This window comes from Balaenoptera borealis (assembly GCF_965194805.1).
Source record: "Balaenoptera borealis genome assembly, chromosome: 2".
Lineage (NCBI taxonomy): Eukaryota > Metazoa > Chordata > Mammalia > Artiodactyla > Balaenopteridae > Balaenoptera > Balaenoptera borealis.
This window is the reverse complement of record NC_138867.1, coordinates 38,639,785-38,783,963: the sequence shown is the minus strand read 5'-3', so window position 1 is coordinate 38,783,963 and position 144,179 is coordinate 38,639,785. Positions and strand designations below refer to the sequence as shown.

The 144,179-nt window shown below is 36.2% G+C and overlaps 1 protein-coding gene across 2 annotated transcripts; it reads left to right on the top strand.

Annotated features, from left to right (window-relative positions):
• The first annotated feature begins 47,345 nt into the window (after positions 1-47,345).
• Positions 47,346-128,972, top strand: FGF10 (fibroblast growth factor 10). 2 transcript variants are annotated; one of them, XM_082382521.1, is made up of 4 exons: positions 47,346-47,566; positions 47,658-48,362; positions 121,701-121,804; positions 126,031-128,972. In XM_082382521.1, exons 2-4 carry the CDS (start codon positions 48,032-48,034, stop codon positions 126,226-126,228), a joined length of 633 nt encoding a protein of 210 aa, XP_082238647.1. In that variant the 5' UTR covers positions 47,346-47,566; positions 47,658-48,031; the 3' UTR covers positions 126,229-128,972. The 2 variants fall into 2 exon arrangements, with proteins under 2 accessions (XP_082238647.1, XP_082238646.1); XM_082382520.1 differs by having other exon boundaries at positions 47,346-48,362.
• Positions 128,973-144,179: the final 15,207 nt, after the last annotated feature.

Here is a 144,179-nt window from a genome sequence, read left to right as displayed (position 1 = left end):
GACCTCTTTCATTGTTAGTTCCAGGAAACACACTCCATAGCCTTCAACTATTGATTGCAGCAACTTCACTTTGTCATGTCATGCTCTTGCATGAAGTATTTTCAAGTTGGCTCCAAAATGACTACCTTTCACTACATCTACTTAATACCTGATATCTGTTCACAACATCTACTTGGCCCTGGATTCATACATTATTTTCATGCCAAATAATAGGAAGGCATGGTTTCTTTCTGCTACGATCTCTTCTCACCTTATTATTGGTAGCTGCTTTAACCTGACTCACACAGTTAAAATTATCCAGGAATAAGCAAGAACTAGAATATATGCTCATTCTGCCCCTGAACTCAAGATGTCACTTTCTCCAAAGCACTTTCTTATCATGATCTACTCGGTGCACCAAGAAATAGGCCTAAAAGTTTCTGATGCTCAGCAAACATCCAATGAAATGCCAGTGTTCCCTTGCTTAGGAAACTCTCGGTTTACTATTTGGCACTTTTTGGAATCCTTTGTTTTGTGAGCGGGAGAGCAGCCACTGTCCTTTCCTTAAAGAGAAGATGAAATGCTTCCAGACTCCACACTAGGCTGAAAACTCATGAAATACATAAACCTATTCTTCAGTAAGTTCCAGTCTTCTGTTCATATAGCCTGAGAGTCATCTTGAGGATAAGAGTTGAAAGACCCAGTGGGTCACCTCTTCTTTAGCTCTGGAGGTGGTGTCTGGCATCTCCTTGAAACTCCTTAGAATACGGAGATTCTTAATGCCTATTATCCATAACTTTGCGAATTTAGCTAAAAACCAGACATACACGCACACATCCTTCAATATCCTTTTTACATATCTGTGAGCTAGAAAATTAACCTATTCAGGACTTAGTTTTCTCAAGTGGGAAAGAGTACTGTTAACTGTACAGCACTCTAAGTCATGTCAAAACCAATAAGAGAGCTGGGGACACACTTTGAACAGGAGATAAGACACTTTGATCCTGGACTTGTTTGCATGCTAGTAACTAAGGATAGAATTCTTTTGTAAAGCAGTAAACACATTTTCTGAACTATTGCACTTTTTAGAATGGAAGTTTCTGGCTAAATGAAACACGCTTCCAACTGTACCAATCAAACACGTAAGTCCCTGTTAGGTCGATTTTAAAGCACTTCCAATTCTATGAAAACTATAATGCTTATGTACTTCAGAATTTTCCATCCTCAACTACTCCTTTCACATCATAAGAAATCTACTTCATTTAAAATAAATAAAAGATTTTAAATTAAGTCACAAAAGATTCAGAGACCTCGAAATTCAGTCCAGTTTTTTGAAACCACACTGATGAAAAAAATAAAAAATTCTTTTGTCAACTTCAGTTGTGTTACATTCTTAATTTTATTTAAATGTAGGCATTTTGTAATTTCCATTTCCTTTCATATGTAAAAAAGAGCTGCATGATGGGGATTATGGACATAAAGCTTCCTGAATTAAATGTATCCTGCCAAAATTGGTTTGTGCATCATGTTTACCATTTATGACCAGCACAAGGTACATCTGATCTGATGCAGACACTTTGGGTCTCTATCATCAGGTTGTGGGCATAGTATATAATTTAAAGGAATGCGCAGCTTACATGTTACAAAGGCCATATAAAGAAAGAAGAATCAACTTCCCACTAGAAATGCATATAAAAATTTTCAGTTTATTTAATGCATTGGCAATCTTATTTCAGGTTTTATAGGGAATTATTTTCCTCTTTTGAAACAAAATATTACAGTAAAACTGGTCTCCCAGTAATCACACATTTGTTCATTTTAACATGCCCCAATGGTACCTCCTATACCATATAAAATTCTCTTTAAAGTGTCAGTCCTCAATTGAGAATATGTAATTTTCAACCACATAGTGGCCTAGGTGGTTCATAAACAGCCACCATACACGAAAAAGTAACACTTAAGAGTGGAAGGAATTTTAGGAGTCAAAGGAGCTCATGCAACAGATGCCAGCAAACTAGGAGAAATAAAACAGGAGGAAAAATTAGTATTTTTTTAAAAAGTTAATTAACTGCCTCTATTTGTTGACTGTATTTAACATTTGACAGTTTAAAAGCTGTCATACTAGTGGTAGGTACTGATCAAAATCACACAGGAAGTTCAGAAAATGAGAAGGCACTAAGACCAACTAAAAGAACCCCACGTCTTATTTGTTTGCTCATATAGTTTTCCTAGGGGTAGGGGAGAGGGGAAATTGATATAAAGACTCTACTAGGCTTCTTTCTGGAAGAAGTAAAAAATTATGTTGGTAGCTGTAAGGTAATTAAATTAATGGAATTTAAAAATTAACGAATTTTTATCCTTTGCTATATTGAAAGAAAAATGACTTCCTGGATAACATAAAGAAGCAGCCTAAGCATGAAATGGAAAGGGAAGAGGTTTTGAGAAGGCAGAGGGGAATTAAACTAGATCAAGTACAATGGAAGAATTTTACACAAAGGAAGAAGGGAAGGAGAAGGAAATTTGATCCACTGGAGGGATCCTTTGGGAAGAGATGTATAATTTCTGGAAAGAAAGCAATATGCCCTACTTCTTTGAAAAGACAAAAGGGTCTTCTAGAGTTCGAAGAACTTAGTTACTGGATCTACAAGGAAGAAACAGGAGAATGGAGATAGCAATTTGTATAACTTACATAGATAATCAGTAGTTGTTCTTGCTTCCTGAAATGAATACCATCATCTCCATGCAGAGCCCACTGGGACATACCAATTTACTGGCCTAGCACTGTACCTGGAACAATGATCACTCAATAACTGTAGTTTGAAGTAGAATAAATAAATGAATAAATGCTCTGACTCACCATCACTTACTTACAATGTTGAATAGGGATAAATGAAATTAACAGAAGAAATTTATGAAACAGTTCTAGGAATTAGAGCTTTAAGCAGAAAACTAAAGGATTTGTTGATAGGAAGGTCTCATCTATGTTCCCATTTTAGAAGAGCTGGGGATTTTGTAGATAGAAAGAAGACTGGAAAAATAATGGTTAGCTAAATAAATAGAGGTACAGACAGGATCTGGTTGCTGCACCAGGGATTATTCTTCCAGATTGATGAACACCTGGCTATGGAATATATTGCACAGAATCATCTGGAAGTCTGCCAGGTTTATACTAACTTTAAAATCAAAGTCTAGGGGGATGGAGAACATTGTCAAATAAAACTATAAAACTAGATATAATGAAGGCCATCAGCCATGACAATAAAACAAGCTATGCCATTGGTACAGAAAAAAGAATTCATAATTAAAATGACTAAAAAGAGGGTCAGGAATTCTACTGGCTATTCAAAGCCCAGAGCATCAACAATATTTGGAGTCTAATTCAAGATAGTAAACCACTAAGATTTAAAACATGATCGTAACAAAGTTGTACTTTGTTCTAGTAAAGCCTTGGAAGAAGAAGATGTAGATGAACTCCACATATGAAGATGTAAGTTTGTGTGGAACTCTTTAATTCTGCCTTTGAAAACATGAAAGAAAACATCTCAGTGAAGGTAAAAGAAGAGAGAGAACAAGGTAAAATGTTAGAGAGAGTGTTCTACAGCCTTTATTGAAAGAAGGTTTTGGTCCTGCTCTCAGAACTAGAGTGAGCTTGGACCCTGGAATTGTGCCCAGGGATGGCCCCAAGGTAGGGGTCCAGGGCTAGTCATATTGGGAACAGTGTTTACCTAAGAAGTTAAAGGTCTTGTAACTGGAAGAAAAACTGGATCTTAGTTGAAAGGAAAACAGTATTGAATGGCAGATTTAAAGATCAAGACAAGGCAGAAAAGAGGAGCAGTCAGAAGCTGGAAGGATTAAGGGTGAGCTAGTATATTATGGAAAAGTTTGTGATAAGCAATTCACAATTAAAGCAATAGAGAGCAAGAGAGTGTTTGTATTACCATCACAGGGGATGTTTGGTGCATGGGAGGTGGGTGTGGGCAGGAATATTAACCGGTGGCAGAGGCAGCAGCTTAAAAGACTCAGAGAGCATGGGCCTGAAAAAGAAGACAAACAAAATTGTGTGGGGAATTTTCAGCTTCCCTGCAATCTGTTAAAAGTCTCATTCCATTATGAGAAAAGGCATTTTGACATCATCATGTGAAGCATAAATTTTAGAATCAAATAGGCTTGATTTGGAACCTGGCTCTGCAGGGCTCTGCGATGTTGGGTAAGAAATTAATCTCTACATTGGCCTCAAATTTCTCATCTGTAAAACAGGAATTATAATAATGGTAAATACACCACTGTGATAACAGGAAGATTAAATAAATCTTTAAAGATTTCTACCATGTATATAGCAATCCCTCTATGAATATTAGTCTACTCTTATGATTAATATTCAGCTAAAAGGAAATGATCTGAAAAATTCTTTATTTGCCTTGAAGTAAATTTTTTTCTACCAGAAGTCCATCATTCTTAAGGAAGACTTGGTTAGAGAGGTGGAAATGCGAAGACCTTTGGAAAAAGTTATCTTGCCCTGTCATCTGAAAGCAGTGCTGTTCTAATTCCATGTACTTAGGAGGCACCTGAAGGTCTTCTTAACATGCCCATTGTGACTCAGCTGGCCTAGCACGGAGGCCTGAGAGTCTGCATTTCTAACAATCCCCACCATGATGCTAATGATGCTGGTCCAGGTACCTCACTTTGAATAGAAAGGCCACAGAATAACTGCAAATGAGTAAAGGAAACATGGCAGGATGTCAGACATGTAACATGGATTTCAGGAAGGCCAATGTCAGAGGCAGCAGAAATATTGGTAAGATTTCCTGGATCAAAGCCCAAAAAGAAGATGGCACAAATTCAAAACCAATGGTATAAAATGTAGTTTTCAAAAATGAAATTCTGACTCTGTAATCTCAAATAATCCTGAAGGGGATTTCTATATAGCCACAGCTTCAATTTCAAAAAATAGCATACACAGAAAATCAAAGAAAGAAAAAGAACTAAGGAATAAGAAGAGAAGTCTAGGCCTGAAAAAATAATATTGGTAAGTTGATGAATCCTAGAATTTATTGAGGTTTCTAAAGCCACCTAAAATTAATTTTTTTTGCAATACAATATTTTAATTTAGTAATGGATACATGCATGGAGGCACCTACTCTATTTGAGACTCTATCATAGGTACTGCATTGTGCGACATACTCTGGGGAATGTAGCTGATAGATAGCAGCAACTATCAGGTGTCCCTTTTCTTTTTTCTTTGCAAAAAGAAAAATTGGAGTGGAAAGTCCAGTTCTGTTCATAGAAAGGTAGCTTGTATTAGACTTACCACTCATCCAAAAACAATAATAAAAATATATAAACAATATAAAAGCAATTATTTTAAGGACTGGAGAGCAACCACAGGAAGAATCATGGCAAGAAAAGAAGCAGACTAGGAATAAAGGGCTGAATAATGTCCCCCCAAAATTCACATCCACCTAGAATGTCAGTATATGACCTTATTTGAAAATATTTTATCACCACATTAATCACCATAAAGATCTTCATATTGTTCCTTTATAGTCACACACATTCCTCTCTACGCTATCCCCTTCCTTAACCCCGGCAAACCCTAGATTTTTAATAATCTCTAAGTATACTTTAATATACCCCCAATCTAAATAACCAATGGAATGAAGATTTTGAAGATATCCATTGTAAGAGGAAAAGAGTAGCCTAGCCATACTATGTGTCTGTCCACAACTCGTATTTTAGACACAGTATATCATTCCTATAAAATTAATTTTTAGAGATACTTTTACAATAAGAAGAACACAATGAAATAGGCTCTCTATAAAAAGATTAACTTGTCAACACATTATAGAAAGAATACCAAACTCCTCAGTTTTCAGCTTGCTTCTAACCACGATCTACAATCTAGAAAGTAGAGAATTAAAATTGGTACAATGGACAAGAAACTAGTTAGCGGTGGGACTACTGCATTATAGCACACAACTTCACTAAATGAGGTCAAGAGTTTCCGTTTCAACAGATTATATTTCATATTAATTAGAGATTGCTGAACAGAATCTTTGCAAAACCACGATGAACATAAAAGTTCTAGAAGACCCTAAATCACCAAAACTTGTGCTACTTGTTTTAATAGCAGTTTCCATGAAGCACTGTCTAACAGACATAAAGCTAATCCTTGGCTGGATTTAAGACATTTTTAAAAAGATAATTAATAAAGACAAAGTATTTTTTCCAATATTTTTCTTCTTTGCTCAATGGACTCCTACTCATCCTTAAAGAACTTATGCAAATGCGACTTCCTTGAAGTAATTTCCCATTTTCTTAGAGTTGGTTATACTCTTTGGATTCTCATTAACCTTAGAATAAATTTCTTACTTTACTTAACAATTTAGCTGTATTTAACATTATATTTTAGTTTCTTATTCGCATATCTATTTTCCAACCTGACAGAGAATGGCTTATTTTTATCCTTAAAATCCTTATGTTCTGCATAGTACATGATATATAGTAGATATTTAATAGAGGTTTCAAAATTGGAGTCTGAACACATAGAACATACACATTTGATGCAATCGTAAATTGTACTCATCAAAATATAATGTCTAGAATAAGAGAGATGTTAAGTCCTAGTCAACCGAGTGTTGCACAAACTATATATCAAGTATAAGTTTTAGAAAATGTGGTTTATCCCAGTAATTAAGAGCATGGACTCTGCTGCCCAGATTACCTGGATTCATGACATTACCAGCTACGGCATATATTTAGGCAAGTTGTTTAACCTCTCTTGTTCTCAGGTTCCATGTGAACAATGATAGTACTGCTGCACAATTAAATCAGATAATATATATACGTATATATAAAACACTTAAAAACAGTGGCTAGCACATAAGTACTAAGTATTAGCTATTGTTTACTATCATTATTATTACTATGATTCATTTTGGGTGCTGCATTTTAAGAGCACCATGGATAAGTAGCCCAGTCCAGAGACAAATGATCAAGAGAGCAAAAGATTCACAATCATTTCTTAAGGAAAATTAAAATATCTCAAGCTGTTAGGCTGGAACTGATATTTGAGAAGGGTGACGGGTACATGAGACAGTATAGCTGTCTTCAAAAATAAGAAAATGAGTACCCTTGATCTAGGACACTCAAGAGAACAAAAATGGAACCAAAATTGGAAACGACAAAGAGAAAGATTTAGGTTCAAATTAAAAAACAAAAAACAACCACAAGAAAAACCCTTTCTCATACTGAGTAAGTAGAATGGGATGATGTCTCTAGAGGTATTTAAGCAGGATTTAGAGAACATACTGGTAGGGATGATAAACATGAGATTGAATCATTGAAAGGCAGGGAGGGCTAGGCTAGCTGTTTCATATGATGCTTGAATTCTATCCTCTTCATTTCACAGCCGAGGAACTGAGGCCCAGAAAAATGAAGAAATTTGACCCTAGGTAGACACAGAACTAATTAACTGCAGATCCTGAGCTAGAACCCAGCTTGCCAAATTCCTCCTCTAGAGCTGTTTTTTTAAAGAAGTTCTCTCACTTACAAAAAGAAAGTATTCCCCAGAATGAGTAGGGGTGTGCTCGCAAGTAAGAGTATAAAGTAGAGTACTTGACAAAGAAGAAGTAGTGAAAACCATGTGGAGTAAAGTCACATCATCTTGAATATATAATGTCTGGGGCTTCTCGGTGACTTTTTGTATGCTATTCCCAGACATGAGTTTATTTGCATATGTATGTCTGCACAGAGCATTCTAAAATGTAAAGTTTAATGAGTATAGACTATATAAATCTGAGAATGTACTTGCCAATTTTGCACCATATGTCCCAAATTTTCATCTGAAATAAATGTATGCTAGGCTTCAGTTCAATGGTCCTATATCAGTAAATCAATTGATTTATCTCTCTATCTATTTGCCTACATACATGTGATATATAAGCTTCTCGGGAAAATCATTTGGAAAAATACAAGCTTGTGGTACAAAGACCCTCACTAGGAGAGATGATAGGTCCTGGTGATTGATAGCCAGCAACTGTGGGTTCAGACCTCCTACATTCAGTTTCTGAATTTAGGAAAACTACTTAACTTCTAAAATCTCAGCTTTCACCTCTGTAAAATGGAGATAACAGTAATACCTATGGCACAAAAATGTGAGCATTACTTAAAATGATTCATGCTGGAGTACTATTTAATTTTCAGTTTTGTTTTATTCAGGTTTTTTTTTTTTTATGTTCAATTTTCATGTGGGAATTAATTGAAAGATTAGAACAAGCAACTAGAAAATGTGGACTTAACCTAGAATGAAGACGTAAATTTTATACCACCCTGATGAGGTTTTTTGGCATTGGGTTCAGGGGAATGCTGTGCAAATACGTTTTTTCCTACAAAAGAGATTCATAGGCCATTCAGGACATTTGCCCATCTGATTGCTTCTATGACTCTTCCACCAGGGCATCAAAAAGCCTGTGCTTGAATATCTCAAGAGCTGTCACCCCACTTAAACCATATTGAACAGTAATAACAACACTGGGCGAAGAAGAGAAATTTCCTTCACATGAAACCTAATTGGTTTATAGAAGAGTTTATTCTACTTTTTCAGGCATCGATTATATGAAGAATAAAATAAAATATTGATTAATGGGTTGATTGATAACACATTAGATATTGCAAGTTTATTAGGGATAAAATAATTTACAAATCTTAAGTGGGCAATAAACTGTATATTCCAAGTAAGTTTTGTAATTAGAAGATACTCTGCTCACTGTGGGAAAGATAAGAATGTTTTAGAAATTATCCTTATCCTCTAATTTCTCAAAATGTTCAGTATTATGACTCCTCTCCTTTGTCTTTCCTTTCATAAGAATATATGCCTCATGACAGCAAAATCTCTATCTTTTCACTGATATATCCCCACATGCTTAGAGTACTTGATATGTAATTGATATTCAATAAATATTAAATACATGAATAAAAAAGAGAATGAATTAACAAATGATAGTGGAAAGATAGCTTATGAAAGCCAATTTGTTTGCCAGATTTAACAAATTAAAAATCTTCTTATAATAATAAAAATAAATCATAATTTATCTGAAATTCAAATGTAACCGACCAACCTGTGTTATATCTGGCAACTCTACATTTAGAAAAGAAAAAAGAAAAAACACTAATGGCAAAAGTATGTGAAATCAATATTTACCTATGATAAAGGAAGAAATAAACTTTTTCCAAGACTATGTTACTAGATATAAAGAAACCACAATATATATGTTTAAAAAACAAAATAAAACTTTAATCAAAAAGGGATAAAGGCAAAGCCTCTTTAAAAGCACAGTCTGGGAGGAGCTTCAAGATGGCAGAAGACTAAGACCCGGAGATTACCTTCCTCCCCACAAATACCTCAGAAATACATCTACATGTGGAACAGCTCCTACAGAACACCTACTGAATGCTGGCAGAAGGCCTCAGACCTCCCAAAAGGCAAGAAACTCCCCATTACCTGGGTAGGGAAAAAGAAAAAAGAAAAAACAGAGACAAAGAATAGGGACGGGACCTGCACCAGTGGGAGGGAGCTGTGAAGGAGGAAAAGTTTCCACACACTAGGAAGCCCCTTCGCGGGCGGAGACTGCGGGTGGCGGAGGGGGAAGCTTCAGAGCCACGGAGGAGAGCGCAGCCACAGGGGTGCGGAGGGCAAAGCGGAGAGATTCCCACACAGAGGAGAGGTGCCGACCAGCACTCACCAGCCCGAGAGGCTTGTCTGCTCACCCGCCGGGGCGGGCGGGGGCTGGGAGCTGAGGCTCGGGCTTCAGTCGGATCACAGGGAGAGGACAGGGGTTGGCGGCGTGAACACAGTCTGAAGGGGTTAGTGCGCCACAGCTAGCTGGGAGGGAGTCCGGGAAAAGCTGCCGAAGAGGCAAGGGACTTTTTCTTGCCTCTTTGTTTCCTGGTGTGCGAGGAGAGAGGACTAAGAGCACCGCTTAAAGGAGCTCCAGAGACGGGCGCGAGCCGCAGCTATCAGCGCAGACCCCAGAGACGGGCAGGAGATGCTAAGGCTGCTGCTGCCGCCACCAAGAAGCCTGTGTGCGAGCACAGGTCACTATCCACACCTCCCCTCCCGGGAGCCGGTGCAGCCCGCCACTGCCAGGGTCCCGTGATCCAGGAACAACTTCCCCGGGAGAACACATGGCGCACCTCAGGCTGCTGCAACGTCACGCCGGCCTCTGCCGCAGCAGGCTCGCCCCGCATCCGTGCCCCTCCCTCCCCCCGGCCTGAGTGAGCCAGAGCCCCCGAAGCAGCTGCTCCTTTAACCCCGTCCTGTCTGGGCGGGAACAGACGCCCTCAGGCGACCTACAGGCAGAGGCGGGGCCAAATCCAAAGCTGAACCCCGGGAGCTGTGCAAACAAAGAAGAGAAAGGGGAATCTCTCCCAGCAGCCTCAGGAGCAGCGGGTTAAATCTCCACAATCAACTTGATGTATGCTGCATCTGTGGAATACAGCAATAGACAACGAATCATCCCAAATTGAGGAGGTGGACGTTGGGAGCAAAGATATATATTTTTTTTCCCCTTTTTCTCTTTTTGTGAGTGTGTATGTGTATGCTTCTGTGTTTGATTTTGTCTGTATAGCCTTGCTTTTACCATTTGTCCTAGGATACTGTCTGTCCGGTTTATTTGTTTTTTTTAATTAAAAAATTTTTTTTTCTTAATTTGTTTTTATTTTAATAACTTTATTTTATTTTATTTTACTTTATTTTTATCTTCTTCTTTCTTTCTTTCTTTTTTTTCTCCCTTTTATTCTGAGCCGTGTGGAGGACAGGCTGTTGATGCTCCAGCCAGGTGTCAGGGCTGTGCCTCTGAGGTGGGAGAGCCAAGTTCAGGACACTCGTCCACAAGAGACCTCCCAGCTCCACATAATATCAAATGGTGAAAATCTCCCAGAGATCTCCATCTCAACACCAAGAACCATCTCCACTCAATGACCAGCAAGCTACAGTGCAGGATACCCTATGCCAAACAACTACCAAGACAGGAACACAGCCCCATCCATTAGCAGAGAGGCTGCCTAAAATTATAATAAGGCCACAGACACCCCAAAACACACCACTAGACGTGGACCTGCCCACCAGAAAGACAAGATCCAGCCTCATCCACCAGAACACAGGCACTAGTCCCCTCCACCAGGAAGCCTACACAACCCACTGAACCAACCTTAGCCACTGGGGACAGACACCAAAAACAACGGAAACTACGAACCTGCACCCTGGGAAAAGGAGACCCCAAACACAGTAAGTTAAACAAAATGAGAAGACAGAGAAACACACAGCAGATGAAGAAGCAAGATAAAAACCCACCAGACCTAACAAATGAAGAGGAAATAGGCAGTCTACCTGAAAAAGAATTCAGAATAATGATAGTAAAGATGATCCAAAATATTGGAAATGGAATGGAGAAAATACAAGAAACGTTTCACAAGAACCTAGAAGAACTAAAAAAGCAAACAAATAGAGATGAACAACACAAATGAAATTAAAAATACTCTAGAAGGGATCAATAGCAGAATAACTGAGGCAGAAGAACGGATAAGTGACCTGGAAGATAAAATAGTGGAAATAACTACTGCAGAGCAGAATAAAGAAAAAAGAATGAAAAGAATTGAGGACAGTCTCAGAGACCTCTGGGACAACATTAAACGCACCAACATTCGAATTATAGGGGTCCCAGAAGAAGAAGAGAAAAAGAAAGGGACTGAGAAAATATTTGAAGAGATTATAGTTGAAAACTTCCCTAATATGGGAAAGGAAATAGTCAATCAAGTCCAGGAAGCACAGAGAGTCCCATACAGGATAAATCCAAGGAGAAACACGCCAAGACACATATTAATCAAACTATCAAAAATTAAATACAAAGAACAAATATTAAAAGCAGCAAAGGAAAAACAACAAGTAACACATAAGGGAATCCCCATAAGGTTAACAGCTGATCTTTCAGCAGAAACTCTGCAAGCCAGAAGGGAGTGGCAGGACATATTTAAAGTGGTGAAAGAGAAAAACCTACAACCAAGATTACTGTGTCCAGCAAGGATCTCATGCAGATTTGATGGAGAAATTAAAAGCTTTACAGACAAGCAAAAGCTAAGAGAATTCAGCACCACCAAACCAGCTTTACAACAAATGCTAAAGGAACTTCTCTAGGCAGGAAACACAAGAGAAGGAAAACATCTACAATAATAAACCCAAAACAATTAAGAAAATGGTAATAGGAACATACATATTGATAATTACCTTAAATGAAAATGGATTAAATGCTCCAACCAAAAGACATAGACTGGATGAATGCATACAAAAACAAGACCCATATATATGCTGTCTACAAGAGACCCACTTCAGCCCTAGGGACACATACAGACTGAAAGTGAGGGGATGGAAAAAGATATTCCATGCAAATGGAAATCAAAAGAAAGCTGGAGTAGCAATTCTCATATCAGACAAAATACACTTTAAAACAAAGACTGTTACAAGAGACAAAGAAGGACACTACATAATGATCAAGGGATCAATCCAAGAAGAAGATATAACAATTGTAAATATTTATGCACCCAACATAGGAGCACCTCAATACATAAGGCAAATACTAACAGCCATAAAACGGGAAATGGACAGTAACACAATCATAGTAGGGGACTTTAACACCCCACTTTCACCAATGGGCAGATCATCCAAAATGAAAATAAACAAGGAAACACAAGCTTTAAATGATACATTAAACAAGATGGACGTAACTGATATTTATAGGACATTCCATCCAAAAACAACAGAATACACTTTCTTTTCAAGTGCTCATGGAACATTCTCCAGGATAGATCATATCTTGGGTCACAAATCAAGCCTTGGTAAATTTAAGAAAATTGAAATCGTATCAAGTATGTTTTCTGACCACAATGCTATGAGACTAGATATCAATTACAGGATAAAATCTGTAAGAAATACAAACACATGGAGGCTAAACAACACACTACTTAATAACCAAGAGATCACTAAAGAAATGAAAGAGGAAATCAAAAAATACCTAGAGAAAAATGACAATGAAAACATGATGACCCAAGACCTACGGGATGCAGCAAAAGCAGTTCTAAGAGAGAAGTTTATAGCTATATAAGCCTACCTTAAGAAACAAGAAACATCTCAAATAAACAACCTAACCTTAAACCTAAAGCAATTAGAGAAAGAAGAACAAAAATACCCCAATTTTAGCAGAAGGAAAGAAATCATAAAGATCAGATCAGAAATAAATGAAAAAGAAATGAAGGAAACAATAGCAAAGATCAATAAAACTAAAAGATGGTTTTTTGAGAAGATAAAGAAAATTGATAAACCATTAGCCAGACTTATCAAGAAAAAAAGGGAGAAGACTCAAATCAATAGAGTTAGAAATGAAAATGGAGAAGGAACAACTGACACTGCAGAAATACAACGGATCATGAGAGATTACTACAAGCAACTCTATGCCAATAAAATGGACAACCTGGAAGAAATGGACAAATTCTTAGAAATGCACAACCTTCCGAGGCTGAACCAGGAAGAAATGGAAAATATGAAGAGACCAATCACAAGCACTGAAATTGAAACTGTGATTAAAAATCTTCCAACAAACAAAAGCCCAGGACCAGATGGCTTCACAGGCGAATTCTATCAAACATTTAGAGAAGAGCTAACACCTATCCTTCTAAAACTCTTCCAAAATATAGCAGAGGGAGGAACACTCCCAAACTCATTCTACGAGGCCACCATCACTCTGGTACCAAAACCAGACAAAGATGTCACAAAGAAAGAAAACTGCAGGCCAATATCACTGATGAACATAGATGCAAAAATCCTTAACAAAATACTAGCAAACAGAATCCAACAGCACATTAAAAGGATCATACATTATGATCAAGTGGGGTTTATCCCAGGAATGCAAGGATTCTTCAATACGCACAAATCAATTAACGTGATACACCATATTAACAAACTGAAGGAGAAAAACCATATGATCATCTCAATAGATGCAGAGGAAGTTTCTGACAAAATTCAACACCCATTTATGATAAAAATCCTCCAGAAATTAGGCATAGAGGGAACTTTCCTCAACATAATAAAGGCCATATATGACAAACCCACAGCCAACATCATCCTCAATGGTGAAAAACTGAAACCATTTCCACTAAGATCAGGAACAAGACAAGGCTGCCCACTCTCACCACTATTATTCAACATAGTTTTGGAAGTTTTTGTCACAGCAATCAGAGAAGGAAAAGAAATAAAAGGAATCCACATTGGAAAAGAAGAAGTAAAGCTGTCACTGTTTGCAGATGACATGATACTATACATAGAGAATCCTAAAGATGCTACCAGAAAGCTACTAGAGCTAATCAATGAATTTGGTAAAGTAGCAGGATAAAAAATTAATGCACAGAAATCTCTTGCATTCCTATACACTAATGATGAAAAATCTGAAAGTGAAATTAAGAAAACACTCCCATTTACCATTGCAACAATAAGAATAAACTATCTAGGAATAAACCTACCTAAGGAGACAAAAGACCTGTATACAGAAAACTATAAGACATTGATGAAAGAAATTAAAGATGATACAAATAGATGGAGAGATATACCATGCTCTTGGATTGGAAGAATCAACATTGTGAAAATGACTCTACTACCCAAAGCAATCTACAGATTCAATGCAATCCCTATCAAAGTACCATTGGCATTTTTCACAGAACTAGAACAAAAAATTTAACAATTTGTATGGAAACACAAAAGACCCCGAATAGCCAAAGCAATCTTGAGAAAGAAAAACGGAGCTGGAGGAATCAGGCTCCCTGACTTCAGACTATACTACAAAGCTACAGTAGTCAAGACAGTATGGTACTGGCACAAAAGCAGAAATATAGATCAATGCAACAGGATAGAAAGCCCAGAGATAAACCCACGCACATATGGTCACCTTATCTTTGATAAAGGAGGCTAGAATATACAATGGAGAAAAGACAGCCTCTTCAATACGTGGTGCTGGGAAAACTGGACAGCGACATGTAAAAGAATGAAATTAGAACACTCCCTAACACCATACACAAAAATAAACTCAAAATGGATTAAAGACCTAAATGTAAGGCCAGACACCATCAACCTCTTAGAGGAAAACGTAGGCAGAACACTCTATGACATAAATCACAGCAAGATCCTTTTCGAACCACTTCCTAGAGAAATGGAAATAAAAACAAAAATAAACAAATGGGACCTAGTGAAACTTAAAAGCTTTTGCACAGCAAAGGAAACCATAAGCAAGACCAAAAGACAACCCTCAGAATGGGACAAAATATTTGCAAGTGAAGCAACTGACAAAGGATTAACTTCCAAAACATACAAGCAACACATGCAGCTCAATATCAAAAAAACAAACAACCCAATCCAAAAATGGGCAGAAGACCTAAATAGACATTTCTCCAAAGAAGATACACAGATTGACAACAAACACATGAAATAATGCTCAACATCATTAATCATTAGAGAAATGCGTATCAAAACTACAATAAGGTATCACCTCACACCAGTCAGAATGGCCATCATCAAAAAATCTACAAACAATAAATGCTGGAGAGGGTGTGGAGAAAAGGAAACCCTCTTGCACTGTTGGTGGGAATGTAAATTGATACAGCCACTATGGAGAACAGTATGGAGGTTCCTTAAAAAACTAAAAATAGAACTACCATAGGACCCAGCAATCCCACTACTAAGCATATACCCTGAGAAAACCATAATTCAAAAAGAGCCCTGTACCAAAACGTTCATTGCAGCTCTATTTACAATAGCCAGGACATGGAAGCAACCTAAGTGTCCATTGACAGATGAATGGATAAAGAAGATGGGGCACATATATACAATGGAATATTACTCAGCCATAAAAAGGAATGAAACTGAGTTATTTGTAGTGAGGTGGATGGACCTAGAGACTGTCCTACAGAGTGACGTAAGTCAGAAAGAGAAAAACAAATACCGTATGTTAACACATATATATGGAGTCTAAAAAAAAAAAAAGAAAAGAAAATGGTCAGAAGAACCTAGGGGCAAGACAGGAATAAAGATGCAGACCTACTGGAGAATGGATTTGTGGATACGGGGAGGGGCAAGGGTAAGCTGGGACAAAGTGAGAGAGTGGCATGGACATATATACACTACCAAATGTAAAATAGATAGCTAGTGGGAAGCAGCCACATAGCACAGGGAGATCAGCTCGGTGCTTTGTGACCACTTAGAGGGGTGGGATAGGGAGTGTGGGAGGGAGGGAGATGCAACAGGGAAGAGATATGGGGACATATGTATAACTGATTCACTTTGTTTTAAAGCAGAAAATGACACACCACTCTAATGCAATTATACTCTAATGATGTTAAAAAAAAAAAAAGCACAGTTTGTTTTTTAAAATCTTGCTAGACTCAAAGATGTTATGACTGATCCTATCATGTGTATATGTGGGTGTGTTTAGGGATAAACCCTAAAACAGATTTTAAGTGTTTTCTATACTTTGTCCTTCTCTACTTGGAGGCCATTAGGGATGAGTTGTTGCTATTGGTTGCAAGCATGGCCTTACACTTGGGTTTCATATGGAGTCTTAACAAATTATTACATTAAAAATAAATATCGGGCTTCCCTCGTGGCGCAGTGGTTGGGAATCCGCCTGCCAATGCGGGGGACACGAGTTTGATCCCTGGTCCAGGAGGATCCCACATGCTGCGGAGCAACAAGGCCTGTGCGCCACAACTACTGAGCCTGCGCTCTAGAGTCCGTGAGCTACAACTACTGAGCCCACGCACCACAACTGCTGAAGCCCACGTGCCTGGAGCCCGTGCTCCACAACAGGAGAAGCCACCGCAGTGAGAGGCCCACGCACCGCAACGAGGAGTGACCCCCGCTCGCCACAACTAGAGAAAGCCCGCGCACAGCAACAAAGACCCAATGCAACCAAATATAAATAATAAATAAAATTTTTTTTTAAAAATTTAAAATAAATAAATATCAATTCACAGTGTCAAAACATCAAACAGAATTCTTTAATTCACTGACACTGAGAACCATACACCTGACAATTTTCTAAATATTAAGCAAACCCCTGATCTCCTAGGCTGGTGACTCTTCCTGATCTTTTGAGGCTCAATTTAGCAATGAAAAAAGTGAACAAATATTAATTATTTGTGAAATTACATGTCTTCCTAAAAATATCATAAATTCCAGGAATTTTAGGAACCATATCTGAATCGTGTACCTCTTGCGTGATTGGATTCTGGTATACATTAAGTACTCAATTATTCATTGAATGAATCAAATTTTAGGACAAAATGAAATGTAAATAGTAGTGTCACCATCTTTTCTATCTTTTTTAGTTAACTTCTCATCAGAATGTTTTTCTGTTCCCTCATACATTCTTAATATTCATTTAATGAATAAAATAATGAAATAATGCCTCAGTTTTTTTTTTTCTGTAAAACGGGGATAATAATGTGCCTAATGCCATAGTGCTGTTATGAAGGTTGAAAGAGTTAATATAGGTAAAGAGCTTGGAATAGTGCCTAGCACAAAGTAAATGTCATCCTCCATCATCATCATTATCATCATCATAATCATCATCATCATCATCATCATTAGCAGCAGCATTATTTATAGCTGGGTCTTTATCCAGTGAGCTTTTTGTCCTTCTGGTTACTCCTCTTGTTAGAAGCCTGGTCTTGTGCTGGATAGACTACTCTGGTTTTAAAAGAAACATCATCCCTTCTGGAAGAGCCTAGCCTAATAAGTTTCCTTGAAAAGCAATATCTCCTCTCTATGTTTGATTGTTTATTCCCCCGCCCAACCTGCTTCTTCAGAATCCTCTCCAGAATGTTGATTATAATAGTTTAACTCTGTTTAACTGTGCTGCCTCATCCCTCCAATTTTTCCCTTTTATTCTAAAAGACTATTGTGATATCACTGTCTCAGCTGCTTTTAATCAGACTATATCAATTGAAAATGGAGAATGATCCATTCATTCTGGATCTATTAAACAGTCCAGATCTGTTTAACACAGAATAGCATGTTTTATACAACATTGGTTGTTTAACAGTTATATTAGAACTCCCTATCATCAACTGCTTGAATAGACCCAGAGTAACAGACCCAGATTAAATGTTTAGTATATGTTATGGCTTAAAATATCTAGTATACTAAGCTAGTAAATGTTCTTTCTATATAGGCAATATTTCTCAAGTTCTCTTAGAACAGAGTTATGTTAATAAATGTAATTAGCATAAAACTCTGCTTAGCAGCATTAATCTGAGGTTGTTGTATACAGTTCTAAAATCTCTCTCCCAACATACTGCCAAAATTACCCTCCTGAATCGTCTTGTGTAATGGTTAAAGATATAAGACGATTTTTGTTGGGCTTTCTTGCCATAGAAACACACATTTCACATTTCTAATGAGATCATGTTCCATATCTGCCAGAAACCAATGTTCAGTTTCCTCCTTGCTGCTTCCTGGAATCCAGGGGTGGTGAGCGATCCTCAACTGGCCACCTTGGCTTACTTCACTTACCCTTTAATTTGTTTCTCATAGTATTATCTCTGAATATGTAAACATATATAATCAACTTTTAAAAGTATTTTTCAGCTAATAAAATTTTCATTTTTTATGTAACTGTATCTCTTCCCTCTTTTTCATTATCCATACTCTAGATAATCTAATCCAATGGCTCTCAACCTTGGCTGTGAAAGATTTTAAAAATAGAGATGTTCTGTCGGATTCCCAGAAAAGTGAATGAAAATTCTTATGAGTTGAATACAGACAATATATTTTTTATATAAACTTTATAAGACATTATGATCATCAGCCATGAGATTCTTCCCATTTCATCCTAATTGAGAAATAATTAAACAAATTAGTATTATTATTATAATTTACAGATGGAAATAATAAAGATAATAACAATAAGATAATAAAAAGTAAAGCCAAAATCTTGAAATGAGAAAGAGTCATTACCAGCTTTATTCCTTTATATCTTAGCATATCATCTTATAATTGGGAACACCTTGTTCTTGGAAACTCTTGGTTTCTGGCAAAGGATGGTGACATTGGAAAATTGCTTGTCATACCTTTTAAATATCCTCTACATGAATGATATTAGAGTTCTTTGCTCTTCAAATGCCTTTTTTTTTTTTTGGCATAAGTATTCTGCTTGATGAAAAAGGACAACCAATGCACAGTCACATTATGTAAATAAAGTTCTTTGAGCTAATTATTAGTAATAATTTGCAATGTGATGAAAAGATGTATTCATTTGAATTTTAATGATCAGTTTTTATTTATATACTTTTAAAATAATTTGCAATTTAAAGGAAAATAGAATATATAACTGTACTTTAGAATCTTTTTCTTAATCCCAAACATATTGCATACATTTTAAATAATGCTAGACAGAAGATACCATATCATGATGCTTCAATTATCCATTTGAATCTTAATAAAAATTCAGAGAATTTATTAATCAATATGCATCATGATTAAACAAATAAATTCCCAATTAGTTTTAGAGCCAAACTCAGAAGAATCTTAGTAGGGGGGAAGTATCCTTTCTTGGAAAGGTTATACTTCTAAGTTTAAATAACTGTGTCTTGGTCTCTGAGTCATACAGTGTACATTAATATCTATGTACCATAATGAGACTTTAAAACAGAATGTGGTCTGTTGATTCCTAACATCTATTCAAATATGTTATGAACTCAATTATCCAGGGGCCTATTTTCCAGTTTATGAATTATTTATTTCCTTTGTTTTGAAAAGATTATTATAGCTGTCAGGGCCAAGACAATATTAAAGCTCCAGAACTTGATGATAATGCTCACGAGATATTTAAGCATGGAAGGGAGGCACTGATTACCAAAGCAAATAGCTATTAATTGAATGAACAGACTAAGCAAAATGCTTCAGAATTTCAAAGACTCATTCTATATGGATAAACGAGCAACTGCATAAAATGAATTGTCCAAGAATCCCCCACATGCTTTTAGTTTGAAATGAAATGCAGCAGATAATTTTGCCAACATTAGATCTAGGAAAAGGACTGATATCACGAACTATAGCCTCGACTTTTATTTGATACCATTAGAAAATTAAACCAAAGCTCTGGCCATTGACTGGGGTCAGCTACACTGAGCCCACCAAAGTCTTAAGTTTTTCTAAACAAAGAGCATTTTATTTGGCCCTTCCCCATTAATTAAAATGCAGTATAAGTAACAGGATTTAACTCATTATACAATAGATAATTTTGAACTTGGTGTCAAAATAGGTTTCTAAAATTTGAGAAACTCTTCTCATATTATCAAAACTAATGACCAAACCACTAACTACAGCCCCTACTAACTATCATTATAATATAACTTGTTGCTTTATAGATATAAAGCAGTGCTATGGGTAAATGTTGTTAATGACAGGTACCAACCTGATTTAGGGAAATGCTATATAACTAAAACTTCTGTGAACAACATTCAGCTAAAAGCTATCTTTTTTTCTTTCTTTTTTTTTTTGTCTGCACCGCGCAGCATGTGAGATCTTAGTTCCCTGACCTGTGATCAACCCAACACCCCCTGCACTGGAAAGCGGAGTCTTAACCGCTGGACCGCCTGGGAAGTCCAGCTAAAAGCTGTCATTAATTCAGTTTTGAATTTTGTAAGGTTTTTGGATAGATTTTATTGCCAAAATGGCAAAGAATGGTCAAATGACAAAGCTGTGAGATTTGTAACTACCCCAGATTTTGCATCTTTTTTGTTAAGCCATCTTATCAATGTCACCTCTGAGTCTCTTTAAACACTAAGGAAGATTTTTAACCACACATTCCTAACAAAAATGTATTTTTTATTAGACCATAGAATTGACACATTATTACAACTCCATCAGATTTAATTTATATAATAAACAGGGAGTAAACTAATAGCCAACACAATCCTGTTTCAGAACATTCATCCCCTCCTCCTGCATCATCATCAGAAAACCAAGATCTTTATGGTATTAATGTAAGCATGCTAAACAATTACTTTAAATTATCTTGCAATCCTTTATATTTTAGTAAATTTCAACTGAGACATTTATTTGTGAATGATATAATTTTTGGTCTTGAGTTCGAGGATCGTGAACTCAAAAGCCATCAGAGACATGGAAGGTAATGTTAATTTGTAAACTGGCAGGTGTAAGGTACAGAGAGGAGCAGGACCTATGGTGAACTGCAAAATAGATACATACTGCAAAGCATTCAAATTATTATTTTTTAAAAACGCAGAGCTAGCTCAGCAAGACAGGTTAACAGGCTTGGTTAAGCCTAATGACTACCATGTCACAACTTTTAGTCTAAATCCGTGGTTCTAAAGACTAGTTGCACATTAGAGTCACTGCATGAGTGAAAGCAAAACAGAACTACATGTGCCTAGGCCCCTCCTCCAGAAAGCTGGATCAATTCGTCTGGGGTAGGGATCAGAGAATGGTGTCTTCTAACAAGTTCCCTAGATGTTGCTAATGTCTGCCGAAGTTGAGAACACTCTGGTCTCAGTGATAGATTTGAGATCGAATAAATAAATTTTATTGTATCACATGGAGAATATTTATGTTTTTCTGCTGAGATGTTAATTCTTACAGGAATGGGCTGGTAATTTACGTGTTTACGATACAGCCAATTCACTGAGCTGTTTTTCAAATGCCAGTGGGAGTTTTCCCTACACCATCTTCAGTCGCACATTAATTTGTTAGATAGTTAGCTGAGGTTGGAGATACAGACAGCCACCTCACCTGTAGCTATGTATGGTAGTAAAGTTTCTCAAGGGGAACAGAATCAATAGAGTGAGTGTGTGTGTGTGTGTGTGTGTGTGTGTGTGTGTATGTGTATTGCATCTATCTTTCCTCTTGAGTTAAATGCGTGAACAAACTTAAATGGAGTTAATAGATACAGTCTATCATAAGGCTCAACCTTCTCTGTAAAGACAGCACAGGTGTGATGATAACATCATTGTGTTCTGCTGGGAGACACTTCGGAAAATACATGTCAAAGACAACTTGATTTTCTGTCCTACACCTGATCCATCCCCAATCATCTATCCACCCAGCGACAATGCAGGAAATTCAGGGGAATCCTAGACTTCCCCTTTTCCTTTAACCAGCATGGTAAATCCTACTGAGTCTACCTCTAACACATTCCTCAAGTTCATCCACTTCTCTGCATCTCTACTACTACCACTTCAGGTCACCATCATTTCTTGTTTTATTTTTGGCAATAGACTCCTAACTGCTTACTTTACTCTCAGATCATTTCACTGCTCTGCTTAAAACTTTCATTTTCTTTAGAATAAAACTCAATATCCTCACCATGACTTATGGTCTTTACTGATCTGGTCCCAGCAACATTTGCGATTTTATATTGACCAGCATTTATACACCATGTTCCGCCCACACCAGCCTTTTCCAAGTTTCTTGGACATTCCAAACTTTTTCCGGTCACAGTGGTTTTGTGCTTGCTGTTGTCTAGAACATTCTTCTCATGTCTGATACCTTCTTATTTTCACATTTCCTGATATTCTCTATTAAAGAGTCATTTTTATTTCCCTCATAATACCAATGTCAACATTTATCATCTCACTTAATAATTTTTATGCTGTCTATTTTCCCTACTAGCAAATAAGCTCCCCCCAGGCAGAGACAGAGATCTTGACTGTGCCAATCCTCCCTGTATCACCAGTGCCTAGCACCATGTCGTACACAGGACAAATGTTCAATGAATATTTTTAAACACCTGAGTGAATGAATGAGTAGTTAGGTTCTGACATGTTACTATGTCTATAAATAATAGAATGATCTGAATGCCTAGGTTTTGCTAAGAGCATAGATTCGATTAGAGAGTACAGGTCTATGTAACTAGCAAACTCTCAATATATGTCTTCAGTTGTCATCAACACAGCACTCATTCATCTTTTGATTCAAGCACTTGTTGAATGCCTGCTTTGTGCCTGATTACAGGACAGCATGATACCAATCTACGACAGATCTTAGGTCACATTAATATTAGTGCTTGGATATTGCTATTTCCAACATCCCATCTGCTCATTCAGGAACTCAAATGCTTTGACCCTCCCCACTGCTATGGCAATAAGAAGGGTCTTCTATACGCTCCAACATCAGTTTGAACTGTAACTCCCCACTATTCTCTGCTACTCCATGCTCTACATTCACCTTCACTGCTGATTATCTCACATAAACCTCTAATCTCAGAAAGGTGCATATCCTTACCTTTTCATTTCCAACATTAATGCTCTCAACCCTAACAGTACTGCAATATGTCAACAGCCTTTGCAATGTTCCATCCCACTATATTAAGGTCAATTGGAAGAGATGGGGTTCCACAGCAGGATGGGTTGGGCATTTGTACTCGTAAGAGTAGACTCACAATTATACCATGTAGATTCAACATTGTAAAATGCTCAAAACAATAGAAGTGTGTTTTCTGATCATGTGACAGTACTAGGTGGGACAACAGGTTGGCAGGGCAACCACCTCCCATATAGTCATTCAGCGACCCAGGCTGATGAAGGCTCTGCCATCTTCAGCACGTGGTTTCCAAAGCTTCCTGGGAAGTCCATTATAGGTGGTAGGAAAGAGAAAAGAGCACAGAGGAGCACCATAGGGAGTTTTATGATCCACGCCTGGAGGTAGCACTGTCACTTCCTATCATATGCAGTGGGATAGAACTCAGTCACATGCTAATACCTAAAGACATGGAGAGCTGGGAAATGTTATGCTAGACGTCACTTTCCAGTAACAACTCGTGAAATTTTGAAGGATAATTGACTATGCCTGCCACAGCTCACAGTGTTTCAGAAGGTGGTGGAATAGCTCTTCCAATCCACACAAGCAGCCCTTCATGTCCTCAGGCTCTACACATGCTTCTAGGGTAGTTAGATTGGGACTGGTTTTAGGACTGAGCACCACACCAAACTGAGAACTGCCATTCCATTCTGCTCTTCAGTCCATGCTGCTGAATCTAAAAACTTTTGCAAGGGTTCAAGGTTCTCCATGTACCTTGGCTTTTGGAGCTTTCTACTGAACCATTAATTACACCTGTATGTTTAACATTTTGGATAAAGTACAGTTTTCCACCCCACAAGGAAACTTCTCAACCCTCAAAAAAAAAAAAAATCACTTGGAGCAAATACATGTGTTCTGGTAATCGTGTTGCTAAAAAATACCTGCCAATCCTACCTTATACCTCAACTCCAACTTTTCTGGAATCTTTGCTAGAAATTTGAGATGAACCTGAATATTAATTGGAACTTATGTAGGCATAGGGGCTGAAGAAAGAATTCTAGGTGAGAGGTAAAATTTGAACAAAGACTGAGAAGAAATCATTTATTCATCAAATATATATAGCTCTGAGGCTCAGAAAAATAAAATGACTTGTCACTTTGTAAACCAGATATAATATTCTTTATATAGACTGCAAACTACGTTATGGTAGGTGCTAACTATTGTCTTCTCGGTAATCTCCAGAGAATTGATTACAAAGCCTTTTTCACTAAAAATTTAAAAGTACATCTTAGAACTCAAAAATAACGCTTGGGGGTTTTATAGATCTTAGATATTAGATTTTCTCTTAAAATCAAGATCAGAAGTAAGATTAGAACAAATGTAAATAGATTATAGGTGTTTTCAAGATTCAGGAAACAAACAACTAAAAACAAGGATAATATATTTTAGAATTATAACCATAGGCAACAGTCCAAGGTTCATGAAACTCAGTCTTCAGAACACTGGTTAAGCAATGACATTTGGGAAAGTCAGTAAGCAGCAACTCTCCAATCCTCCTCCTGAAGGACAGCGTAGACCGGCCTGGCCCAGCTGGCTGGAGTTTGAGGGGCCGCCTCAGAAGGTAGAAGTGCCTTTGCTTGCATCTGTGGTGCATGGCACCAGAGTCCAAATACCACTTGTGTTCCAAGAAGAGATGCCAAGGGTCAATTTGCAGAAATGTGTCCAATTGTGCTGTCAGACCAAAAAAGCCTGATAGTCAAAGCTAAGACAGCCAAGAAGCCAGGCAAGGCTACACCAAGAAACAACAGGACAGAATTAGGAACTAGGAGGTAATGACCAGGATTAATGCCTTTGGCTATCCTTGTTCTAGGTGGGGTATAAGGTGGACAAACCAGTATATTTAAAGGACCTAGGACATAGCAGACAGCAAGCAAATTGGCTTTAAAAACTATCTAGTATAGAAATTAATTCTACCAGAGAAGATTTCTAGGAATGTGAAATAAGTGGTAACAAATGTAACTTCATTTGAAAAAAGCTGATAGACTTGGCTCTTCCTAAACATGTGCTTTATTGCCTCAATTTTCAAATAGAGCTTTGAATTTTCAACACTGAAGTCACTGCTGGACAACAAGCAATTATTAAAAGCGAATTTATATAAAATCTGAGAAACTTAAAAGAACCCGAAGTCATCAAGCCCCTTTTGGAACAGTTTAATTAGTTGTTGGCTATCAGGACAGAAGACTAAAGAGTGAAGATTTGATTATGACAGGGTGAGAATTTAAAAGCATATTTTTTGAGTATATCTCTCTTAGATCAAATTTCCTTGACATAGACACAGCTACAAGAATACATGGGCAAGTGATTTATAAAGAAAGTACTCCCAGGAAAACCAGTAAGGGAGTGGGAGAAGCAGGACAGGGAGGAGGAAAGCCAAGCAAGAATGCAGTTTCAGCAAAGACCCTGCCCCTATAGGCTATACCTAAGAGTTATCCTGCTCCAGGGCGAGAAAGCTGCCTTTCATACCTTTGCATCGCACCAGACCAAGAGAAAATATTCGGTAACGTGGATAACCCAGAATGTATTAAATTATTTTTCTATGAATGATTAACATTAAAGATGTTTCTATAAATAATACTACACTAAAATATTTTGTACATGTGTCGTTATATGCCAGTGTTTTATTTCTGTAAATAGATACCTAAAAGTGGGATTTCTGGGTCAAAGAGTATGTTGATTTCTTCTCTTTTTTTTTTTTTTTAAACAGTGTGGAGGTTTTGAGTTCTTTTAGTGTCACTGGTGGGTTTTTTTAATTATAAATTTATTTATTTTATTTATTTTTGGCTGCGTTGGGTCTCCGTTGCTGCGCACAGGCTTTCTCTAGTTGCGGTGAGCTGGGGCTACTCTTCGTTGCAGTGCACTGTCTTATTGCGGTGGCTTCTCTTGTTGCGGAGCATGGGCTCTAGGCACGCGGGCTTCAGTAGTTGTGGTTCGTGGGCTCTACAGCACAGACTCAGTAGTTGTGGTGCAAGAGCTTAGTTGCTCCACGGCATGTGGTATCTTCCCAGACCAGGGCTCGAACCTGTGTCCCCTGCATTGGCAGGCAGATTCTTAACCACTGCGCCACCAGAGAAGCCCATATGCTGATTTCTAATATTAAAAGTTAAAAAGAATTCAGTTGATGACCTTTCCTCCCATTTTACTGAGAAAATAGAAGCAATCAGAGGTGAACTTTCACAAACTGCTTCAAAGAGATTTAAGATTTACAATTGGCCAGGATCTGTATCATATACCATGTCCTCCCTCCCATCATAAATGATGTATTCATTCTCCTCTCTAAATCTGATCTGTTCATGCACTGAATCTCATGTCCTACTCAAGGACAGTTTTACTCTAGCAATGCTCCCCTCTTTCTCCCTCTCCTCAACTTTTCCATTTGCTCAAGACAAAAAACTTAGCGCCATCCTTGACTATTCTCTTTCTTTCATGCTACACATACAATAAATCAGCAAATCAGGTTGATTATAGTTTAATATGTATCCAGGATATAACCACTTCTCACTCACTACCTTTAATATTACAACCTTTGGTCCAAGCTATTATTTATTTTTCCAGATCATGGCCCTATCTGCCAAAATGGTCTATTTTACCTTTGTTACCTTACAATCTATTCTCAACACATAGCAAGGCTAATTCTTTTTAACTTAAGACAGATCAAGTGTTCAGAATGAACTCTATAACAACCCTATTTAAAATTGTTAATCACCTTTCACATCCCAATCCTTATATTCTTTCCTGCTTTATTCTTTTATAGCATTTATCACATTTAAATAAAATGTATAATTTATATATTCCAGATCACTTTGGATATCTTATAATTGAATGAAAATCATTTTTTATGTTCAATTCTTATCATTGCATTTTTTGTCCTTACATTTTCCAAGGTTTCATTATGAAAAATTTTAACATACAACAAAGTGGCAAGAATTTTGCAGTAAACATTCAGTACTCATCACCTACATTTGACCATTAATATTTTACTTTACTTGCTTTATCATGTGTCTCCATCTCTTTCCTCATTCCATCCAGCCAATCAGCTATCCTATTTTTGATACATTTCGCAGTAAATTTGAGAAATCAGGTTTAATTTTTACCTTACTGATGTCTGACGATGTTGAACACCTTTTCATGTGCTTACTGCCCTTTTCGTATATCTTGTTTGGTAAAATGTCTATTAGAATATTCTGCTGATTTTTAATTGTGTTGTTTCCTTTTCTGCTTATTGAGTTACAGATTTTCTTTGTATATCCTAGACACCACTTCTTTGTCAGACATACGTTTGTGTATATTTTCTCCCTATCTGTGGTTTGACTATTCATTTCCTTAATTGTGTATTTCGATAAGCATAATTTTTAACTTCTGATAACGTATAATGTATCAATTTTATAGTTACTGCTTTCTTTAACCTTAGAAACTTTTGCCTTTTGCTTATACACACATCATGAGAAAACTCTTATATATTGTTTCTAAAAGTTTGATGATTTAAGCTTTTGCATTTAGATCAATAACCCATCTTCAATTAATTATTGTGTGTAGGGTGAGGTAGAGATTAAGCTGCTTTTTTAAAGTAATACATTTTATTTTTTAGAGCAGTTTTAGGTTCACAGCAAAATTGAGCAGAAAGTACAGAGAGTTCCTGTTGGTCAAAGTGCTCTGTACCACCAATTACCAATCACAGGGCAAGACTGCAAACACTTCTGCCCATTGTATCTTTGTATCAGAGTCACCAAGGGAAACACAATACAGCCGAGCACTGGATAGAATGATACTTCATTTAAATAGAGAAGAGACAGAGCAAGATCAGTTTCAATATTTGGTGTGGGTATCCCATAACCAACAGGTCTCTCCTGGCAGCCAATGTAGAACAATTTGCTTACTCACATCCTTCTCTAGCCTTTGTGGAAGAAACCCTGACCCCTCCCCTGTGGAATATGAAATACTGAAAGTTGGGGGAATACCTGAGGGCAACTGACTCCTATGCTTAAGCAGCATAAAGGAATGCTCATTGCTCCTGAAAGGGAAAGATAGTTCCACACAAAGCTATAAGCCCTGCACGGGCTGTGTGGGCCCTTTACTGGTTGGTAAGGAAGAATTCTAGGACCAAGGCCCATTTTTGGTGACTGAGTGAGGGGTCAAAAGACTGAATGCATGAGTCTGCATTTCTCAATAATTCCATTTTACAACCTATCCCCACATATGCATAACCTCCTCCTACTATCAATATCTTGCACCAGAGTACTTTTATTACAATCCATGAATCTACATTGACACATTATTATCATCCAAACTTCATAGCTAACATTAGGGTTCCCTCTTGGTGTTGCACATTCTATGGCATCTGACAAATGTATGACATATGCCCACCATTACGGTATTGTACAGTACTACCATAAATATCCTCTGTGCTCTACCTATTCATCTCTCCCTCCCCCTAAAGCCTGTTTACCACTAACTTTTTTACTGTCTCCATAGTTTTGCCTTTTCCAAGGTGTCATATAGTTGGAATCATACAGTATGTAGCCATTTTGGATTGGCTTCTTTCACTTAGTAATATGCATTTAAGGTTCTTCCATGTTTTTTCATGGCTTGATTTAGATCATTTCTTTTTAGTGATGAATAATATTTCATTGTCTAGATGTACCACAGTATATCTGTCCACTTACTACTGAAGTATATCTTGGTTGCTCCAAAGTTTTGGTAGTTATGAACAAAGCTGCCATAAACATCCATGAGCAGGTTTTTGTGTGGACATGAGTTTTCAATTGATTTGAGTAAATACTAAGGAGCATGACTGCTGGATTATATGTTAAGAATATGGTCAGTTTTGTTAGAAACTGCCAAACTGTCTTCCAAAGTGGCTGCCTACCAGCAATGAATGAGAGTTCCTGTTGCTTCACATCCTCATCAGCATTTGGTGTTGTTAGCATTCTGGATTTTGTTAGCATTCTGGATTTTAATTTGCAATTTACTAGTAACATATGATATTGAACAACTCTTTATATTTTACTTGCTCTCTGTTATATCTTCTTTGGTGAGGTGTCTGTTAAAGTCTTTTGCCCATTTTTAAAACAGATTGTTCATGTTCTTATTGTTGAGTTTTAAGAGTTCTTTGTATATTTTGTATAACAGTACTTAATCATATGTCTTTTGCAAATATTTTTGCAAAGTCTGTACTTACCTACTCATTCTTTTGGCATTGTCTTTTGCAGAGCAGAAGTTTATAATTTTCATGAAGTCCAGCTTATCTATAGTTTATTTTCATGGATCATGCCTTTGGTGTTGTTTCTAAAAAGTCATTGCGATACCCAAGGTCATCTAAGTTTTCTCCTATGTTATCTTCTAGGAGTTTTATAGTTTTGTATTTCACATTTAGGCCTATGATTCATTTTGAGTTAATTTTGGGGAAGGTGTGAGGTTTATATCTAGATTAACTTTTTTGCATGTGGCTGTCCAGCTGTTCCAGCACCATTTGTTAAAACGACTATCTTTACTCCATTTTACTGTCTTTGCTTATTTGTCAAAGATTAGTTGACTATATTTATTTTATGTGGGTCTATTTCTGGGCTGTTCCATTGATATATTACCTATTCTTTCACCAATACTACACTGTCTTGATTACTGGTAGCTTTGTAAAAAGTCTTGAAGTCAGGTAGTGTCAGTCCTCCTACTTTGTTTTATCCTTCAATATTGTGTTGGCTCTTCTGGGTCTTTTGCCTCTTTATATAAATATAAACTTTACAACTACTTGTTAGTATCCACAAAATAGCTTGCTCAGATTTTGACTGAAATTGCATGGAATCTATAGATCAAGTGGGGGAAACTGCCATCTTGTCAATGTTGAGTCTTTCTATCCATGAACATGGAATATTTCTCCATTTATTAAGTTTTTCTTTGATTTCATTCACCATCATTTTGTAGATTTCCTCATATAGATGTTGTACATATTTTGTTAGACTTATAGCTAAGTATTTTATTTGGGGGATGCTTATATAAATGTGCTTTTAATTTCAAATTTCACTTGTTCATTACTGATATATAGGAAAGCAATTGACTTTTGTATATTAATCTTTTATCCTGCAACCTTGCTATAAATGTTTATAATCTCCATGAGGTGTTTTTTTGTTGTCGTTGATTTTTTTTTTCTTCAGATTTTCTACATAGACAATTGTCATCTGCAAACAAAGACAGTTTTATTTCTTCCTTCCTAATCTGTATGTATTTTATTTTATTTTATTTGTCTTATTATACTAGCTAGAACTGATAGTACAATGTTGAAAAGCAGGAGGTAATAGGGGACATTCTTCCCTTGTTCCTGATCTTAATGGGAAAACTTCAAGTTTCTCATCATTAAGAATGATGTTAGCTATAGGTTTTTGGTAATTGTTCTTTATCAAAATTTGGAAGTTCCCTCTGTGTGTGGAGGGGAGAAGAAGCATTCTATAGTTCTATGATTATGTCTCAGTCTTTTGGTGAATCTATCTGCTGTACTGTGAACTTCATCATTACTTCTAAATTCTACATCCCTCTGCCCTTAGGTGGGACAGAATGCGTAGAGGAAAATTGATTTGGGTATTTCCCTTCTCCTACCTGGAAGGCTAGAGCTGGCCAGAGTTGGATATTTCCTTTCCCCTGGGTAGGTTAGGTTCTGATAAAACCCAGAAGGTTAGGCTCTGATAAAATAGTTTTTCCTGAGAGAAGTCCTCATTAAGAAGACCAGAATGCTCTAGCATATTTCAAAATGGTTCCTTTTTCCTCCCCTTGCAGAAGCATAAGGTTTTTCTCCAAAATTTACTCTGAGCATCTGGTAGAGCTCCTGGAAGTAAAACTCCTTCCAGAAGTGTGGGAGCACACCTATGACTGGGTTCCCATGGAGTTTTTAACTCTCAAAGTCATACACACTGATCATCCAGCAATTTGCCAATTACAGTTTACATTTTTCTACCCTGGCACTTGTTCCTGTGGAGATTTCTGCTGATGGATGTCTGCTTCCATAAATTGTGACTCTCTATCTACCTGTCTGTCTCTTCAATATTTGGGGTAATGGTTTGGACTGTGACCTCGGAATCTCTAACAGATCTAAGAAGAATTGTTGATTTTTCAGTTTGTTCAGCTTTTTACTTGTTGTTAGGATGGAGTGGTAACTTCCAAACAGCTTACACTCTGGTTTCCAAACCCTCAATCTCAACTAAGTTTCTTTTTATTTTTAAGCTGGATACCCAGTTATTACATCATTTGTTGAAAATATTTTCCTTTACCACTGGATTGCTTAAGTCACTTTGCTGAAAATCAAATCACCATACAAATATGGGTCTATTTCTGAGATTTCTATTCTGTTCCATTATCAGTCTTTTTCTCTGTCCCATGCTGTCTTGATATGCAGAATTATAGTAAGGCTTTAAATCATCCAATTTTGTTCTTCTTGAAGAGTGCCTTAAGTATTTTAAATTGTTTTGCATTGCTATATATGTTTCAGAATCATCTGTAGATTTTACAAATAAATCTGCTAAGATTATGGTTGGGATTGCATTGAATCTATACATCAATTTTGGGAGAATTAACATCTTAAAAATACTGAGTCTTCCAATTCATGAACATGGAGTATCTCTTTGTATAGGTCTTCTTAATTTCTCTCAAGAATGTTTTGTTGTTTTCAGTGCAGAGATCTCATACATTTACTGTTTAATTCATCCTTAAGTATTATGTGTATTGTGATATGATTGCAAATGCAGTTTTTTAATATTTTATTTTCCAACTGTTTACTACTAGTATGTAAAAGTACAATAGGTTGTTTTTTATTGTTGTTTGTGTTTTTTTCCCTATCAGGCTTGTATCCTGCATCACTCTCAAATTTAACTATTATATCTGGTAGTTTTTGTAGATTCCTTAGGATATTCTATACAAATAATCATATCACCTGTGAATTAAAGGCAATTTTATTTCTTCCTATCTGATCTTTACATCTTAAAATTTTTATTTCTTGTCTTATTCCAATGACTAGGACTACCAACCAATGTTGAATACAAAGGGTGACTGTGGGTAGTTTTGCCTTGTTTCCAATATTTGGGAGAAAATGTTCAATATTTTGCCAATGTGTATGATATTAGCTGTATATTTTTATATGTGTCCTCTATCAGATTAAGGAAATCCCCTTTTATTCCTAGTTTGCTGGGAATGTTTATCATAAATTGGTGATGAATTTTCTCTAATGTTTTCTCTGCATTTATTGAAATAATTTTTCTTTATTTTGTTAATATAGTAATTTGTTAATATAGTTAATAAAATAGGTTTTAAATGTTAAAATGGGCATTCCTAAGATAAACTGCTTAGTCAAGATTTAATGTGCTTTTTATGTTAATGTTTTGTTATGCTAATACTTCGTTATTAGCATATATACTTCATCTATATTCACAAGGGATATTGTTCTTTAGTTTCTTTCTTCTTTTTTTTCCCTTGCAGTGCCTTAGTCAGACTTTCTATTAGTCTCATCATAATTTGGGAGAAATTTTCCCTCTTTTTCATGAAATGTTTAGTGTAATATTGGGTTATTTCTTCATTAATGTTTCTTAGAATTTATCAGTGAAACCCTCTGGGCCTGCAGTTTATTCCATGATAAAATTTTCTATAATAATTCAATCTACTTAAGAGATCTAGGGATATTGTTCATATAAGTCACTGAGCTGCTGTGAATCTATAAATTTGTGTCTTTCACAATTTCAGCCACTATTTCTCCATCCTCCTCTTCTGCCTCCTCCTTCTTCCTGCCATATTTTCTCCTTTCTCTCCTCAGGGATACCAATTACAGATATATTAGAACTAATAATATTATTCTATAAGCCCCAGAGTCTCTTTTATGTTTTTAAAATCTTTTTCTCTATATTCTTTAGATAATTGCCTTCACCCAGTTGAGTCTGATTATTTTCCTTGAAATATCCATTATATTATTAAGTGACATTTTTATTGAGGTGGTTGTCTTTTTCAGCTCCAGAATTTCTATTTTTTTTTCTTTTGAATGTTTTTATCTCTATGATTTGATTTCTTACCTTTCTAGTCATTGTGAGCATATTTTTCTTTACCTTAATTTGCCTCATTGAGTAACTTCTTAAAGTCCTTCTATGCTAATTTCAACATTTGGGTTATCTTGGTATTGGTATCTGCTAATTGTCCTTTCCTCTTGAGAAAGGGTCATATTTTCCTGATTTTTCATATGTTGAGTGATTTGGGGTTATACACTGGACATTGGAAATGATATGCTGTGGATTCTATTATATTTCTCTGGCTAATTAATTTGATTGGATTCAAAGTACAAATTCTTCAGTAGCTCAGATCTCAGCTCAGTTATTTTATCTTTAGCTAGGGTCTGTTCCACACATGCATGTTTCAGTGGTTAGCCAGATAATTATGCAGAGCTTGTAAAGAAAACTTGGGACTACAATTCTCTGACTCTTCACTTTCCAGAACTGCCCTTCACTTTCCAATGGTTAAGGTCATCACTCTGTATTTTGGCGTTTCAGACTAGAAAGCTTGTGGTTTTCCATCAGAGTTTCAGTCACCGCAGATGGCTGCTTACTGTAGTCTACACCTCCCTTCATAGACACAAATTGCCATTGTTCCAGAGACCTCATCTACATAAGACAATGGCTGGCATATGAAAAAAGGCATCTCTTTATTTATCAGTAAGGTTGCCAGAAGTCTTCCCTTATTCCAGAACTATGTCACATGCCCATCCTAAAACCAATCACCAACAAAAACAATAGTATATTATGTTTGATTCAGTGAGTTATATGGCCCTGAAGAGGAGAGTGGATTTACCAAATAAATTAGCAACTATGTCACAAAGAGAAAGGTTGGCAATTGTTCTTGGATCGGCAGCCAGTAGTGTCTGCTACATAAATCTCAGCATTGCGAATGCATTGCAAAATACCAGGAGACATTTTTCACATAGACTAACACAGGAATGATGGACCCCAGAATTGTGCAATGTGGTGCTGTTAAAATTAATTACTAGATAATTTTATGAAAGTGGGATTGGGAAATTCATAAAGTGAAAATCAGTTTTATTTCCAGCTAACGGAAGAGCCACTTAAATGGAAGTGAGATTAGTGTTGATTAAGAATTCAATGTATGAACCCCCTAAGCATGGATATATAAGAAATAAGGAGAGCATTCTAAGGGGAAAGTATATGGAGTAGTATGGAATCATACTGAGAAAATATATGGATAAAGAGAAATCATTAGACTAAGATTTTATACAAAGTCTATGTTTTCTCAAAATAAATAAAGCAAAATAAAAGCATATTAAAAACAAAAACTACAAAGTGATGATAAAAGCAAACTTCTGTGTTTAAAGAAGTATCCTAGAGGAGACAGGACCAAAATATGCAAGGTTGAAGTCCAGTTAGTGCAAGAGTGAGATAGGTACTAAAACTTAAGTCATCTTTCCACAGATGACAGGGAAGGCCAAGGATTATTTTCTTGGGGTAAATTCCTAGAAATCACGTGATGAAAGAGTTTATCATTTTTCTGCTCATTCATGTAGTTTTTTGATAATTTCTTTTCAGTTAATTTCTACTGGCTGAGAACATTCAACTGCAGATTATTTCAGTATCATTGAGGACTCTAAAATATAATTATTATTAAGTAATCAAACAGAATTGTCTTATCCCATCAGTGTCACCTATGGTTATTCTTGATTTCTTATCTTTAATCAAGTACCATGGACTTGACTTCCAACCCCTTCCCATCCTAAGTAGCTAGATTTATGCCAAAGTCTTTTTTATAGTAACTTGCATAAGATTTTTTTAAAAAATCCATTTAGTCAGAGTTCCCCTTTATCTACATTTGCACTTACTCACTACATTTCTCACTCTATTACTTGTTATCTTTCTAAAAACAAAAATTTTACATTCCATTTGCTTCAAAAGATGGGTACAGAGAAAAGACTATTGGAAAGTTGGGGCACACAGCTTCTACAGGTTCTGTCACGAATTAGCTGGATAATCTTGGGCAAGTAATTTTTCCTTTCTGGATCATAGTTGCCTCCTGTGCAACTGTAGGGAGAAAAATGAAAATAGAGTATGAGAGTAAATGGGCATTCAGTTCTATCATTCCATGATTCCACAAATAATTCAAGTGACAAGATCAGACTTTCAATGTTAAATGCTATTTGTTCCTACTAGTGCCATATGCAGTACTGGTAAAATACATCCTTCATTATTCTGGGTTTCACATGTTAGAGGATTTTAGAGCCAAAGGGTATCTACTCTTTTACCTAAATATTAGTCCTAGGCCTCAAAATTATTAGTGTTAGAACTAGAAATATAATCTAGATTTCCTAACTTCCAGGGCTAGTGCCCTTCCCTCTTTTCCTATTCACCTGCAAATGTAATAATTATAATGATTACACTTATAAATATAATAATATACAAAAGCCTGACAAATATTCTGAGTTATTCTTTCCCCCCACATGAACAACTGTAGAAGATACTATTAGAAGAGATAATTAAAACACAGATTAACAAGCATTTGCCATTCTACATCTAACTTGCATCTGGACAGACCTGGGCAGTCTCCAGCAATGTGGAAGTATAGAAAGTGAAGGCTGAGAAACTGCATATTTTCCTATAAGAGACAGTTCCAGGAAATACACCTCTGTCAGAAAATAAAACCAAAATAATGTTCAACAGCACATAGCATACACAACATCTGCTGAGGCAAAGACTGATTTGAGTTTCCATATATTGCCCAGTTTCAAACACATTACTTTCTCATTCTATAAAAGATTCTCCTCCTTTTAAACAAAAGCATGTTACTATTACTAACTTTGATAATATCCATACAATAGTGCTGAAAGTAAAACATTATAAGAAAAGAGTGATGACTTATGTTAGGGTTCTGAAAGTGGTTTTGCTTTTAAAACATGTGCACCAAAGGAGCAACCACTCCCTCCCGTCATGCTCCTACCTAACCTTCCAGCCTCCTCCACTGAACCTCACACACCTTTAGAATTGAGAACAGTGCCTCGTCTACTTCTCTCCACCAAAAGAGGAAAGTGCCAAGGCTCAGGCTCTTGGTCTTACAGCTGCTTTGATGAAAGGCAGGGATCTGCATCAGAACCTCCTCCATGTGCATGCCAGCAGAGTGGCTGGGCTCTCTCCATCCCCCATCACTGGGCCCTAGTAGGGAACAGCCTGTGTGACAGAATATTTCACCTTCCCTTCATCCCTTCTTAATAGTAATTTACTTCCAGATTCTGCTCTTTCCTGATGGAAGTTAGAGGGTACAGAGCTTTTTCTTGCTCCATCTACCAATGTAGTGTCAGGCACAGATTTCCAATTTTCCCTAATAGTCACTCAGCAGAATAGCTTTGGAAAATCTACTTGGTAATAAAGACAATTCAAACAGGAAAAAAAGAATTCCTTCCAAATGACAGAAGCAAATATCTTTAAGACAAAAAATGATGTAAATGAAACTGGCTCCCAAAACTTTATACAGCAATTAATTTCTTCCTAAAACATCTATCTGCTGTCATGTGGATATAGCCTTGTGTATTTTCAGTAGGCCTAAAAGGGTAGTGTTTATCAATAAAATGTTCTTACGTACCAAAACTAATTATACTTTATATTGCTAAATCTGAAAACTGCTTTATTTTAAAAAAAATCTGAGGTTTCTCTCTTTACCAAATATGTGGCTTCCTTGCTGTCTGTATTTCTTTTCCCTTGCTTATTTACCAAAAGATAAACTAGTCACTTTTTCCCACTGGCTTTGCTTAGTTATAATTTTTTTTAATATCACAGTCAATTTTACTTTGGATTTTGATAATGGGAGATCCTGTCCTTAGGTTTTCCATGTTTGTTCTAATTTAAAGTTTTACTTCATTTAAAAGTACATTAACAAAAATTCAACTGACAAACTCAAAATACAGAAGCAAAGTTGAAAATGGCAGCAGTTTGTTACCTAAATTCTAACTCTTAAGCAATGAGTAAATAGGGATTTTTTACCCCCATGGCCCCGTTTGTTCTCTGAAAAAATGATTTGGCATCATGCCTCAGGTTTTAATGGTCACATTGGGGTCTTGTGTTAAGAATCCTCACCAAAGGAAGTTCCAGTTGCTCACTAGGAATGTCATCAAATAGTTTGAAAATTTTTTTCTCCACTAATTATATTGAATCTATGTGCAGCCATCAGCCTTCAATTCCTAAGCAAAATAACCAAATTATTTTTTATCTTGGCACAAAATTAGCTCAGGAGTCAGGTCTCTGCCCCCAAGGGATAAAAGGAGAAGGGCAACTTAACACATAAAGTACAGCCCCCAAGTTACGGGAAAAGGCTCTCTTTACTGTTAACTGCTGCAATATCAATAATGAAGCAGAAGAAGCAGTTGTGCAGAACAAATGTCTGCACTTAGAAAAGGAATAAAGAAGCAGAGGACATGCTTTCATTTGAGCCTACATTCAGAACCCTGAACTTTCTGGAAGAAATAATAAAATGAGGTATCTAAAAAAGAAATATACAAAAAGACATCATTACAAAGTACCACTGTTGTTACCCCTTAGATCCTCCCAACAGATAACCCCAAACTTTGCTAACTGGCATTTCTGAGGTTCAAAGTACTCAATCTGCGTACCCAGTGCTTTTCTATTCACAGGATTGTGTGGGAATCCTGCCATTTGGGCAGGTTACTCCACCTCCCTGGACTTCAACGTGTACTTCTAAGGTCAATACTCCTTTCTACTTCCTCCGCTATCTTATTCATTGATGACAAAGAACTCACAGTTTGTCTACAGTTTCTATTACTGTAACATTTAACTTTCTTTGATAAACCAAATGTTCATAGTTGCCTTCCAATTACAATAGACTACTTTCTCTGTTCCACTAAGCAATTCTTTTGCTAGTTTTATTTCTGTCAATCTAGAAGTTGACCTCTAAAACAGAGAGCATCCAGTACTAATTTGTATAAATAACAAAAATCTGTTATAGGTAAATATTGAACTAGTGCAAAGTTGTTTATGTATTTGGAGGAAGGTGGTCAAAAGGTTTACAAAATAAATAAGTAGTAGGGATGTAATGCACAACATGATGACTATAGCTAACACTGTATAATATACAGGGAAGTTGATAAGAGGGTAGATCCTAAGAGTTCTCATCCCAAGAAGAAATTTTTTTGCTTTTTCTTTTCTTTTTGTTTTACCTATATGATATGATGGATGTTAACTAAACCTGTTGTGGTAATCATTTCACAATATATGTAGACCAAATCATCATGCTGTATATCTTAAATTTATACAGAGATGTGTGTCAATTATTTCTCAATAAAACTGGAATAAAAGAGAAAATAATGAAAATGAGCCACTGTAATTTTTGGCCATCTTCCTAATTCAAGCTTTGGAGTTAAAAAAATTATTTTTCAATCAATTCTAAATGATCTGACAGGCTTTATTTTTCAATAATTCAAAACAAAACTAGATAGCTAACAAGAAGTGCTTAAAGGTGTGTGTGTGTGTGTGTGTGTGTGTGTGTGTGTGTGTGTGTGTGTAATGATAGGAATGAGGGAATGGGTAAGGTGATTTCCCACAATTAAGTTTCTAATTGCAGAAAATATGAGATTAAAATATTTCTCATATATATTTTCCTATTTTTTAACCATGGCAAATATAGGTAAAACAGTAAAAACAATACTAGATAAATACATAAATCCAGAAAATGTAATGCTATAAAGTAGGAAGAGCATACCCTAATCCATGCACAAATGAGTATAATTTGGGTTAAAGACAAAATAATATTTCTTTCTCACAAGTTAGCCCAAGAAATATTTCTAAGTCCTTTTTCTCTCTGCCCATAAAATTTAAATATATCAAACCAAAATATCTAAACCTCCACTGATAACTGAAATAGGAACATAAAAGCCAGAATAGCAGAGACAAGAAGCCCTTATAGATTCTTTTTTTTTTTTTTTTTTTTAATTTTATTTATTTATTTATTTATTTATTTATGGCTGTCTTCGGTCTTCGTTTCTGTGCGAGGGCTTTCTCTAGTTGCGGCAAGCGGGGGCGCCTCTTCATCGCGGTGCGCGGGCCTCTCACTATCGCGGCCTCTCTTGTTGCGGAGCACAGGCTCCAGACGCGCAGGCTCAGTAGTTGTGGCTCACGGGCCCAGCCGCTCCGCGGCATGTGGGATCCTCCCAGACCAGGGCTCGAACCCGCGTCCCCTGCACTGGCAGGCAGACTCTCAACCACTGCGCCACCAGGGAAGACCTAGATTCTTGATTAATTTTAAAATGACATATTTTGAACTATTATTCCAAGAGCAATCTCTTTACCCCTTAGCTAGGATTTATGTAGATGATCTCCTAATTCAGGGGTAACTTCATGTTAACCACAGGGACTTGCTCTTCTAAAGGTACGCATTGTAATAAACCCTGAGAATTCTCCAAACAGCATGCTAAATGCCCTGGAGATTCTGAAATGTTCCTTTTCTCCCTCCCTGTCCCACAGCCTCAGCAGGGGCCACTGTTGTTCTTGCAAGGAGATTATATCCATTAAGTACGTGAAAGCTGAAATTCTTGCAATTTGCTGTTATAGTGCATACGTACTGGCCCATCACTGTCATCCTGAACAGTTTGCTTCATCTTCCCAGGCCTTTTCTCTTCTTCTTCTTCTTTTTTCACTTATAAAGAACTAAGGAAGTTAAAAGTCTTTTCCAGCTATAAAGCTTTATCTTTGTTCAGGGTGATAAAGTGAGAGGATAAAAGTGAAATCCTTGATCTGAGAGCCATATATTCTAGGCTATACTGATTTCTATAAGAAATTATACTTCTGTCAAATTTGTGGAATTGTCTGAAAGGTGGTCAGCCCACAAAATTATCTGTATATGTATTTAATTTGGGGAGTTTTGGTACCATAACCAGCTTTTATGCCCAACTGTATATTTCAAGGCTGCCTACATCTCTGTTCTTAAAGATTTGTCTTTATATAAAAACAAAAATAGAAAATAATACTATTAATTCCCCTCCCTCCTTTCTTTACTAAACTATAAGCAAAGGTCAGTTAGTACAACAAATTTACTCACAAAAAATTAATGATTTTTAAAGATTAGTAAAGATTTAAATTAGGAAACAGTTAAATTTTCATACCAAACTAAAAAGAAGAAAGCTAATTTTAATATAGAGCTTTTTACAGCTTTCCACAAATACATATCCTTTTTATGAACACAATTTCTACTTTACTGAATTCCTTTTCTAAATTTATTTATGTAAAAGTGTTCTATTGCACATTTGGTAACCAAAATGTTCTACTCTTTAATTTTGTACTTCAGAATCATTCACCAAATCAAAAAACTTCCATGATAATCAATCAAAACTTAATACTAGATTCTACACTTCTTGAGGGCAAATGACATGTGTCGTTATCTTTCATACAGCTCAAGGAATATAGCACGTCAAGCAAGCACTAGATGCTCCCCAAGGTACTTTGTATTAAATTACACTCTCCTGTGGAGTTTTGCATATATACAAAATGTATATTATTATACGCTGGTTATCAGAATATATATACCGTAGTTGGTGTCCCGACTAGGACACAAAATTTACCCTCATTGCTTCATGTGAAGAGACTTGAACAAAATTACTAGTTACAGAGGTGTATGTATGTGAAAGGAAAGAGCAAAGGAGGATGCAGATCAGCAAGAGAGAGGAACTGTTACCACTCCTTGCACTTAAGGGGCGAGGGGAGGAAATATAATTGTAGGAACTCCAGTGGTAGCTGGAGCCCTGGAGGAGAGGATCTGGAGGGACACAGCCACTACTAGAAAAGTGACACTGAAACAAAGAGGAGGAGAGGAAGAAATACCCAGAAGTTCTCTAATCTTCTGAAGAGCCCATTCTCCCACTGCCAAAACCAACTGCAAGTCATCCGTCCAAGGGACACTCCTGATGCACAGATGTCAGAATAGAGCTGAGCAGAAAAGGGCAGAAAATCGGTCTGGGGACTAACCCAAGAAAAACCAGCACCGTGCGTATTGCATTCCTCCAAAACAATAATATTTCTGTTAATACTAATTTGTAGTATTCTATGAATACTAATTCATTGATAGTAAATCTTTGTCAAAGTCTGTTTATCAGAGAAAAATTTGTCAAATAGGGAGAACGGATGTTAGGTCAAATTATATTTGATGATATGTATGTTTTAATGGGAAGCACACGGCAGCAGATAGATTAGGGAACTCTTAGTGGGAAATAATTAAAATAATGAGCTAGAAAACACAAAGTGTGCATCCAGGAGTCTGAGAACAGAAGGAAAAGAAACCGAGTCAGGTTTAGTTAGCAGAAAGGACATAGCCAAAGTCCCCAGAGTGCAGGAGAAACTGTGAGGGATTGTGCCAGGGCCGTAAAGCCGCCAGAGATCGAGGCTTGCCCCTTCATGAAGCTGAGAATAGAGTTCAGGGTTTCCTTCAGCTCTTCCTGTAAGGAGTAGAACAACCAGAAAGAAATTTCAGGGGCTCTTCTTTCTCTTCTCAATCTCTCCATTTGCTGTCTGAGTCCTAAGATAACCCTGTTTTGTCCATCAATAATAAAGTGCCTAAAGTCATTCATTTGTTCATTCATTCATTCATTCATGCTCTTTGCAAGGTAAATTGCTCTAATTTATTGGTAAAATCCTGCAAAATGTACAATGCCCAGCTGGCACACAATAGGTATCAATAAACATTAGTCGAATAAAAACCAATTAGTGAATGGATGGAGAAATGAAGATACCATAAATGTCTGTTGTTATAAAACACTGCAACTTTAAAGAAAACACTACGACCTGCCAATCAATTCACAAACATAAATGACTGAGATCAAAATGTTTAAAATTTTGATCTAGGATACAGGACTAAGAAACCTAGAGAGCTTGAAGTGAAAGGAGGCACAGTTTGACAAAGGGACAGCTGAGAACACAGAAAACAAACAGAACTCTTCAGAGACTTCACAGCTTTGTCAAGGGAAGGTTCTGTTTACCATCAGCTGGAAGGAGACAAACAGCAGCTTTGTGGAAATATGTTTGTTGTGTTTGGTGCCAAGATGCAGAGTTCAGTTTCCAGGAATTTTTGGCGATTTATTATATGATTTAAACATCCTTATATAGAATATTTTTTCCTTCAAAAGGTCCTTTTCACCATCTTGGCCATTTTTCCTTCTCAATAAGAGATCATTAAGTCTGTCTGAAAGCTAGGGAATAGGAAATTTACATTAGTTTCAAACTTTGAAAAAAATTGTTTAAGCCAATACCTGTGCTCTGAAATATCATACCGCTTTATGGAAACTTAATAGTAGAATACAGAAAGCAGAATCAAATTATGTCTACTTTTCTAGAAGTTGCCATAAATTTTCTGGCGGATAACTTATAAAGTCAGATTATACATTTTAAAAAATCCTTGAATATTCTGGAAATACGTATATACATTGCTTTCCAATTGTGTTCATTTCACAGGCTTCGATAAAATAGCCCCCTTTGCCAAATAAATATCAATATTTATTTGGCTAGTCAACTGGTACTTAATAATTCAACACTAAACTATTTTATTACTTTTCTCTGGCTAATCTACTGTAACAAAGAAATATTGGTTTTCCATAAGTAAAGCCTCCGAACCCTTTTTATCATTTCCCCGCTGGCATCTCAGACATTAGAGTGATGAGTGGTCAATGATAAAGAGAAGAGGAGCAGAGAGGGGAAAAGAGAAAATAGACAAGACAGGTGTTACCAAAAAATTAGGACAATAGGGCTTCCCTGGTGGCGAGGTGGTTGAGAATCTGCCTGCCAATGCAGGGAACACGGGTTCGAGCCCTGGTCTGGGAAGATCCCACATGCCGCGGAGCAACGGGGCCAGTGAGCCACAACTACTGAGCCTGCGCGTCTGGAGCCTGTGCTCCGCAACGGGAGAGGCCGCGATAGTGAGAGGCCCGCGCACCGCGATGAAGAGGCGCCCCCGCTTGCCGCAACTAGAGAAAGCCCTCGCACAGAAACGAAGACCCAACACAGCCAAAAATAAATAAATAAATTTATTTAAAAAAAAAAAAAATTAGGACAATAGCCCATAACCTAGTACCTGAGTTCCAAACTCTGTTCTACCACTGAGTGACTTGGGCATCAGTTGTTCATTCACCTATGAAATGAATGAGTTAGATTCAATTATTGCTAAGAGTCCCACTGGCTCTGCAGTATTACACTACTCTCCATGAGGTAAGACCTCTTTTTCCTTTCATTTGAAACCCCTAGTTAAAAACAAATAAGATACCACTATTTTATTTTCCCCCAGATATTATGACTATTAGCATCATCTCTAGCTGCATCCTGGTAAGATCACAAGCCCCAACAAAGCCTTAAAACTGGCATCTTCCGTATCCAAAAGAAAAAATGAGCTGGAGTACATACTCATAAAGGCTGCACTGCAAACTTCAAAAATGAGGCCTGCACATGTCTACTTTGTAGAACAGCCTGGCTGACTTTTGACCTGACTTAGTATTATTTAAAGCAGCTTACTGACACTGCCAATAACATCGCACATAATAGAACACACATCTTGTAAGTGAACCACAGATAGTGCCAGGCAACATAAAGAATCCAGAAAATACACACTTAAAATGTAAACTGCTTCAACAGAATAGCTACTGAAGGATCTGGAAGCAAATACACAAACTGCTTCTCTAAGGTCAAATAACCACATTTTAGGATTCTGCAATGGCTGCTGCCATAGTCTTGCTTTTAAAAGCCTCAATAATTTCTCAAGACATCGTGTTTAACGAAAGGCCACATCTATTTCCCCCAGTAAAGATTTAGCCTAACACTACTGGATATGTTTAGGGCATAGAAATAAAGCATGCCTTCCAGAGGTTGGAAAAAAGAGAAAAACTGCCTTTTAGAATTAGTAGGTACCATTCTAATCTGAAGCTTGTACTGTCCTTTTCAATCGTTGCAGAGAAACAATTAATAAAGGAATCCATTAAGACCTGATTATTGCTGCTAAAAAAGGAAGGTAGAATTTCAGTCCTTTGAAGTAACTGAGAATGATTCAGGCCTCATTACAGAGATATAATCTACATTCATACATTTATGTTAGTGATTCAAATCTATTGGGAGAGATTGAATTCCGTTAAATAGTGCATCTTTCCTGGGGAACTTTTCTCAGGCTTTCTCGGGCTAACCTAAGAGGTGACCTAACAATGCAAAGCAGTGGAGTATTTAGGGATTCAACTGTGCTATAAAAGAAAGGCTGTACAGAAAAGAGAAAGAAGAATGAGATATAATCTAAAAAGCTATGTCAGCTTTTCCTTTGGGCTGTTTTGTAAATGCCCTTCCTGTCATCACGCTGTACAGAAGAGAGGCGAAAGGGCTCTAGAACTTTTAAACACTGCACCTGCTGCAACCAGATTTTAGTATGGCAGTTTTAAAGATGTATCTTTCCCATTTAGGACAGAATAAAAACACAAAACCTCTAACTTAAATGTCTGAACAGCTTCTTCTACTGGAGAAGAAAGTTGGTAGACGTGTGTGTGTGTGAAAGAGAGACAGAGAGAGTGAATGTGTGAGAGAGAGAGAGACAGAGGCAGAGAGAGACAGAGAGACTACTTTCGAGGTTTGGGGTAGGGGGTTGTCTATTGTGAGTTAAAAGAATTGAAAGGATCTCAAGTTGGCACCAATACTGTTGATGCCTGGTGCAGAGAAACCTCAAAATAATAACTTCCTGTGTTTTGTAACTTTTCATGGCAGGATTTTTATTGTACGGTTTCATCAAACATATTTTTTTTCCCCAAAAAACATGTAGGTTTAATTACTTGTCAATTCAAACATTTGCATTCTGCTGAACAACTGGGCTGAAACTCTATTTCCTTAGAAACACTACACTCTTTTTTAGGCATTTTTCAGCTCAGGTGTAAAACTGTGAACTAGAAAATTGAAATTAGCACTGTGAGTTTATTTTTAAATATCCATGCTTTAATGAAAGAGCCAGACTTGTTTGACATATGCTCTTTATTTGCTTAACTCTCCAATTAATAGCTACAGAAATCAGAGCTAATTACGTTAAATATAAAAATCTACTGTGTTCACCACATTGTCAAAGTCTTCTGAATAAGCATTGCAATGGTTTATAAATAATGCAGTTAAAATCCTGATTCTAGTATTAAGATGTTCTGTTTCAAAGGCTCTGAATGCACAGGAAACTATAAGAGCACGTGTGTAAAGTCATTTTTCAAGTCACCAAACAACATAATTAGGCAATATTCCTAAAGCCCATTTCCAAAGCTAGATTTTTTAATTTCTTTGTCTTTTCTCCTGTTCAATGAAGATTGAGACCAAATGCACATTGCAGGGACTCTGGCTTGTAGTATATACACAAGCTCGCCCGATTAGTTCCCTCCGAATTACAGTTGCAGAGGTCAAACTCCCAAGTTCACCTTGAAGTGATTCACCCTCTTAGGATAGCTGCCTAAAAATTAGGTTGAACCATATGAAACTGCCACTTTTGAAGGTCAAAAACCATAAAATATTGGCAATTTCACATGCTTCAACATAACACAAAGGTCCAACTGCCTTACAGAACATAAATACTTTATTTCAATACATCTTCAGTCACTTCTTCCAGTCAGGCTGTCCCTAGTTTAGAGTAATTCTTAAAGAGATTCTCTAGGAATTCTTACTCAGGTTGGAACGGATTATCACAGTATCTCCTTTGTGCCTCTTAATCCTTGGCAAAGGCTGCCTAGCCAGGGACTTGATTCTGTCTGTACCTGAGACATGAGCAAGTTTATTAGCAATGAAGGAGTTTCAGGGTGGTGAATGCGAAAAAGAGAGGGAGACTGGTGGTACAGTTATATTGTAAAATCGAGCCCTTTAAACATTAAAATTTGAAGACAGAAGAAAGGGCCATCTCCCTTGATGGCAAAGTGCAAAGGAAATTGCCTAGAAAACAGCAGAATATTCGGCAAAATTGTATGGTTAAATCTTCGCAATCTCAATAAAGTGAGTTCGCTTTGAAGTGCACGCGTTATTCTGTAAACGACCCTTGTTAGCAATCAGAAATCGGTCATTTCGGTCCCTGATTTCATTTGCGCCGAGAGAGGCGACTTTTAAGGGTGGTGATAAATCTCCCTGAGCTTAAAAGTCAGAGAGGGCCAAAGTGTGAACTTTTTACTTCAGCAAAGGAAGCGAGAAATCAGTGATTCATTAAAGCAGAGACCTCCTTGGAAGCTGGCAGAAGAGGAGGAAAGGAAGCTAATTATGTCTTCCTTTTCTTTGCTCGCTCCCACCAGTTTATAATCCACTGCCTTGGAGGGTTTATCCTCAGCATCTTCTGTTTTCTCCCTCAGCCCTCCCCTGCTTCTGCGAGCGAGGGGGGAAAAAAAAAGTCAGCCAAGCCCCAGGCTCCAGGTGGCTCTCAAGTACTTCACTGCCAAAAGGAAAAAAAAAAAAAAAAAAAATCCTATACTGGAAAACAAGTGAGAAAGGGGCTCCCCAGAGGGGATTGGTTCAGACTGGAAGACAGCAAAATTGGGAAAGCGTGAGGATACTGCTCGCTCCGGTGACCAGCGCTGCAGCACAAGGACGCTTCCGCAGCAATTAGCCCAAGCTGGAGGCGCTGGCGGAGGCTGCAGGCTGCGGCGGCCCGGGTGGCGAGGAAGGGACCCGCAGCCCCCGAGCTCCAGGCAGAGGCATCGCGCTCCCTTCTCCTCGCTCCCCTGCTCTCCCCCCTCCCTGCCCCCTCCCCCCTCCCTCTCTTCGGCGTTCCCAGCAGCCGAGGGTTTCAGATGTCCCACCGCCGTTTGACCCCCTTTCCCCCCGCCCGCCCCCCGCTTCTCCACCCCTGCAAATGAGGTTTGGCCAGCAGAGGCAGAGCCCACCTCTGGCTTAGAATCACTGACATTTAGACTCCAGGCTTCAACCTGTTTACAAGCGGGCTTTCCAAAGGAAGGGGTGGGGGGGCGGGGGGAGGGAAACAGGGCCAAACAAAACACCAACCGCCATCCCCTCCAAACAAGAAGTGACTTTCTGGAGGCTTCAAATCAACAGGCACCACCAAAAAGAGAAAGCAAGAGGGGGAAGAGAACAACGGCGACCGGGCCCCTGACTCCAGTTCTGACAACCCAAAGGGACTCACTTTTAGAACTGGCCAGCAAGCTGGGGCTGTGCGGAGAGGGACCACAAGGTGCCAACCGCAGAAGGGCGCAGATACCTCCCCCAGCCTCCCACCCCAGCCCCTTTGGGTTTTGTTCACCGTGCTGTCATCTGTTTTTCAGACCTTTTTCTGCATCTAACATGGTGAAGAAAGGAGTGAAGAGGAGAACAAAGTAACTCCCGGGGGAGCGAAGATCGAGGGTTACCCGCACCACGACGGCCACCACCAGCTCCTGCCACTGCGGCCACCCACGTCCACATTCACCGGGAGACCGAGGGGCGCGCGGCAGCGGATCCGAGAAAGGAGCGAGAAGAGACAGCCGGCCCTTCCGAGAAGTTATGGATGTTGGTGCTTTCACTTCTGGCCAGATCCGAGCCCAGAGGGAGCTAACCAGCGGCCGCCACCTCCAGCTGTCTCCTTGCCTCGCACCGGGTCTTACCGTTCCAGTATGTTCCTTCTGATGAGACAATTTCCAGTGCCGAGAGTTTCAGTACAATGTGGAAATGGATATTGACACATTGTGCCTCAGCCTTTCCCCACCTGCCCGGCTGCTGCTGCTGCTTCTTGTTGCTGTTCTTAGTGTCTTCCGTCCCTGTCACCTGCCAAGCCCTTGGTCAGGGCATGGTGTCGCCAGAGGCCACCAACTCCTCTTCTTCCTCGTCCTCCTCGTCTTTCTCCTCTCCTTCCAGTGCGGGGAGGCATGTGCGGAGCTACAATCACCTCCAAGGAGATGTCCGCTGGAGAAAGCTCTTCTCTTTCACCAAGTACTTTCTCAAGATTGAGAACGGGAAGGTCAGCGGTACCAAGAAGGAGAACTGCCCGTACAGTAAGTAACAAATGCGCGCTCCCCTCCTTCCAATTATCCACCCCACCCCACCCCGGGGCGGGAGGGGGGGGAATCTGTTCCAGATGTGGCCAGCTAAATATTTACGTCCCCAACTCCTGTAAAATGATTAAGTGGAATACTTTCACACTAAATCACCCCCCCCTCCCACCCCGGGTGTATACATTGCGCCGCCTCACCCCCTCCCCGCAGCGCGCTCCCTCCCCACCCCCAGGCTCTTCGCCACCCTACCCGCCCCGTCTCTCTGGCTTGTCACTCGCGGGACCACGCAGGGCGCCCAAGAGTTGTTGCAGTACATAGATGCCCCTCTCTGTCTCCATCGCCCTTCCCCACCTCATCTCAAGGTCTCCTTTCCCTCCCTTCTGGAAATGGCTCAAGTAAACACATTTTGTTCTTTTGGCTGGCAATCTTATTAAGAGTTTCAGGACAGTTTCCTCAAGCTGAAAATAATTATCCTCTGTCAATTATAGGGACTTTATGGGAACTTTATTTAAGAAAGAAAAGTCAATTTCACTCTCCCCCACCCCCATCCCTTTACCCTACCACCCCTCTAGATAGGAGCAAAAGCATTTTTCTGGTTTTGATTTTTTTTTTTTTTTTTTTTTTTTTGGTCCCTCATGTTGGTTTGAGTGATTGCAGTCCATGAAGTTAGCTTTTCAGGCACCACCGCTGCTATTTGTCTTCTGCCTGCCTTCTCTCTTGGTAACATGATGCTCATGTCTGCATTGTCAATAGCATATGCGCTGCTTTGTGGTGTCCTGTTGTACTCGTTTCTTCTGAAACCTCTCATATTGCAGAGCCATAGTACTACAGCACTGTAAACATCTGGGACTGGAGTCACACAGACCTCACACAAATTTCATTGTCATTCTTTTATTTTCAAAGTAAAAGTCGTAAGTCTGTTTCCATGGTGTTGGCTTATCCCATAGGATGAGGTTTTCACCTCAGTGCAAATTATGCCCCATCCTTGGACTTCTTGCTTTTTTCCTTTCTCCCTCCCTCTTTTCTTTCCTTCTTTAGCTCTTTCTCTTCTTTCTTTCTTGCAGGGACGTGGGTTGGGTAGGGGGAGGGAGAACTAGAAGAGGAGGAGTGAACATTGTGTCTCTTCCTGAATCAGTCCAGCAAAGCCAGATTACTCTGTTGGCTTCCTTTCCTGCTTACTTTCAAGTGGTGAGACTTATTCATCCTCTATTGATTGCAATTTGAAAGGCTCCTGAGGCTATGTAATGGCACACTGAAGACAGTAGACAATAACATTTAAACATCTTTAATGACCATTTAGCATTATCTCAATGGTAGTTCCAAGTCACCTTTTCAAAGGATTTTTTTGTGTCAGTTGTTTGGGAATTCCAAGCATATATTTGCTAGCTAACTTAAATACATGAGTCATATACTTCATGATTCCTTAGCCTAGAAAGTATCTGGTATTAATGGGAAAGACAGTTAACCAGAACCTAGCATTATCTTTTTAAAATAAAGATTTACAAGAAATAAGACATTTTGCTTATCTGGGGACTCACATACCTTCAACATTAACTTCTGTTCCTCCTCAGCTGCTATTTCCATTTACTAAAATTAACAATATGTTTACAAGTAATAAACAAGATTTGTGTAAGTGTTTTAAAGTATTCCATTTGATGTTTACTACCAGAGATGTACCTATAGTCCATTAACTATATTTTTTCCATTCTTATTCATAAGAAGTGGCTGAAATAATGTCATTTTTTTTTTTGCTCCAAAGTAATTTGTTACCTGAATTTATTAGATATGATGTATAGATGTTATGGTTATTAATTTAAAATTTTAATACTTTTATTCACTTCTAAAACAAAATAGTTGTGATATCATCCAGGTAGGATGATGGGGAAGAAGTGGCCCGAACACTTACTGAAGAGTGAGCTGGGAGTTAAAAAAAAAAAATTCACAGGGACTGAAATTCTTTGTATTTTTAGTTCATGGAAATAACTCAAAGAAATATAATAAAATTTCAGAGCGTTAACCTTGAGCAAATTTTGTTTTACACTAACTTGACTTTGCTATTGCTGTATTTTAAGTGTCTTTATGATGTGATGTAAGGAGCAATCTATAGTAGTTTATTTATGCAACTTAAATTACTATTTTCTAAAATAATGATCACTGTGTGATGAACCATTTAGTAAATGGTTTCCAGTGTACACATTCAAATATCTTTTACAGTAAGAATTATCTGCAAAGAGAAAAGTATACGATTTTTATCGTGTAAAAACAAGTGTGGAAAATTTTCACCCTGTCTAAAATATACTAATACGTCTCCCATGTGATAAATGATAACTAATAGTCCCTGTTAAAATTATAATATCTTATATAGTAATGCAATCCTAATCAATGGTTGAAAATGAAAGGGGGTGGAGCTTGCTATGTTAAATAATGTCAAACCATAAATAATTTAGGTTTTCCAAGAACATCTGTATCAAGACATAGCAAGTGAATAGTAGAGGTTGAAACAGCTTTAATTTCACATGTGGCTGGGTAATCAGAATGCTCCTACAATTTCCAGCTGGACTGATTCAGCTGAACTACATGGTATCATTAAGATATTGTCTAAATGTTGCATAATTACATGAGAACAAACTTTGCTATGCTACAGGGTAACCAGCCAGCCAGCCCACCAAATGGTAGCCTGTTAAATATTAGGGTATCTAACCTCTGAAGAGTGTCAGTTCCTTGTCCAAAAACCACATTTCAGTAACATTTTCCTAAAAAAGTTATTAACTATTCTCAATACACGAAGCTGTTCCTTTAAGGTTTGCTTATTTGAAGCTTAATTTTCTTTGTTACTTTTGACCCTAGTATTACTGCTGCTAAAATACAGTAACAGCTTATCTAAGAGGTTACATGTTTGTGATGTCCTGGGTAATTAAACAACTGTTTTACTGGCTTTTTGCCAGCAAAATGCTAACAAAAGAGAAGTAAGGAAATCACCCATGAGCACTGAAAAATCATTTTTAACTTCTACCTCCAAAGTTGGTTCCCAGAAATTGGATGGTTCTAAAAATATTACATGTGCTAGAGCAACTCTTCTCCATTTTGAGTGATTATTATAAATTTTTAGGGGTGGGGTATTTTTTGTTTGCTCCTTTGCCATTATATGAGAGTAGAATAAAGGGAACAGTGATGAATTATGTTTCTCCTGCTAGAAGTCTGAGAAAGCTTGAATAATTTAGAATAGCCGTGGCATATCTGTCACTAGATATGCTCGGGCTCATTTAGGTTTGTTATATCATTCTTTACATCTAGAGCTTTGCCCTTGAAACGTTACCACTCGGCTCCAGTTCTGGCCTACTAGAAAGGCTGGATACAGCTGTTAGGTACCCTTGCAACTGGGACCGGTGGACTTATTTCTGTTCATGTGAGTAAAACAGCTGTGGGCTACTCCCCTGATTGTCACTTATAGAAAAGGGGAGTCTAGTGAAAAGAAAATGTATCCCTAACCTTGAGAGAGCCAAGGATAGATATTCTCAAAATGGAAAGCCACAGTGCTTATGAGTCTTTTCAGGAAAGGAGTATGTGAGACATTAGAGAAATCAGTGTGCACTGAGTATGCAGTATGTGCCCTATTTCTTTAAATATATACCTCATTTAACACTCATAATAGTTCTGTGATTTAGATAGGACTATCCCCATTTTTCAAATATGAAAACTAACCCTGAAAACAAGTAAATTACCCAAGGTCATTCAACTAGAAATTGACAGAGCCAGATTCAAGCTCAAGTCGATTTGGTTTTATCATTACTTATTTCTTCTACCTCGCTACTACTGACAACATTGATGTCAATATATCAGAAGTAGACACCACAAAACTCTAAAAAACAAATTATCCAGATCCTTAATTGATTTTTGCTATGCACACCAACTGTTCATCAGAAGGAAATTGGAAGAGCAGTAAAATGACAGTGGAACAGAGTGAGTATGTTAAAGTTATCATTGCAGGTGTCTACATGGTATCAGACAATGTCAGTGCATTCTCTAGGTGAAATCTCTCTTTTGATATTATATTTGAGAATGTAACTGCTCATGGACACACAATGTACACATACATCCATCTCACAGAAGGCAGTAGGAATACATGACTAAGAAAAATCCATGAATATCGTTGTATATAGTAATTGTTTACAGCTGAGGGCCAAATGTTTAATTGTTCCCACATGTAATAAAACAATTTGATTGTAAGTACAAGTGTGAAATTGGGCTGTTGAAGAAACTTCTGATGTATGACTCTAAAAGGAGCAAATCTTAGAGACCTAAAGCTTTAAAATGACTCCGCAAATCAAAAAGGTATTTCACCACATAGAAATGACTGATTATTGTTTTGTAAATAAGGTTTACATTATTACTTTTTAATCAGGACTAGAGCTTATTTTAGGAAGTTAAATAAGAAAATCATTTTTGAGGAAAATAAGGACTTGAATATTATCTCCTAATAAATATACAACAGTTTTCTGGGAAGAAAACCTATATACAACTTATGGCTTCCACTGGTGTCTCATGTAAGTTGTGGTTGTTTCTAGAGTTTGGTTGCATAATTTATAACTGGCAGCATTTAATCATGAGGATCGAGGATTTATGAAGGTGGAAGGCACTATTTAATGTTTACATGACACTGTCCTGTTACCTTTACTGCATTCCTACCATATGGACCCTCCACTTTGATGGATTTATCATAAATCCATTAAAAATGCACAATTACAGAGAGTTTCCTCTTTATAAACCTGATTTATAACCATCTACTAGAAGAAACTCAAGAAAACGGTTGGCAGAAATCACATGCCAAATACCGGAGTATGAGAATTCAGAGACACCAATCTCTAGGTCTTGAGTATTTTAGTAATCTATTACCGAAAGGCATGTACCATTCTTTAAAAGCAGGTGTTTTCAAAATGATGTTTAAGCACAGAACTTAAAAGAAGAAGAATTGTGCCTTATACAATGAAGGAAACTCCATTGCATGCATTTTTCCTCTACATTTTTACTACCCAGTTTAGAGCGAAAAGCCTTACTCCAGTTCATTTCTTCATTTTTTAATGAACTTATGGTAGAACCTGAATGAGCACTTTAAATTCCTACACAATTACCTTAATGTTCAGAGGCAAACCCCATTTATTATCCAAATGTCTGACTTTCCACAAGCCAAAATGTTGGAAAAAAGTTGACGGCTCATTTGAAATGGAGCTAATGTTCCTCACATTTATGGGCTGCCTATGAATATCTCCATCTTTCCTAAGCCTTAAATGTCTGTACACTTATCCAAAATTGCAGTACAAATGATATGTCTTTATTATGCTTCAGAAGGAAGAATAATACATGCGTATTAGTTCAAAGTGATTTTAATCTATCTTAACATTAATTCTGTGAACTTTGCAATGAAGAGTAATTCAGATGACATTTTTAGTATTACTGTTCCAACATTTGTCAGCATTAATAGTTGATGTTTGCTTAGTGTAAGTAAAACATTAGCATTTCCCTCCCAGAAATTAAAGTTGTCCTTTAATTTTCCAGTAAAATTGGGCATAAGATTTATGTTAATTTTAATACAGTTTTATTACAATCTAGCAGAGTAATGAAACTCATTTTGTCTCAAGCTTTTTATGCAGAAGTATCTTAATTTTTCATGTATTGATATATTGCAATGTTTTAAGATCATTTACCTTTGCCATTTGACAAATGGTGTTTGTTACTTGGTTTGGCAGATTAAAAATATTTACTTTTCATAATTGAGACTTGTTTTTTCAGTGCCTATTACCTCTACCTGTGCTGGTCAGTCGGTATAACAAGTGATAACCTAGAAACGTGCCTTTAAAATTAGTGTAAGAAAATATACCTGCATCTTGGGAAGCCACCAGCGACACTCTGGTACCGAATTAATGAATAAAATGTGTCAATGTTTTACAGAATTAGTTTAAAACCAAGTATTTATTTAGTACAGATTTTGCACAAATAGAAAATTTCAAGATATCTAAAAGGGAGCTGGGTCACCCACAAAATAATGGCCTTAAAGATTTCCTTGCTTTTAAATCAGGTCAGTTGTATTCTTTCTTTGAACGCTATGTCCTAATTGGAACAATAAATCAAAGATGACACTCAGAGTAGATTCCCATGTAAGGTGGACCACTGGACAGTGACGTTTTACTGCTGTTAACACGTGCATCCAATTACCATGTGATAGATTCATGGTGCTGGCAGTAAAGTATTGCCTCATTTTATACTTCACCTAATAATTCTTCAGCCTAAACCTGTCTACCTTTACCTATATCTAATCTGTCAGTATGTGTGTTATCATTAATGAGGAAGTTTCAAATGTTTGGCATGCTTCCTACAATGAGCAATGACATTAAGATATTAATGAATCATTTAATTAACCATAATAGATGAGGGAAAATATTAAGTCAATATATCCCCAACTTCACGTAACTGTCAACTAAGTATAACCTAATAATTTCACTACAATGATAACTTAATTATGAATAGTGGGGGTTAACTGGAACTTAATTCTAAAGAGCAAAATTAAGAACTTTAAAAATATTATTAACTTTAATAATTCTAATTAATTAATCCTAATTGCAAAATTAAGAATTCTTTTAAACAGGCATTTTTCCATAATAATTATTATTTTCTATCATCATTATTATTTTCTTTCAAGGACCTTAGGTTAACATGTTTTACTGATAAACATATGTGTTAGTTCATCCTTAACCTTTTTTGAGGCACTGCCCCTGTTTGAGGATAACCTGACATGTTCATAGAATCTACAATTCAAGACCCATCAACTGCTTTCTAATAGTTCTATCTTGAGGCAGTTATACATCTGAAATATCAGCCATCTGAGGCACTGTGAATCCCTGATATTTTATCACCACTTCATTATTTTCTCCTCCTTTTCTTTTCTTTTTTTTCTTTTTTCCTTTTCCCTCATGTCTAAACCCCTTACATACCTCTGAAGCAAGGGAAAGTCATCCATTATCATGCCTTAGCATCCCACGTTACATTTAGAACCAGTAGCCTAGCTGTTTTTGGATGTATCACTTGGGCACATCAGCAACCAAAACATGTAGTTTATTTTCTATGCAAAAAAGTCTTCAGCAATGCAAATTCAACATACTCCATCAGGTGCCTCTTCCATCAGGTGCCTCTTCTCATTTTGAATCTCCAGTGAAGTCCCATTATCCCAGCACTCAGACCAATTTCTTAAAGCTTTGCCTTTAGTGAAGTGGGCAAACCACGAATAAGCATCTTCTGAGAATGGATGCTGATTGTCTAGTTACTAAATCATCAATCTGCATTTTCCCTTCAGGTTAAATATTCTGTTCCCAGTAACTCTCCCTACACATTCATTTCACCTTTCTTCTAAAAGTTGTTTCAGTATATGCAACACTTACTAATTACTATGTCAATTTTCTGATCTTTTTGCATCTGTCTGGACTCCTATAAGAGGAAGAAAGTGAAGATGATTTAGGAAATCACATAATTATTTTGCTTCTTTTTGAAGTCATCATTTACCTCAAAGAGATGAACACTAATTTGGAGGTCTTTAATATTTCCAACTTCCAGAACCTCACTTAGATTATAAAGCTTCTCTGTACACCCCTGCCAACTGTAGGTCTTTAAAATGAAACGAATGTTCTCATTTTAATACTGGTTATCAAAGGGGAAAAATGTAAAACGTACATGCATGTGTATTTCAGGCTGACCAAATATAGAAATGCACTTAGCTTTATTAGAAAACATTGAGACACTGACAGGAGTTAAAATTTAAATTCATAGCATATGTGTATTCACATACTTCTCTCAAGAAAGAACTTTTTGGCACTGATTGCTGAATTAGATTTATTTTTATTATATGCAGAATCTGACTATTTACGTATGTTAGATTGGTTTGTTACTCTAATAATAATTAAAAGCCAACTTCTTTTTACAGTTTGTTTCAAATTATATAGATAGATCGATACAGATATAGACAGATGGATTTCCATCTATCTATAGGGATAGCTATGATTTATTGATAGAATTATTAAAAGAAAAATTAATATTCTGCAACATGAGGAAACATGACACTAATTTTTATATTATTTATGGTCTGAAGTGAGATATATTTATAATGTTATTAATAACAGTAGTTAGCAATGTAGTAAGCCAGATTTCTAGGGCATTTTTTGGAATGTCTCCATAAAAGGATGTGATTCCACAAAGATGAAGAGAAAAAGTGCTAGGGATATTAATCAGATTATGGTATAAAAAGTTGGCGAATGAAACTACATAAATGCTTTAAAGCTGAAGCAAGAGAGATGGTAAAGAACATATAATTAGAATGTTAGAAGCCAGAGGAAAAGCAGAAGAGGCCATAGAGCATTTAGACATAGACTGTGAAAGGAGGAGGAGATGCTTTGCTGGAGTGATGAAGACAAGGGTTTTGAACTCTCAGGAAGGAGATCAAGCTAATGAGTAGCGCTGCAAAAGGGCTGACATGACAAGAAAGGTGTGAGGGAAATATAACCCAATCCCTGGCATTCAACTGGATGTTAAATTAACTGAAATGAGAACCTGTGATCTAAAAGGAATCCCACAGAAGTAATCGCAGCCACGGTATCAGAGTAAGGAAGGCTAAATCTGAGTTTCTGCTAAAGAGGCAGAAGGGTAGAGGGGTTAAAAGTGTGGGCTTTGATTAAAAGTGATTACAATTATGGGCCTGGATCAAAAGTAAGCTTTGTAGACACAGAAGTGGGTGCATTTGAGGCTCCAAACTGCCAGACAATAGTGTATCACTTGGGCAAGTTGTCATCAGTAAAACAAGGATATTAACAATACCTATCTCTTTTCTACATGGTAGAGATTAAACGAGATCATTTATTCATTTAACAGAAATATATTAAGTGCCTGCTTTGTGTCAGATACTGTCTGACACTTAAATACATGCTGAACAAAGATGCTGGTTTTGCTCTCTCAGAGCTTCACTCTACAGACAATATCAAAACAAACAAACAAATAAAGAGATATGTGATGAAAAATTGGGGTAACTGTATGGAAAACAAGCAGGGTACTCTAACAGAAAACAATTGGGAACTATTCTAGGCTAGAGAAGCCTTCTGAAGATGGGAGGTAGGAGGAAGGGAACAGCTTGGGGAGAGTTTGGTGCCTCCTCCAAGAAGTACAGAAAAGGCACACTGAGCCTGGGGTTTGGTGAGAAGTTTGGAGAAGTTGAAGTTAGTGTTTGTAGTAGCTTAATGGTGCCCTCATCAAATGGGTATTATATACAGGAAAAGTAAATGTGATGCTTCTCTTTTTTCAAGGGAAAGTATCAAGAAAGCAACCAGCAGATTACTTGATGAAGTGGAAACTATAAATATTAGAAAAAAGAAGAAGGAATGAGGAATGCACTTGACATTTTTAAAAAACAGAAATATTAGAATATCTGAAATAATTTAAGATTTGGAATTGTAGTATCCATAATGTTCTGCAGTTTGGGGGAAGCACAGAGGTCTGGTTCATTAAGAGACTAGTAGCAGACATTTGAAAACTGAAGACGAGGAGAGAGTGAAGAACTAAAAATAAAGAATAGAAGGTAACAAATGTGTTCAAGGACACAAAAATAAAATAGAACAAAAGAAGAAAAACAACAACAACAACAACAAAATAAGGACAAAACAGGTAACCATGAAGATTAGAAGAAGACAGATTACTGCATTAAAGGAAAAAATAAAAGTGACTCAATTTTTAAATATTTCAAAATAAATCTTATATTTCAAGTTATGATATGGTTTTGAACCAGAATTATCACAGGTGCTCAGCTTTCAGGATATTCTGTAGTTAAACTTCTTGTTTCTCATCCCATGACTGTGAACTTTTTGGCCCATACCCTCAAAGGGTTTGCAATCTAGAGGTAGAGACAGATCTTCCCAGGCGGCTGGAAGGTAATATAAGGCAGTTTATACTAAATTCCAAAGAAGCAGGATGGAATTTAAGTAAACAGCAACCTGTAACTGAGGGAGGGATGAATGACAAGGGGAGTATCACACTGAGGATAAGGGACTCCAGATAGAATTAGATAAGAAGAAAGGAGTAAGAATATTCTAAAAGAAGGCACAGAACCTTACATGAAGTTTTCAGGAAACAACAGGCAGGCCACTGGGGTGGAGCAGAATTTACAAATTGGTGGGTATCTTATGAAATACAAAGCAAAATACACTAGAATGTACCATCATGTGAGAGGGAAGTATGTAAATATACTTAGGTTTGAGGACTTAAGTTCCCCGCTAAAATATTACACTTACATAGTTTGCATTTAAAATCGGCCTTCTCTATTATATATTTGTTTTACTTTTTGAAGTAAAGAAAAAAGAGAAGGCAGAGAGATACTTGAAAAGGGTATAAATTATAGTATAATTGACATAACCTAAAAATATGAAAACTGTAGCTTGATCTGACAAAAAAACCCAGAACTACTTTCATACTAGGGACATGAAAAAGTAGTTCCTGTGATCTATACCAAATGGCATCATCTTTAGCATTCCTGATTTGCTAAATGATCACTACTTAAAATTTTAAAATAGCTCCTCCTGCAGAAGTTCTTAACTTAACACATATCACTGGGAAGGGGTTTTACAATTTCACAGCAGATTCCCAAAGGGAACTACTGAGGCATCAATATTACTTGCTCCACTTGTATATTTTTTCTTGTCATTGCCGTTCTAAATTGTCTCAGATTTACTTGGTTTAGGTGATTAGGAAAAAAAAAAAATCGACTACAGCTCTTTTTCTTGCGAAAGAGTATACTTAAGTCTTTCAAGGGAGTAGGCTGCTGACAGCATATATGCAACTGCACCCACTATTAAGACCATGAGCTTTGCAGACAAACTTATTGATGTAGAATCTGGGTTCTAAAACTGCATAGTTGTGTGGCCTTGGACAAACGACTCCCAGGGACTTGATCTGTGCAACTGTTAAGTGAGGATAATAATATCACCTACCTCATCACTGTTAGAAGGATGAGTTTGTAAATTTACAAATGTAAATTTCTCAATATAGGGTCTGTCACATTTTAAGAGCTCAAAAATGTTAGCTCTTATTACTGTTTTATGCTGTGACTACTGTGTTGTTTTTAATTATCCCATTTTCTGAAAAGACCCCTAAGTCATAAGATAATAAAAAATTAAACAGAAAAGCGATATCATATACCACCTTACTTTATTTTATAGTTTATAAAGAATTCTAATGTTTTCATCAGTTGGACCTCAGAAAAATTCTGTGAAATGGGTAAAAGAGTCACTGTTCCCCCCATACTATCTTTAGATGAGAAGATTGAGTCTAAAAGTTATGGTGCCGGACTGAAGTTATATAGTTACCGTAAGTGAGGCAGGATTCAAACCTAGGACAGCCTTGGCTAGGGTGACCTTCCGTCCTGGTTTGCCGGGAGCAGTCTCAGATGTGCCTCTTGTTCTGGCATGTTATCAGTAGCACCCTATTCACTCTCAAAGTACCGCATTACAAAATCACCCTAGTCTTAGCCATTCTGATTTGTGTAAGGCACAAATCTACACAAGCCCGTTCTCTATGAAATACTTCAGTTTCTTCCCAGTACCCTCAGAATAATAACTTCATCTCTTTGCATGTCATGTAAAGCCCTCAGGATTTGCTCCTCCTAAGCCCTCACCCCCACCTCCTTTCTTACTGTACTCCCCATCATAGACATACTGAGTTGATTTTAGCTCCCGAACATACCTTGTTCCTTCACATGCAGCCTTTGCACACACTCCTAGGCCTGGCTGGAGTGATGTTCCTGCCCCTTGTCCCCTTTCTTTCAGGTCCCAGTTAGATGTCATCTCTAGGAAACCTTCCTGACCACTCTATTGTCTCCACAGAACCCAACACTCAGTATCTAGTATTTTAACACAATCTCACACTTGATTAATTTACCCACCTAGTTTCCTCACACACAGAAAGCTTTTTGGGGGTGAGCACTGTATGCGTCACACTGACCTTTGCCTGCCAGCCCTTAATATACTGTCTGGAATATAATGGGCCCTCTCTATATGTTTATTAGATAAATTTCTCTTTTTAACCGCGTGTCCTTGAGCCAAGACACTTAAGACTTTCCTTGGTCTCGTCACCTGGTCTGGAAAGTGTGATTAACATATTACCCACCTGAAAAATGCGGTTGAAGTAAATTATCTTTTAAAATTCCATTGAGTTCTAAGTTCTACAATTCTGAGAACTTAGAAAAATAAATCAGGCCTCATTACTTAACTAAATGCTAAATACTTGCATTCATACAAACTTCCGAATGAAAGTTTGTGTAATCCTTGAAATGGGTTGTTTCCCATATTTCTCCAATTTGCCTCAGGTTACTACTGACTGTTCAATAGAGATACATGATGAATTTACTCTCTTTTAAAATTGATGCTGACTGTGGGATAGTTATTTATAGCTTCAGAGTTGTATTTGGGTTCTGGGGTAATTTGGTGACAATTAAGAAATGAGCAATTCTTGGTGATTCATTTAGAGAAGAACATACTGCAAAAGAGTGGGAGTAAAGAGATATGGTTCATAGTCTTGGCTGTGTCAAAACATTTGCTGTGCAATCAGGCACATCATTTACTTTATCTTGGCCTCAGAAACTTAATCTATGAAATGAGTATATTAAACCAAATACAATTATTAAAATATTTTTGTTCAATCGTTTCCAAGGTTAAGGACTAGATTCTAGGAGCATACCTATTTTAGGAGATAATAACTATAGTATGCTGAAAAACAGTCACCCAAAGATATCAGGTCCTAATCCCCAGAGTATGTGAATGTTACATTTATATGATAAAATTTTTGCAGATGTAATAAAGTTAAGGATTTTGAGATGAGGAAATTATCCTGCATTATCAAGGTCAGTCCTAAATGCTATCACTTGTTCTTATTATAAAAGAGAGACAGGGAGATTAGACACACAGGGAGATTAGATAGCAGAAGACACTTTGATGATGGAAGCAGACAAAGAGAGACATAAAGATGCAAAGCTCTGGCTGTGAAGACAAATGAAGGAGGCAAGAGCCAAGGAATGTGGCTATAGAAGCTGGAAGAGGAGAAGAACAGATTTTCTCCCTAGAGCCCACGGAGGGAGCTTGGCCCTACTGATACCTTGAATTGGGCCCAGTGAAACTAATATTAGGCTTCCAGCCTCCAGAACTGTGAAGGAATAAATTTCTATTGTTTTAAGACACCAAATTTGTGATAATTTGTTACAGCAGACACAGGAAACCAGCACAGATTTTGATACCTCAGAGTGGGGTACTGCTGTAGCATATACCTAAAACTGTGGAAATGACTTTGGAACTAGGTAATGAGTATGGGCTGGAAGTATTTTGGAGCACATGATAGAAAAAGCCTAGATTGCCTTAAATGTACTTTTGGGAGAAATATAGATATTAAAGGCCCTTTGGTGAGGCTCAGAAGGAAGTGAAGAGCACAGTAGAGAAAGCCTGTGTCATCTTAGAGAATACCTGTATCTTCATAGAGAGAATGTTGGTAGAAATAGAAATATTAAAAATGCTGCTGATGAGAGATAGGGGAAATAGGGAGCACGTTATTAGAAACTGGAGGAAAGGAAATTCATGTTATACAGTGACAGATATTTAGGTGAACTGTGTCTTATAGTTGTGTGGAAAGCAGTAAGTGGTGAACTTGGAAATTTAAATGAGGAAGTTTCTAAGGAAAGTGTTGAAGGTGAAGTCTGGTTTCTTCTTGCTGCTTACAGTAAAACGTGAGAGGAAAGAGATAAAGTGAAGAAAGAACTGTTAAGTAAAATGGAACCAACACTTGATTGGGAACTTCTCAACTTATCCAGACTGCAAAAGATGCTAAATTAAAAGATTCACTATTCGGAAAGTATGCTCTAAAGAAAAGGCCAACGGTGTGACTGAACAGCTTATGCTAGTGCATGTGACTGACGGGTTCCCTCAGCCACCTCAACAGAAGCCAGAAATAGAAATTATCAAAGATCTGGGGAGCACCATCTTGTCTACTGACATGAATGCCTGTGATATACACAGGAGACCCACAAAGTTTTTGAGAACGTTGTATCAGCAGAAACACTGCCTGCTTGGACTGAAAGAAACTGAGATAGGACAAAATGAAGGAAAACCGTCAGACTCCCCAAATTCTACAAGCAGGAAACAGGCTGACAAAACCATTCAGCTGCAAACACATACTAGCTTTCAAGAAAAGGAAGGGTCATGGTGAGGGCAGAGCCTTGGGCAGAGAAGGCAGAACCACAGATGCAGAAGCAAGACCCTCCAGCCACAAAGGACTAATCCCAAGTCTTGAAACCTAATGGAATTTGTCCTGCTGGCTTTTGAAATTAGTTGGGACTGGTGACCCTTTTCTTCCTTCATTTTTCCCTTTCCCTTTTTTGTAATGGGAATGTCTGTAACACTAGTACTATGCCTTTCCCACTGTTGTATTTTGGGAATAGATACTTTATTTTCAAGTTTTACAGATCCAGAGATATAGAGGACTTTAGCCCCAATATGGATCATACCTAGAGTTTCACCCATACTTAATTTAGGTTAGGTGATGAGACTTGGGATTTTTGAGCTCATGATATTTAAATGAGATTTTGGACTGAAATTCATGCTATGATGTGTGGAAATTTGGGGGGATGTTGGGGTGGAGTGAATATACTTTATGTATGGAATGGATATAAATTTTGGCAGCCCAGAAGGTGGACTGTAGTATGCCGAATAATGACCATTCAAAGATATCAGGTCCTCTAGAGACTGTCATACTAAGTGAAGTAAGTCAGACAGAGAAAGAGAAATATCGTATGATATCACTTATATGCACAATCTAAAAAAAAAAAAAAAAAAAGATACAAATGAACTTATTTATAAAACAGAAACAGACTCACAGACTTAGAGAACAAACTTATGGATACCAGGAGGAAGGGTTGGGGGGGGGATAGTTAGGGAGTTTGGGATTGACATGTACACACTGCTATATTTAAAATGGATAACCAAGAAGGACCTACTGTATAGCACAGGGAACTCTGCTCAGTATTGTGTAACTACCTAATTGGGAAAAGAATCTGAAAAAGAATAGATACATGAAAATGTATAACTGAATCACTTTGTTGTACACCTGAAACTAACACATTGTTAATCAACTATACTCTAATATAAAATAAAAATTTAAAAAACAAAAAAACAAACAAAAACAAAGATATCAGGTCCTAGTCACTGAAATGTGTGAATGTTATCTTATGTAGTAAAGTTTTGCAGATATGATTAGATTAAAAATCTTGAGATGAAGAGATTGAGATTATCCTGGATTATCCAAGTGAGCCCTAAATACCATCACAAATGTCTTCATAAGATAGACGCAAAGGGAGATTTGACATACACACAGAAGGTAGAGGGTGATTTGATGATGGAAGCAGAGAGAGATCTGAAGATACTATACCATTGCCTATGAAGATAGAGGAAAGGCCATGAGCCAAGAAATGTGCCTCAAGAAATGTGCCTTCCTTGAAGAGGCAAGGAAGAGTCTCTCTCTGAGAGAGCCTTCAGAGGGAATATGACTCCACCAACATCTTGATTTCAGCCTGATGAAACTGATAATGGATTTCTGGCTCCCAGAACTGTGAGAGAATAACTTTCTGTTGTTTTAAGCCACCAACTTTGTGTTAATTTGTTACAGCAGCCCTAGGAAAATAATACAGTAACCTATGACAGATTTATGTGGCCCAAATTAATGGCGATTTGACAAAAACAGTATCTTATAATAGAAAACACTAAGCTTTCTTAGTGCTTTCCTGATTTCTTAAATCAAATAGATTTAAGTTCTAACACTTGATCCACCACTTACTACTTGTGTGACTAAGATAGGTCTCAGAGCTTCTGATTCTTCATCTGACCAATGAAGATTAAAATAATTTATCTAAAAATATCTAGAAAAGTACTAGGCTCATAATGGAACCCCATATTTTAGTTGAATCTAAATTGATGACAAGTTTAAATGACTATATATCTGTAAAACATTATTCTAAAAATATAGTTTATTTGCACCTAGTACTTTGACTGCTGGGCACTACAAGACCAAAGGAAGAGCTCTGATTGTTTGACGTAGAACCTAGCTATAAAGGTGGTCTGTTTTTCCATTGGGTTGTAAATTCAATCTGGATTAAAGAATATTTGTTCTCTTCCTCTTCAGTGGTCCAAAAGCCACTGTCCAGAAGATGCATGCTAAACCATGGGAACCTTTCCAACTTACAGTTAAGGATGATAAAAGATCTATTTTATAAATGGATAATTAGTATAATTAAAATGTAAGCAAGTGGTACTTTCTGAAATATTTCATGTTTAAATATGTTGAAGTTACTATACTTGTGCTCTCATTGAAACTATACCCTGCATCATCTATCCTCTTTCACTATGGATAGAATTCATGCAACATCCCATGTTTAAGCCTCTCACATCTCAAAATGTTTCCATGCTAGTATAACTCTCCTAAAGTTTATTATCATGACTGTTTCTGTATCTTGAAATTTTAAGGTAAGGCTTGGAAAAGCAGGATTCTAAAACTGGCATCTCCTCTTCCAGAAAATTAATTTCTCTCACAGTAATAGAAGCTATGAAGTGGTAGACAATAAGTAAATGTTTTATTGTCATGTCTTAGGGTAATGGGGCTTTTCCAAGCTGAGGCTGACAGTGGCATCTCCTAATTTAGAGTGTTATGGAGTGTACTCCTTTTTATCCTTAACACTCATTGTTAACTGAGTGCTGGGGTTACAGTAATTTTGAGAAGAGAAGTAATGGTGGTGAAATGGGAAAGGTGAGTGCAATTAGGAATAGGGCTCTGGTACATGGAAACTGGGTATAAGATCTGATCCAGGACTTTCTCAAGCACAGTGAGCATGCTAATGGGGAGGATCAATCCTACCAGCCCTGGTGGTACTTATAGTCTCTGAAACCAGGCAGATAATATAGGTACATACAGATCTACAGCAGGCTTCTGAAACTTTCTTAGCAGTAGAATGGACAGAGAGACAGTTGCGAGTTATGGTTTGAGATCCAGCCCCTACCCATTTCTCTTTTTCTTTTCTTTAAAGATCTATTTATTTGTTTATTTATTTATTTATTTATTTTATTTTTTGGCTGCGTCGGGTCTTAGTTGCGGCACATGGGATCTTCATTGAGGCATGTGGGATCTTTCATTGCGGCACATGGGATCTTTCGTTGTGGCGCATGGGCTTCTCTCTAGTTGTGGCGTGTGGGTTTTCTCTCTCTAGTTGTGGCGTGCAGGCTCCAGGGCGCATGGGCTCTGTAGTTTGCGGCACGCAGGCTCTCTTGTTGAGGCACTTGGGCTCCCTAGTTGTGGCGCTCAGGCTTAGTTGCCCCGCGCATGTGGGATCTTAGTTCCCTGACCAGGGATCAAACCCACGACCCCTGCATTATAAGGCGGATTATTTACCACTGGACCACCAGGGAAGTCCCCTACCCATTTCTCTTAATTAAAATAAGATTCCTTTTAATAAGTCATTAGAAAAGAGATTTGAAGCAAAAGGAGAGGCCAGATTTGAAACAGCTAATAATAATAGGTAATGCTAGGTAGTTTTCAAAGTTGGGCCTATGGACCACATGATGAGAACGAACCAGGTGCTTGCTCAAAATGCACATTAGGAGTCCTATTCCAGAAGTACTGCACAAGGAAAGAGGAGACGGATAAGAGGGGACACACAGGAATTTGAACTTTATTAAACACCCCAAGCAATTCTTAACGCCAATGAACCTCTAAGAAACAATAAAATTAAGGGTGACACTAAGTTAAGTGTAGTGGTGAGGAATGAAAGGCCAAAGGTGTTTTGAGTTTGGGATAATCTGAAAAATTTGGCAGAATGAATTTCATGGACATATTCCATTTTTGCACATATTCTGTGAAAGAAGAAAGCGATAGTATATTCTGTAAAGAGAAAGTAATTTTTAAAGTTAAGACATATGCTAAAGTTAAATACCCCTTGGTTGGCGGAAGATTTTCTGATAAATCTGAGATTAGTCAGTTTTCAGCTCACTACAGTAAGTGTATGAGTTGTGTGTACGCTACATCTGGGGTGATGGGCAAGAAGAGACAGTACCCGTCTAAAACTGGCTGTGTACTCACCATGTCAGAATACTCTACCACTGCTATATATGAGGAAGAGCTGGGGGTGCTACACCAAATGACAATTGCGTAAAAAAACTTTTGGAGATTCAGGGATCCTTCTCACTTGTTTTTCTTTTTTTTAAGCCACAGGAATTTGTTCATAAGCGCCTCTAATCCTAAGAGTGTTGGCAGAAACCTAGCCTTCAAAGTAATCACTTGAGTTTGTAGTACAGCTTCCAAAGCTGAAAAAGTGAAAAAGGAATATTGGTGAGATTCTATAGTTTCCTCGGGAATGATCTTTCAAACTTACACAGCTCCTTAATGTCTTATGCGTTATTGAGAGGAATGTCTCTTTATCATGAGGAATTTTTTCTTTCAGCTGTGGAAAGTACCTTTGTTTCAGTTCCTGTGTATGAGCCTCTCTTCATATGACTGAGACTGGCACTACAGTAAAAGCTGTGACTATGTCCACCTTGGATGTTCCAGAGTATGCAAACTATAGGTTTCCTCCAGGTGTCAGTGACATTTCTTTATACTTACAAAAGACACCTTGGACCAGATTTACAGTCCATATGGAATGTAAATGGAATGTCTACTGCTAAGTCACAGGGAATATGAATCTGGAAATGTTAATAAAATTGAAAACACTTAGCACACCTTGGAGGCATCTTTTTTTTCCTCCGTGTATTTTTTTTTCTTTTTATATATTTTTTCTTTGTATTGAAGGCTTCAAAATCATTTAATAAGATTAATCAGAATATGTTCAGCTGAGCTTAGCAGTGTATAAGCACTGACACTGGCCATAATTTATTAGTCTGAGATCATTATTGTACTCAGCAACCTAAACTAGTGTGGTTGGGCTTTTCACAATCCAAAAAGACTTCCTGGGGTTTGAAATTATTTGTTATATCCTGTCGTGCTATATGAAGCAACTGGCCCAAGGCGTTTTTGCCCTAATGTTTTGTGCTCCAAAGAAGGCATCAAATTATTTCAACTATTAAAGAATCTGAAATTGAACACTGCTGATTTTATTCACCATCAATTGCCATATTATTTTCTTTTTTGGTGACAATGATTATAGAATAAAAGCTCCTTGTTCTAGACCTTCTTACCGTCCCATGTCCTTATTCAGTGACTAACACTTTAATTGAACTAACAATGTTTTCAACTAGTAACAGTGAAATTTTTTGATGGAGCAGAGCCGGATACTAGAAAGAAAAATTAGAACTTGGAATAAATTTATTATTAATTTCATTCTTATTTTACATTAAAAATAAATGAAGCATTCAGTAATATTCTAAAATCTCTTAGACTGACTACATAAAAATTTTTTGTTTTTCTATGTTGATCATGGAAAATGTTGTGAGTCAGTTCAGTTTTAATTAACATACGGGTTCTTCATGCGACATTGTTGTGCTTTTTTAAAAAAATCATTTTGGACATCAGCAGAATCCATTGAATAAACAGGTAAAGGGGTTTTTGTTTTGTTTTGTTTTGTTTTTAAGGTAACAGGGATTTTATTAGTCAGCATTGAATGATTGATGCAAACTGGGTGACTATTCTCAACTACTGATATCAAGTGCCATGGTTTTAGATATTGTTTCAGCTGTTTTTAGAATGAGATAAAATAATAATAACAGCTAATGATACTGAATACCTACTCTTAAGTACTTCACACGTGTACTCATTTAATCTTCAAGCAACCCTAGGGTGTGGATACTAGTGTCATCCCAATTTACAGATGGGAAAATCTGAAGCCACTAAGAGACTGAGTAACTTCACTGAAGTATTATACTTAATAAGTGGTGGAACTAGGATTTGAACCATAGTAGAGCGGCTATAGTGCACATATACTTAAACACCATAATACTGCACCCTTCAATAAGATACAACCTGTAACTAGTCCAGTTTGAAATCCTTTAGTCAAGCAGAGGCAAACGGCATTGTGGTACAACAGCAAATTAAATTTTATAGCTGGAGGAGCCTTCTATAGTATTCTATGCTTCTTGACTCAACTTTGTCTACATAAAGACCAAAGAATATCTCTTCTTGCCATCTACAGATTTGTACCTGCAGCTGAAAAAATCTGGCCCCGATCACTTTTGTCTTCACAATGACTAAAATAAGAAACAGATCAAAAAATATATGAACCTTTCCAGTAGTAACCTTTTTAAAGAATGACAAACTGGAAATGTTTCAAAAATAAATTTTATAGTATGAGTTCATTTTTCTACCAATTCTTTCAGCTTAAAATTCTTTATATCATTCATTTAATATCAAAGATGATACTTTTAATCTAATCACATATGAAAAGAAAATATTTATTCTGTTTTCTTGCAGTTTGGGAAATAGTTGTCTGGATGCCAAACTGCCCAAAGACATACTCTTTCACTAAGAAAGCAAAATATTAAGACAAGTTTACTTGGAATTGCTGATCTTTTCCTTTTTACTTAATGTCTCAATAGTTTCCAAGTTCAAGACTTGAAGTATTCTCCTTATCAAAGAAAGTCATCCATATTAAACTCCTGCATCTACATGTAGCCATTTTTTAAGCTCAAAGGAGAACTTAAAAATGATCCAAATAGTGAATCAAATAAAATATTTATTTTCTCATCTTATCCTAATGAACTGCAACCAAACTAACCTAAAATCACCTTTTGACATACCTCATGCTAATGGCAGATTTGCTTTCTGCTTTTGAAGGTGAATTGATATTCACAAATCATATGTCACAAGCCACTAAAAGTGTCAAAATCCCACAGCAGGCCCTTGGTGGCTTGTTAATCTCTCCTGTTTAAAGGAAACAGACTAATTCACTTAAATATAACGAAAGCCATGCCTGCTCCAGCTCGGTCCCTCAAAGAGTGTCAGCCCATGCAAGTCCTGCCTTCTTTCTTCACCTCCTTCTTTCCTGGCTCTGACAATTAAACATGAAACTAAGAAGCAATGATTTCCTTAATGTTGCCATGTCTGAGTTATTTCAGATGTCACATATGTACAAAATGTAGAATCCTTTTTTTGGGGGGGGGGCATTGAAAATATATACAAGGAGGTGTTTCTGCCCACTTCTCTCTATTGTTCTCAACAAAGCATAAAAGATAAACCAAGATGTTAAATGGGGGAACCAGATGTATATATAACCTTTTGCCCTCATTATCCTAATTGGCTTCCATTAGGGGGAGGGAGGAAAAAAATAAAGTAGTACAAAATAGGAAATAATTGTTACAGAGGTGTGAGAGTGAACTTTTACAGTAGATTGGCTAAAATCTGGAAATATTATGGCCGGAGTGATAGAAGAGCAGTTTTCAAAAGGATCAAATCAAAGATGATTGCTATAATAGTAATAGGAGGGAGGGAAAGACTTTATATTGATTCTTTGCATCCAGAAATTGTCCAACTGTGGGCAATTATGCCCAAGCTATATTATTTTTAACATTTCTCATTTATTTCTGTACTTTGGAGGGACAGTCAAATGTTCTCTCTTATTGCCCAGATACACACAACCCACACATTTTTGGCTAATTATGTCTGTAGTTAATTTCCCCCTTCTAACCTTGTGTATTTTTCCACTTTAATAGCATTATCTGTTTGTGGTTCTCCATGCTGAAATTATCTGCAACGTTTAGTTAGGTTAGACCTTCCTATCAAGTACCTAGTGACAAAGGAAGGAACCTAGGACTGGGATGAAAACTTCCTAGGATGAAACAGAGTTTTACTTTTAACATATGTCTTAATCAAGGCTTAGAGTCATAAGAATAAAAATCTGGAGTTAGGACATTTAGGGGGAAAAAACAATTTTCATTGCAAGCATACTGTACATGTTAGTCATGGCTCAGAGGAGTGGGAATTTCATGGAGCAAGAAGGGGGAGGTGCAAAAAGAAGGTTTTGAGTTTCCTTCCAAATGTATTTTTAAAATAACATTACAGAATCATGATTTATGAAGAAAGGAAGACAATAACAAGAAGAAAGCTTTTTCTTTTGGCCAATAATTTGAGAACTGGATTGACCACCAGGAAAGGAGCATGAAGAGGCGAAAAGGAGGCAATTGATTGAAGAGCTCCTTAATGTGGCAATGTCTGGAATCCTACAGGACAATCTGCTAGAGCCTGCTGACAGCTAATCTTGGGGTATAAAGTCTGAGTGAAGGTTGGAGGTATGGAAGAAGCTTTCAGAGGCCATTTACATCACCTCCACTCTCCCTCCACAAAACCCACTCTATGTCGTTTTAGACATATCAAGCCCATACTGGTATTTGACAATAATCATCATAATCGGAGAATCTACGACACTCATTAATAGGCAATTCTAGTGTTTGGATATAATATCTGGATGTATATTAAAAATTTATCTTAAAGCTCTGGTTCTCTAATTTTAGCTCATTATGTCTTGGTTTCTCAGTGAGCATGAGAGATAACTGAGTAACCTACTTAATATCTTTATAATGACCTACTTAAAATCTTTACATTTTCCATTTATTTGTGTCTTCAATTCTTTCATTAATGTTTTATCATTGTCAGTGTACAGGTCTATCATCTCCTTGGTTAAATTTATTCTTAAGCATTTTATTGTTTTTGATACTATTGTTAATGGGATCGTTTTATTTCTTTTTCAGATAGTTGGTTGATAGTGTATAGAAATGCAACTGATTTTTGTATGTTGGTTTTGTATCCTGCACCTTTACATTTTCATTGTAAAAACCATCCATAGGAGACCATCCACAAAGATTATTTTGCCACATTTCTATCTTGATTTCCTTGAATCAAAAGGAGTTATACTGTGGCTGAATTCATTCAGATACTTTATTTGTTTTACAGGACTCTTTCATATATATAATCTTATTTGGTTTTCACAATAGCTCTTTGAATTAGGCAGGGTAGGTGGTAATATCTTCATTATATATGTGAAAAAACTAATCATATTGCACTTAAGCTAGAATTCTCTTCCTTTGGTTACTAATTAATAATCTTTCCACTGTACTATTATATTTCTCCTGGAATAGGGTTTCCTAGCCACAGCACTTCTGACATTTTGGGTGGGATAATTCTTTGCTGTGCTAGGCTGCCCGATGAGTTGTAGGATGTTTAGCAGTACACATGACCTCTTCCCATTGGACGCTAGTAACAGTCCTCTCCCACTTGTGACAACCAGAAATTGTCATTGCCATAGTCCATGGGCTGGGAGACTGACAATCTGATCCTATCTGGAGAATAACTGTATTCAATTACTGTTAGATATCATGAAATTTCCCAAATATAAGATGTGTATCTTTCTATTAATATTCATAGGATTGTTGCATTGTCATCTTTTGTTAATGAGTGCCTGTCCACTCACAGAGGATATAATCTAGTACCTTCCCTTAATACTTCTAAAGCTTTTAGCTTCCCATCACAATTTTCCATCTTTACTTTGGAAAGAGTCACAGTAAACTATTTTTTCTTCAAAACGTTTTTTTTTTTTTTCTTAAAAGTTTAAACTACAAAAGAAGAAGATGTAACTCAGATGAGTTTGGAAGTCTCTTAGCCTCCAAAGCCCAAGTTCTCAGTCTATAGCCAAGATCTGAGCCCTGAAGTGTTCTTTCCTTTTTGCAGTACTCTCTGAAGCTATTAGTTTCTGACATGTATAGTGAATTCTACAACTCAATTCAAATATAAAGAAGTTGTGTTTATTACCAGTTGCTAATTTGTTGCCTCATTACTATGTGATCCAAGGCTATCTTACTTGTGTAAGTGGGGGCATATGAAAGAGCTGAAGAGACAAACTACGAAGGAAAAATTTATCTGGGGTGACCTAGAAAATAACTAATGAAAGCAAAAAGAATAATTAAGATTTCCCATAGACCACAAGTGTATATAAATTATGAGTGATTTCAAGTGAATATGTAGTCAGTGACACTCTACCTTCTAAATTAATAATAAATTTTCTAATTATAAAGAATGAATACCAGGTTGCCAAAAATTACTTCCTTTATATTGTAAAGAGGGTCTCATTAATCAATGAAGAAAGATACTGTCAATAACCTCATTGGAAAGATATTGTCAATAACCTCATTGGAAAGTCACAAACCCTTTATGTTCATTTTTCACTTTTCAACAAACATCTTTTTTTGGTGCTCCTTGGGTGTATAAGATCATTGGTGTGAAAGTCCAAGCTCTGTGAAACGTGCTTGGTCCAAGGTTCTCACAGAAAATTTAGAGTGGTCAAGCTTTATTTGAGATGTCTTAAAAAGCTTCCAATCTATATTTTTTAACTTGCTATTGATTTCAAGAATGCCTAACAGCTAAGTCTTGCTGGTTCACTGTAAGTAATAATTTACATCCTTATGAAAGGTTAAATACCCATTTCATTACTTCTACTTATCTAAGTGTCCTGATGACATTCACAATTAGCTATTAAATGAGAATTATGTTTAACTGAGATACACCAGTTATTTTAATGCAAGTTTTCACTTGAAGAGCCATTATCTTTTGTATTGCAAGTTAAAACTGTATTAATAGTGCATTAAATGATGAGCATTTAGAGATCTGAGGCAAGTGAAACAAAATTACATGTTTTTTTATAACATGTAATTTTTAGGTAAATTATATTCATCTGTTGTTTTTCCCCAAAATGAAGTCCAGGAAAATTAATATTGTCATGGACAATTGGAAAAGTCACAGAGCACACTTATTCAGGAATACATTCATTATTCAACAAACATTTATTGACCACCTATTACATTCCAAGTCCTGTGAAATATTTTGGGGACAACAAAATTAGTCACTGCTGTCTCCCACATGGAACTCACAGTCTAGAACCAGGGATAGACACATAAACACATAATCATATAATACAGTTAGTGCAAAAGAACAGTGCAGTGGAGGCACAAAAAGAGGGAAGAGTTAACTTTGCCTCAGAGCGTTTTGGGCGGGAACACTCAGAAATGAGTAATGTCAATTCAAGTTTCTCCAGGGAGAAACTCTTCAGCAGAGGATAAAGCATATATAGAATATCTCCAAGATATTAGGAGCATTGTAAATAGAGGGAGAATAGCACATATAAGGGCAGATAGGATTGAAACAATTCGTCATATTTAGGAAAATTAAAAATGCCTTACTTATTATCAATATTTAGCCTCTAGCACATAGCATCCATTGATACTCTGATATCTCTACGTAGGACAGAGGATATGACAAAAAGTTTACAGGATCGGCTACTGTGAATAATATTAGTGTTATCAAATATGAGGAAATATAAGAAGAGCTGCTATGCTGTATGCTGGGTTACAGGAACTCTACATATGTCTAGGTTAATTCTATAAAAAAATACATGGAACAGTTGATATTTTCCCAATTTTCAGAAGAATTAAAGGATCACTTGTGAAAGTTGATGAGGACAATGAGTAGCAGAGCCATGATGTCAAGCCGGATCTGCATGAATCCAACCACTATGGAATACTGTCCTTCTTCTATGTGCGTTACCTGATTTAGTAAGATTTTTTAGAGATTATAGCCTTCTCAAGGGACCTAAAATAAATGGAAGCAGAAGGTATAAAAGCATAGGATTTGTTTGGACAAAATAAGTACAGATCACCTTTCTGGTAAAGGGAGCAACTGAGAGAGTGGTAGGAGGTGGCTTTGTGTGTAGGTATATTTGAGACACTTTTTGCAAATGCAGATGAAGGGGAATGAGAAATTGTATCTAGGTGCTTCGGAAATGGAAATTACAAAACTGCTGAGCAGACAAACCAAAATCAGTGAAAATTTTCAAGTAAACTTACAGAAAATATCAAATGCAGATTTATTAAGTGCTACATAATAATGAGTTTGTAAGGCACAAAGAATCTGTAGAAGCCCAACATTTCTAAGTCTTGCCAGACTATGCAAGACAGACTTCTCTCTCCTCCCTGGCTCAGCTCCTAAACAGAGCTATTATCTGGAGAGATAATTCCAGATGCTTTGACCCCTTCCAAATTCTTATTTGATGAACAGTCATCTGGAGTGGAACTCTTACTCTTCATTGGGTTTTCAGAGTGATGCACCAAGCTTTACTCTCCTAATTAACACTATGGGTCATCTCCATGCACCCAGTAGTTCTTGGAGACTGTCAGATTCTCAAATCTATGACACTGCCTCTGGGGAGGATAGGATTGGGTGGACCCCTTGAGTGGCCTTCAAATGCCTCAGTATTAAAATAGAAGTCTCTTGTGAGTGTCTGAAAAATCTCAGCTGTTATTTCTCCAAATTAAAAAAAAATTTTGAACTCAGAAAGCAATAAACTACAAGCTAAGAAGGCCCATAGAGCTTCTGTGGGACAGCAGAAGCTGTTTTTAGCTGAACTAGCAAACTCTGATTGTCATCATTCCAGTCAAGATTTCAACACTGAAGAACAATCTTGACACAGAGTTGCCTCTGCAAGGCAAGTCTTTCCATTTAAAATTTTTACTATTGCTCGTAAGTCCATAGAATACCTTTTAATATAGATATTTCAGGGCACTTGGGTTTGTGTTCTATACTAGGCCACTGAGATAACTAGGAGGACATTTATTCAGAAAAAGTTGGAAGTTTAAACTAGAAAAAAATTAGGAATTCACCTATGTTTTCATCAGCGCCAGGCCTCCTTAGAAGACCCAAATCTTGAAATATCATTAAGATAGTATATTTTCCAGAGAAAGTCATACCCTTAATATTCTTTGACAATCAGTCAATTGGTGATAGGGTTGCTAGAGGTGTCTTGCTACTTTTAATGGCAGTGATAATAATGATTGCAGGCATAACATAAACAGGCATAATATTCCAGCCCCCAAGCTTAAGTCTTCAATCTAGTTTATAAGATTGAAGTTGGTAATGTAATAAGTACCTATAAAAATTCCTAATTACTGAGTACAAAAGGAACGGTATATAAAATCAATAGAGAGGCAGGCATGAAGAAGCCATAGAGGCAGACACTTGAGAGGTGCTCTTTGAAGGAAATATGCAATCTAGACAAGTGTCTGAGATGGCAAGGAACTCAAGGTGGTGGCCATGGCCTAAATGAGAAATGTGGCCAAGTATGCTCAGGGATCAAGGACAGACGCTTGTAGGAGAATGAATGGTTGCCACAGGGAAGAGAGTGTGGGAGATTGGCAGGAAAAGCTAAATGGGCATGTCAAGAGCCATTAGAGAAACTCAAATGTAAGGTTAAGTAGGAAAGTTCAATCAACACACTAAATGTCTTACCCTTCAAAACTTCTTGATGGAGAATTTTAAACAATTATATGGAATCTGTTTTAAAGATGATCCTTATGTGATTAAGATAATGTCATTTTATAGTGGAACAATGAATTGTAACATTTGGACTTCAAAATTCTCCAAATGTGTCTTGACAAACATCATCCCATGAAGTTTTATATGTCACTATGAGCCAAAGTATCAAATGAACACTTGTCAATGCAAAGCCTTTTTGTGGTTTTCAGGACTGTGAGGATTGGGATGATTTGAAAGGGGAAATTCTTAGGGTTCATAGAAGGGTGCAGGTATTCCAAGAAGGGGATTCAGTCCAGGAAGGTGGCACTTTCTAAACAATCACAGGTTTAAACACAGATCACAAATTTTCAAGATGGAGTTAGGTTTTCCAGTCTAGTCAAATTAGACCACCATTACTTAGCCAGCACAAGCTACCTTGGGAACCAAGGGGCAAAGTAACCAACCATTAAAGAGTATCTGCCATATGCAAATGATTACATGTGCTGTTGGATAGGTCTCTACTGAAAAGTCCAATGAACAACACCCTCGCTTTGATTCAGTCTGCAGGACTGGCCCAAAAGAGGCTTATCTAATATGGAATTCCCCTCTCCCAGGTAATGTGGAAGGTTTTGTGATTTCCTTGGAAAGCTGCACAATGCCACGTAGAATAATTAAGGATTATTTTCCCTAGGAGATCCAGAATATCATATGTCATTGTCTTTGAATATGCATCTGATTTTTAATACTATCTTGCCAATGTATTTCAATATAATTTTTCCTTGCAAGATCCTTTATGTAAAAATGTGCAGGTTCAGAGCATACCTAATAGCAGGGAGAAAATCTCAAGACTCTACTAGCACATAAACTAGATATAAGCACTCTGCAAGGTACTGTGGATGGTTCAAAAGCAGTGTAAGATGGTACCACGCCCCCCACCCCGACCTTTACAAGATTTCAAATCTTAGTAGGAGGCTCTCATTGGGGTATAATAAGACTGCATATAATCAACTGGTGAAAGGCTTGAGCCTTTGTGCACACTGAGGTTTGGACATTTGGGGTTGTGTGTATTGCATCACACGAAAAACAAATGTATGCAAAAACAGAGTTGCTCTTGGAGAATATCATTCTGAAATTTTCTATTTTGGGGAGCTAAATCTATTAATTATATAATTTCCATTTTTCATGGCTTTAAAAATAGATACATCAATTTAAGATACAATGTACTAACTTTTAGTGTTGTCATGGGTAGAGCATGTACCATTAAAATTGATGTGTGGAGATAATATGCACCACATGGTTTCTTACTGTCTATATGTCTGGCTTTAATCACAAATTCTTCATGAAATGTTGCAATCCTGGGGTGAGTTAGCTGTGAGATTCTTCTGGGGTACAGACTGGGCTGTGGATTATAGGTGAAACTGCATTATGAGGCTACTGAGGTTAATTACATCTGAAAGTTTCCAGGACAATTCACATCAGTTGACACTCTGTGCTCACTAAATAAACAATCTGGACGGAGCCCTTTATTAACAGAGCAAGAAAGCAGCTAGCTGTCTGTGTTCTATAATGTCCTTTTGTTTTTCAGAGCTTCTGACTCAAATAGCCTTTCTGTTTGCTTAATGTATGCTTTATTAAGCCAAATAATGAAGAGCCAAGAGGATCAAAACCTTGAATATAAATTCTCTATCTCAAGGAACAGTTGTTAATTTAAGATTATGTGCCCCAGGACAGCAGTCCACTGCACCACAGGGAAAGAATTCCAGTGTTGACCCAAAACTTGAAAGTACATAGTGTAGTGCTGAGAGCCTTCCTTACCTGCAGGAGTTTTATAAAGAAGTTAGCCAACAAGCATAAGTTAAAGATCTTCTCCCTTGAGTATGTTCTGCCTTATCTATTGGAATTTCTGCCATGTAGAAGCTTCCTAATTCTCAATGAGTCACAATCCTCTTATCTGTAACACTCTTTCAGTTCTTAAACAAAGTAAGGGTAAAAAAACAAACAAACAAACAAAGAAAACCTGGGGACCCAATAGTCTAATTTGACCTGGAAATACAATTGTCTTCCATCAAGCCTCCTGTTTTTGAAGTCACTCAGACTCTGGGGTACACCAGTTCCACTTTTCCTTGCATGGCCTGTTTCATTATCTTATAATTTGGTGGGTATGATAAGTTCTGAAGGCAATAGAGGGAAATATATAATTCCTACAGGTCTTCCTAAGAACCTCCATGGCAGAAAAAAAAAATTGGGTAGCTTGTGAGGAAAAAGAGACTGCACTTAGCTATAAAAAGAAACCTATATTCACCAAGATGTTGAGAAAGCAGGAGAATTTTGTCCCAAATTGGCATCTTTGTCATTAAGCTACTTAAACACCTTATAAAGAGAGGTGAAATACCATAAGATTAAGAGCAAGGACACTGGATTTGATGTTGAGTTTGAATCCTGGCTTCACCTTAATGAGGTATGTGACCTCAGGCACGTTACTGAACCTCAGGTGCCTGTTATCTTTCAGTAAAATAGGATACTAATAGTATCTCTCTCATAGGGCTGTTAGATGGTTAAATGACTTGATCTGTATTACCTGGTACGCTTTAAACAGAATTGCAACTGGAAATTTTTAATTTCATCCACTTCTCTGATATCAAGTTCACTGTTAGAATTCACATATAGATCAATTTTTACATCTGTAAACTAGTGAGAAAAGAAACACACACAGATGACAAGATGTTGAAGTTTTTGCCCTATCCCAGCACTGGCGCGCTGTGTGACTATGCAATTACTTGGTCTTTTGAGGTTCAGGTTTCCTCAGCTGTAAAATGAGGAGGTTGAAGTAGATTACGTCTATAGCCCCTTTCAGGTCTAACATCCAATTACTCCAACTCAAGAGATTTGTTGTTGTCCAGCCAAAATAACTCATCATGTTTCCAAATTGCATCAGAATGTTTGTTTTTTCATAAAATCTTAGGAAATTACAGATAAGTGTTAGTGATCTAAATGGCATCCCTCACCTACACGCACATACATTTTTTTCTTTGTAACAATCCTTTTTCTAAAAGTTTTGGCAGTTGGAGCAGGAAGAAGTGAAACATTAGATTTCTGAAAGCAAAGTATATTGCAGGGAAAGGGTTATAAGGTCACCCGGTTAGTCTGAAGTGTGTAATTCTTTTCTCTCTCACCTCATTCTTGCTTCTTCAGAGTAGCAGTTGAGTAATATTGCATCAGTTTGATAAGGCTCTCTTGCCCTTCCTAACAACTAAAACCATCCTGGACACCTTTTCATGGACACTCCCTCCATTAAAGTATCAGAGAACTTTAGAACTGCTTTTAAAAATAGCAGATATATTAATGATTTTCTTGAGAAATTCTTTTCACTAGAAGAGTCTGACTGAGAAACAGTTGATAATGCCATACAAGATCCCCTTACTGAATAAAGACATGGAACATTTCTGTCTCCAGAAACATGCTCAGAAAATATCCCTGAGACATTGATATTAGAAAAGGAACAGACACAAGCTCCACTGCATTTGGCTGCCAGTGAAAAGCTCATTTTGTTTACATTATTACTCTCCAAAGAAGACAAGATGAGATTGTCATTATCCAAATGTTGTCCAGTGTTTTCCAACTCAGTTCTTGAGCTAAAGTAAGAGATTGCCAAAAATCATGTTTACAACACTGAATGCATAGTGTAATAAAGTGTTAGGTAGATCAGCTAATAAAATTACTTTAGACTTAAATCTGAGTTGAATTTGGGTCTAATTCTCTCCCCCAAAGGGGACAAAGAGAGTTGATTTTTCAATAAACTGAAACATACTCAACTTTTTGTTGATAATAGACGGTGAGACCTCTTACCTAGATGTTGCCCATGAGAAACACTCCTTTGCAGTGGGAGAAGTTAGCCAATCTCAACTGAATTGCTGATGGTCATCTATCTAATTGATTTTGATTCTCAAATTTGTTAAAATGAAGTTGGCAAAAAATATTCTTTATTGTCCCGTTGGCTGACCTATGGACTCTGAGCCAGAAAGGAGTTGGTAAAAGTTAGGGAATGGAGATGAAATTAAATCCTTAGATTCCAATCATTGATTTCCTAAGGGAGATTGTAACAGCTTCACCTCCCACCCTTTTCTGGCTGAGAGTTGTATGATCAGCAATCCCTTGTTAAAGCATTAGTGGTTCAAGCCTCCTGGGAGAAGCAGTGATGTGCTTTGCATATTTGGCCCGAAGTACCACTTAAGATAATTATCTCAATTTATCCTACTTATAAAATTCAGATTAGGAAAACAGAATCATGATGCTTTAAATATAAGCACACCCTAATCTCAAAATAGCCACATGGAGTCATATATAAGAAGTTTTCTCGTCTATGCTATGTTGTACTTACTGTTATCATTTTAGTGTTGCTAAAGTATTGCAGAAAAATATGGGCCATTGGACTCTCCTTGTTTTTATGATACCTTTGTGCACTAATACCTAATAAGTCATTCTTTGTTTTGAGCTCAGGAATCTGAGATGCTTGTTAGTTCTCTCTTTCTTAGTAAATGGTACCACTTTAATGTAGATTGTAAGTATATACCAGAATATCCCACACTTTTGAGTCCTCAGCAAGTTTCCTGTTTTACTTGATTCTATTCATGTCAGATCCTTGTAAGTTGTTTTCTCTTTCTGTTCAATCTTTTATTATGTCTACAACAAATACATTATTATCTCATGTAGAAAGGGAATATACTTTGACTTTTCTATAAATGCCCCCATAGAAGATCATTTGTAATATTAGGTTGGGGCCACATACATGAGAGTGTTTTGGTAGGATGAGGCTTTACACATGCTGAAGAGTCCAGTAGACAATGGCTGTTCTTCTTGAATCAATTGTCTCCTTCCCTACACCATTTTTCCAACTCTAAATACAAGTGAAATAAATGTTCTTGTAAGTCCTATTTTCCTTTTCATGCCATTGAGACAGACCATAGTTCCACACTATATGGACACATAATTTGGAGACTGGGTACATGCAAAGAAGATGAAGTCATTGCCTTTTTAAGACCTGAGTTTACATCAACACTGCCTAGCCAGATAGAAAGCCTAATGAATGGAAAAGGGAACTAGTATTACAACAGTAGTGAATCATGAAAGCTAATAAAAACAAGATCCGACCAAAGCTGCATCTGGGAGTGAGGTTTTAAGGAGCAGACAGGAATGTGCACTAATTATCAGATTGTTAATGTGTTACATGTGTTTTGGAGAGGAGATAGTGTGACTCAGGGCAGGCAGTAGCCAAACCAGTAGCCCTGGGTTTTATCCATCACAGATTTAGTATTAAAACACCAGCTGCATATAACTTTTCTAATGCAACAGATCCCCATACACAACCTGGTGCTATAACCAAACATACTACCACTGTTAGAGATTTTAATATTATATGAAGACCGGGGTCTACTTGGATACCTTCTGAAAGGAATGAAAAGTTTAGATACATCCATCCATTAGGTGATGTTTACAGCTCTGCAAGGACAATGAACAAAATTTGAGGGCTCTTAAGGTCTTCAGATACAATTAGACTTAAGAGCAAATTAATTATTTGACTTATAAAAGTCAATGTAATTGCACTTTAGTGTGAGGTAGTTGGAGTCAGGGAAGATATATTAAATATAACATAGTACAGATTATATTAAATTTATATTTAATAAGCACTTCTAATTAAAAGTGTACCTTCCTCAGCCATTCTGAGAAATGCCATTCATTACAATATTAAGGTAACATGCATGCTAGACAAAAACATGTAAGAACTGAGAACACAGACATTTAACACATCACCCATTACGAGTTTTACTTGAAAAGATTTAAATGTTACTAGAGATGCAATTTAAGAATCTTGTATGTTCTTTGTTAAGCAGTCTGTTTCTTTCTTTCTTTTTTTTTTTTTTGTATTCCCCTAAGAAAAGGGAACTTTCTAACATTTAATAAGTAAGGTAGATCCAACATACTCTAATCCACCTAAACTAAGAAAAGAATCCCAGAGAGTTATAGCTTGTTATTCACCATCTTATTTTATTCTTTATTTTATTACTTAGTTGTACTGCTCTAGTATGAGAGACAAAGATAGAGGGAAAAATCCTCAAATTATTTATGGAATAAGTGCATTTGTTACAATTTCATTTCATTTTAGAAATGGAAACATATGAGTTAGCTGGATAAACTTGAAAAGTACCCTTTCAAGCTTAGCTGCATTCTAGCAAGGAAAATAAGAGCCTTTTTCTTCATGATAAATTACTGAGTTTCCTCCCCCAATGATGACTTAGAAGACAGTTCACTTAATCCTAAAGCTAATAGGATGAGATTGTAGAGCCTCCACAAATTCCTTACCCCTCAGCTTCTTCTGCCAAAGAAAAATTTTCCAGATACATCCAATTTTACGAACAGAATCTTCCAATTTAGAAGGTATCTGAGAAGCTCTCATTATGATATTTGAAAAGTACCCTCAGGATTTCTTTTATTATTTCTACCTAATTGCCAAAGGATTCAAAGCAATTTAAAATAAAATACAAATGCAAAACAAAACCATTAAAAAAAGGAAATAAGAATATATAGGGATTATATAATAAGGGCTTAGTTGCAATAGTTTTATTAGAAACTATGTTTGGGCTTGCTATTGAGCATAACATTTAGCTCTAAACTTATTAAAATGTAAAGAAAAAAGAAAACACAGAACAAAGCACATAGTTCTCAACAAAAAGCCAAAGTAAAATGAACAGAGCAAAAACGAACAACCACTACCACAACAACAATAACAGAGAGGTCATCTGGACAATAAAAATATTTCTTGGCATTGGATTCTTTTGTGGATACTGAAGAGGGAGGATGGATTACAGATATGGAAACTAATGTTAACCGAGAAAAGACTATTGACCAGACACTGTTCTAGATACTGTATCCACATAATCTAATTTATAATCATCACAAGATCTCTAGGAGGTGAGTTAGTATTATCTCCATGAGAAAAATGAAAACACTGAGTTATGCAGTTTCATTCTACCTACACATGGCACTATGTCATATTAAGGGTAAATCTTTTTAACTCCAAAACGTTTTTGCTAAGAAAGTTTCTCTTATCCATTCTTGTAACAAGCCTAAGTAAGAAGTCTGAGAATTTATTTTTAATAGTAACAACTTATGCAAGCATTTACTGAGCACATACTATACATTAACTCATTTGAACCTGAGAAAAATCCTTGTGTTAGATACTATTAATATCCCTATTTTACGGATGAGGAAAAGGAGTCACAGAGGGATCAACTGGCCTAGGTTCCCATAATTACAGAACCTAGAACTTTCCTGGGTAATGTCCAAATCATATACTCCTGGTGATCTGAATTAATGCAGGGACGGGTCTTAGACTACCTTGATAGATACTCCTGGACTTCAGACTACCGATTTCAAAAATCAGTTATCTCAATCAAAGTTCTGATAGGAGCTTGGTAGGAGTCAGGTAGAGTTCCTACAGTTGATACTTTGTTTCCAAAACCAAAGAGCCTGGCTTGTACCCTGGCCCAGGTAAGGGCCATGCCACCTCTGCATTGTTGCTGCATGCGGGCGTGGAGTGTCAGGCATGAGTTTCCTCTGTGGCAGGTTTTGCATTGTATACAGGTAGTTCTTTTACTGAACCCTTGAGTTCCGACAGTAGATTCCAACACATCCTGCGCTTGTGCATCAGAAACTTCAGAAAAGCTCCTAAAAGCCAAAGCCCTCACCTGCTAAGTGGGTCAGTAGCATGGTGTTCTTTTTGTTCATCAAGCCCGATGTTGTGGCCAGGGCTGAATGACAGTTACCCTCCCGCATGTCAGTGTACCCCAAATGTGCTCCTCTTACGTGGACTATAAGTTCTGGCCCTCCTTAGCCTGAGATGGCATCAGTAATAATAAAATAATTGATTGATTCTACAAATATCCACTAGCTTCTAAATTTTTACCACTGAATTAATATTAAAACACGGTTTCCTAGTTATTGGAAAATTCACACCTTAAAGTAAAAAAAAAAAAAAAAAAGACATAAATCAATAAATATTTAACTCTAGATTATGTATGTGTGTGAATGGTGTGTGTCTTTTAATTTGAAGAAAGCAATACACCTGTTGTGCATCTTTTGGCACAGACTGTTAGGTTGAATCATGTATTATTGACTATATTCTTCCAAATCTTATGTAAAAAAATGGAAATTTACACGATTCAGTCTAGTATCTGCAAAATACCAAACTATTGGTAGTAGCAAAATATCAATAGAAATGGTATAGAAATTTAGCCAGTGGTAACCTGGAAGCCATCTTTCCTCGAGAAGATGAGATTCCAACGACGAGCTGGCCTGGAAATTACATACTTTTGGTTTTCAGAAGGGAAGCACACATTGTAGCATGTATCTCTGTTTAATTAAGTGCACACGGTATTTGTGATTCTCTAATTCAAATTTTAACTATAGGTCTCAATTCTTAAAAGATTTTTGTTTTTAAATACTTGGAAAACCACTTAACTTTACAAACAAGTTAGATCATATCAAATGGAATAAATCAGAGACTATCTTTCATTGAGCATAGACTCTAAGCATTACAAATATAAGAACAAATCCCTAACTCATTTTATCTGTTATCCATCTCTCTATCTAATCTGTCTATCATTGGATGATAATTTAAGCCAGTCTTTTATGTAAGAATATTCATAGACACTGTCATGTCTTTAAAGCATGCCTTGTGCAGCTGATTAGTGTATTTGGAGTCAGTAAATAAGAAACTCATATCATGGATTATCTTCTCTCAAGATAGAATAGGAGTACTTAAAATCCAAGAGAATTCAAATTTCAACATGGGCTAAATTGAATTAGCTTATTTTTTATTAATTTAACAACCAGAGTAAGCAATCTGACCTGAGAAGATTAATTTTCAATATTAATTTCAATATTTACTTAGGTACTTTTAAAATTCTTAGGGGCAATGTAATACATATAACAGTTTTCATTTAGCATTATTTTCTAAGCTACCTAATGATGCAAATATAAACAAGTTTTCTCAACATGTAAGCTACTAAAAACATTCTCCTAAAAAAAAATATATATATATATAACTGCATTGCCATCTAAAGCATGAATCAAAACCAAGAATTACTATAGTTATTTAATAAGCTATTTGCTAAACATACTGATTTTTTTTTCAAGTAATGAACCATGGATAGAATAAAAATAATCTTCTTTCAAAAATTATTATTGATGATTTTAAACTGAATATATTTCTTATATATAATTTAAGAGCATATATATTATATATACTCATGTTACATATGTATGTGTTATGCATGTGTTTATATATACACATATATGATTTTCTTATTGCTATTATTATTGCATGTCCATTGTTAGAAATATATAAGATAAGGAGTTATTAAAATAATAATTCCTCATAATTTCACTACCCAGAGGTGACTGCTGTCAATTTCCTTTCATTCCTTTCTCTGTATCTATGATTATATAATTCTATATTATGCAGATATTCCTAGTGGATATCATACTGTACGTACTATATTTTATCCTGGTTATAACTTTGTTTCTTCTTGGACACTTTTTCATATGATTAAAAATATTCATAAATATTAGTTTAAGACTCCTATAAGATTCTGACATATCTATATCATAGTTTACCCATTTACATATAATATATATTTATTAGATATATATTTAGGAAATATGTCAATAGTTAAAATATTCAAAATAATCTTATTAGTTTAATATTCTTGTTATCCCAATCTCTCAGATAAACATGACTTAGATTTTCCGTAGCTAGTAGATGACAAAACAAGGATTGTCTGTATGATTCAAAACACGATGCTCTTAGCCACTCAGCTTCACTGTCTTCAAATGGTTTCATAGAAGCCAACTTTTTAGGTCAAAGAGTATTCAAATTTTTAAAGTTACCAACACATATTCCCAAACAGCTTTCCAGTTTTTTCTCAAGATATTTAACCAGAGTAAAATTAGAATATTAAACTATTTTCAAAACCTAGTATGAGTCAAACTGGTATGACATATACACCTAGGCCAAGTCTAATTTGATTTCAAAATAAAGAGACTACATTCCAGCAAGGGAAGTAAAGTGATTTTTGCCAAAGGTGTGTGTGTGTGTGTGTGTGTGTGTGTGTGTGTGTGTATGGTAGCTCTTAGGGAAGAACTATTTGTTAAAAAATTAAGGCCATGAAGAAGTGACCTATAAAGTGATGGTGAAGAAGATAAGATGGCGAAATTGCATTGCATGTGAACTTAGAAACCGCTACTGGGCTGAGTAGCAAGACAGGAGAGAAAGCTGAAGAAATTAAAGAGGAGGTGAGGGCTTCCCTGGTGGCGCAGTGGTTGAGAATCTGCCTGCTAATGCAGGGGACACGGGTTCGAGCCCTGGTCTGGGAAGATCCCACATGCCACGGAGCAACTGGGCCCGTGAGCCACAATTACTGAGCCTGCGCGTCTGGAGCCTGTGCTCCGCAACAAGAGAGGCCACGATAGTGAGAGGCCCGCGCACCGCGTTGAAGAGTGGCCCCCACTTGCCGCAACTAGAGAAAGCCCACGCACAGAAACGAAGACCCAACACAGCCAAAAGTAAATAAATAAATAAATAACATTTTAAAAAATTAAAAAAAAAAAAAAAAGAGGAGGTGAAACAAAATAGGAGACAAAAGACTATGGAGACAAGTGGGTAGTGAGCAACTGGTCATAGTGAAAAGTAGGAAGGGGGTAGGGAGTGTGATTAAAGTATGCTAGAAAATAAACACATCTTTTATTTAATCTTAAATTATTTAAACCGCTATGACCTGTATCCTCTCCCTAGTTTCAAATGTAAATGTTAAGTGAAGCCCACTATATACACAAAGGCCTTGAATGAGTTTAGAGGAACATTACAGAAAAGAAGCCCTGTTTCACAGTGTGAAACAGCTCACACAAGCAGTGTGAGCATAAAGAAGAGAAGATTCATGGAAAGTGTGGTTGAACTTTTAGTGGGCACATAAGATTGAGAGTTTAGTGCAAACAAGAATTTAGAGCCATAGGTAATGTGTCTTAAATATTGCATGGGATATGTTTACACTAAAAAAGTCATTCATTGTTTATCTGAAATTCAAATTTAATTACGCATTCTGTATTTTTATTTACTAAATCTGCAACTTACTCCTAATAACCTCCAGAGATAACAGGAAGGATGACAGGTTACGCCTTATCTGGGACAGGAGAGATAGAAATTTGTGCTGAATTTTCTTTACAATTTAGAGGATAGGGCAAAAACAAATATGCATAGTTAGTGTCAGAATTATTATGAAGTACAGATCCCATGTTAAGTGCTTGCTATGATCTGAATGTATCTCCTCAAAATTCATATGTTGAAATCCTAAGCCCCTAAGGTGATGGTATTAGTAGGTGGGGTCTTTGGGAGGTGACTGGGTCATGAGGGCGGCACCCTCATAAATGTGATTAGTGCTCTTATAGAAGAGATCCTAAGAAACTCCCTAGCTCCTTGTGCGCTGTTAGGACATGAGAAGTTTGTGACCTGAAAAGAGGGCCCTCATCCGACCACACTAGCACCCGGATCTCAGATATACAGCTTCCAGAACTGTGAGCAACAAATTTCTGCTGTTTATATGCCATCTGGTCTGTAGTGTTTTGTTAGCAGCCCGGCTAGAATAAAACAGTGTCCTTTTTTCTGTCTCTAGTTCTGCTCCTGTTGTGGTAGGATTATTCCATTAGTCCGTTTTATTAGCATTAGCTTTGTTTAATACTTATAGAATATTTCATCCTACTATCATCAGTGGTTTCATATAAGAAAATTACATTTTTAATAGCTCACTGCTGGCCCGCCTTTAAATGCACAACTCTCTGGAATAGTTCACACATTTCCTTAAAGAAATGTTGCAAGACTAGCTATGCCTTACTAACCACCTCATCCATGGTATAGCTAGAAGGCAAGTAGAATCCTTGAGATCTTCTAACTATCCTCATAGTTGTAAAATATTTTCACTTTGACAGGTTCTATACACATTTTACACCAAAATCTGACAGTCTTAAGAAAAATGACATATTGCAGAATGGTTGTATGGAGGACTCCTATATTTACCTTCTAAATTCAATAAAAATATAATATGGCCCCAACATAAATAAAAATCATATTACTCAGACACTAAAAACAATTGTTCTATGTAGTAAAAATGGAAGAAAATAATTACTTTTCTGTAGGAAAAATAAAAGCCTTGAGCCAGACCCACTGGGTCCCATCCATCAGTACAATGGAACCCTGCTATAAGGACATGAGCTGAATTTAATTAACAATTATCAACGGAGCACTTACTAAGTGCTACATCTAGAATTTTGCTCTGTGCTAAGGTTATAAAAGTAAACCACAGTCCCTGAAACCAAGTACAATATATTCATGTGGCCATCAAAGTATGAATAAGGTATTAAATGTACACACACAAAGGGGCTATCCTCAGCAAGAGAAGGAAGATTTGCTGTGGGTGAATCATCATACAAAACATTTCTTTGGGTTTTTGAAGGATACGTGAGGATTTGCCAAACATGAAGAGGAAGGGTTGTTCCCACCAGCCTAAGATGTGTGAAAACTGCTAGTACCTCAGTATTGCTTGAGTGTAAGATGAGAGGTGGGGAGAGCCATCTATGCAGAAGTCACCATATCATTTAGGGATGCTCATGATAGTGACCTACACCAAAGTGTTTTAAGCAGGAGTGTGTCACTTGATCACAGAAGTAACTCAAAATCAGCACTTAGTGACATGAAGGAGAGATTTGAGTGAGGCAGAAGTAGGATGAGGTCATCCAGGGAGGAAACTATTATCAATAGTCTGAACTAAAGATACTACAACACCAGCCTGACTTCAGCCAGAAACAGAGGGGATGGGTTCATCCAATCATTCATTTATCTATTTTTTCTGCAAATATTTATTGAGTACCTACTATGTGCTAGGCCCTCTTCTGGGTTCTGAGTACATAGAAGCAAACAGACAAAAATGTTCCTATTCTATGAAGCTTATACTGTAGAGAAGAAAAATATTTTTTCAAAAGTATATCAACAAATTTAAAAATGATACTATGATTTTAAATTATATTTTTAAAAAATAGAATGAAGTGCTGTGCTAGAACTGCACTAATCAATACGGTGGCTGCTAACCACAAGTAGCTATTTTAATTTAGATTAATTTAATTAATGAAAATTAAATTATTCAGTTTCTGATTATCACCAGCCCCATGTTAAGTGCTCAGTAATTACATATTGGACAACACAGATTATCAAACATTTCTGTCACTGCAGAAATTCAGGATGGAGCTACTTTAAGATAGATTCTTTATATAAAAGTATTTATCTATGAGGAAATGATACTTGTACTGAAACCTGAATGATGGGATAGAGTCAGCCATGTCAACATCAGGGGAAATAAAGCTCAGGCAGAGGACACAAGTGCAAGAGTTCTGAAGAATGAAATCAATATTTTCAAGAAAGAGAGAGAAAGCCAGAGGGGCTGGAGAATGATGTGTGAAGGAGAGAATGGTGGGAGAAGTTTAAAAAGCAGATTGTGGTTCCCGAGGCCCATACTCGGGAGTCTGACAATTATTCTAACTTAATAGGAAGCCAATGAAGGAATTAATATATATGAATGACATCATGGGATTTATGTTTTGTTTTTTTTTTTAATCACTTTATTTGTGGACAAGAGATAGTTGGAGGGAAAATGAAAGCATTATGCTGGTAGAAAAAAATGTTAGTGCTTTGGATTGCACTAACAACAGAGCTGTAGAGAAGTAGTAGGGTCCAGACACAATTTGGAGGCAGAACAAACAAATCTTTATGTTTGACAGTAAATGGGGGTGGGAGTTGAAGAGATGAGAGAAAGAGTGAATGATATTGCTTTGTACTGAGATGAAGAAATCTGCGGGGGCAAGGAACAGCTTTGGGAGGAAAATCAGTTGTTTAATTTTGGAGATATTAAGATCACTATTAAAATTTAAGAGCAGCTGGCAAATAGTTAGAGGTTTATGAGTTTAGGAAAGAAGTCAGGGCTGGAGATGTATGTTTGGGTATCATCATCATATGTATGGAATTTAAAGTCATGAAACTGAGAGATCCTTGTGGAGACAGTGTAGAATACCTGGCTGGGTCTGAGTCCAAAGTCAACCCAATTATCTCCATATTCAGTAGAGCAAGGGGAGAGGATAGAAGAATGACTTAGAAAGAGTACCAAAGAGATAGGAGAACAATCCAAAGAGCGAATTCTCAGAAGGCAAGTGTGAAAATTGTTTCTAGAAGTGTGGAAGAACAGTGATTTCAAATGCCACGGGAGTTGGGGTAAGACTAGAAGAGACCACCAGAACTTAGCAGCATGGAATTTGTTGGTGCCTGATGAAAGGGTGCCAAGATGAAGCCCAGTTTCACTGAGCTGAGGAAGAGAATGAAAAGTGAAAAATGGGTATATGTAGACAACTTATGCTTTGCTGAGAAGGGGAGAAAAAAATGGAGAAAAATTGGAGAAAAGCTTGAGGTCAAAGGAATGTTTGAAGATTAGCAATACCCAGACATACTGTAGAGAATGATCCTGTACTGGGGCAGACATTGATGATGGTAATGGTCATTTGCTTGAGCTAAGATGAGCAGAAGTTCAAAGATAATGCAAAATTTTTTGATAATGCAAAATTTTAATGTATTAATATTCTTATAAACAGAAGACTAAAAAAAATCTGGTTGAAATCTGATATTCTCAGGCACTGTAATCTTAGTTCAGTTTAACTTTGCTTATTTTTCCCCAAAGTATTCTCAAATCAAATTTTCTCATTCTATCATTTATTATTTTTCTATAATCAAATAATATACTGTAATTCACAACCTTTTAACATTTGCAGACTCTGTTTAAGGTTAATATATTTTTAGACTCCCATATGAAATCTTATAACTACCTAATGATGGAAGGCTAGTAGGTATGCTTTAAAATAAATTTCATCACTACAAAATGCTTTAAAATCAATTGTATCACTACAAAATTTCCACAATTATTGAGAAAAAGTGTATATTCATTAGATACGATGCTTATTCAGGTTACAGACAATGAGCAAGGGGACCATTGATCATAATAACTGAGATCCTTTAGGCATGCAGATTGGAGGGAGGTCCATATACAATATGAAAAGAAGCCAACACATAATTGTATATACTACTGTAGCCTGAATCCGGAAAGTTACTAGGAATATATGAGTGCTTTTGTCCAAATTCAAAAAGTTATTTTTCAAATGAAATCCTTTGAAAGTCCAAACACTTCCTTTCCTCTACTGACCCCTAAAAACCACTGACCCAGCACATACCATAAAATTAGAACAATGCTGAAACTTACTGTTATTATTAGCAAATGTTTCAAAGAAAGTCATCTTAAAAGAAAATTTGTAATCTCTCAATCCTAAGTATTGAAAATACAAAATATTTGTCCCAGGAAGAAATCAGTCAGGGAGTTGTTTAAAAAACAAAACAAAACTATAAAACCCTAATTTTGCTAAAAAGAAAAAAATGAACTTTTACCCAAGATATCACTCAGCTTAAATCTGTCATTTTTACTGTGTTTTAAATTTAGGAAACAAAAACCATTCATTTAATATTTAAAACAATTTCAAATCATATATCCTTTGGTTTTATAGCAAACCTAGTGTGAAGTACAATTTTTCCAAATGCTATTCTGCTAATGGTTAGTCTTTAATTGCACATGGTGTCATTATCTACCTGAATTTATCGCCACGCAGGGATGAAGTTGGGTTAAGCCTCAAAACTGGACTATGACAGTGGAATGCATTGAAGTACTTAGGCTGAGAAAGCAGCTTCCCTCAGCCTCAGAGCTGATACCTGTTCTGTGCTGTCATGCTCACCTCTCTCATTGTTCTCTTTAGATGTCCCTTTGCTCTCTGTCCAGATTTCTGACCATCCAACTTAGCTTGTCCTCTTGGTCCTATGTCTGGATTTATATCTTTCCACCTCCATGATGCCTTGGTCATAGCCTTGCCTTGATCTGTCTGCACGCAGCAGCATTTTTACTCTTGGAGAGTAAAGAGTGACGTCATTCAGTCTGCAGACATCACTGAACTCCTCTAAGGAGAAACATTCCCCAACCTACAATTCTTGAAATATCTCAAAGTATGTAATTGATTTGTTTAAAATGTAGATGAACTTTAACATGGGTGAGGTTATAAAGAATTTCATCATATTTTCATTTCCTTTACCTGAAGGGTCCCTTGCCTCCCTCCTTCTGTCTGTGTTTTACTAGAGTGCTTGACCTAAAGCTGGCAGTCAGTAAATACTCTGAATAATGGATTCTGTTTTTCCCATAAAACCTTCCATAACCTTCCTAATCCAAAATCCTTGTTCTCTTGAACTCCTGTTGAAGTTCTTCTTTATGCAATTCACCTGGCATCATATATATTACATATGGACATCTGTATCTAATATTTATTAACTTTTCAAACATTCTTTTGCCCCTTGATAGAATGTGCCTAATACAGGGTTCAGTGAATTTGAGTGGCTTAATTAAAAGTAAGATCTAGATGCTAGAATGTGACTTCCACTTCCTTGTATCCTGTAGTAAATAATACATATGTGGTACTTCACAAGTGGTCATTGATTTGTCTGTGATGCTTATGAATATCAAATTTAAGACTAAAATAATATAACTTTATAGAGGAGACAGTTAACTAAGGAATAACTAACAAGAGGTGGTATCCACTGAAAGTATAAGTTCACTAACTTCCAAATAGGATTAAATTCACAAATATTAAAGGTATAATGGGGTTATTAAGGAATACGTGCCTAGTTTTTCAAGCTTATGTTAGACAATGCTGCCTTCCCAGCTCTGCCTTCATCATCACCAAAGGTATTTTTGCAAAGCCTGCTGGATCAGTTAGACTATAGAAATAAGAATATCCATTATTTGTTGAACACTTTCCATGCATTAAATAATTTATTCTCTTATATAAACCCTATGAAGTAGGGTTGTTTAATATCACCCCAAATAATAATAGAAGGCAGACAGGTCTATCTGGTTTTAAATTCTGTGCTCAATCCACTGTCCCATGATTTCCCCCCAGTCACTGCAGCTCATATTCACAAATGTTTCTGTTCTTACATTTGGGTCCTATAATAGCAGAACAGTCAGCTCCAACCAACTGTCAGGGCCAACTATGTGACTTGATCACCCACAGATTCCAGTATCTACAACGGTTCCTGGAGCCGATCCACCATGCTGCTGACTGTACTGAGCAACACTAACGGTTCCCTAGTTGATTTAGGTCTTCAAATAATGGTGTAAAATCCCTTCCAAGATGACTCCCTTATAGTGGGGGTGGTCTATAATGTGGACATTATAGAACTTGCATTGTTTCGTCCAATGTCTTGAGTTTTAAAGTAACTCACTTACTTGTAAACTCTGATAAATGTTGTGCCATTGTTTTCTAATGATGAGTAGCTGAGACTATCTATCTATAATTCATATACCTACCTGCATATGTAAAATAATGGACTATGTTGTTGGTCTTTCACTTATTCAGTAAATCAGATCCATAACCTAATGAAGTAGAATTGAGTGATGTAGTTCTATTTTTTTTTAATTCTTCTTTCTAAGAATTCCTTAAAAGCTAAATCCAACCAATTTTTATCTAGCCCAGTATTTATTACATATATTAAATTTCCAAGAACACATGTTCAATGAATCTGTATAATATAAATAGGAAAAAAGTAAATTCCATTATAAAACATTATACTATAATAGTTATTATATTAACAAACATTTATTGCCATTTATTTCACCTAGAACTCATGTGCAACCTTTTACTCTGGAACCTTATAGATCAGACAGACCCCAGAGGTGCTCAAAAATAAGAACAAAGGAAGAACTGATTAGAATAAATTTTTATCATATTAGATAGAAGATATATTTCAGATCATCGTGTAAACCCATTTGGATGGTTCTCATGTTAACTTCTAGGATTTATATAGAGAAGTGCATTTTCTTCTTCCTGGGCTGATTCTACCTTTGACTTCCATGTCTTTTTTTTTCCCTTTTGGGTAAGGGAGAATACATAAAATCCTAATTCTATTTTCTTTTCTGTATTTCTGAATTTACTCAAGGTGGTAGATCCAAAATCCTAGAAATAGGACAGCTATTCCATTGGAGCCCAAATGAATTTCATGTTTGGTAACACTCTCCAGTGATAACGTGAACACTACAGGCTAGCAATCTATATATTACTATTGTTGGAATAATGAAAAGAAAAACTATCTCTTTGACAAAAGATAATACCTATAGCCATCATGATAAAGAAACATTTAACTGTGTCCTGGGGTTAACACTCTTTGTCTTAATGCCTGTATATGCCATGTTCTTAAACTTTCAATATTTTATTGTTTCATAATATTTTAATATTATGTCAGTGGGGTGTGTTTTTTAAAGAGTTAAAGGGGATTACCAAAAACCTAAGAGCTGAGAACTGTATGGGTAGAGGGTAGATTTCAAAGGTTAATGACTCTCACTCAAGTTTATAACTCTCAGGCAATCCTTGAGGAAATTGGAAAAGAAGCAAATCTAAGGCATGTCACTCCTGTTCTTTGGGCCACTCTCATTTCAACTTCCAGTTCTGTGTTGGTGCATAGTTCTGCTTTTTCCCTGCACCTACTCTTTTGGTCTCAACTGCTAATGTCATTTTTAATATATCCTTCTCATCTTTATTGCCACTCCTCCTTAATTGTCCAAAGTGGTAGATGTGTGTGAAGTGGAAAATTTCATGGTCACTTTGGCAAAACCAGCAATTGGTGAGTGGGGCAAAGATATGACTGCATTCTAAAATCTCTCACTCCCAGTCTCCCATGAATTCTTATTTCTTACCATTTTCTGTCCTCTTAACCAAATAGTGGAGAAAGACCTGTAAAGTTGAGGGAAATGAGCAAGGTTGTACCTTATTTTAAAGAGGTGTGTAAGAGTGGAGACCTGAGTCTTCAGAGGCAAAAGGTGGGTGTTGATAGGAGAGTAAAAAGAATGGGGGCAGATGGCCTGAAGTGGTATCCTTTGTTCAAAATAATAAGGAGTCTGTAAGAGGGGGAGAATGCAGTCAAAAGTGAGAAAGTGAGGCGCTGAAGAACAAAGAGCAGAAAGCAAGATATTAAAGATAGGGGTCAAATGGCCAGAGGAGACCTTTCAGATAAGAGGACACCTTTCAAAGAATTTCAAAGTGAAAAAGGAAGAAATAAGTGGAATTTCTCAGCATGGGCCGAATAGGTTACAGTTTCACATATAGAGTGTTGATAGGAGGTTATCACTGCATTTTAGATAATTTGCAAATACACGACATGGAAAATTCTCTTGCTAGAGCAGAGCACAAGCCATTTGTATAAAAAAAAAGAGATAATTTCCATAATAGAATGCTTTATACTAAATTTTTATTTTGTGTTTTGTTTTTCTATTTTCCCCAACCTCACATTTCTTCAATATATTTTAAGGGCAGAATCACTTGTACATTTAGAAGTTAAACCCTACTTAAATTATGTGTAACATATTTGAGGGGTGGGTTAATCTACATTTACTTGTATTACTGAATTCTAAAATGATTTATCTATTCCAACCATCACTTTACAACATTTAGAACCTTAGATGTACAGGCTTCAAATAAAAATAATCAGATTTTTAAAATGTTCTTTGTGCTTGGATTTTAATCTCTGTTTTGAGACTTTAGATATTTTGGAAATTTTCAAAAATACCATATTTAAATCATATTCATTGTTTTCTTTGGTCACTTTTAGAAAGGAAAATAGTAAACAGAAAGGGGCTTTTTAAAATTAAATATATTTGGCCCTAAAAGAACAGGAAATTAGATTCATTGATTTGGCTTTACATGAACAGCTATCCAAATTCTAATTGACATTCTTAACATGCTTTAAATTTATTATTAAGTAGATGGTTAGACAATCTCAACCTAAATATAGCTTGCTTTTCTACATTAATTCTCTATGTTATCTTCTTGCATTCCTCACTGAAGAACAATAAAATGTCTCTATTATTTGTCTTTGATACTTGAAACAGAACATATAAATCACAAACTGCTAATGAAAATTAATAGAGTACTTTAACTCAGCTGTTGGGGCATTTCTGATATAAAGTTATAGATAAACTTTACATTGTAATTCAAAGCTAGAGAGAAGTTTCTGTTACAATTTAGCCTCTTCATAATAAATGTTTCTTTGAACTGTGCTGTAGTGAGGGAAGGCAAAGGGAAAGCTTTGCTGATCTTTTAAACACATCAAAGCCTTAGGAAGCTAAGCATGCTGGACAGATGCTTTTGTCAATCTGAATTATCTGTGCCCCATCTTCCTATGGAGATATAGCATTTATCTCCTCTAAATGGCAGACAGGAGGTCCTGTCACTGCAGGGACTCTACAAGGTCTACATGGAACTTCATAATTTCTGTTTCTTTTAGTATCACTCAACTTTGTTAAGTCATCTTTTCCAAAAGTCAATTCTATGCTTGGGAAAAAGGTTCTAAATACTGGTTGTAGAAAATACAGAAGATTATAAAGAAAAATAAAAATCACCAATAAAGCCAACACTCAGAAATAATCACTGTTATTTTAGATTATCTTCCTCCTTTCTGATATATAACTATATATGTCGAATTGTCATTTTTATGGAATTGTGATCATACAGTACCATGTTTAAAGCTTACATTATTAGCAATTCCTCAGATCATTAAATAATGTTATTTCTAACATGTTTCTGGCATTTTCTATGATTGCTAGTGGAAATAAAATATGTAATCATAAGTTAGAAGAATGATTTATCTAACGCTTTTAGTTGGACTTTAGATTGTTTTGTCAGTATTACGTAATAATTTCAATGTACATTTAATACATAAATCTGGTTTTGGCAATTGTAACCATTTCTTCGGCATAGATTTCTAAAACTGAAATTATTTGGTTAAGGTCATAACAGTTTGAAGGCTATTCTAGCAAGTGTTTAATTGCTTTAAAAATGTTCCAGTTTACAGGCCTATCGGCAATTCACCAAACCAATACCAACACTGGCTATTATATTTTTTTCATCTTAGCTAATTTGATAAGCAAAATATTTTACCTTGTTTTAATCTGGATTTATTTTACTAACTAGAGGACTAAATATTTTATATGCTTAAAACCTGTATTTTTCTTCTTTTGAATTATATATTTATATTATTTGCTCAATTTTCTCTTGAGTTTTAGTTTACCATTTTTTTATCAATTTTTGTGAGCTCTTAAAGACTTAGGTTAGTTCCCTTGTCAAATTTGTGGTAGAGAATATTCTCTTTTTGAAAACCTTTTCTTTTTATTATGTATTTTGATGTACAGAATCATTAACTTTTTTAATATTCAAATCCATAATTTTCACTTTGACAGTTTGTCAGCGTGTTTTATGTTTTTCATACCCTGAGATTAGACTACTTCCCTATATTTTTACTTCTGATCATATTATGGTATTGTTTTTCATAGGTAATGTTTTCATTAACTTGGAGTTTATTATTGACTTGAGAAAAGGATCCAATAACTCCCCTTTTTGCCCAAATAGGTAATTATCCAGCACCCTATAATGACTCTATTTCTAATTTTTATGCTATCTTAATTGTAAACTATATTTGACATACTGTTATTATTTATCATTTATTTACACTGTGTCTAGTTCCAAATTACTTAAGAAAACGTATAAAGGATAAAAGAAAGGCAAAATAAGTAAAATGAAGCAAAGAAAAAATAATAATTGAAATTGTAGATAGAGTCAAGAATGAGTTAACACAAATTTTCTGCCTTCAAATGTTATACCTATGCAAAGAATAGGCCATAAATAGTGCCCCTTAGGTTTTCAAAAAGTTAGGGAGAAAAGGCAAGTTTAGTGTGTTATGGGATTCAGAATTCACAGATATAAAAAGCTAATGTTCTTAAAAATCACAAATTTTAAAAAATCACAAATTTTCTGCCCAGTGAAACCATAAAGAAGAACACTATGTACTATGGTGAAATATATTTTTTACTATATCTTTATAACAAACAGAACAACACTAAAAATTCCATTGTATTAACCTGCTATTTTCAAGCCCATGGTTTTAGTTTTCTGATGAGTTTAATTCAAGTATAGTTTTAAAAATATTCCTAAGAATGTATTGCATATCCCTCATAATTACTGTTACTCTTATACAAGCTTTTGAAAGATATTGAGTAGGCATAAATTCAAGAATATTCAACCTCAGGGGGGCCCCTAATGAATGCAGCCAGCTGAGGGCAGAACAAGTATTAACAATTTGAAGAGTTAGGGTAGAACTGACATTTTCTTGAGCAAATAGAAGAGTGTCAAAAGGTCATGTCAAGTTTCTGAATGGAAGTCCACTCATCCTCTGCTTGGAGGAAATTTTTATACATAGGATAATTAGTGTCTGAGCCATTTATTCCATCCATCAATCTCACTGTACTTTTCTCACATTGATTAAATTATTGTATCTATAAAATATATTTTATTTTCTGAAAGTAAAATGTTACCAAAATTACATATTTTAAAGGAAAATTTGACTATTTTTAACTATTTATTTTTCCCAATGAAGTATAAGACCACTTTGCCAAATTAAAATGTTGAAATTGTGATTGAAATTGTATTAAGCACATAATAAATGAAAAACTGAAATGTTTACAATATTTTATCTCTTTACACTCATCTTTCTTCTATATCTCTCAAAATTTTATGTTTCTTCTTATAAGTGCTGCATGTTTCTCTTATGATTATTTCTTGCTTTTTTTCTCATGAAAACAAGGGGATTATTTTCCCCTTGTAAACAAGGGGATTATTTTCATTTTCTTTTCTAATAGTGGTTGGCATATTTTAAAAAAGCTATTAATTTTAAATATCCTATAATTGTCCAAAGTAAGGAACTATTAAGGTTTTCAGTAGATTATTTTGCCATTTAAGGTAGCTAATCCTATCACTCAAAGGTAATAACTGTGTTGCTTACTCTTTTCAATACATATTCTTCTAATCTTTGTCTAATTTTGCTGTATTGCATTGACCTGAACTTCTTGGTTAATGTTAAATACTAGTTCTGCCAATGGGTGTAGTTTACCTAATATCAAACTATATTTAAATTGCTGGATAAATCTCACTTGATGATAATGGCATCTTCCTATACTGTGCTATTGAAATCAACTAATTAGTAGTTTATTTAGGATTCAATGGTAGCTTTCTTTGTACTATATCATATTTCAGTGTCAGAGGTATGCTTTTTGGCAAAATAAATTGGAATTATTAATACAGCATGGGTTTACCTGTTTTAGAATATTTAATAACTTTCACAAGTATAACCACTGGTTCCTAGAGCCATTTTTAGGATTGGAGAAATTGTTTTACAATAGTAGTGGTAGTAATGGTAGTATTTTATCTCATTAAAAGTAGACCTTTTCCTCAGTTTGAATCAAGTAATGAAGAAAATAGGTTCTAAGGATGTTTGAGGGTCACCTTTGGTGTTGAAGTCATTATCATTATTAACATTCATTAATTATATTCTGATGCTTTTAATATTCAAGAATATGAATAGTTATATGAGTTCTTAAAATGGGTATGCATATGTAATATAGAATATTCTCTAGAGTTTGTTTACAGAATTTTTTTTCCATTTTCACAACTTGTACTCTTCTGATATGTATAGTCAATAGGGAAGAAAACAGTAAATTAAAGCTAAACATACAAGAAAAGTCTAAGCATATAACTTAACTACTATGTGAATTTGTATAGAGGACTTGTTTTCTATGATTAGCTTGTATTACAAAATGAATTAAAATAGTGACCTAAATAGAACTTCATTGATCTCCATTAACGATGTTCAAGATGTAAATCACTGAATAAATTTAGCATGCCAAAAGTTGTATGTGGCCTGTAGCTTTGGGATCATAAAATCTAAATGTTTCTTCCCAGTAGAATTCCCAAGAAGACTTTCGTTTAAATATTCTTTTATTTTGATAAAGTGTCTTTAATATAAAAAGAGAGTTTTTATTATATACTAAGATATGTACTAAGTAGAACACTAGATATGAACAGGATTGGAGATACAGCCAAAATGGAAGCTTTTCAATTATCAAAATTATCAACATTTCTTGATACAAAAAAGAAATCTGGAGACTTTTCCAATCAAATAGCACTTGCTTAAGGGAAAGTAGAGTAGGTCATCTCCTCTCATCATTAAGATGCCTGAGTGTCTCCTGGTGAGTGACCATTGTTATGAATATCCTTGTCATGTTGTGATCTACATATTCCCACCTGTAGGCATAAGTTCTTATAACTTATGGTTAGAAAAATACAAGGTATTTAGATTTTTAACTTATCCCCGTGCTATTATTCACCATTCTTTACATTGAAGTTAAATTCTAAGTCTGGCACTATGTGGAAGGGATTAAATTAAACCAAATACAATATTATATTATTAAAAATCTTACAGCATTAACAGGGGGAATGTGCAAGTGAGAATGATTAGGAGAGAGAAAGAAAAGGTCTTGTTATGGGGATTTTTCTCATGGTCAGTTATGATTTACTCCCCAGCATTTATGATCGATTTCCACTGAGCTTTCCCTGGGTTTATGACCACTATCTTTATTTTCCAACCAACTAAGCAATACCAGGCATCAGCACTCCTGTTTGCCAGGCATTACCACCTCAGATGGTAACTACCTTGCAGAGCACCATTTTTCTAGAGCTAGTGGAAAGAACATTTGGCTGGGATTGAAAAAACTTGCATTGGAATTTCAGCTGGGCTAACCACCAGTTGTATAAAGCCAAGTAATTCATTTAACCATTCTGTCATTCTGCCTAATCCAAATGATTGACATTCTTTAATATGACTTCTAATAACATGTGTATTGATAAGCTTCTAAAGCATTTCTGAATTCAGTTCTTCTTGTATGAAGTGGCCATATTCCCCTTCGTAGTTGGGGTGAGGCAGTGACAGGCATTTCTTTTTAGTGAATTGGGAGAAAACTTATGTTCTTTTTGGGTTTCAAGAAATTTTTGTAGAGGTGGCCTAAAAATATTCCAAACACACTTGAGGAAAGGGCCAGTGAAAGCAGTATTTTTCAAATAGGTTCTCACTCTAGAATGCAGGGATAATAAGGTAAAACGGGAGAAGATGCAAAGACTAAAGTGATAAGGCATTTATATCCTCATTGAGAAAAATGATTTAGGGCATCACAAAGTTACAAGTAACTGAGGTTTACTGAAAGCGGAATACTGGTAAGAAAAATTGGAAGTAACATTTACTATTATTGAACAGAAGTGTTGCCCTTCCTAGTTGTAGGAGCAAGAGAGATGAGAATCACCTTTGCACCAGGTGACCATTTATTTCTGAAAAAAAAAAAAAAAAAAAGAGCGAGGCTCAGAAGACTTGGTGTAAGAGAAGGAAAGCTCTGATGGAGTAGGAAACCAGATCTAAAATACAGATGAGAGTGTCAGGCTCTGCCTTCCCTCCTCCTGCCAGCTCCTCCCTCTTCCTACAGTAACATGCCCAACACATAGAATACAAACACAGAGATAGTGGGATCCAACACACGTCTTTTATTATTCAAACTGGCAGCCTCAGCATTATCTCCTTCCATTGCTAACAGACTAAAGAGGCAGCTGTTGAGAATATGGAAATCAAATCACACAGAGGGAGTTGGTTAGTTAACATTTTGAAAACCAATGAAATGCAACATCATTTAGTGCTTCAGAGCCTGCACATTTGATGTCATATAAGAGTTTGGACCTTAACGCTGAGCTCTTTCAATTTTAGCTTCCTTATGTATATAATGGGACATATAATGCAGCCATCAATGTTAATGACCACAGTGTTCTAAGCATAGGGTCAAGTACATAGGGATACCTATAAATTGGAGCTGTAAGTTTTAACTTTTATCATAGTTATACGTTCATTTTCTCTCTTCCCTTCTGTGAAATGAACTCATGACCACTGTTGTCCTCCTTGTTCAGCTCTATACCCTTAGTACCTAGGACGGTGCTTTGAACATAGATAGATAGTTTTTTGCTGCTAAACTTAGACCACTGCTTTCTGGAAAGAAATCCCACTATGCAAGAGTTCAGTGCATCTGGCCGTAGGTACTCATTGTTTCATCAATACAGCCTACTCATGTAATAAGTTACACAAATATGGTGAATATTTTCTATCTAGATTGGCTTTAATGTGTGTTTTTACATAATTATAGAGTTGTAAAATCCTGACAGGTTCAACTAGTTCTAATTATTTTGCAGGCCTATCTGTTAATTAACGAAAATATAATAAAATATTAGAAGGAGACTACGTAAGTCCAAACGCATATACTGTCGTATTAAGACTTAGACACTTCCTAGAGATGGCTAGTGAGCAAGAGGAATGTGGCTTTGCCACAGGAGCCCTTTCAGTCTGGTGGATTGATTTCCTCCTCCTCCTCCTCTTTTCTTCTTATCCTCCTGCCCTTCTCTTTCCTCCTCCTTTTTCTCCTCCTCCTTCCTCTTCTACTAGCTAGAAACATACTTCTTAGCCCATGCTGAATATGCTTCCTTCCTTACTTCAACCAAGTATGTGCCAAAGAACACTAGTCACTTAAATTCTTGCTACTCAAAGTGTAGTCCTAAGACCGGCAGCAGTGAAATTACTTGGGAGTTGCAGAAACTGGAACCCCACCTCAGGTGATTTGAATAAAGCTTGAGCAGCTCTATCTTAGCCAGTCTTGTAGGTAATCTAGGGAAGATATGGTTTCACCCACTAGAGGGCAGTAGGACATGTGCACCACTAGGCACTGCATGTGTTTCCCAAGTATGATTAAAAATTCTTATAATTACCCACAATTGCCAAAGGGATAGTATGCTTAGTTCCTTTAAAGGAAAAACAACAAAGTCAAACCAGGTTACACAGAGAAATTCAACATGTGAGATTAATGAAATAAGCAGTTCCATGGCACTAGCATAGTATAAAATCAGGTGCCAAATCCTAAATTGTAATGTTGGCTCTTGTTCATAGACTATAGAATTGTAAAGCTGGAAAAGGCTTTGATAATCACCTCTGGGGCAACCTCCTTATTTTACAGATGAGGCAGGAGACTCTGAGAGGTTAACTGCCCCTTTCAAATTCATACAGCTCACAGTTTGCCAAGCCAAAGCTGGAACTACTACCAACAGACTCCCTACCAATAGTAAAAAGATTTTAACAAGATGCTAAACAAATCTCTGTAGTATTCATGGTAAATGGAGTTCATACTTGTGCTTTACACAGATGATGGGTTTAATATTGTTAGTTTTTTCCTGAGAGGGAGGAGATAGCAACAGAGGCATTTGTCTTTTTTTTCCTTCACTTACTTATACTCAGTTGTATTACTGTCAGAACACAGCATAGGGACGTCCCTGGCAGTCCAGCGGTTAAGATTTCACCTTCCAATGCAGGGGGTGTGGGTTCGATCCCTGGTCGGGGAGCTAGGCTCCCACATGCCTCAGGGCCAAAAGGGCCAAAATGTAAAACAGAAGCAATATTGTAACAAATTCAATAAAGACTTTAAAAATGGCCCACATCAAAAAAACAAAAAAACAAAAAGCACAGCATAGATGTCTCTAGCTCCAGTCCCTTAAGTGTCCACATGTAAATATCAACCAATCACTAAGTATTAAGTAATCATAATATTCATGGTACTGTTTCATATTCCTTTTAGCATGATGCTAGCATGATTTCTGCTCTTGGTGGTCTTTAGTTATGTGTGTTATAATAGCTTGGCTGGTAACTGCTTTTAATTCTCAATCCCCATATGTTTTTTGCATGCAAAATGAGATCAACATTATGTCAGACCAAAAGATACAGAAGGCAATGAAAACTGAGCTGGCAGATCCTTATTCATCTAAGAAGCTGGAAAGGCTTTACAGAAAAATGAACCCTAATTGCACATATAACACCCTCAGTACAACTTGTTCACATGTCTTCAAAATGACCTTTTAAAGAATGCTTTAAATATCAATGCCTTTTTAGAAAATATTGAGCCAAACATGGAAATCGCATGAGAAGAATTTCTGAATCTCCAATTAAAGGCACAAAGAGCCACATTTTCAATTTCCTCTTCCTTTTCTCTTTCTCTAACTTGTCAATGCAATTATTTAATAAAAACTAAAATCACATAAAATTAGTTAGGCATAAGCATTTGAATGTTGATGGATATAATACAAGCAGTTTCTTAGACAGAGCTCCAGTTTTTGAGCAAAGGTCCAGGATAAAAAATGTGAAGCAAAGTTTTGGTGGAGTGACTCCAGCAACAAAAATGCTCCAAAAATAAGAGCATAAATTTTTTAAGGAGTATCTACTTTTTTTTAAACATCTTTATTGGAGTATAATTGCTTCACAATGGCGTGTTAGTTTCTGCTTTATAACAAAGTGAATCAGCTATACATATACATATATCTCCATATCTCCTCCCTCTTGCGTCTCCCTCCCACCCTCCCCATCCCACCCCTCTAGGTGGTCACAAAGCACGGAGCTCATCTCCCTGAAGGAATATCTAATCTTGCTCAATTTCTAGCTTCACAAAGAAATTTAAATCTAGCTCCCGAATAAATTTTTCAGAGTCCTGATTTACCCATCTCTCCTCTTAACTTTAGCTGCAGTGTATAAATGATGTCCTAATCAACTGTCATAATTTTACATCATAATTGTTTATAATGAGTTACCCACAAGCTCACTTTAATTATCAAGAATATAAATGCAAAACACAGCTGCTAAGATTGGAGCAGAGTCTAAAGTAAAAGGTCTAAGTAGGTTTTGACTTTCCCATTTTAAACTAAAAAGGAAATAATCTTAGGAAAAGAATGATGATGTCTGATCAACTGAGCTAGTAATCCATAATCTATAATTTAAACAACTTAAATTGTAATTTTGATTTTCCTAAGGCATAAACCAATTATAAACTATTTGTATAAGATATGTGTTTTCTCTACCATTAACAGTACAACAATAAAGAAAAACAGTAGCATTTAATAAACTATTTTTTAGCATTCATATAAAAGCATATATGCAGTTATTTTAAGAGGTTAATATTACCATTTGGACTTAATTTACTTATTTTATCTGAGAATATTCTTTTTTTTACATTATAATAAAAGAACAGCTCTCAATTATTGCCAGTAATATTAGTGGCATACTCATGTTTATATCTCAAATATGCTTTTAATTTTCTGATGCAGAGGCAAATTGCTGGTGATATCTTAATGTTTTGAGGTAGTTAATGCCAAAAGGCTTGGACCTGATCTTAAACTGAATATTTCCCAGATGTGTGGTAGGGTGAAAGGTGGAACAAGTAACAGAAACCAACTTCCTATCCATGTTAGACTTACTTAGGTGAATTTTAAGTAAGGATTAATTAGACAGTGAGACCTTATAAGCAGTCAACTTCACAGCTCCCAGAGATAAAAGCTGGGAACCTGCTCAGTTGTAACATAAGCCATATGTTGAGAAAGAGAAGTATCAACTACCAGTGTCTCCTTGCACCTTGTTTATAATGCTCTTTTAGCCAACTTTCTTTTGAAAATCCAATACTTTGGGAAATGTTGAAATGCTATTTACTAAAGGATGAAAAAACTTACAGCTTTTGAATAAGTATCAGATAAATATTGAAGTAGCAAAAAAAATGTGAAACATTTAACTCATATGGATGAGCTTATAAATATAAAAAGACAGCTTAAGAATGACAAGAGGAAACTGCTATTAATGTGGCTTATCCTAGACCAGCTTTGTACTGACAGATACCCTGGGGACACTAATGCTCTGAAACTCTATGTCTCCGTGGGAAGCCAGGCTGCCCATTTTAGGAAGAGGAATTTGGCGCAAATTTACAGTCATTTGTCCAGATTCAGTAGAGACGAAAGATGAATTGGAACAAGATCTTGCCAATTATTCATTCTTAAGGGTTGGGTGCTTTAACTTGACAAGATTTTGCCACCTAAACCAGCTGTTTTGTGTTGGAAACTAGATGGTCTAGTTTAGACCATGCCAGAACTACTTAGAAGGTCTGAGCCATAAATGTCAAAGCAAATGTTTCTGATATTGGATACATGCTCATTTTGTGATATTTTTCATTTGGATTATCATGTGGAATGGGTGCTGGTTTAGATCAGTGGTGTCAAAGTAGAAGACGGTGATGTCAAGCTAAAAGCCTATGATCAAAATATGTCAGCCAATTAGGAAAAGATCTGCTTCAACAAACAATGAAAACTAGACTTGGTCCAAGTCATAAGAAATCAATCTGGTGCACTTATTTGCCAACAGTAAGAGCAAAATCTTCATCAATAATATCAGTTCTTCAAATAAGTCAAGTTATTCTGGGTAGAAATCTACTTGAGATAATTTTCCTTATATGGCTTTTTCCTTATATTTTTAAAATTATTTATTAACATAGCGAGATTTTCAGGTTATAGTAAGGAAAAGGGAAATGTAAAGAATCTGAAAAAGTATCTTGCAAAGAAAGTAACTTATTATATATTTTTTCTGCCTGTACTAAATTTGCCAGAAAATCTTGTCTACCAAAAAAGTTAGTGTGTTGATATTTTGCTTCAATTTAAAGGTCAAAAATATCTCTGACTTTTCATGTGATTACCTTACAAAGTAGTTAGCTAGCAAGGGCAATTAAAAAAGAAAACTATCAGATTCCAAAGAGTAGTACACTGCTCACTCTACAGAAACGTCAGTATTCTTGGAGGGGTTGAATGAAGGTGAAAGAAAAAAACATGAAAACGGTTTTCAGGTACAGCCATTTAACAGCATAGTGTGCACATCCCTTGAAGTTTGTGAGTGGGAAGACAGCTAAGAAAGTGTCTCTGAAGCTGTCTTTCTGGAAATCAAGTTTGTGTAACTGGACAAGACATGTGGCACAAGTCTGTGCAATTAGATCACATAGCCTAGTACTGCAAACATAATTATTAGCGGCTGTTTTTGTCAACTGGCATGTTAGAGAAACAATAAAAAGAGGAGCTGATGATGATGAAAGAGGAAGGGCGTGAAATGGTTGTACTCTTCTCAGTAGCTTTTAACTTTCCACATAAAGACTTTGTCAAACCTCCAGACTTAAAGTGTTGACTGAGAAGGCAAAGAGGGATGAGAAGGCTTTTTGTTGGCTAGAAGAATAAAGATAGGATCTCCCACCACGTCAGAAAGCTGTTAAGCACTCAAGATGAAAACACTCGGGTTTTAGAGTCAGCAAGCAATTGTTTATATTTGGACATTTGCAGCAGACCTCATTACCTTAACATCCTTGACTAAGTTTCTGAGGCAAAAAACATCCAGGTTGTGGACTGAGACACTGGACTTTGTGGTTAGGAGACTTCTTTTTTAAACCTTTTAAAACAGGTTCCCATGATTGTACACCTATGAAAGGAAAGGGAACAGAGTGGTTCTTGGCTTTTGCTGTGGTTGAAGCGAGTAGAATTTAGTAGGAAAAGACTGAGCAGAATAATTTAGGCTTGGGGCTCCATTTTATTCTTTCTCTTCCTATAACACACATGTCACAGTGGTTCGTTTTATGCTCAGTAGGTGGCTTTCATACACAGAAAGCATCAAATATTTGTCAATGTGATTTTCATAGGGTCGCATTTGATAATCAGTCCCTCAAGATACCTGTGCTTTACTTCGAGTTGAATGTACATCCATAAAATAATGTTTGAGGTTAGAAGACAAATTGGGACAGGATGGGGGGTGCAGAGGGTGGAATGTTCCTCTATATTCCTGCCATGGAAGGTGAAGATGAACTGGCTTTTGATTTTACCCCACTGAGTACTCTGGGTAGAGTTGGCACACTCAAATACCTGCCAATGGAGAAGAGCTTTCCCTTCCTCTTTCCAGAGGAAAATAAGTTGAAACTGGTACTTTGCACATGAGTTCCTTCAGATGAATTACTAATTTGTTCCATGATTATATGTTTGGTACCTGCTATGGGCTAGGTGCTGACAGCACAGATGTGGCCCATTTGGAGAAATAGAAGAGTCATGCTTTCAATAAACTAAGGGCAACTTGAGGCTCTTCCTACCTCCAGCCAAAGGCACTCTCCTCTTTCTTCACCATAGTTCTCATCTACATACTGAACTTCTCCTTGACATAAAAATATGCCTAGTCCTTGTATCAAAATGCATAAAGAAATAAGTTCAGCTACATGACAGCTGTAACTTATCTATAACTAAAAATTTCTTGAGAGTTCTAATCCTGAGTTCCATTTCCATGTTCTGCCATAGTTTAATCAAACCTTTCAAGCTTTTTAAGAGAATGTCTATTTTTGTTTTAGTTTTTTGAAATTTAAAAAATTGTTTTTCTCACTGGTTTGTTTATGTAAGATAGATGTACATGTTTCTATTCATCTATCTATTTAATAACAGTAACTATGAAATGTATGTCATCTCATGGGTCTTGAATTTCTAAGTCTGTTTTGGTAAAATATGGAGGCATCAAATATATACCCTTCTTAAACTATGACACTATATTTGACATCTATTTGTAAAGATTCTTATATGAAAACAAATAAACAAGGTTTACTTTGAATTTTACCCAAGAATAATATACACTGAAATATTTCAACGTTTGTACTAAATCCAATTGTATTACAATCACAATTTTTTTCTGACCTACCAGAATTAGTGGGAGAAGAAACATTTACAATAGAAATTGAATGGTATGAAATTGTTGAATGTTGCTCATTCTTCTTTATAGATGTTTCCAGTAATTTATTAACCTGACTTGCTAAAAAACCAACCAACCACTTTACCTAAATGTGTTTTGCCAATCTGATGACAATTTGACAAGTTATTTTCAAATTTGTATTGTCCTTTTCAGCTTCTGTTTTTCTCTACCTTATATCCATGCACTAAAATTTTACTCACCATAAATTTTATAAATTAGTTATTTTATTTCAGTTGAATTTAACAATTATTTGACAAAACAAGTGAGTCAGAATTGAGCAAATCAATTCAAATACTTTCTTGCAATTGAGTATATGAATTAAATAATATTGAGAGTTTTTCTTTTAGGGGAAATGCTTTCAGATTTTGACAAATAAACATAAGTGGAAACAGTTCTTCAAAATATAATATATGGAGTTTTATCCAGCTGAACTGAAGTATACTACAAAGAAGTTTAAGATAACTTTTCTTTGAATACTTTTTCCAAATTTTTAAAGATTTTAATAATTTTGAATAAAATTTAATTGAATACAGTGAGCCATTTGCAATTAGCATGGCTTGGATATGTATTTTAATGCAAGATATACAAAATCAAGTCGGTAGAATAATTTTAATTCTGTGGTTCTTCTCTGTTAACTTTTAGTTTTTGGTTTCCTCTCTCTGTTTTTTCCCCTGTAATCTGGATACCAGAAAGCATGTCTTATATGCATGAGAACTCAAGTACATAATAGTTATAATCTATTTTCTACTCTCAAATGCTGAATGTTCAGCATGTTTTATTCATAACAGTTTACTAAGACTTGCATCAAGATGAGTATGAAATAACACTTGTCTGAAATACATATATATTATACACACACACATTATATATTACTCTACTTATTTGCCTCTCGGCAGTTTTTAAAGCTCTCTTATATGGTCCTGTTGATTATTTGGAACCAGCACCTACATATAACGTTCTCTTATCCATCAGTTTTCACTTTCAAACTTGGGTCAAATAGTTTGTGTTTTTTCTTAAAGGGTGTGTGTTCTTTCTCAAAAGTATACTATTTTAAACCAATTTAAGCACTGATTTTTAAATAAGATGTTATATTAAGATAATTCCTGGTCTTTGTCAACCATGGGAAAAGATAAATCATGCGTCAGGTAGAATTCATCCTGTCTAGTAATTTCTTTATAGCTTGTCAACTCAAGACAGTGAAACAACAAAAATAGTCAGTGAGAGTTAGAAAACCGTACATAATATTTCCTTTCCCATGTATAATTACAAAGAATAATAAAGGATATACGTTGGGTTCTAATATCAATCATCAGTTGCATCTCACTAAAGGAGTAATACTCTTCTGCTACCCGTAGTTAAGGCACATCTGTTCTTAAAACATCTCTTCCTAGCCCAATGTTGGTTTTCCCATGTTGTGTCTGACTTTTACACTAAGTTTTAATTTTAATTTTTATGCTGTCTCAAAATACTCTTTTTAAGTACCAGGAAAATCCCTTATATTAATTTCTATGAAAGTATTCCCTCCAGTGTACTCTGCAAAATACTGACTGTGTGCTTTACTAGTGACTAGAAATGAATGTGTGATGCTGTCTTCTATTTCCAACCTAAGGGATCTGTTTTCTTTGCCAGTTGTGTGGCAAATGGCAGGGCATTTTCATGAACTTTGGAGACAAAATGACTTCTACCTTGGTGTTTGACCAAAAAAGGACATCCTTTTGGTCAGTGTCAAGAGAGCTATGACCTTCCCTGAGTATCTTGATTAAACTTCGCCTTTTCAGCAGAAGTCAGAATTCCTTATTGCAATATATAATTCTGTGTATGGCAAATGAACAAATGTTTCAATTTGACAAGGATATATAAATAGGTAAATTGTCTTTGTGCATAATCAAATAAAAATACACTTACTAAATAGTTGTGTTTATATATCTTAGTATTATAATTATCCACTACCCAAGTAACTATGGGAAGAATCTTTGAAAGAGTAAAGAAACTAATTATATACCATTCCATATCGTGCTAAAAGCTTTATAAATTTACAAAATACATGTTCAAAGTGAGCCTTGAGCTTGAACTCTAAAATATGTTCTACATTAAGTATTTTAAACTACTCAGGGCTGTTCATGCTTAGTTAACATTGTGAACACTTCAATGCATCACGTAAGACTTTTTCTTATTAGAAATCCAACATCAAGATGTGCTCTACTGTGGGATGAATTGGGAGATTGGGACTGACATATATACACTAATATGTATAAAATAGATAACTAATAAGAACCTGCTGTATAAAAAATAAATAAAATAAAATTCAGAAATTCAAAAAAAAAAAAAGATGTGCTCTACTGACCCATTTTCTGCTTTTCGTTAAATTGAGGAGAAAAGATATTCTATATTACATTTAGTTGTATTAAAGAAATTCATTAAAACTTTAGTAAATGTTATAGACATTTTATAAGAATAACTTTAGAGTAAATATATTGACTTGGTGATCATTTAGCAAAATATGTCATGAAATAATTCCTCTAACCCTTTATGTTGGCTTTTAAATTTTTTCTTCCTTTATAAATAAAATATACAGTGGTCAAGCTCAACTAGAATGAATTGTTTCTGTGTAACGAGCAAGATAAATTAGCCTATAAAACATTAAGTAGATAGAAAACTTTTGCCTGGCTGCCAACAGTTTTTAAATGTTTATAGGAGGCTCATGTTGTAGTAGAAAGAACATGTACTAACTATTTATTTCAGGCTCTAAGTAATCTTTTAGAGGTGCTTGGATAAGTCCCTGGATATCCCTAGGTCCCCTGGTGTCATCTATTACAGAAGGGAAAGAGATAAACCAGACAATCTCTAGATTTCATCAAGCTCTTCTCTGACTCTACAATTTGCTAAGACCCAGCTTTTTCTTAAGCCTTAAATGACCTGAACTTTTCTCACTAAAATAAATGACATGAAGTTTTCTTATTTTGTAATTTTAGTTGATTTTGAGGCTTTAAAATCTGTGCTTTAAATTAGACTGATCAGAAGTTTTGTTTGAACCAAGAATATTTCTCAAAATAATCTATGATAACTCATTTTGGGGGGTGGGGAAGAGGAATATCACAATTGATATGCTTACCAAAGCCTCCTTATCTTGATAGATCTAATTTAGAGACTTGGTTGGTTTTTTCTAGTACATAACACATTTCTAGTATTATTTTGCATTGTCTGTAGATTTTTCCAGCAGCAATAAGATTGCAGTGATTGTCCCTTATTTTCACATGGTTGATATTTAGACCAACCTTTCTACACAGAATAGCAGAAAGAAAGAAAGAAAGAAAATTTCCTTCCCTCCAATGCTCAGTGAGGAGACATAAACCACATAAGGATTCCCTCAGGCTTCTTCCCCAAATGTGAAGTACAGGAGACATAATAAGAGTAGGGCCAAAGTGGGGTGTGGCTGGATGCCCAGGCAAGAAATCAGGAATTCTAACATTTTAGAATTTTTTGAAAAACTTGTTTACTAAAGGAAATGGGGGGAAAAATAGCTTTATAAAACTTTATATATAAATATATTTTCTGACACAGAAATAACTTTACCTTTCAAGAAGAAATATTTTCCGTATTTACTCTCTGCCTTATTACGGCCTTATTACCTACCATTCAAATGCATCGTGCTGGGCTTTTCTGAGTGTATCTTCAGCCTCTCTTTCTGTTTTATGATATTTTCCACCATTTATTCCATTGTAAAATGGGATCCAATGTCAATTATCTTGGGTCACAGCAAACGACTCAAACATGTAAGTATTTCCAGTGTTCTTTTTCCAGGATTACTGTTAGTTGGAAGTAGAGCGAGGGTTCCTATCTCCAGAGTCACACAAGCTTTTCTAGGTCTTTATTTCATGCAAAATAAGGCTTACAATTTTTTTCTCATTTTTCAAATTAAATTTATATCAGTACTTACTATGGAAAATTCTCAAGAATTTCAAATAAATTCTTATTCTTAGAAACATGTAATTTATGTCTCATTGTGAATCTACCCTGAGAACACAGAAGTAATGTCTGAAAACACAGCACTGTCACAATATTAGTAATTGTCTATGTCCTGACACAGCGCAATAAAGTTAAATGAACAACCAAAAAAACTCTGCTAGTGAGGAAAAAAACTTAGAAAATACTAAGTTTACTAAATCTATTGATCTAGTACAGTGTCATGAAGAGCCACATTAGATGGCCATCTGCAAATATTTATTGACTAACGATCATCGTGGAAGATCTCAGAGTCACATTTCATTTGTAATAAAAATACAATAATGAGATGAAGATTGTGTTGCTTCTGATACTTTTAATGTTAGGTCAATGACAATGGTTAAATTACATACAGTATTGGTCAATTAAAATATAGCCTTAAATCGAGAAATGTTTTAGAATTTGCCACCATACTCATCAATAAGACCAAGCTAGTCACTGAGCTTATCCTATGACTTGAAGTACCAGGTGAGAATGTAAAAGGTCATTTTCTACTGTAGCAAATTGCCAAAGATATATCTCCTTATATAGGGATGGTAAAGATTTTCTGCTAATGTAGGTCCTGTTTCTGTCTGCAATTCTAAATGAATGTCAAGGGTATCTGAAAGAACTGTGGCTGATAGAAAAACTAAATAGCTCTATTGCATTATGCTGAAAAGGCAGCCAGAGTCTATAATAGTACAAGGTGGACCAGATCTAGATCAATGATTAGCCCACTCTGGAATCTTCCCTTTAAAGGTAGTGAGATTATTCTAGAGGGTGGAAGATCAAGTGAATCCCTACAGATCTGTAGCAATTTCTTGGCCATCGGCATAATTTTAAGGGAGCCATACAGTCATTTAATTCTTAGAGTGTCAACACAATTAGCCCTATGAGAATGCCTATAAAATACTTCTTTAGGGGTAGCTGAAGGCACTTAACATTTCCACCAGCATTTCCACACCCTTATTGAGGAGAAGAAAATAAAGATTCTGCTAATAATCTTATTGCAAGTCTTCAAAAAACTGACTATAGACAAGAATGTACTATACTTGTACACGAATTCCAAATCCACATTATCTCAGTTATGCATATGTTGAATCCCACACCTATCAAAAACAAGCAAAAGAAAAACCCAGTACTTCTTTCCACATTCTTTAACAATTTTACTTTGATGTTAAGTTGCTACCATTATTTGCATCTATTCCAGTTTGTGGTTTTGCTTCTTTGCACATGTTTCTGTCAATGCTTTTTTATATCAAAGGCCTGCTCTGTCTCTGAATGTAGTATATAGAACACTGTGTGGTCCTTGGACCAGCAGAATCAGCACTGCCTAGGAAATTGCTAGAAATTTAAATTCTCTGGCCCTACCCCAGGTCTACCAAATCAAAAATCCAAGCAATCTGTTTAAACAAGCCTTCCAGATGATTCTGGTGCATGATCAAGTTTTAGAACCACTGGTGTAGAAGACTGGTAAACTTGACACCATTCTGACTCAGCAGACAGTAAATATCTATTCAATATCCACTGTCTGAGACTCTACGCAATCCTATGAGCTGTAGGCATTTAGCCCCAACTTGCAAATGAGGAAACCAAGACTCTGAGTCTTGACTTATCCAAGGTCACACAGCTAGTTAAGAAGCAGAGCTATTAAGCCAAGTTCTGCTTTTTAGAGCTTCCAATATTTCCCTCTCATTTACACCTGTGTCTCCTCTATTAATTTCATCACATGAAACGTGACTTTGCTATTTCCTTTAAAAAATGTGTGTGTGTTTTTGTGTGTGGTTATTAGCTGCCTATTGCATTTGTGTGTGTGTGTGTGTAAGAGAGACAGAGAGAGGAGAGGATGGAGAGGGAGAAGGGAGTGTATATGGAGAGAAATGAGATGGGAAAATAAGTAGCTGATACAAGATAAAAATTAATATCACAAATGTTGCTGTTGTTCCAGTTACTCTCAATATACAGCAATTACTCAGGTACATTTTGACATTCTTTCAATACAGTTAAGCTAGGGTCTCCAAGCAAATATGCAATCCCAAACAAGTGTAAAGCATGTGGACCCTTAAGCTAAGAGATACTAACATAGTTCTGTTACCTTTCAGCTAGGTGCTTTCCTCTCCCAGTTTTCAAAAAACCATACTTTTCTTCCCTTTTACACATACCAGTTGTGAACTATTTTGCTTGCACATGCTACCCCTGACTTTGGTGACAGTTTTCTACTCCATAATCCTTGTGAGATTTTTTTTAATCTCACATAACTGTCAAACCAACCAACTAACAAACAAAAAAATCCATCACCAGACGCTTGTTAAAGGTTACAAGACAGATTTTATTTAGACTACTGCAGGAAGGGAGAGAGACTAGAGTATTAACTGAGCTCAACTCCAACTAAGACAAAGATGACTGAAGTTTTTAAGGGAGAACAGAGAGGGAACAAAAAGGGATTATGGGGAAGTGATAAAGGGGGGACAAAAAAGAGACTAGTGGCTATGTGGAAATGGAACATTACAGAAGGGAGTGGAATGGAGAATTACTGAAAATAGTTTGGCAAGGGGGGCTGGAACAATTCAGTTTGGCAGCATTGCATTTTCTTAAGCATGGTGGCTGGAGTCACCTTTAGGGACACAGCCTAGTGAGGTTGGAAGCCAGGGTAAAGTTTGACTGAGTCTCTTAGCAGAGTGTTCAGGAAAGTCCTTTGTGCTGTGCGGGAGTTCAACAGTTCACATAATGTGTTGAGGCTTCACTTAATTTAGCTCTGTTTCACATTAAAGAGAGGTGAAAACATTATTTGAAATATTTCTAATTAATATGATGACAATTATTTAGCTATTGAAAACCTCTGTGTATTTTTTCTGGACATGATCATACAGACCTAGAATCTGTTGGACTTTCTAGATCTAAAGTAGCATTTTATGCTCAAGAACCATGAGTGGAATCAAGTTGTCAACAAATTCCAGGGTGTAAATGAACTACCAGCTGAAATAATTTCTGTACAATTTTTTCAACACTAGTGTTTATAAAGCAAGATTATGCTCCATTAAGTTATTTGTGAATTAGCTGTTATAATTTTCACTACATAAGAAAAATTACATGTGTTTCATCGTAGGCATAAAAATATCTAATCTTATGTCTATAATGAAACAAATGCAGTTTGTTCTAGACTTAAAGCTATATATTTTATGTTTACTCCAGAATTTTAACATTACACTTGTGTAGATATCCACTCTCCAGAATATAACTGAGAGCCTATCAAAAAGAAATACTAAGGTTTCTACATAAAGCCTCATGTCCTGTACTCAGAAAAGAAAATCTCCAAACCTTGCTCATATTTTTCATTCAATTTTAACAAGATCACATATTAATTTAGCAGTTTAATGTAGAAGCTCATGAGAGCAATGTACTTGCACAGCAGAGAAAGCCATCAGTGCTAATGTCATCAAGAAAAACAAACTTGTGACTAGTAATCTCCATATATGAACAAGGAAATGAGTGAACTTGAAGATTTAGGAGCCAAGTTATTTTTTTTTTAATAAATAAAGTCTGAGAGCTGAAAAACTTTAGCTACCTAGAAAATTAGTCTGTATGGAAGTGAATTCCTTTGTGTGGACTAAAAGGTATACTTCTCTAAAATACTTTTGAAATCTAAAAATCAAGTGTTTGCTAGAATAGTATAGTACTTTGAGAATAGAATAGTACTTTGGAGAAAAGTATTTAAATAGGTAAAACAATCCTTATCATTGCCTTTGTTATAATTTACGTAAAAGGAATAATAAGCATTTATATTTTATAATTCACCAACTTTTCATTTGAAGCACACATTTTGGCATTTCCTCTAACTTTAATTTCATTTTATTTGGATGTGGAATTGCTAATTCATCTCAAGATTTTACAAAGATGATTACAGTCAAAAGAAAAAAAAATTATTTAATGAATACCCAGTTTTTCTTTCCTCAGCCAGTCATTGGACTGACCACTTACGATTCATTTGTTCATTCAATAAAAACATATTGAGCACATATTATGAACTATGCACTGTTCTAATAATTTTCTTAAAAAGACCACTATGATTACTACAGTTCTTTGAGAAAGATACACAATTAAGGAGATAGACCGACAGTGATTCTAAACTGAATACCATATTTGGAGCCATTTAGCCCCTCATTATTGGGTATGGCCACAGAATCTCGGAGGTATACGGTGTAAATATGACAACAAGCCAAGGCACTCCGTAGGTCTTTCTATATTAGTATATAATAGAACTATTCGGGCCACAGAACAATTCATGGGGAAGAAAGAGACTTAGATTAGAGAGGACAGGATTTGTGTATCATCTTATACTAGTCATGATATGTTTCAGCACATTGACTAAAACTATCAAACTATATATAGCATTAATATCTACTTCGAGTTAAAATGTTTAGACAAAAGTAAGATGTGACTGATTCTGAATTCATAAGGCTCTGACATTTATTGAGCTGCTTCCAAGTTTCACAATAAATTTTTTGAAAAGTATATTCCTCAGGACTTCCCTGGTGGCACAGTGGTTAAGAATCCGCCTGCCAATGCAGGGGACACGGGTTCCAGCCCTGGTCCGGGAAGATCCCACATGCCGCGGAGCAACTAAGCCCGTGCGCCACAACTACTGAGCCTGAGCTCTAGAGCCCACGAGCCACAACTACTGAAGCCCGCGCACCTGGACTCCATGCTCCGCAACAAGAGAAGCCACCGCAATGAGAAGCCCGCGCACTGCAATGAAGAGTAGCCCCTGTTCGCCACAACTAGAGAAAGCCCGTGCACAGCAACGAAGACCCAATGCAGCCAAATTAATTAATTAATTAATTAATTAATTAATTATTTTAAAAAAGTACATTTCTCACCTGGGAGAGCATCATTGCTACTCAATGAAGCAGAACCCTTACTTTTACTGAGTGTTCCCCACAAAGTGCAATCGGTGTGGAGAGCCAACGGTGGCTAGGGCACATACTGAGCTCTTTCCCCTCCTCCATGCCTTTCATTACTCTTTCACTTTTCTCTACCTAAAATGTTCCCCTCGACTTTTCAATTCCCACCTATTAAAATCCTACCCCCTGAAAGTTTCACCTCAAATACCAACCACCTTCTTCAGGACGACTTCTTTACTACTTAAAGCCATGGCAACATATTTTATTTCTAATAGAGCACTTAATATATTTTCTTTGTGCTGTAATTACTTAAATTATTCCTGTCTTTATGCTACCCAGTTTTAAAACTCCTTGAAGGTAAAGATGGTGTCTTGTTTGTTTTTTTATCCTCCATCGTGAGAGCTAACACAAGCCCTGCACATTGGTGCTAGGTACATGCTAGCAGAATTAATTTACTCAAATAATCTCCAGGATTTATTTATATATTCATGTTCTGCTTATCTAGGAGAGGATAATGGGATTTTGCATTTATTTTTTACATCTAACTTCCCCCCTGTATATATCCATTTTCTTAAATGACTTTTACTTTCTTTCTCCTGTTATATCCATGAAAAGGTATTTAAGGAGAAAGTTACCATCTAGGCCAATAGCTTGTTTATTATCATAGCCCAAAAAGAGTAGTCTTGGTCAAATGTAATTGCTGGAGAGAAAACAAGTCAGATGCTTCTCTTCTGGAGAAGGATGAGAGGCATAAACTGAGAAAAATGCTTTTGAATGGCTACGTCCTCAGACTGACAACTCAGTGGTTCATCAAAACATAACTCTTGCCCTAAAGTTAAAAGAAAAACTGATTTACGTGAAAATTGTGATGTCTAGGTTATTTCCATTTGGAGTTCATCAGTTTGCAAAATCCTCCCCATTACTATGGTGATGCTACCTCATTAGGTAGAATTTGCCAATTAACAGGAGCTGATTTTTGTCACAATCACTTTTGTTATATTGATTATCAAACTTTATTATTTAAGATTTCAAATATAATTCAAAATAAACTTAATATATTGCTATTATTAAAGGAATTTGCTTTGAAAATTGGCTTTTTCTAATATGTTCTTTTAAAAGTTATATATTTTTAGATAAAATATTTCATATTTGCCAAAATTCTTAGAGTCTGTAGAAGATGGTTGATAACTTGAGACTGACAACTCCCCAACCTTACTTCTGACAACTTCCTGCCTTGTTCCTCACTTTCCCCTGGCAGGCTTTGCTTCAGTTGGCATTCAATTTTGCATCAAATTATACACCCATAGAACTATAAGTTATTAATCCAACAACTGTCAAACATACTTTCCAAAAATACTTTTATAGGCAAACTTGATCATCCTCACCGAAGAACAGAGAATATGGGAGAGATTCTTCATGAAAAAATAGGCAAGTCCTTTAGACCTGAGTTCCTTAGAAAGTCACACATTCACAGATATTTACAATAAAGATATGTCATTGTCCATTACCCACGAGATTATCAAATTATGACTTACTGACATATGGTGTATCCAAAAGTTCATCTTCAGGACTCAAAAGGACTTAAATCATCCAGGTCTTCCTCTTTCTATTTTGAAGCATACTGAACCTTTTCAAGCTAGCTTTAACTGATTGCAGAGTAAGAAAATTGGTTAATTGATTGATGAATTCTTTGAATATTGTGTTCCTATTTTGTGCAAGGCAGAAAGAAACCCAAGGGTTTCTGAGCATAAATATGATCTACCATGTGCAGCGCACTCTCAGAAATAATCAATCAAAGATTCGGTAATATTTATTACACCAGAACATTTTTGCTTCTGCCAACTCAGTCTGTTACTATAGCTTAATCCCACTACTTCTCGTTCACATTCAAAAGTCTTTAATTCTTTGCTGAAATCCACCTTTTTCATTCTAACAATTTCCAGTTACAAAAGCATACATAGGGAACACCTTATAATTTACTGATAGTACTTACTTGCCTTTTTGGCAGGCAAAGCAAATAGCAGCCTAAATATTTTGCCCCAGATTCTTATCACTACCTTGTTCTATATCCTCTGCTTGTGACATAAATAAAGTATATTAGATTTCCTTCTCTGAGACTCAGGCATCATCCTCTGTGGCCTGCCAGATCCTTGGGAGGAAAAGCATATTAGTTTGTTAAAGACTATTATCTCAATGAGTCATTATGTCAGTTGGTTTTCTAGCAGAATTCCTTTGTGTAAATGGGAAAGAAGCGGGAGATATGATGGAGAGGCAAAATAGTCAGAGATGGAGAGCAAAATAGTCTGAAAGTGAGAGGCTTAGGTGTTGGGTCCCTCATTACAGACCTATGTCACTTTATCACCTTGTGAGTTACAAAACCTCAGTATCATCCATTTTTTCATCTGTAATTGAGAATAATCATACCTCCTTAGATGACTGTTAGGAGAATTAAAGAAATAAAGTACAAGAAAGTACTTTTTTAAATGTGCAAATAAATGTGTGTATGTGTTTGTACCTTGAGGGCAACTACCAGTATAAGGAAAAGGGATGTTTAAAGTACAGATACTGATTCAATATCTTGTAATAACCTATAACTGAAAAGAATCTGAAAAAGAACATATACACAGACACAGACACACAGACATACATATAATTGAATCACTTTGCTGTATACCTGAAACTAACACAACATTGTAAATCAACTATACTCCAATAAAACAAAACAAAAAAAATACAGGTACTGTCTCCCTCACTCTTCACAATCTTTCCTTGTTTAAGCTTGCCAAATGAGATCTGTCTCACTCTATTAATGAGGAGGTATGCTGTGTTAGGTCACAGGCTTGCTGTAGGATATAAGAACAGAATGTTCTATGGCATGTAGTTCTGGCACAAGTCTCTCTAGTGATGTCAGCTTTGCTTTGGGGGCATGAAAGCATTTCTATTGGCCATGACATGGCTTGTCAACCTGTGAAGAAAGGAAAGAAGGTGTCCATGTCTTAAGAACAAGACACTCTTTCCCTCTAGGGAGAGTATAAACATAATTTGTGGACCACATTTAGGATGGCGTTTTTTACGATAGTAAGTACAGGATAAATGATAACATATATTGGCTTTCAGATTTTATGGGCTAAGCCAGTGGGAATTTATATGTTCTGTTCAGGATTTACACAGTTTGTTGAAGAAGCTTCAAACTCTGTAACTGTTGGAGGAAAACTTTCCTCTCATAATAATTAAGGAGGCAGTAAGCTCTAGGCAATTTCTAATTATTTTATATGTACTATCTCATTTAATCATCACAAAACTATAAGGGAGATACTAATATGCTGCTCATTTTGCAAATGAAATTGAGACATAAGCAGTTCAGTGACTTCTGTGGTCATTCACTACTAAATGCAAAGCCAGGATTCAAATTCAGTCTGGATTCAGAGAACTTTGCTAACCACAGTGCTGCTTCTCTGCCCTGAGAAAGCTTTCCCAAGGGTTTAAAAATAAGAAGTAGGTTTAGGACCTGAGGTCTCCTTAACCTAAACTAGGTGGGCATTTTAAGTAGACAGTTTACCTACCAACTTTTCAGAGAAAATTATCTTTAGATGCACCAACCAAAACTTGTCTATTAGGGGAAAAGATCTCTTGTCTATCTTTTCCTAATTCCCTTAGTTTTTCATTCCTTCTAGGAAACAAGACACTAAAACTTTAAAAAATACTAATGGATTTTCTCCCAACCCAGAGTAGTGATTCTGCTATTTTAAAGACAATGTGTATATTGGGATTAGTCTCTCCGTATTTGAGAATGTCAACACATTTGCCAAAAATAAATTTATAAATTTAAATGTAGCCAAGAGATTTAGTTTATCTAAGAGTCCTACAAAGAAGAAACAGTTTACCACTGTTTTTACAGGTTGAAGTAAATCTGACATATTATTGACATATGCTATAGGTTTAATTTAATACCATAGTACAGATGTGTGCTCTGATAAGTTTTTGTGAAACCTAGGCTAAGATGAGCAGAGCTGTTTCAATATTTATGGGGTTGAAAATGCAGAGTTAGCAAAGGAAGCATTTTAATTAAAACAATATTTTCCCCTATATGCACAGAGTAAAATGCAAGGGAATTCATTTAAAGACTTACTATTTTTTTCCATATTGTTGCTGTGTTTTTATGCACAGTGGAAAAGGCTGGGGTTTTTTCCCCCAATTATTTTAATTTTTGATTTTGGAGGCATCAAAAAATAAACAATAATTTCTTCTGATTTTTCTTTCTTTCAACTAAATTTATGTGACTCTTTAAGTTTAGCCTTTTTAAATTGTATGTTTTAGGTATCTTGGAGATAACTTCAGTGGAAATTGGAGTTGTTGCCGTCAAAGCCATTAACAGCAACTATTATTTAGCCATGAACAAGAAGGGGAAACTCTATGGCTCAGTAAGTATTCTGCTTTTATTTGAAAAATCCACTTCAGTAAATTATTACCACAGTTTTGCAGTGTTTCCCCCAGACATTAAATAGTTTTGTTATCATTCTATTGCTAGTAAATAGAACCACAGAGGGCTGGTCACCAGCGTTTCAAGGGCTGGCAAGGCAGCTCTTCCAACTCTGTAATCTCCTCTGTTGTTCACCCATTAGTCTACCACGCAGACTGTTGCTGGCATTCATCAGTCAGTGCTCTGAATGCTAATATTCTGAATGCTCTGAGCTAACCAGTCAGACTCTCACGGAAGCACCTGGTCAGATTGTCATGGTTGCTGCAGACAACTTGGGGAAGGATCATCGAAAACAAAGATCTTGGATTGAGTAGAAAACCACATACTCTGTGTGTATGTGTTATAGCTGAAGATAAAACGAGGGCATGGGTGTTTTGTATTCCATTAAAATCTGAAATGGGGAGACACGTCAGGAAATTCCACATCTTCTGTGCTGTTCAATCAACTCCAGAATTTTATTTACCTAAACAATAATGATTAATTCAGTTACGGAGCTGGTACCCAGCCAGTGCTTTGAGTACATACATCCCTGTGTTCCATAGCAAGTATCAGGGAATATCACTTTAAAATGTGTAAATAAACTTATTGTGTTGATTATATAAGGATGATTGCAGTGCCTGCCTAGGGCAAGCAGCTTTCAAACTTAAGTAAGTGTCAGAATCACTCAGTGGATTTGTTAAAACACACTCCCAGATTTTCTGATTCAGTCAAATCTGTAAGACTTTGCATTTCTAACAAGGTCCCAGGTTTCCCTAATGCTCCTGGTATGGTACCCACAATTTGAGAGTCACTGGAAATTGATTCCATCATTGGTCTGGACATACAATAGCCTTGTATTTCATTCATATCAGATCCACTTATAATTGGGGAGTCAGGCATACCTTGGGTGAGCCTCTTTGACTAGGATAAATGCTTTTTGGGTGAAGGGGTCAGAAAATTTTTAGTTAAATTTTTCCATTATAGGTAGCTCTACTAATGAGCCTGGAAGAGTAATGGACCATTTTAAAAAGTGGTTCCATTTGGGAGTTCACAGCATAACCACTTTAGAGACATTTTTTTGTTTTTCTTTTCAATAAACATGCTGAGGTCCCTTCCCTCCCTAATTCTTATATAAGAATTACTGAGTAAGAGGTCCCGGCACATATTCTTTGAAGAGATACTGATGCATAGTCAAAACCAATGCTTTAAAGTAAAACCTAATAAAAATTTAGACTGAGAGAGAAAATGTAAAAGTTTTAATTGCAAAAATATATTGAAATAATTTTTAATTGATAAAGTATATTTCTTTAAAAAGGTGACATCAAGGGAAAATGGATAGCTCTCAAATGAACTGTCATAAAAATATTTAATACTTTTCCTTCCATTCCCCCACTTTTTTCTTCTATCCCAACATAGCTCACACACTGTGCCTATTCTTCTTCTTGAGCTCTAAGGCCTATGAATTATTTCATTCTCTCTCTATTTCTTATGTAGATGCTCAGTTGCTTTCTATCACATCATACCATTTTAATGATCTACAATGGCATTTATCAGATATGTCTCTCAATAATGTGTTGGTTGTTGACTGTCTTCTCCCAGTAGACTGTGGACTTCAAGAGGACAGGGTTTGCCTTGTCCCACATGATTTCTTCAGCACGCAATAGCGCAATGCATTAACCTAACTACCTTTCCAAGTAGCTCAGCCCATCGTAGCCGATGCACTCCACTTTCAGCCTGTCTCGGAAAGAAGCTCATTCTCTAACCATAGTGTACTGTTATTGTAATTTTGCATTACCACCAGGAAGAGTAAAAAAGTATGGCTTGTTCAAAATTAAATTAAAAATCTACTCAAATTCAGTGTCCTATTTAGAGCAGAATAGGACTAGGAACTTTGCATTTAAAGGGTATACCAAAAAAAAAAAATTCATGAGTACACATCCTATATATTCTGTGTATCAGTTGACAACTCTTGTAATTCCTATTTTTTTTTTTTCAGATAATTTCCATTGATTCCATAGCCTTCTTGAAAATAGCAATTAGGCAAAAACCCAGAGGGACTGATTAAACCAACGCTATATATTCTATTCTCTTGAATATTTTCCTTGATTCCCTTTTGGGAAACTTCTCTCTCTTATATTTTCATTATTCACCCTCTGAGCAATGTGTCTATTGTATACTATTGTATACTGAGTTCTGAGTTTTCTTCTGACAGATGGAATTAAGTAAATAGATTATAAAACTGAAGTATAGAGGACAAGCCCTTGTAGGGCATGGTTTAAAAACCGAAGAAATTTCCCTGGTATCCTGAGGAAATCCAAAACCTTTTTCTAAACTACCAAAACCCTACTTTTGAGATCTTGCTCTAGCCTAGATTTTTTTTTAAACTTTAATATTTATGATTCACCTAAATGCTGTAAACAATAGATTCCTAGGTCTCCTCCAGAGATTCTGATACAAAAATTTGACCAATGGTCTAAATATTCAAAACACCTGAGATGAGGAGTCTGATACAGGTGTAATTCACTTTCAGAAACATTGTTCTATAAATTAATTTTCGGGAGGAAAAATAATTTAGCATCCATTCCTACCTTTTTTATACATAGCTCCCTTTCAAATATAAAATCAGCTAAAATAACCTCAATCCTTCTGTAGTCTCTAAAATATGCCTTCTTTATTGAAAAAATACAATTATTCATGTAAATAAAACCCTCTCTGCTTTGAAAACCATACAGTTTTAGACAGACTAGGATGAATAAATAGAAAAAAATAAACTCAAATTAAGGATTCAAATCTTCTCTAAGGCGTAACTTTTATTTTAAAATCATTACCTTAAATAATTTACCTTTTCTTCTTACTTTCAACCAAATAAGTCGTTACGTGAACATTACATTTAAATATTCTTTATAGAAGAGAAGCACAGAAGATAAATAAATTCCAGAAAACAAAGCTTAAACTGGTAACATTAACATAAAATATACCTGCTCATTACAGTTGTGATAATGTTCAAAATTAGGATCTAGCCTGCAGAAACCTGGATATTTAAATATACACACGTTCAGGAATTGGGAATTTAGTCAAAATTTCCAAAAGTGCTGAGGTGAGAAAAACTGAACTGCCTAGTAGAAGTTTCAGCTGAAAGATGCCTACAATGCCCTTGGTTTGCATAGAGAAGATAGACCCAGAAGGGCAAAAGCCCCAATTCCTTAGCTTCTTAACTGCTTTAGTTTGGGTATAAGGGGAAAGGGATATTTCTGAAGTCAGAGTTTTGAGATTAGTGAGGTATCTCCTCTTTGTTATTAACTCCAGAGTGAGAATCTGGACTTCTAAAATGAATGAGTTATCAATCTTTGTCACAAAAGATCCCCTTAAAAAACTTGGCCACTTGAAACAAAGCCAAAGGACTGTCTGTAAAGTGGAATTTCCCAGGATCCAAGTCTTCAGGCTTATACAATATAAGCAGTGCTAGTCACCAAATTTATAGTTTCTTTGACATGGAAATTCACAAAGCAAGGTTGTCTCATGTCCTACTGTTCAACTATTCCTAAACCTCAGAGTAAAATTGGTCAAAATTCCAAGTTACGGAAAATTGTAAATAATTTACAAAATTGAGAAATCTGGTATTTGGAAGAGAGGGACATCCCTCACTCCCAGGGCCTCTTGGTTATCTAGAGCTATTATGGTTTTGCTTTAAGATCTGCTTTCTTATCAACGTGTGTGTATTTATTGTGGATCTATAGGTAGATAACATTTGCAAACTTGATAAGCCCACTTTTTTCCTGTAATTCTGTTTTTCCCATGGAATCCCAGTTATTAGTCTGAAAAAAAGGATTATAACAACATTCTTTATCATTGGCTCATCACAAATATTGTTACTGGAATGCTTGCTTCTTAATAATCATTCTAGGCACTTAAACATGTCATGTTCAAAGCCCATCAGCTTTTTAAAAGGGCCCCAATATGTGGTTATGATGACAGATTAAAATAAATCACATGCCTTCTAATGTAGAATCTGTTTTGTCTTTATGAGTTTTACTCTTCTGTTGTTGACGTTTTGTATTAAGTGCACAACTTATGTACAAATGGCAACAGTAAATAAAGCCCAGGAACTGGAGTTCTCTGGATGGTTTGTGTGAAATAGAATCAAGTATCATCACCATAGGAATAAAAGATTTTGTTTTTCCCTTGCAGAAAGAATTTAACAATGACTGTAAGCTGAAGGAGAGGATTGAGGAAAACGGATACAATACCTATGCATCCTTTAACTGGCAGCACAATGGGAGGCAAATGTATGTGGCATTGAATGGAAAAGGAGCTCCCAGGAGAGGACAGAAAACACGAAGGAAAAACACCTCAGCTCATTTTCTTCCAATGGTGGTACACTCATAGAGGAAGGCAATGTTTGTGGATGCAGTATAACCAAAGGCTCTTTTACCAGGCATAGTTGGTATTCTTCGTGAAGATAGTAGCTCAGAAGGAAAAGACACAGTGCAAGTATCTGCTTGGTTGAAAGAAAGGAAGGCTTTGGAAGGTTTTTGTACTCTCTGCTGACATATGATGTTCTCTTAATTAGTTCTGTGTCCTGCTTTGTAATTGAGATATAAGCAGATCAAATGGGATGGAAGTTATTCCTAAGTGAATAATATTGTGGCTGAGTTTTTGGGTTAAGTTTTTGTTTATGTTTTTGTTTTTAACCTCTGAGATAGAACTTAAAGGACAAGGAACAGTCTGTTGAATGATCTTCGGGAAAGTTATTTATGGAATACGAACTCATATCAAAGACTTTCATTGTTCATTCAAGCCTAATGATTCAATGAGCAGTAAGACACGCAAGCGTTTACTGGAAAGCACTTGGGTCATATCATATGCACAACCAAAGGAGCTTTGGGCGTGGCATCATGGAAGAATTGGATAGGATTAAAAAATATAAACATGGTAGTGTAAAACTATTCTAACAAAACAAATAGTATGGTATGCTTGTGCATTCTGCCTTCATCCCTTTCTATTTCTTTCTAAGTTATTTATTTAATAGGATGTTAAATATCTTTGGGGTTTTAAAGAGTATCCTCATCAGCTGCCCTCTGATTTACCTTTTCTTTTTCTTTAGCACACCACATGCATGTTCATGGCAAAGTGTTTTTAAAACTTGGCAAACACTTCAAGAGTAGGAGATAAAATCGGGGAAAAAGTGTGAGTGCCCCATGTGCTATCAGTTGACTTAATCTGCACTTCTGCCATAAGAACCATCAACAATAAATATGACAGTGCTATGGCATGGCTTGAGTGAGAGATGTTTGCCATCATTTAAAAGCATACATCACTCCTAAGGCTTCCTTTCCTAAGAAATAGACCAGAAGGCCAAATTCTTCTCTTTCAATACATCAGTGGGTCTCCAAGATATTAAAAGAAGGAAAATTAATTGTTACATACATTTTAGTAGCCTAGCCTCATTATTTACTAATGATTTTTTGGCCATATGTCACATTGGTAAGTGATGAAGAGGCTGTCTGCATATATAAGAACACTTTATAAGTCTCACATAGTGAATCTCCCCCAAAGGAACTATCAAAGAATTTGGTATGAAGTGCAACCCTCCAAGGGGCTTAAACTGAGCAAATATATTCTGGTATATGTGTAACCATATACTGAAACCTGTTCAAGCTGTTCAAGCTGTATGATCTAGTCTTTACAAAACCCAATAAAACTTATTTTCTGTAAATTTAAAGAGCTTTGAAAGGTTCCATATTGTAACCTTATTGAAATTCACTTTGTTAGAGCAGGTATAGAAAACAGTACATAAGAGCGTACCAGTCATCGTCACATAGTATTCCACTAAATAAATACATAAGCCTTATTTGCAGTGTCTGTAGTGATTTTTAAAAGTGTAGAAAAATACTATTTGCTCTAAATACTTTAAGTGATAACTATAAGATTATATTGATGCTGCAGTTTTATCTTCATATTTCTTGTTTTGAAAAGGTCTGTTTATTTTTATTGTTTGGACACAGTATTTTGGTACAAAGGAAAGACTCACTAAATGTGTCTTTTTACTAAAGTTTAACCTCTAGAAAGGCTGGTGTTTTGTGATCTTCTCTAATAACTTAATTGTGTCAATGCTTAACCAGCACTTCCAGTTAATCTGTTATTTAAGAATTAGCTTTATTAAGAAACTTTCCCATAAAGTAATCCCATAAAAGGTCATATTTTTCTCATTCCTTAAAAAGTTGGGATTTCAAAGGAAATGCATTTGAGGCAGAGTGTTTTGCCTTATGGCTAAAGTTGCATTTTATGGTACTTGGCTTCCAACTTGCTTTTTGACAAATGGGATTCTAAAAATGTTTAATTTTGTGGTTGGAATCTGTATGTTAAAATTTAATTGGTAACTGAGTCTGAGAGCTATAATGTAATGCATTCCTATGAGAACTAGATTATCTTTAATGTTTTATTTTAAAATAATAATTGCACCTGACAGATGAACATGGACCACCCACAACCAAAATTAAATGTTTGGTGAGACAAATACAGTATTAGATGACCATGGTAACAGCAAATAGGGCACAAACTGGATTCGTATTTCACATAGCCATTTAGATTACCAAGAGACTATGTGTAAACAGTCATCATTATAGTACTCAAAACAGTAAAACAGCTTCTAGCAAAATGTATCAAAGCTTGCAGAAGCCAAAAATAGAAAACATTTCCTTCACCTCTCCCCTGACTCACCCCCAAAACACACACATTGACAGAGAGAAAGACAGAAACCGCTTGGTAAGGAGTAATGAGATTCTCCACATTTAAAAATGGCATCTTTGCTTGGTATTGGGATAGAATTCTGGTCCTCTTTGCAGCTGGATTGTGCTACTGAAGGAAAAGCAGCTCCAGTCCTAAATGTCATATGTTTAAAAAGAAAATCATGATTTTGGGAGTTCTGTCTCTGTAGGAAGTGTGACCCTTGGCTACAGTGTCAAGGTGCGTCAGCCACAAATGTTTGCCCATCTGAGTGTTGATTTTCGAGGAGACTCCTCATAAAGATATAGATTCCCTCCCTCCTCCTACCTCCCAAAAGGCTGAACAGTGTATAGTATGTTACATTTAAGTGAATCAATAAAAATGCTGGGAAAAGAAAATGAAAATATTGGCCTTGTTTGTTTTATTAGCCTAAAACTATACCTGGTAATAAAGAGAGAAGCTCATGTGTTGTGTGCTTGGCAGGATGTGGTTAAATGCCCCACAGGCCCAAACAACAACAACAGAAAAAAAATCACTCAAACATTTGTAAGGTTTCTTTAATGTTTTACATGTGTGAGTCAGCTATCTGTACTCTAATAACAAACAAATGCTTTCAATTTTTCCTTAAGTATTCAGGTCCACCTAGTTTGCACAGTGGATAAAGAAGGATGAATTAAAAACAAGGATAGCTTGTGAAACAATGAAAGACTTTTGGAGGAAAGCCAGGAGGCTGCAAAATCTGATTTCAAGGGGATAGAGTAAGCCAATGAGTTTGATTTGAAAAGTAGAGAGAAAAAAATACATAATAATGCAAGTTGGGTCCAGGGTCCAAGCAAGATTGTGGACACTATTTAAATAGATCATCATTAATATGCACAGTTCTAATAATTTGGATGTTTCTTAATTCAGGTTTTATGATTATTCAGCAAAAATAAAAATTACCTTTGCCTTATCAGGGAATGTTTTAGCTGATCCAAACTTTGTTTAAATATAGATATTTGTAGGAAGCCATGAAATATTTAAGAGAAGATATCTAGAGCATTAGAAGTAACGCATTCACATGCAAACAAGTATCCTGTTGATTAAGGATTCTTGTCTATTTCACTAGACAGGACTTTTAAAACAAATTAAGCTGTAAGAACAAAAGAGGGGTATTTTGGAAAGATACTGGAAGGAAAAGGGCAATTCTGAGTTCCACCAGAACTGAGACATGAAGCAACTAAAATCCTCTTCCTCTCCGGCACTCTTACCGCTGATTGGCTTTATTTGCTTGGCTACCGCTTGCCTCCAATTCATTTCTTCCAACTCCAAAGCCCAAAACCTCATACCTCCTTTTCTCAAGATTCCAAAACGGAAACATCCAAGGTATGCCTCTTATTGGCCAAGTTTGGATAAGATACCAACTTTCAGAGGAAACAGCAGGACAAGGCATATGGGCACTATGGTTGGCCAAGCTTCAGTTACATGATCCAGAGCTACACCGTGGGGATTTTGGCAGCCCATACCACTGGAACTGGTGAATAACAGTGTACCAAGGAAAGGGCGGTGCGGAGCAGGTGTAAAAACAAAAACAGTTCTTAGCTACATCTATATAAATGAGACTACTGACAATCTTGCATTTTTTGCTAATTCTAATTAGGCGTCATCTTTTTCTTTAAATCAGAGAGATCAAGATTTTTAAAGGCATTTTTTAAAAGGGAGAAATTGTATTCATTTTGTTTTGTATTAAAGCCAAGAATAGGGCCCTGAATATAGGCACGCTCACTATAATTCTGCAAACTGGTCATTGAGATGAATGCAAGTTTGCACTGAATCAAAAGGTGGTTCTCATACTAAATATCAGTCTATATCACAACATGACATTATAAGTATTTCTTTATATTTATCCCAAGAGTATGTACTAGTATTTTCAAATATATCAACGTGAAGAGAAAAATCTGAAACTCACATGCCATTTGTTTTTTTTAAAATTGTAAAATAAAAAAGAAAAAGTGAAAATGTGCTCTATGTCTCTCACTATATCTTGTATATATTCAGTATGAGAGAAAAAAAGCTTTATAACATCAATATCTCTTTTCTTCGGATGATTAGAAAATAATAAAACACAAAATGCCCTTGCAAGTGAATAATCTACTGAAAGCACCTTTACAAAACACCATGTTAAAATGGAATAATCATGATCAAACTAATGAGATCAAAGGAACTGGTCTCATTCCTAAGTGACTAATAATGAACATTTCCATGTGGCTGTTCCATGATAGCAGCTAAGGGCAACAATTCCATACTCAAAGAGAAAAGCCATATGCCAACCATCTATGCATGTGGCATGTATTACCTTACATGTTTTTATTATCCTCCACAAAAGAGCCTATGTTCATGTTTTAATATAGGCAACTGCATCCTCTAGAGATGAGAACAGCAAATGAAGAATCAAGACATCCCATGTTCCTCATTACAACTGTAAATTGAGCATAGGCCTTCGTACAACTTAGGCAGTGACCCCAGTTGTAGAATAACCAACTATGGTAAGGCCCTAATCCTCCTAAAGTTTGGTTTTAATTACTTTATACACATCTTAAATGCCTAAATAATCTCACAATTTTTGAAATTATTTAGTGATCATTTCTGTGGTCAATTTAAGCTGCTGACAATACAAATATTCTCAGAGAGGTCTTTCAAGGAGCAGTAAATTAAAATCAGTGTTTCGTGAGGTATTATAAATCAAAGAAAGACTACTTCTTATGGTTACAGGAGGCATTTGGGTTAAGGGTTATCAATTCAACATTAAAAATATTTTAACATCTGGTATTTAAACACCTGGTATTTAAAAGACTTTTCAATTGCCATTTTTTCCATGACACTATCAATATGTTAAACAATAATATTTAAGCCAATATCTATAAAAATGATATTAAAAATATCTGTTTATTAGGGAGCTTTCCAACTGAGAAAAATGAGAGAGAAACACTGACAAATGGTATCGCAAATAAGTAAAGATACAAACAACATCTTACTTGTTTTCCTGATAAATTGAAAATTGGATGTAAAATGCATTTTACAATGCAAGCTTACCCTCACGTAGGAAACAAATGAAACTAAGTAGTATTTTTTTTTAAATACTAGTATTTTGGGGACTTCCCTGGTGGCGCAGTGGTTAGGAATCCGCCTGCCAGTGCAGGGGACATGGGTTCAAGTCCTGGTCCGGGAAGATCCCACATGCCGCGGAGCAACCAGGCCCATGCACCACAACTACTGAGCCTGCGCTCTAGAGCCCGTGAGCCACAACTACTGAAGCCCGCGCGCCTGGAGCCCGTGCTCCGCAGCAAGAGAGGCCACCGCAATGAGAGTCCCACGCACTGCGGCGAGGAGTAGCCCTCGCTTGCCGCAACCAGAGAAAGCAACGAAGACCCAACGCAGCCAAAAATAATAAATAAACTAAATAAATTTTAAAAAAATAAAATAAAATAAAACACGCTCTTAAAAAAAAAATACTAGTATTTTAAAGTCAGTATCTGTGATCCTTCCTCATCTTACCCTAGGAGAGTTCTGCATTCCATCCTCCAAGATCTCCTAAGAAATAGTCAAATCACCATATTTCAACTGCAAGAATTTATCTTTCTTTCTAATTTTTGACTCCAGATGACATTAAATAGCTATGTCAAATCTATTTCCTTATTAGACTCACAAGAAAAATATAGGCTTTATTTAAACTAATACCTACTTCAGCTGTATCAAATGAGTATAGACTCCACAGTAATATTAGTAGAGATTGTTGGAGACAATATTGAGTACTTGAAATTATTGTTGCACACTCCTATGGGTTTTTTTAAGTTATATTTTCTCCATGCTTATGAATATTCCCTAGTGATAAAATTAACGGTTCCAAATCATTTAAGTTATTCATTCCTACTACTGGGAAAAAATTAAAACAAAATTTAAACATAGGCCCTAGTAAAGTTTGACGTCCCAGGATCTTAGAATGTGGCCTTATTAGGAAATAGGGTCCTTACAGATGTGATTAGTTGAGATGAGGTCAAACTAGAATAGGGTGAACATCTAACCCAATATGACCGATGTCCTAATAAAAACAGGAAACTTGAACACAGACATGCACACAGGGAGAACACCATATGAACATGAAAGCAGAGATAGGGGTGATGAGTCCACAAGCCAAGAAACACCAATGATTGCCAGCAAGTCACTAGAAGCTATTCCCCCTCATAGTGCTCAGAGGGAATCAATTCTGCCAATACCTTGATTTCAGACTTCTAGCCTTCAGCACAGTGAGACAATGAAATTCTGTTGCTTAATACAACCAGATGGTGGTACTTTGTTACGGTAGCCCGAGAAAACTAATACAGAGTCTGTAACTTAAGACCCTTAGAACTCAAGTTTAGGAGGTGCTCTGGCACATCTGGAACCATAAGGCTTTCTTGTCAATACAACAGAATTGTTTGACACTAACCTTCATATCAAGCAATCTCAACAAACTCCTAAGCCATGTCACCACAAAATCCAATAAACAGTTTTGCTTAATAAATCTTTACTTAATCAACCCATAGATTGTAATATACCCAGAATCATGTCACACTTTTCTACAAAATTTATTTTATCGTTTTCTTAATGACCCCAAATATGACAGAAATCAAATAACTATCTCTGACTTAAGTCTCAATATGCAATTTAGATGAGTTCTATGTAGGCCAGAAAATTTAGTGATGAATAGATATTCTATTGGGAGTTCTTATAATTTTAAACGTTGACCTTCTCTGTTAACCAGAGAAACAACAAAAAACAAAATCAAACTAGTACATACAAATATAAACCTATTTATGGTAGCCTCCATTAATGCCTGGTAATTTATAACAATTTTTATGAGTTAACATCTAAATAATTATATTTATTTCAAAAATATTTGGAATTAGACTATAAAGGAGACATGACTGTTAAATGGAATTGGCTAATATATCAAAATTTATATATATAAATAAATATCGCTCACTTCAGAGTAGAACATTAGGAGACTATATTTTTATTAATAATATTCTTCACCTTAGAAATCAGCTGCTCTCTTACCCAGCTCTTACCTCCTTCCAAGCATGTTTTGATCCAAGTGACTTTCCGTTTCCTCCCATATATAGCAGTTTACACCAGAGGTAGTTACCTGGACACACACTAATTTATAACCCTAGTTTCCATTTTTTAAATCTTAATCTTCCCAGTAGAACTGCAGAGTCAACTTTTGAATCCAAATACATGACTGAATAGGTTCCTGTCATCCTACTGTGTGCAACTACAAGATGGGTGGGTAAAACGGGTGCCCTCTCCAAAAATTTTAGTAAATCCATCCAGAATCAATGATGTATAAAACAATGGAACGCTTGTGTTATGTACCAAAAAACTACAAGGACATTTTGTAACTATTGTCACATTTGCCAACCCTTCTTTCCTCAATTATTTCTCCTTCTCTGATCATTTACTGGCGAAGCCAATAATATCCAGGATTTCTACAGTGTTCAGTGTTTTATCCTCCTTTCTTTACCATCTGAACTTCCATCTTCTTTTGTACAATAAACAAGCAAAAAGCTAACAGGCCTTCAAAAAAATAGATGTGTGCTACAGAGATAAAATCACTCTGGGATAACCCAATGCTAAACCAATGTTTCATGTAACCACAAGAGTACCTGACATTCAAAATATCACAGATTGGTTCTGGGACACAACACAGTTCTGATTTGTTCAGATTTGTCTCCAGTATGAAATGCAGTAAATTAGTTGACATTCTACTTTTACATCCTACTTTTACACCCTAATTTTGTAAGTGATAAAGTTGAAGTTCATTTTCTTTCCCAGAGCTCACTGCCAGGAAATGAATGCAGATCTCCTGATTCCAAAATTACTCTTCTCTCTATTATATGGGCACTCTACCAAAATAAAAAATAAAAATTAATTTTTAAAATCAGATCCACACCATTTACAACCCAATTTTTTTATCAATTCTTTTCAGAAATGTAATTCTAAGGATAATGAAGGTGTTTTATTTTAAATGACACGTTTCTCTTTATAGATACTCTTTTGGGAGGAATGGCATGTACTTTTCAATCAGAGAGACTATTTTTCAATCCTGGCTCTGCCACTTTTTAGCAGTGCAAACATAGAAAAGTTACCTCTTTTAAGATAAAAATGAATGAACAGGGCTTCCCTGGTGGCGCAGTGGTTGAGAATCTGCCTGCCAATGCAGGGGACACGGGTTCGAGCCCTGGTCTGGGAAGATCCCACATGCCGCGGAGCAGCTGGGCCCGTGAGCCACAACTACTGAGCCTGCGCATCTGGAGCCTGTGCTCCGCAGCAAGAGAGACCACGACAGTGAGAGGCCCACGCTCCGCGATGAAGAGTGGCCCCCGCTTGCCACAACTAGAGAAAGCCCTCGCACAGAAACGAAGACCCAAAACAGCCAAAAATAAATAAATAAATTTAAAAAAAAATGAATGAACAAAAAGCTTGGATAATAGTTCATAACACTTGCAACAGTAGTAAGGACTGAATGTTACTATATTAGTTAACTGTCTTGTATAATGACTGGCAAGCAGTAAGTACTCAGTACATGTTGATTTTCTGCCCTCTTGCTGGTCGATGGTAAATATTTATAAAAAATTTCCTAATGTGTTAAAATAATGTCTGAGTCACCTTCAAAATCTCCACATTCTCTCAAGAGATTACTTCCTTACACAGATTTCAGGCTCAGTTCGTGTATTATTTCTTTCTTCCCAGGAAACATTTTTCTGACCATCGACTACACCATCAATGTATGTTAAAATCATGCTTCTCTCAGCACTGTGGATTACTGGGTCCTAGGCAAGCTCATGAGGAGGTACTTTGGTTTTGAACCTCAATTTTCTCCCCTGGAAAGATGGGCTTTCTGAGGCATCAGAACGAAGGAGGCCAAGATAACTTAGAAAGGGACATAGCTTTCTTACTTCAGTTATGGAGATGACACTGTCTGTGGGAAGTTTGGTTTAAGAACCAAGAGGGACTGATGTTTTAAAATATTCACTTGAAACTAAGGGTACACACTCTAAGCATGATAGTTTCTAGAAAAGTTATATATGTCTTAATATAGCAATGGTTTAGCAATATTTCAGCTTTTTTCCCCCCCAACAAAGCCTCATTTTCATAGAAAGTGAAAGTGATAGCTGTTAAACACACGGGGAACAGGGAGCGCACACACACACACACACACACACACAAACAGATAAAAATATCTTGCGTATTCTGCACTGTGCAGCCACCTACCTCCTGCTAAATTCTTAATATGTTTGTAAATAAATTGGGAAATGAGGGGAAATATGCCTATCATCTTTGTTTCCAAGACAACAATTCAGCTTTTAGAATCCTGCCTAGTTATCAGGTGGTGCACTGCCCAGATACCCTTCTCAGGACCTGGGCACTCATTCCCCAGATGCTGAAAGTAAGTTGCACGCCCCTCCTCTATGGCAGCCACATCCAATGACAGCTCACTGTCACGTATAAAACCCTTGTCCTCTTGCTCAATTACCAATAATTCAATGGGGGTCAGCCCTGTGGGACCAGCTGAAACATTTGTTGAGACTTCATCCCAGATCAGCTTTTTTTCCTCTGCCTAACCCTGCTTCCTTCACCCCTCAAAGATGTCCCAAGAGCACTCTCCAATAAACTTCCTACATGCAAATCTCCATCACAGAGTCTGTTTCCTCTGGAACTAGATCTAAAACATCCTATAAGTGCAGTTTGTTTGTTTTTAAGGTGGAGACTATTCAACAAAACTGTAACAAACCAGCTACCCCTTCTTCTGAATGATGGTTGCATCAGTTTTAACTTAAATAACATGTGAGTTTAATAAGTCCAATAGAGAAACCTAAGGACACACAACACTTCCTAGGAACAAATTGATGAGGGAAGCAGCAGTTGTTAGGACTCGCTTGAGCCAACAGCATAGGAAAGTAAGAATGGGTTTCCCATTTAGTCCAGGATATGAACTAGAGGCACATGGACACTAAGCTAATGGCCAAAATCAAGCAGAGGCAAAATGGAAATTTGTCTAAAATCTTTCCTTTTTATTTTATGAAAGAACCAGCAGAGAGAATGCATGATAGACACAATTCTGTTGTGGAAAACCTAAGCTAGAAAAGTATACTCAAACATTTCAAATTGAATATTCCTAAATGTTTCCTCACAGGAATAAAAAATGTCCATGTAAAGGGTAAATGAGAGATATGTAGGTATATGAACTTCACCGTAAGAGAGTTTGTTTCTATTTATCATGAGTCTAAAAAGCAAAGGATAATATTCTCAAGACTAAGAAAAGTTCCAGAGTAGCCCCTCCAAACAGCTTCTGGGACCTGTCTAAGTATTTGTATTTTTGTAAAGAAAATCACAGATAACAATTTACTATTATTTTTTCCAATGTGCTATGTTGAAATTCCATTACTGGGAACCTCAAACATCATTAACCAGGACAATTCCCTATTATTATGTTGGAAATGAAACTTAATTTTAGGTTTCCAGTTCCAAGTCCCAAGTGGGAACTAAATGTCACAGAACAAAATGTCATGCAATGAGATCGGATACTAAAATATGCGACAGTAACCAGATGTTTCCCTGACAATTACCACACAGCAAAAGCCAGTCAAAGAAATGAGGTACAGCGCTTCTCACAAGTCAAAGGGCACTCCACACTGTTATTTAGCATGTTGGTATTTGTCAGTTTATATTGTGATGAGCGCACCCTGAATGCCTCTGAAGAAATACAGAATAAAATGCAAAGTATGGTATTTCTATGAAAGACATGTTTAAATAAATTATTCAAATAGGTCTCAAATAGGACAACTCATAGTATCATCAATATAACCCAATTCTCGTTGAAATATGAAGTAGAAGGGAATAGGTCCTTAATTATTCTACTAAAAACCTCATTGCCATCATCCCTGCCCCAACACCCTCCCATTAAGTACTCTATCATCTGTGAGGCATGAAAAGAGGCAAAAGGAGGACTAAGGGGACATATGAGACAGATATTCTGCTCAGAGATGAAGAAGAAAATTAGGGCTGACAAAGAACAAGACCACCATTCCCCTTCACCTTAGATACTATTTATGACCCAGACCTTGGAGTTCCTTGGATTGGTTCCTCAACATCAAATTGCCAATTTCAGGAAGCAAATGATTTGCTTCAGGACAGAAATTCCTTTAGCCAGTTTTAACACAGAGGTAAAGTTACAGTGGTCAGTAGTGAAACCAAAGATGAAAAATAGAAACACTCCTCAAGCCCAGTGGAAATACCCAACCCTCCATGAGACAAGGGTAAATATTATTTTAATGGATTTATTCATTTAATGGATTAGAGGAAATATTTCAATAACCAAAGGTCAGAAATAGATACAGGGATTACAAGACTTTTGATGTAAAAATAAACTTAGATTAAAGCAAGTCTTACACGTAGTCACGGGGTACAACTAACAGTTTGATCCAAGAAAACTTAGTACATATTTAAATCACCTTATATGTGCAATGTTTCTTTTATGGAGGCTCTAAAATATTATATGAACTACTATATTTTTATATTACTTAATGAGTTTAACATAGGATAGGCTAAAAATTTTGGAAGTGTTTTAAGTTCTAATATGCACCCTTGAATTTTTTTGAAGATCTTGTTCTTTGTTATATCTAAGATATAACTGGGTGGCTAAAATACAACATGCTATACACAGGTTTTTTTTTTTTAAATTCTGAGTTTGCTAATAAATCTTAAAATATAAAAGTATACAATGTCCCTCTTTTCTCACTTTCACAAAAATAATCTTTGATGAGATGTGCACATGTGTCTTCAGCAACCTTGGGATGCAGATGTAGAAAACAAGTGACCGAGTCAATTAGGAGAGGAAAGGCAAAGATACTCCTCCTATACAATTTTGTGCAAATTTTTACTTGGTACATTTGTTTTAATTGCTACATGGCATTCCATTTTATGAAAATACCACAATTTATTTATCCATCCTCAAACTGTTGCACATACAGGTTGTTTCTAAATTTTTATGACCACTGATGCCGTAAATGTCTCATACACGTCCCTTGGTGTACAAGGTCAAAAGGTCTCTTCATTGTGTATCTAGAGATGGGTTTGAGCATCTTTGAATTTCTGCACACATTGTCAAGTTGCTCTCCAAAGTTTCTCCAAAAGATAGTTTTTTTTATTTTAATGTGGTTTGTGATTTCATGTCATTTTAAAGAAATTCTTCCCCATCTTAATGTTGTAAAGCTTTTCTCATAATTATTTCTAAAAGTTATGAAGATTTCTTTCATATTTATATTTTCAATTCATATGGAATGTATTTTTGTTAGTGTTGAATAGGGATAAAATTTTATTCTCTTCAGTATGGATAGCCAATGATATCTCTATTTACTTCTAGGTCCACCTCTCTCATATATATAGGATGACTGTATATATTTTTCATCTAAACCAAAAGGTGTTTGAAACTGAAAAGTGCATTATTAATAATTATGCTTGGACAACAGGCATAAGTCCCAGGGATAGTCCCATGCAAACTGGGACATACAGCCATTTTAATCATAAATCAAGTTCAAAGTGTGGGTATATTTCTTGATTAGTTTTCTCTGTTAAAATTTTTGTCTATTCCTACAGCTGCAACACACAGTTGTAATAATTAAAGGTTTATAATGCCAGATAGTTTCAGGCAAGTTTTAACAAAATTTTAAACAAGATAAAATCTATAGTTTAGAAACTATTTCACATAATCTCAAGTTTTCAGATTGAGAAACATGTGCAGCACATAATATTGAGAAGGATTAGTACGCAGAATATATCAAGAACTCCTAAAAATTTCTAAGAAAATAAAACAAAAAGAGACCACTTCACACCCATCAAATTAGGAAAAATTCGAAATTCTGATAGCACTAAGTATTGAAGAAGAGTTGGTGAAATGGAAAATCTCATGTTCTGCTGGTCTCTTGGCAAACAGGGGGGAAAAGAGAGATCTATTTAACTTCTTCTTCGTCAAAAATGTTCCAAGGTACCTTGTGGCCCTTTTCTATATGAATTTTCAGATTATCTTGCTCCCCTGAAAACTATTTGGGCTCTTCTGGGTGGTTTTCCTGCTCTCAACTGGGTACATCACAGCTTGCTTGCCTAAGAGAGTACCAGTGAATTTAAATTATGGATAATGCTGCTTTACTGAACCAAGGGATAAACATGCCGTAGAAAATTTGGTGTCAGAACAGCCTTAACAGAAAGACGCTAGGGGAAGAGTGTCGGTTGTCCTCCAGCATCACGATGCTCATTATTTTAAATTTGTAAACTTTTATTTTCAGATACTTGTAGGTTCACATGCTGTTGTAAAAAAATAATACACACAGATCCTGTGTCCCTTTACCTAATTTTCCCAAATAGTAGTATCTTGTAAAACTATAGGACAAATATCACAACCAGGATACTGGAATTAAAAGAGTCAATATGAGAGAACATTTTTATTGCCATATACATCCCTCATCTTGCCCTTTTATAGCCACGCCCACTTTTTCTCATCTACACCCCTTCCTTAACAACTGGCAACCACTGATCTGTTCTCTATTTCTATAATTCTGTCATTTCAAGAATGCTATATAATGTAATCATACAGCATGTAACCTTTTGGAAGGGGAGGAAATAGAAAGTGAGGAGGGGCAAGGGAGGGAGGTTAGGGAAGCGAAGAGAAGAAAAAGAGGAATTGGAAGCATCATTTTGGGATTTTGATTCAATTGTTGAAAATTCATAGCTTAATTGGGGGGGAATTAATTTTTTCCAATTGTCTCCTCCTCTTGTACAAACAAGCTTTCTACCTCTTCTTGTGTATTTAGGTTTCCTCCTTTTAAATTACATTCCTGCCAATTGTCCTGACAAATTTGGTGAAGGGAAGACTAATTCTAAACTCAAGTAGCAGAGTGCTTTCAATTGTGCTCCTAAATCACAGGAGAACAGCAACAATTTCAGTGACTGTGCTGGTTACTGCTTCTTTTCTGTATAAGCATGTACTCTAGACTCAAAATTGAGTATCTCTTTCCTGCTCATACCCTGAACATGTCATTTACCATTCTCCCCATGTTCACTCCTCCCCAGCACATTGTTCTCACAGCTTCTCAAACCCATAAGCACATAGGACTTTCAGACTTTCTAGTCCTACTTTGTGGGACGCTTCCCCTAGGGTATCTACATGGCTCACTCACTCATTTCCATCAGGTCTCTGCTTAAAGGTCACTTTTCAGAAAGACCTTTCCCAACCACTCTATATAAAATATTTTTGTACATAGATTCATTTTTCTACATGGCACTTAATACAATCTAACATATATTTATTTGTTTAATCCCCACTGGAATTTAAGGTACATAGGTCAGATGCTTGTTTTTCCACTGTTATATACCCAGAACTTAGACTAGCTCCTGGCATGTAGATGGCAAGCAAATATTTGCTGAGTGAATGAAAAAAAAGTATTTGCACACCCTTAGAAGGCTTGTATATCCCTAATGATTGGGCATGAAGAGATCTTACTGCTGCATATATTTAAGGTAGGGAAATTTAGAGGAAAAGTTTGAAAACAATAATTGAATTAATGGTAAAACAAAGGGGAGAGCCCAAGCTTCAAGATCTAAAGCTTAAACTCCACCCCTCACCCCCATGAAGTGCCTGACAATTCCTTACTTTTGCATTATTATCTAAATTTTGTTTTATTATCTGCAATTTTTGCATTTGTTCAACCCACTGGAAATTTCAGTTTTTTAACATAAAATTTATAGCAAGAGTTGACTTCCTCAAGTTAGGTCTAAATTACCCTAAGAACAAGCCTTCCCCATAGAATTTTGGCATTTCCCCTCCTGGCTCCAGTCAGATCCCAGAAGCCAAAAGGTGTTTCAAAGTGAAAAGTAACAGGAAGGAAAAATTAACCAAACTTCTGAAGCCTCCAAAACAATTGGTTTCAAGTTACATTTGCATTTTGGTGTGGATTAGTCATGAGAGGTGAAGGGGAAGGGTTATTATTTTATTCAGTCTAAGCATTCAGGTTTGAGATATTTCTCAGTTAAGCTTTCCTTGGAATTTCTTTGTTTAAATCTCTCCTGTTTCTTGCTGACAATTCATTTTTTACAAGGTTCTTCTTCATGTATGTTTACAGAGTTTTCTTAATGGGAGCTAGAACACATTTAACATAACCAGGATGGACCTAATTAAATAGGGGACAGATGTCGATCTTTCCATAATACATGGAAATCTTGTAAGATTTCTTTTTAAATGAGCATGAAATATGCAACAGACTTGTTGCCACCTATGTGGAATTACATTCAAGAATAAATATATATGATAGTGTACACACACATACACAATAGTTTACAAAGATACAGGAAAATAAAAAACACCTGTAGAAAATATTTTTCATGTTACTTGTTATGCAGGTCAGCCTAAAACCAAACATAGTGGCCAAGTTTGAGAAAGAACGATCTTCCATTCCTTTCAGTAATATAGGAGTATGCTGTACAATGATGAAAATCATTATCATTTTTTGCCTCTTCTCATTATTGCCCCCCACCGCAACACACACACACAAGATAAAGTAAGAGAATACATAGTTTTTCATAATCTATTTCACAGGTCTATTAAAGAACTAGCCTCAACAATCTCAATGTAGTAGAGAGAATACGAACATTAGAGTCTGCCATATGTACATTAAAATCCCAGCTCAGTCATTTATTAGCTGAATTCAGTGTCAGCTATGAATTATGATAAAAGAGGGATTGTAATTTTTTTTCTTGAATATTGCTATAAAGATTGGAAACAATACATGTAAAGCTCCTAGCACAGCTTCTGGATTATGGAAAATGCTCAATAAATACAAAATCATTTGAACTCTGAGAAGAACACCTAAAATGTTTTTTTTTTTACCAGTATTTGTTTCAAGTGAAAAATTAGTTTGCCCCCTAAATTTTTCAGACACATACAACTTACATAATGTTAACATTGAAATACCTTAGAGACCAACTAGTTCAACACATTTGTTTTAGAGATAGTGGAACAGAGGCCCTGAGAAATTAAGTGATGGAGGGGATCAGACCTTGGCAGCCTGGCTTTAAAGTAATAACAAAAAGTTCATAAAAAATGAAATTCATAATTCTATGACCTAGCACTTTCATTTTTCTGGTATTATTTCTCCCAACTCTTTTCATATGGATATTTCTTCTCACATATTGGAATTATAGCCTACACATAATTTTACAAGGTTTTTTTTGAAAGCCTATGATTTAAGAAGTGGGAGAAGAAAAAAAACGGAATTGAAGAAACACAAAAAAAGAATACTCTTCTGGGGGAATTACTGTCGTTTATAACCTTCAGTTCTGGACAGCCAGTTGTCTTTACATTTATGGAACTTTCTTTCTCTTTATATATGGGTAAAAGGCCATTAGAATCTAGTATCACGATCCTCACCAGGGGTAGTGGAGAAGTAGTATGTACATGTTGATTGTGAAAAAGTTTCTTTGGTGATTCTTCATCTCCCTACCCTCCATTGACAGTCACTAGATTAATTCATAGGCTCTAGAAAGTGGGCATACAAGCCACAAAATGATCTGTGTGTTGCATATTATATCTTTTAAATGAAAAAGTAAAACGGAAACAAGGCTTTCCTAATACCTAACATACACAGACACTGTTGACCTCCCATAGGCCATTTGTCCAATGGTCATGAGCACTTACAAGGTGAGGTGCCCTCAGAGAAAGAAGGTGGACAGTAATGTATTTGTTTTTAAAAGTTTAGCATGCTGTGGAATTTACACGTGGCCAATTAATTAGATTTACAGGTTATATTATGTAGTTTTAATTAAACTAACTCTAACAAGATGGACAAATGGTTTTAAAAGATTTCTATAAAAATTTCAGAATGAAGGTAACATTACTGGGCTTCCCTGGTGGCGCAGTGGTTGAGAATCTGCCTGCCAATGCAGGGGACACGGGTTCGAGCCCTGGTCTGGGAAGATCCCACATGCCGCGGAGCACTTAGGCCCGTGAGCCACAACTACTGAGCCAGTGCGTCTGGAGCCTGTGCTCCGCAACAAGAGAGGCCGCGACAGTGAGAAGCCCGCGCACCGCAATGAAGAGGGGCCCCTGCTCACCGCAACTAGAGAAAAGCCCTCGCACAGAAACGAAGACCCAACACAGCCAAAAATTAATTAATTAATTTAAAAAAAAAGATAACATTACTAATAGAATCACAAACAACTAGAAAATAGAACTTGCACTTCTACTCTTGAACAAGCTTTAGCTTCCTCAAAAGGTTAAAAACAAGGACAGTGCAATCCAATCTGACATGGTAAACTAGCATGTAGTTTCTGAAAAAATTTTTTTTAAAAATCTCTTCAAAGTTTTATCAATGAGCTTGAAAAGTAAAGCTTTTTAAGTAAATATATTTCTTATGTGGTAAGAATCATTTGAAAATAGAGGCTTGGAGATATTTCTATTGTCACATGATTTTATGTTGAAACATATATATTTATTACTTATAAAACTTCAAATTTCTGTGCTTAACTCTAACAAGTTGTGC

Excerpts from the sequence above, each read along its gene's own strand:
- FGF10 (XM_082382521.1), top strand. The coding sequence starts at position 48,032 with ATGTGGAAATGGATATTGACACATTGTGCCTCAGCCTTTCCCCACCTG. Across the intron at positions 48,363-121,700 it reads GAAGGAGAACTGCCCGTACA|GTATCTTGGAGATAACTTCA; the intron begins GTAAGTAACAAA and ends TGTATGTTTTAG. Across the intron at positions 121,805-126,030 it reads AGGGGAAACTCTATGGCTCA|AAAGAATTTAACAATGACTG; the intron begins GTAAGTATTCTG and ends TTTCCCTTGCAG.